The sequence below is a fragment of the Lithobates pipiens genome, unplaced genomic scaffold, assembly GCF_037356315.1.
Source record: "Lithobates pipiens isolate NorthernLeopardFrog02 unplaced genomic scaffold, aLitPip1_a1.2 Scaffold_16, whole genome shotgun sequence".
Taxonomy (NCBI): domain Eukaryota; kingdom Metazoa; phylum Chordata; class Amphibia; order Anura; family Ranidae; genus Lithobates; species Lithobates pipiens.
The window spans coordinates 72988888-73133066 of NW_027507748.1; positions in this window are offsets into that span (position 1 = coordinate 72988888).

Sequence of the window (144179 nt, forward strand, 5' to 3'; positions counted from 1 at the left end):
ACAGGTTGTCACCAAGACAGGCCTGAAAGTACTGGATTAGATATCTGTGGTGTGACAGGCTGTCACAGGCACAGACCTAGAAGTACTGGATTGGGGCCTACGTGGGACCATAGGCTATCACCAGCACAAGCCTAGAAGTATTGGATCAGTGGTCCATGTCATACCACAGGTAGTCACTGGCACATGCCTGAAATTACAGGATCAGTGGCCCATGTCATAGCACAGGTTGTCACCGTCACATGCCTGGAATTACAGGATCTGTGGCCCATGGCATACCACAGGTAGTCACTGGCACATGCTTGGAATTACAGGATCAGTGGCCCATGTCATAACACAGGTTGTCACTGGCACATGCCTTGAATTACTGGATCAGGGGCCTACGTGCTATTACAGTGCCGCCCTGCTCCAGGCTTTGCTGTTTATATGTAAGCTTATGGCAAAAAAAAAAAAAAACATTATCTTGAATCGTCTAAATTGTAGATACTTACTGAGACTTTGCTAAGCAGATGCAGATGATGACCAACATGAAAAAAATCCCGCTGAGTATCACCGCTATGAGAGCCAGGAGCCAAACAGGAATTTCTACACAAAAAGGAAAGAAGACGTTATTTTCACTGACAAGAGCACATGAAAGAACTTCTAAATGTATCTGGATGATAACATAGCTGGGTAAAATTAATGATGTGGAACTCCAGATGGGGACATTGAGAAGAAAGTTTATGTTTCCTCACTTGGGGAGATTTCCTCTCTTTGTGTCCTGCAGAGCACACAGGAAGTAAGAAGAAATCTTCCCAACTCCTCCCCACACCATATCAACTGATAAAAAGGAAAGTTTTGGCTGGAGCTCTGCTTTAAATCATCATTAATATTACACTAGCTGCATTAAGCCTATTCTTATTTCAGAACATTTCACTTACCTTGCACCGGGATGTGATACCAAGCCCGGACATCTTCTGAGGAATTTTGATCTCCGGGTTCATCCAGCATCCTCTGACCAGCCGGCAAAACTTCAAAGTATTGATGGTCTTTTCCCAGGGCTGGAATATACTGATAGTCTCCATCCAGCAAAGCAGAATACTCATAATCTAGTCCTAGAATCACAGAAAATAAAGAAAGATATACATTTTTCAGGTACATCCTTGGGTTACATTATCTATGAGGATAAAAAAAAAAATCATGAATGCTATTTATACATTAAAATATGATTAGAATTTAAAAGTCCTTTGGGTTTTCTAGATAATTGTCAGCATAAGAACGGCTATTATTTCCCCACAGCGGGCAATCAGATTCCAGCCCGTTGTGGCCGTGATAAAATAAGTGTGAGAAAGCCCTGTTGGCTTGAAGCAGATATTCCCTGGCTCATGTGCTGCATGCTAGTTCTGGGGCAGTGGGCCAGAACCTATTCCCCGAGGCACTGACTTGACAACAGTGTGTGGTTCCTGAGTCAGGGGATGGTTCCTTCCATTAGAGCCTTCTCACACAGGTGTTTTGCTTCATGACAAAGAATGTGTATTTGCTTAGAACCGATAATGGCCCTTCTTTTTTTTTTATAGAAAAAAATGAAAATTCCACAATTGATTTGACTATTGGACATTCATAAAATATACATGCAGGGACGGCACCAGAGGGGTGTATTGAAGTCCCCTAGAACTACCAAAAGATGAAAGACTGGGCAAGGATCTATGGTCGGTGCACAGCCAAGCATAAGAACGGAGGGCACTCTGTGTTCCACCTCCCGCTTGCGTGTTGGCCTGGCCACCGAGGATTTGGGAGACGGGACAGGATTTTGCATGGAAATCGATTCCCCAGAAGTCACCCAAGGTTTCAAACCCCTCAAATAGTTTTCCTGCCCACTATGCAAGTCCTCCCTAATAGCAGCATGGATGGAGGAATCTCTATTATATTCAGGCAACCATGGCTGCTGGTGGTGCCAAACAATGATTACATCTGATAGGATGCAGACGCTGTTTGCCCCGATAATTTACCCCCTGACTCAGTCAAATGTTAAACAGACTTTTGAAGGGATGGGTGATGCTTGCAGACCCACCTGTGTCTTAAATTGTGGCCATTTTAGACAAAATTAAAATCATTGGTCTATAGCACTGACTTCAAATGATCACGTTATATTCTCTTACCTGTATCCTGGGTGTCTGGGGGCTGAGATGTCACATCTGGCTTTGTATCTTCACCTGTGAGCTCGGGCTCCACAGGGACACCTGTATCATCTGATTTGGTATCTCCAGGTGGCAGACTGGACTCTGCAGCTAAATCCTCCTCATCTACCATCCATCGCCATGCTTTGTGCGCCTCAGGTGCAAGCGCAGACTCTTCAGGTGTATTAAGCAAGTCTGCTTTGTGCTCCTCAAGTGCGTGGTCAGACGGTTCGGGTGTATTAAGCACGTCCGCTTTGTGCTCCTCAGGTGCAAGCTCAGGCTCTTCAGATGTATTAAGAATGTCCATCTTGTGCTCCTCAGGTGCAAGCGCAGACTCTTCAGGTGCATTTAGCGTGTCTGCTTTGTGCTCCTCAGGTGCGAGGTCGGGCTCTTTGAGTGTATTAAGCACGTCCGCTTTGTGCTCCTCAGGTGCAAGCGCAGGCTCTTCAGGTGTACTTAGTACGTCTGCTTCGTGCTCCTCGGGTGCAAGGTCGTGCTCCTCAGGTACAAGCGCAGACTCTTCAGGTGCATTTAGCATGTCTGCTTCGTGCTCCTCAGGTGTGAGGTCGGACTCCTCAGGTGCATATAGCACGTCCGCCTTGTGCTCCTCAGGTGCAAGCTCAGGCTCTTCAGGTGCATTTAGCACATCAGCCTTGTGCTCCTCAGGTTCAAGCTCAGGCTCTTCAGATGTATTAAGCCCGTCTGCTTTGTGCTCCTCAGGTGCAAGTGCAGACTCTTCCGGTGTATTAAGAACGTCTGCTATGTGCTCCTCAGGTGCATACAGGACGTTCGCCTTGTGCTCCTCAGGTGCATATCGCACGTCCGCTTTGTGCTCCTCTGGTGCAAACTCAGGCTCTTCTGGCGTATTTAGCAGATCCGCCTTGTGCTCCTCGGGTACAAGCTCAGGCTCTTCAGGTGTATTAAGCACGTCTTCCTTTTGCTTCTCAGGTGCAAGTGCAGACTCGTCAGGTGCATATAGCACATCTGCTTTGTGCTCCTCAGGTGCAAGTGCAGACTCGTCAAGTGCATATAGCACATCAAATTCGTGCTCCTCAGGTGCAAGGTCAGACTCCTCAGGTGCAAACAGCACGTCCGCCTTGTGTTCCTCGGGTGAAAGCGCAGACTCTTCAGGTGCATTTAGCACGTCTGCTTCGTGCTCCTCAGGTGCAAGGTCAGACTCCTCAGGTGCATACAGCACGTCCGCCTTGTGTTCCTCGGGTGAAAGCGCAGACTCTTCAGGTGCATTTAGCACGTCTGCTTTGTGCTCCTCAGGTGCGAGGTCGGACTCCTCAGGTGCATATAGCACGTCCGCCTTGTGTTCCTCGGGTGAAAGCGCAGACTCTTCAGGTGCATTTGGCATGTCTGCTTCGTGCTCCTCAGGTGCGAGGTCGGGCTCCTCAGGTGCATATAGCACGTCCGCCTTGTGTTCCTCGGGTGAAAGCGCAGACTCTTCAGGTGCATTTAGCACGTCTGCTTCGTGCTCCTCAGGTGCAAGGTCGGACTCCTCAGTTGCATACAGCACGTCCGCCTTGTGTTCCTCGGGTGAAAGCGCAGACTCTTCAGGTGCATTTAGCACGTCTGCTTCGTGCTCCTCAGGTGCGAGGTCGGACTCCACGTCCGTCTTGTGCTCCTCGGATGCAAGGTCGGACGCTTCATGTGTATTAAGCACATTCACCTTGTGCTCCTCAGGTGCGAGTGCAGACACGTCAGGTGCATTAAGCACGTCTGCTTTGTGCTCCTCAGGTGCGAGGTCAGACTCCTCAGGTGCATTTAGCATGCCCGCCTTGTGCTTCTCAGGTGCGACGTCGGACGCTTCAGGTGTATTGCGCACGTCCACCTTGTGCTCCTCAGGTGCAAGTGTAGACTCGTTGGGTGTATTAAGCACGTCTGCTTTGTGCTCCTCAGGTGCGAGGTCGGACGCTTCAGGTGTATTAAGAATGTCCGCCTTGTGCTCCTCAGGTATGAGGTTGGACTCTACAGGTGTATTAAGCACATCCACCTTGTGCTCCTCAGGTGTGAGGTCGGGCTGTTCGATTGTATTAAACACGTCTGCTTCGTGCTCCTCAGGTGAAGGGTCAGACTCCTCAGGTGCATACAGCACGTCCGCCTTGTGTTCCTCGGGTGAAAGCGCAGACTCTTCATGTGTATTAAGCACGTCTGCTTTGTGCTCCTCAGGTGCGAGGTTGGACTCCACGTCCGTCTTGTGCTCCTCGGATGCGAGGTCGGACGCTTCATGTGTATTAAGCACATTCACCTTGTGCTCCTCAGGTGCGAGTGCAGACACGTCAGGTGCATTAAGCACGTCTGCTTCGTGCTCCTCAGGTGCAAGGTCAGACTCCTCAGGTGCATACAGCACGTCCGCCTTGTGTTCCTCGGGTGAAAGCGCAGACTCTTCATGTGTATTAAGCACGTCTGCTTTGTGCTCCTCAGGTGCGAGGTTGGACTCCACGTCCGTCTTGTGCTCCTCGGATGCGAGGTCGGACGCTTCATGTGTATTAAGCACATTCACCTTGTGCTCCTCAGGTGCGAGTGCAGACACGTCAGGTGCATTAAGCACGTCTGCTTCGTGCTCCTCAGGTGCAAGGTCAGACTCCTCAGGTGCATACAGCACGTCCGCCTTGTGTTCCTCGGGTGAAAGCGCAGACTCTTCATGTGTATTAAGCACGTCTGCTTTGTGCTCCTCAGGTGCGAGGTTGGACTCCACGTCCGTCTTGTGCTCCTCGGATGCGAGGTCGGACGCTTCATGTGTATTAAGCACATTCACCTTGTGCTCCTCAGGTGCGAGTGCAGACACGTCAGGTGCATTAAGCACGTCTGCTTCGTGCTCCTCAGGTGCAAGGTCAGACTCCTCAGGTGCATACAGCACGTCCGCCTTGTGTTCCTCGGGTGAAAGCGCAGACTCTTCATGTGTATTAAGCACGTCTGCTTTGTGCTCCTCAGGTGCGAGGTTGGACTCCACGTCCGTCTTGTGCTCCTCGGATGCGAGGTCGGACGCTTCATGTGTATTAAGCACATTCACCTTGTGCTCCTCAGGTGCGAGTGCAGACACGTCAGGTGCATTAAGCACGTCTGCTTTGTGCTCCTCAGGTGCGAGGTCAGACTCCTCAGGTGCATTTAGCATGCCCGCCTTGTGCTTCTCAGGTGCGACGTCAGACGCTTCAGGTGTATTGCGCACGTCCGCCTTGTGCTCCTCAGGTGCAAGTGTAGACTCGTTGGGTGTATTAAGCACGTCTGCTTTGTGCTCCTCAGGTGCGAGGTCGGACGCTTCAGGTGTATTAAGAACGTCCGCCTTGTGCTCCTCAGGTATGAGGTTGGACTCTACAGGTGTATTAAGCACATCCACCTTGTGCTCCTCAGGTGTGAGGTCGGGCTCTTCGATTGTATTAAACACGTCCGCCTCATGCTCCTCAGGTGCAAGCACAGGCTCTTCAGGTGCATTTAGCGCGTCTGCTTTGTGCTCCTGAGCCACGTACTTGGACTCTGCAGGTAAATCCTTCTCCTCAGCTTTGATATCTTCACCTGTTGGCTCAAGCACCACAGGTGGAAATAATTCCCGCTTGTATTCATCGCCTGTCGGCTCGTACACAGCAGGTCTATAACGTCCATTCAGATCTATAATCACAGAAAAGAAAAGAAAAATATTAATTTCTCAGTTTTATATTATCTAAGAAAGAGAAGTACAATCCTATTATATTAAATTCAGTTATTGTCATTGGGGTGTGAGTAAAATACCTTGAATGCTATTTCTAGGGTGATCTATTATTTTTTTATTGCATTTTAGTGTAAATATGAGATCTGAGGACTTTTTGACCCCAGATCTCATATTTAAGAGGACCTGTCATGCATTTTTCTATTACGAGGGATGTTTACATTCCTTGTAATAGTAATAAAAGTGATTTTTAAGAACAGTGTAAAAATAAAAGGTAAAATAAATAATAAAAAAAATTATTATTTTTTTAAATGTGCCCCGGCCCACCGAGCTCGCGTGCAGAAATGAGCGCATACGTGAATAGCGCCCACATATGAAAACGGTGTTCAAACTACACATGTGAGGTATCGCCACAATCATTAGAGCGAGAGCAATAATTCTGCCCTAGACCTCCTCTGTAACTCAAACCAAGCAACCTGTAGAATTTTTTTCAACGTCGCCTATGGAGATTTTTAAAGGTAAAAGTTTGCCGCCATTCCGCGAGCGGGCGCAATTTTGAAGCGTGACAATGGCACATAGCAGAGCCATCACTTAATAAAGGGCCTCTTTCTAACATTTGTTGTTTACAAATCAAAAACATTTTTTTTTTTTTGCTAGAAAATTACTTAGACCCCTCAAACATACTTTTTTATTTCTTGGGTATCAATTTACTCGGGGTAACATTATCTTTCACAATGTAAAAAAATAAAAGTTTGGACTAACTTTACTGTTGTCTTATTTTTAATTTAAAAAAGTGCGTTTGAAAGACCGCTGCGCAAATATGGTGTGACAGAAAGTATTGCAACGACCGCCATTTTATTCTCTAGGGTGTTAGAAAAAGAAAAAAGTATAATGTTTGAGAGGTCTAAGTAATTTTTTATACAAAAAAAAATGTTTTTGATTCTTAAACAACAAAGGTCAGAAAGAGGCTGGGCCCTTATTAAAGTGGTTGTATAGCCTTTTTTGGGACTTTTACCTACAGGAAAGCCTATAATAAGGCTTACCTGTAGGTAAAAAAAATCTCCTAAACCTGTACGGTTTAGAAGATATCCCCCTTGCAATGCGCCGCTGACTGCAGCGGCGCATGCGCACAGGGGATTCCCGGCTGAAAGCTCGGCCGACTACAGACGCTGCCGGGAAGAAATCTCCCGCCCACATGCGCGGGAGTGACGAGTGAGGTGTTTTTTTTATTATTTAATTTTTGGTTTTTTTTTCCCTGTTTGCTGCTTGGTTTAGGGCTTCTTTATACCACAATCTCTTTTTTTAACTGTGCATTTCTGCATCTGCATTTACATGCATTTACATGTGTTTGCACTGCGTTTAAATGCATTTGCAATGCATTTTTTTTAAATTAATAATTTCTTAATATTTTTTTTCTCTGATGTGTTTGCATGCATTATCTTGCATTCCTTTTTTTTGTTTATACCACAATCTCTGTGTTCACTGTGCATTTCTGCATCTGCATTTACATGCATTTTAGTATGTTTGCAATGCATAAAAAAAAAAGTAATTTCTTAAAATGTTTTTCTATGATGTGTTTACATGCATTAGCTTGCATTCCTTTTTTTTTTTTCTTGTGCAGTCATTTGATCATGTGATGTCATAGTGAGAGGTGTTTTTTTTTTCTTGGTTTAGGGCTTGTTTATACCACAATCTCTGTATTCACTGTGCATTTCTGCATCTGCATTTACATGCATTTTAGTATGTTTGCAATGCATTAAAAAAAAAAGTAACTTCTTAAAATGTTTTTCTATGATGTGTTTACATGCATTAGCTTGCATTCCTGTGCATTTTCGATATATTGGCGTGCATTCACATCCACTTGTGGTGCTTTTACATGCGTTTATGTGCGGTTTTGATGCGTTTATGTGTGTTTCAATGCAGAAAAATGCAGCATGATGTAATTTTATGTTTTGATGAACATGAAAACACTGCAGTGGTGTAAACTAGGCTCATTGGAATTCATTCATTTTTCTCAAATCTGCATTTTTACTGCGTTTATGCTGTGTTTATAAATGCACCCCACTGAATCTGATGTAAATAAACCCTAAGGGCCAGTTCACACCACACAAACGCAGTCCAGATGCATTCCAGATGCTTTTCTGCATGCACGTTTTCTTAACCTTAACCACTTTCAGACCGGACCAATTTGCTGGTCAAAGACCAGACCACTTTTTGCGATTCGGCACTGCGTCGCTTTAACTGACAATTGCGCGGTCGTGCGACGTGGCTCCCAAACAAAATTGACGTCCTTTTTTTCCCACAAATAGAGCTTTCTTTTGGTGGTATTTGATCACCCCTGCGGTTTTTATTTTTTGCGCTATAAACAAAAATAGAGCGACAATTTTGAAAAAAACGCATTATTTTTTACTTTTTGTTATAATAAATATCCCCAAAAAATATGTAAAAAAACATTTTTTTCCCTCAATTTAGGCCGATACGTATTCTTCTACATATTTTTGGTAAAAAAATAGCAATAAGCGATTATTGATTGGTTTGCGCAAAAGTTATAGCGTTTACAAAATAGGGATAGTTTTATAGCATTTTTATTAATCATTTTTTATTATTTTTTTTTTTACTAGTAATGGCGGCGATCTGCGATTTTTATTGTGACTGCGACATTGTCGGGGACCCATCGGACATTTTTGACACATTTTTGGGACCATTGTCATTTATACAGTAATCACTGCTATATAAATGCAGTGATTCCTGTGTAAATGACACTGGCAGTGAAAGGGTTAACCAGTGGGTGGCAGTGTAGGGGTTAAGTGTTCCTAGGGGTGTGTTACTAACTGTGGGGGGGTTGGGCTTTCATTTAGTGTACACTGATCTCTGCTCCAATCACATGGAGCAGAGATCAGCGTCACTAGTTGCTAGGCACAATGGGAAAATGTTGTTTATACAGCATTTCCTCCATTCGGCCGCTCCGTGAGACGATCGCGGGGATGCCCGCGGCGATCGAGTCCGCGGGTCCCGCGACCGGACTCACGGGGGTCCCGACCAGCGCGGGAGCGCGCCGCCGGCGGCGCGCTCCCGATGGCACGGCGGCAACGAATATTGGACGTACATGTACGCCAATATGCCTGCCCGTGCCATGCTGTCGACGTACATCGTCGTGCGCTGGTCGGGAAGTGGTTAAAGGCCAGTTCACGCCACATGCAGTCCAGTGCGGGTTTTTTTCTGCATTAAAAATGCATGGAAAGTAGGTTATATGGTTTTCAATGGCATAGTTCACACCAGTGCTTTCTGTTCCAGAAAAAAGTAGAACATGCTGCATTTTTCCTGTACTGGAACACTGTAAAACACATAAAAAATGCACTGGAACACACATGTCCTTATTTAGGGCCAGTTCACACCACAGAAACGCAGTCCGGATGTATCCAGATGCTTTTCTGCATGCACAAAACTCACTGGAACACACGTCCTTATTTAGGGTTGAGAAAATAGTGGGGGGAGGGGGGGGGGTGCACTGGACTACATCACAAATGCGCATGCAGAAAAGCATCTGGAACGCATTTTTATTGTATGTGAACTGGCCCTGAATAAGGACATGTGTGTTCCAGTGCATCTTTTTATGCGTTTTACAGCGTTCCAGTACAGTCCGGTGCAGGAAAAATGCAGCATGTTCTACGTTCTTTTTTCTGGAACGCATTGGAACTGCAAGCACTGGTGTGAACTATGTCATGGACTGCATGTGGTGTGAACTGGCCCTATAAGCAGACATTTATTATCATGCAAACAGTTGACATGCATGTAAATATGTGTTACTCATTGCCTCCTGTTCATCAGCCACTTGTGACTTGTTTTTTTGAATTAGAAGAGAAAACTTGGGACAGGACTGGGAGGAGCCACAGTCTTCTGTGCAGTGATAGTCTCTGCCACTTATGCACATAAAGGAGCATAATGAGAGTACCCTGCATATCTCTGCGATTTCTTCCTTGCACTACTTCGGTCCGACTTTGATGAGACTTGAGCTCCATAGACTGCAAGATTACACAGGCGTTGCTTCAAGTCACGTGACTTTCAGGTCACACAAGTGTGAAAGGGGTATAAGATGGAGCTGTGTAAAGTCTATGGCCTCTGGGCTGCTCCATACATCCCAATTGTAGAAAAAAAAAAATCCATCCATCCATCCCTTGTTTACTGCTCAACTTTTTGATCTGATGTACGTGTTCTCCACAGAGTTACCGAGGACACCGACCAGCTGGGCCAGCAATATGTGGCTTTTCCTGTTTACACTGTGATTGGACACGGCTGATCACATGGTAAAGGGCTTCCATCAGAGGCTCTTTACCTAGATGGGAGATGCGGTGTGTCAGAGTGATACACCACACCACCAATCGCACGACTTATCCTGCTGGCCATCACATGACGCCCAGGCAGGATAACAGAACCACTTTCTGCCCATCATTTTGCTACATGGTGGGCGGGAAGTGGTTAATCAGTACAATTGTTGTTCGAAAACGTAATACAAATACACCACAACACAATACATCACTTCCCAATTTTTATTCTGTCGTACGAGAATTTTCAGGACTTTAGTAAACTCTTCAGTTTTGATATGAGGCTTGCATGCAAAAAAAAAGGACGATCATTTGTCCGATAATCTCATGGTGTGTGGCAGGTATTACTCATTGCCTCCAGTGCTATCAGTAGGGTTGCCACCTGTACGGGAATGACCCGGACAGCCCGGGTTTTGACAGCTGTGCCTGGGTTTGTGTTCTCCCGATACCCGGACACAGCAGCAATGCATAGGCTCCTCTCTAGACCAGTCTCAGGCTCCAGATCGCCACCCCCCCCCCCCCCCCGTGTGTCAGTGTCGGAATAGATTCTCTCTCCCACCAGCAGACACCCCACCCCCTCTCCAGAAGAAGAACCCCCAAAATGTTACAATCAGGCAGCTGCAGAAGCAGAACTCCTCTCTCTCCCGGCACTACTGACAGCAGCGCGGCAGTGATAGTCTCCGCCCCTTATGCAAATAAAGGAGCCTAATGACATACTAAGGTGGTGTGGAAAGTCTATGACCTCTGGGCTGCTCCATAGATCCCAATTGTTCCTCTTTAGGACCAAATCCATCTGTCCCTTTTTTACTGTCCTTATCTGTCCTTTTTTTTATTTTTTTTGTGGTATTTTTTTTAAAGCAAAAAATTGCATTCAGGATTTGAAATGCTAAATGCTTGTAACAGCGTGGAAATGCGTCGAACATGGTAACTCGTGTTTATAAGCGTTTAGTTTATAGGTGTTTTCAATGGGGATACATTTTTGACCATTTACAATGTAAAGACGCTTCTAAACACAAACGCTCATAAGCGCCGCTAAATGTGCATAAATGCGGCATGTAATCGCGGCAAAACAGATGTGTTTTAACAGTCGGTTACTAGCTCTCAAGTTCCAGCGTTCAGTAGAGGTTTTCAAACGTCTCATGTACATTAGTCTCTGTGCTGGCCTGTCATGGTTATGCAATAGAGTTGGTCTGCTTACCTGTCTGCATGTGTTCATTGCTAGAGACCAGCCGAGCCTCACCTGACTGCTTTTATAATCCATCCTCTGGCATGGCTCCACCCTAGCTCCTATCAGACAACTCTATATTAACCTGTGCACTGCTAACCTATCCTGCTGATCAACCTTTGTGTGTTAGCTTCCTGTTTCCTGCCATGTGCTCTGCTACTGGTTTCCGTTACAGACTTTGGCGTGTCTTGACTATCCCTGTTTGCCTGTGATCCTGACCTTTTGGGGTGTACCCGACTATTCTTGTCTGCTTGTGGCCCGACCTTGGCTTTGTCCCTCACCATCCCTATCCTCCTGTTGCCTACTGTGGGTGTGAGCTGGGGGTCCCTGAGGGGTCGCGAGCTGGAGCCAGTTGTACCCAAGTCCATCCTCACCACTAGAGGCGCTGGTGAACACCTGCTGGCTCTTAGACTCCGCGCCCCAGGGAATCTTACGTTCTAACCCCAGTGGGATCTGTCCCCCGTCTGCAGCAGTCAGCCGTAGGGTCCACAACCTTGCGGTGCACTCCTAAGCCTACGGTCTGCATCTGTCACCTGGGCTCTAGGTGACCTGACATGGCCAAGCTCTTCCTCCTCACTTTTTAACCTCCCTACTTTTCTGGGGCTGATCACATAACATCCAAGATAGGGTTGTCTAACAGCACTGAAAATGGCAGTTTGTCGTTTCCCCGGTGCCATGATACTTGCTAATAAGGATGAGCCGAACCCCCCTCAGGGAACTCTATGGGACATGAAAAATCCCAAGTGTTCATTTTAAAGGCTTATATGAATGTTATTGCCATAAAAAGTGTTTGGGGACCTGGGGACATGCATCAATGCAAAAAAAAAAAAAAGTTTTAAAAAAGGCATTTTTTTTCCGGAAGCAGTCATTTTAATAATGCTTAAAATGATACAATAATGACATATTCATTTAAATATCGTGCCTAGGGGTCTCCTTAGTCTGCCTGTAAAGTAGCGCATCTTTCTGATGTTTATTATAGTACCACAACAAAATTACTTCTAAAAGGAAAAAATGTAATTTAAAATGTCAAAAAAAAAAAGGCATGGGGGTGGGGGGGTCCCCCCAAAATACATACCAGGCCCTTCCAGTCTGCTATGGATTTTAAGGGGAACCAGGCACCAAAATAAAAAAAATGGCGTGAAGCCCCCCAAAATCTATACCAAACCCTTATCCAAGCAAGCAGCCATGGCAGGCCAGGAAATGGAGGGAAGAGCGAGTGCTCCCCACCTGAACCATAAAAGGCCGCTTGCCCTCAACATTGGAAGTGTGCTTTGGGGTCCCCCTCCCAAAGCACCTTATCCCCATGTTGATGGGGACAAGGGCCTTATCCGCCCAACCCTTGCATTGTTCCCCTACCCATTCATCAACAAAAAAAAAATTGTCAAAAACTAAGAAACCACAAAAGACAGTTTTTGACAATAACTTTATTAAAAAAAAGTGTTCCACGATGTCCTTCCATCTTCAGTCACGGCACAGACGACCCCGCCCCCTCTGACATCATGGGGGCAACGCCAAAGCACCCTCCCATGTTGAGAGCAAGTGGCCTGGTATGGTTCAGGAAGGGGAGGGGGGGCAGAGCCACTTGCTTGGATAAGGATCTGGTGTGGATTCTGAGGGAGACCCCCCTACGCCATTTTTTTTTAAAATCCACGCCAGACTTGAAGGGCCTTGTATGAATTTTGGAGGGTAGACCCCTCCCCCCCCCTTTAAAAAAAATAATTTTTTGCGAAGTTCCCCATAACCACTTCAATACACTGTGTTATATATACTACACTGCCTGCACTGACTGAATATAGAGTCAGAGTCTACACCGAATATCCAGTCTATGCTAAAATATATACACACACACACACACACTATAACTATATAATCTATATATATTGTAAAGGATTAGCATCAAATGTAGATCTTGAAGGACACCACCACTCGCTGGTTCTTCTTTTTAAGGGCTTTGTTTGCCCATTTTTATTCAAGTCCAACAAACAAAGATAGGTTTCCCTCGCAGGGGTTTCAGCATTCCTTTTCATCAACAAAACTACATTCAGCCTAGTTGGCTCTCACTTGCAGCACTGCTGCTCTGGCCTTACACTCCAGGCCCTTGTCTGTCTCCTGCAGACTGTTTCACCGACCACCTTGGTGCACACAGCTAACAGCCTCTTGCTGCACCGGCTCCCCCGTGGGGCCCTCCTGACTCCTGGTACTCAGACTTCCTATCTGCTGGGGTGGAGCCCAGAACCATGGTCAGGTCACTACTAAAAGCCCAGCACACACCTGACCAATCAGTATGCTGGCTGTTCTCAAAATCAGGACCCAGGACTAGAGATTCCATCCCACCCGGATCTCCCAGAAATCCCTGAGCTCCAGGTCCCAAAGTGGACTTTAGAAAACACTGAGGAAACTGAAAGGCCAGTTTTCTCTTCATGTTACATTCTCCCTGGAGCCCCTCAAGCCGTCTAGTTAAGAATTCTGAGTCACATCCTCCTTCCAGACCCTGGCAGGGCAACGCTCTGCCACAATATATACACAACACTCACACATACACTCTAGTGTGTGTGTGTGTAATATAAATATATATATAATATATATATTATTTTTTAAATACACTACCAATAACTAACCTGCCTGCCTAATCTAGCTCAATCTCCGGGCATTGTCACACACTATATACACGGCCACTATGTAAGCGGCCTGGACTTGGTCTCCCTGCCTTTGGCCAAATATGGCTCTTGCAATTGATCTGTCCTCTGCCCTCAAAGCATCTGACCACACCAAGATCGGTGTGATAACATGCTTTGCTAATTTCCCAATGGCTCTGTTTATATCCAGTGAAACCTAAATCATGAAATGCTCGTAGCTTCTGGTTTCTTAAGCCATAGAGATGACTGGAGCCGTTCTGGTCTCTGATCAGCTCTATGGTCAGCTGGCAGAACCGCCGGCTGCATTCTTGGATTCCCCGTTGGGACAGGAGAGCCAGAGAAAAGACGCGCGGGGGGCGGTGACGCTCTCTCCCACTGCTTGTAAAAGCAGTCTAGAGGCTAATTAGCCACTAGGATTGCTTTTACATGCCGACCTCTGGCTAAAAAGAATGATACCAAGATGATACCTAAACCTGCAGGCATCATTCTGGTATAACCAGTCAAAGTCCAGCAACATACCAATACGTTGCTGGTTCTTGTTGGGCATATATTGTAATGTTCGTTTTTTCATGCAGCCTCTGGGCTGGAGATTGATCGGTGGTTATGCCCACCATTAGAATACCTCCCTTCATCCACCCACTTCTAATGATGAGCATATATACTCCTCTTTTTTTTTTTTAAACGGTGATGGTGAAATCACCTTCTACAGTGCTGGAGTCTCATAGTTTCATAGTTAGTAAGGTTGAATAAAGACACCAGTCCATCCAGTTCAACCTGAGTGTGTGTCTACAATTGTCCCTATCCCTGTACATTGCACACTCTCATCGGTCCCTGACCCTCAAGGAGCCACAATCCAACGTCCCCATTCATATAGTAGGGCCAATTTTGGACAGAAGCCAATTAACCTACCTGCATGTCTTTGGATTGTGGGAGGAAACCGGAGTGCCCGGAGGAAACCCACGCAGGCACAGGGAGAACATGCAAACTCCAGGCAGGTAGCGTCCTGGTTGGGATTTGAACCAGCGACCCTTCATTACTGCTAGGTGAGAGTGCTAACCACTACACCACTGTGCCGCCCATAAAGTCGCTGATTTACGAATCGTGGAAGCAAACTCTGTTGCCATCAAGATAAGTAAATCAGTTTTGCGGTTGACTGGCGTACCTGCTAATCAAATGATTGTTAACAATAAAACAAAGTAACATTACAGTTTAACAGTAAGATTTACCATACCTGCAAAGCAAATACAATAAAACAGGGGTGCCCAATTGCTCTCCCGCAGGCCACACACCTGTATATATGTCAGCCCCCCCTCACACACTCCTCCTATATAAGTCAGCCCCCCCCCACACACCTGTATATATGTCAGCCCCCCCCACACACCTATATACATGTCAGCCCCCCCCCACACACCTATATACATGTCAGCCCCCTCCCCCCACACACCTATATACATGTCAGCCCCCCCCCCCCCCCCCCACACACATATACATCTCAGGTCCTCCCACACTCCTGTATATATGTCAGCCCCACACACTTGTATATATGTCAGCCCCCCCCCCCCCACACTCCTGTGTATATGTCAGCCCTCCCCCCCCCCACACTCCTGTGTATATGTCAGCCCTCCCCCCCCCCCACACCTATATAGATGTCAGCCCCCCCCCCACCACACTCACCTATATACATTTTCTTTTTTTTTTTGGGGGTGTGCAAACAACACCCCCCCTAGGTGTGTCGCTGTTGCAACACACCTGGATAGGCTCCAGATGCAATGCTCTGCATCCCGAGTCCACCCTATTTTGAAGCCTATTATTTTTATTCTAAACAGGGGGAATACTCCCTTCTGTTTCCATTTCCAGTATCACGTCCTGGAGAAATTGTTTCATTTCCTCATCTGTTGGTTGGGTATAAAACTTCCTTTCCTTGTACAGTCGATTGTTTTTTATAACGACAACGCTTGCCAGTGATTCTATTTCATTCAATCTTGCTTTTTGTTTCCATCTGCAAAAAAGAAAAAGTTTATAGTGGACAATACAAAAAACGGGCAACAACAAATACAGTTGGAGGTAAACAGCAGGATAAGCCTGGAAACACTGTATCAAGGGCCCACGTGGTATCACAGGTTGTCACCAAGACAGGCCTGAAAGTACTGGATTAGATATCTGTGGTGTGACAGGCTGTCACAGGCACAGACCTAGAAGTACTGGATTGGGGCCTACGTGGGACCATAGGCTATCACCAGCACAAGCCTAGAAGTATTGGATCAGTGGTCCATGTCATACCACAGGTAGTCACTGGCACATGCCTGAAATTACAGGATCAGTGGCCCATGTCATAGCACAGGTTGTCACCGTCACATGCCTGGAATTACAGGATCTGTGGCCCATGGCATACCACAGGTAGTCACTGGCACATGCTTGGAATTACAGGATCAGTGGCCCATGTCATAACACAGGTTGTCACTGGCACATGCCTTGAATTACTGGATCAGGGGCCTACGTGCTATTACAGTGCCGCCCTGCTCCAGGCTTTGCTGTTTATATGTAAGCTTATGGCAAAAAAAAAAAAAACATTATCTTGAATCGTCTAAATTGTAGATACTTACTGAGACTTTGCTAAGCAGATGCAGATGATGACCAACATGAAAAAAATCCCGCTGAGTATCACCGCTATGAGAGCCAGGAGCCAAACAGGAATTTCTACACAAAAAGGAAAGAAGACGTTATTTTCACTGACAAGAGCACATGAAAGAACTTCTAAATGTATCTGGATGATAACATAGCTGGGTAAAATTAATGATGTGAAACTCCAGATGGGGACATTGAGAAGAAAGTTTATGTTTCCTCACTTGGGGAGATTTCCTCTCTTTGTGTCCTGCAGAGCACACAGGAAGTAAGAAGAAATCTTCCCAACTCCTCCCCACACCATATCAACTCATAAAAAGGAAAGTTTTGGCTGGAGCTCTGCTTTAAATCATCATTAATATTACACTAGCTGCATTAAGCCTATTCTTATTTCAGAACATTTCACTTACCTTGCACCGGGATGTGATACCAAGCCCGGACATCTTCTGAGGAATTTTGATCTCCGGGTTCATCCAGCATCCTCTGACCAGCCGGCAAAACTTCAAAGTATTGATGGTCTTTTCCCAGGGCTGGAATATACTGATAGTCTCCATCCAGCAAAGCAGAATACTCATAATCTAGTCCTAGAATCACAGAAAATAAAGAAAGATATACATTTTTCAGGTACATCCTTGGGTTACATTATCTATGAGGATAAAAAAAAAAAATCATGAATGCTATTTATACATTAAAATATGATTAGAATTTAAAAGTCCTTTGGGTTTTCTAGATAATTGTCAGCATAAGAACGGCTATTATTTCCCCACAGCGGGCAATCAGATTCCAGCCCGTTGTGGCCGTGATAAAATAAGTGTGAGAAAGCCCTGTTGGCTTGAAGCAGATATTCCCTGGCTCATGTGCTGCATGCTAGTTCTGGGGCAGTGGGCCAGAACCTATTCCCCGAGGCACTGACTTGACAACAGTGTGTGGTTCCTGAGTCAGGGGATGGTTCCTTCCATTAGAGCCTTCTCACACAGGTGTTTTGCTTCATGACAAAGAATGTGTATTTGCTTAGAACCGATAATGGCCCTTCTTTTTTTTTTATAGAAAAAAATGAAAATTCCACAATTGATTTGACTATTGGACATTCATAAAATATACATGCAGGGACGGCACCAGAGGGGTGTATTGAAGTCCCCTAGAACTACCAAAAGATGAAAGACTGGGCAAGGATCTATGGTCGGTGCACAGCCAAGCATAAGAACGGAGGGCACTCTGTGTTCCACCTCCCGCTTGCGTGTTGGCCTGGCCACCGAGGATTTGGGAGACGGGACAGGATTGTGCATGGAAATCAATTCCCCAGAAGTCACCCAAGGTTTCAAACCCCTCAAATAGTTTTCCTGCCCACTATGCAAGTCTTCCCTAATAGCAGCATGGATGGAGGAATCTCTATTATATTCAGGCAACCATGGCTGCTGGTGGTGCCAAACAATGATTACATCTGATAGGATGCAGACGCTGTTTGCCCCGATAATTTACCCCCTGACTCAGTCAAATGTTAAACAGACTTTTGAAGGGATGGGTGATGCTTGCAGACCCACCTGTGTCTTAAATTGTGGCCATTTTAGACAAAATTAAAATCATTGGTCTATAGCACTGACTTCAAATGATCACGTTATATTCTCTTACCTGTATCCTGGGTGTCTGGGGGCTGAGATGTCACATCTGGCTTCGTATCTTCACCTGTGAGCTCGGGCTCCACAGGGACACCTGTATCATCTGATTTGGTATCTCCAGGTGGCAGACTGGACTCTGCAGCTAAATCCTCCTCATCTACCATCCATCGCCATGCTTTGTGCTCCTCAGGTGCAAGCGCAGACTCTTCAGGTGTATTAAGCAAGTCTGCTTTGTGCTCCTCAAGTGCGTGGTCAGACGGTTCGGGTGTATTAAGCACGTCCGCTTTGTGCTCCTCAGGTGCAAGCTCAGGCTCTTCAGATGTATTAAGAACGTCCATCTTGTGCTCCTCAGGTGCAAGCGCAGACTCTTCAGGTGCATTTAGCGTGTCTGCTTTGTGCTCCTCAGGTGCGAGGTCGGGCTCTTTGAGTGTATTAAGCACGTCCGCTTTGTGCTCCTCAGGTGCAAGCGCAGGCTCTTCAGGTGTACTTAGTACGTCTGCTTCGTGCTCCTCGGGTGCAAGGTCGTGCTCCTCAGGTACAAGCGCAGACTCTTCAGGTGCATTTAGCATGTCTGCTTCGTGCTCCTCAGGTGTGAGGTCGGACTCCTCAGGTGCATATAGCACGTCCGCCTTGTGCTCCTCAGGTGCAAGCTCAGGTTCTTCAGGTGCATTTAGCACATCAGCCTTGTGCTCCTCAGGTTCAAGCTCAGGCTCTTCAGATGTATTAAGCCCGTCTGCTTTGTGCTCCTCAGGTGCAAGTGCAGAATCTTCCGGTGTATTAAGAACGTCTGCTATGTGCTCCTCAGGTGCATACAGGACGTTCGCCTTGTGCTCCTCAGGTGCATATCGCACGTCCGCTTTGTGCTCCTCCGGTGCAAACTCAGGCTCTTCTGGCGTATTTAGCAGATCCGCCTTGTGCTCCTCGGGTACAAGCTCAGGCTCTTCAGGTGTATTAAGCACGTCTTCCTTTTGCTTCTCAGGTGCAAGTGCAGACTTGTCAGGTGCATATAGCACATCTGCTTTGTGCTCCTCAGGTGCAAGTGCAGACTCGTCAAGTGCATATAGCACATCTAATTCGTGCTCCTCAGGTGCAAGGTCAGACTCCTCAGGTGCATACAGCACGTCCGCCTTGTGTTCCTCGGGTGAAAGCGCAGACTCTTCAGGTGCATTTAGCACGTCTGCTTCGTGCTCCTCAGGTGCAAGGTCAGACTCCTCAGGTGCATACAGCACGTCCGCCTTGTGTTCCTCGGGTGAAAGCGCAGACTCTTCAGGTGCATTTAGCACGTCTGCTTTGTGCTCCTCAGGTGCGAGGTCGGACTCCTCAGGTGCATATAGCACGTCCGCCTTGTGTTCCTCGGGTGAAAGCGCAGACTCTTCAGGTGCATTTGGCATGTCTGCTTCGTGCTCCTCAGGTGCGAGGTCGGGCTCCTCAGGTGCATATAGCACGTCCGCCTTGTGTTCCTCGGGTGAAAGCGCAGACTCTTCAGGTGCATTTAGCACGTCTGCTTCGTGCTCCTCAGGTGCAAGGTCAGACTCCTCAGGTGCATACAGCACGTCCGCCTTGTGTTCCTCGGGTGAAAGCGCAGACTCTTCAGGTGCATTTAGCACGTCTGCTTCGTGCTCCTCAGGTGCGAGGTTGGACTCCACGTCCGTCTTGTGCTCCTCGGATGCAAGGTCGGACGCTTCATGTGTATTAAGCACATTCACCTTGTGCTCCTCAGGTGCGAGTGCAGACACGTCAGGTGCATTAAGCATGTCTGCTTTGTGCTCCTCAGGTGCGAGGTCAGACTCCTCAGGTGCATTTAGCATGCCCGCCTTGTGCTTCTCAGGTGCGACGTCGGACGCTTCAGGTGTATTGCGCACGTCCGCCTTGTGCTCCTCAGGTGCAAGTGTAGACTCGTTGGGTGTATTAAGCACGTCTGCTTTGTGCTCCTCAGGTGCGAGGTCGGACGCTTCAGGTGTATTAAGAACGTCCGCCTTGTGCTCCTCAGGTATGAGGTTGGACTCTACAGGTGTATTAAGCACATCCACCTTGTGCTCTTCAGGTGTGAGGTCGGGCTCTTCGATTGTATTAAACACGTCTGCTTCGTGCTCCTCAGGTGCAAGGTCAGACTCCTCAGGTGCATACAGCACGTCCGCCTTGTGTTCCTCGGGTGAAAGCGCAGACTCTTCAGGTGTATTAAGCACGTCTGCTTTGTGCTCCTCAGGTGCGAGGTTGGACTCCACGTCCGTCTTGTGCTCCTCGGATGCGAGGTCGGACGCTTCATGTGTATTGAGCACATTCACCTTGTGCTCCTCAGGTGCGAGTGCAGACACGTCAGGTGCATTAAGCCCCTCTGCTTTGTGCTCCTCAGGTGCGAGGTCAGACTCCTCAGGTGCATTTAGCATGCCCGCCTTGTGCTTCTCAGGTGCGACGTCAGACGCTTCAGGTGTATTGCGCACGTCCGCCTTGTGCTCCTCAGGTGCAAACGTAGACTCGTTGGGTGTATTAAGCACGTCTGCTTTGTGCTCCTCAGGTTCGAGGTCGGACGCTTCAGGTGTATTAAGAACGTCCGCCTTGTGCTCCTCAGGTGCAAGTGTAGACTCGTTGGGTGTATTAAGCACGTCTGCTTTGTGCTCCTCAGGTGCGAGGTCGGACGCTTCAGGTGTATTAAGAACGTCCGCCTTGTGCTCCTCAGGTATGAGGTTGGACTCTACAGGTGTATTAAGCACATCCACCTTGTGCTCTTCAGGTGTGAGGTCGGGCTCTTCGATTGTATTAAACACGTCTGCTTCGCGCTCCTCAGGTGCAAGGTCGGACGCTTCAGGTGCATTTAGCATGCCCGCCTTGTGCTCCTCGGGTGAAAGCGCAGACTCTTCAGGTGTATTAAGCACGTCTGCTTTGTGCTCCTCAGGTGCGAGGTTGGACTCCACGTCCGTCTTGTGCTCCTCGGATGCGAGGTCGGACGCTTCATGTGTATTAAGCACATTCACCTTGTGCTCCTCAGGTGCGAGTGCAGACACGTCAGGTGCATTAAGCACGTCTGCTTTGTGCTCCTCAGGTGCGAGGTCAGACTCCTCAGGTGCATTTAGCATGCCCGCCTTGTGCTTCTCAGGTGCGACGTCAGACGCTTCAGTTGTATTGCGCACGTCCGCCTTGTGCTCCTCAGGTGCAAACGTAGACTCGTTGGGTGTATTAAGCATGTCTGCTTTGTGCTCCTCAGGTGCGAGGTCGGACGCTTCAGGTGTATTAAGAACGTCCGCCTTGTGCTCCTCAGGTATGAGGTTGGACTCTACAGGTGTATTAAGCACATCCACCTTGTGCTCCTCAGGTGTGAGGTCGGGCTCTTCGATTGTATTAAACACGTCTGCTTCGTGCTCCTCAGGTGCGAGGTCGGACTCCTCAGGTGCATAGAACACGTCCGCCTTGTGTTCCTCGGGTGAAAGCGCAGACTCTTCAGGTGCATTTAGCACGTCTGCTTCGTGCTCCTCAGGTGCAAGGTCAGACTCCTCAGGTGCATACAGCACGTCCGCCTTGTGTTCCTCGGGTGAAAGCGCAGACTCTTCAGGTGCATTTAGCACGTCTGCTTTGTGCTCCTCAGGTGCGAGTTCGGACTCCTCAGGTGCATATAGCACGTCCGCCTTGTGTTCCTCGGGTGAAAGCGCAGACTCTTCAGGTGCATTTGGCATGTCTGCTTCGTGCTCCTCAGGTGCGAGGTCGGGCTCCTCAGGTGCATATAGCACGTCCGCCTTGTGTTCCTCGGGTGAAAGCGCAGACTCTTCAGGTGCATTTAGCACGTCTGCTTCGTGCTCCTCAGGTGCAAGGTCGGACTCCTCAGTTGCATACAGCACGTCCGCCTTGTGTTCCTCGGGCGAAAGCGCAGACTCTTCAGGTGCATTTAGCACGTCTGCTTCGTGCTCCTCAGGTGCGAGGTTGGACTCCACGTCCGTCTTGTGCTCCTCGGATGCAAGGTCGGACGCTTCATGTGTATTAAGCACATTCACCTTGTGCTCCTCAGGTGCGAGTGCAGACACGTCAGGTGCATTAAGCACGTCTGCTTTGTGCTCCTCAGGTGCGAGGTCAGACTCCTCAGGTGCATTTAGCATGCCCGCCTTGTGCTTCTCAGGTGCGACGTCGGACGCTTCAGGTGTATTGCGCACGTCCGCCTTGTGCTCCTCAGGTGCAAGTGTAGACTCGTTGGGTGTATTAAGCACGTCTGCTTTGTGCTCCTCAGGTGCGAGGTCGGACGCTTCAGGTGTATTAAGAACGTCCGCCTTGTGCTCCTCAGGTATGAGGTTGGACTCTACAGGTGTATTAAGCACATCCACCTTGTGCTCCTCAGGTGTGAGGTCGGGCTGTTCGATTGTATTAAACACGTCTGCTTCGTGCTCCTCAGGTGCAAGGTCAGACTCCTCAGGTGCATATAGCACGTCCGCCTTGTGTTCCTCGGGTGAAAGCACAGACTCTTCAGGTGTATTAAGCACGTCTGCTTTGTGCTCCTCAGGTGCGAGGTTGGACTCCACGTCCGTCTTGTGCTCCTCGGATGCGAGGTCGGACGCTTCATGTGTATTAAGCACATTCACCTTGTGCTCCTCAGGTGCGAGTGCAGACACGTCAGGTGCATTAAGCACGTCTGCTTTGTGCTCCTCAGGTGCGAGGTCAGACTCCTCAGGTGCATTTAGCATGCCCGCCTTGTGCTTCTCAGGTGCGACGTCGGACGCTTCAGGTGTATTGCGCACGTCCGCCTTGTGCTCCTCAGGTGCAAGTGTAGACTCGTTGGGTGTATTAAGCACGTCTGCTTTGTGCTCCTCAGGTGCGAGGTCGGACGCTTCAGGTGTATTAAGAACGTCCGCCTTGTGCTCCTCAGGTATGAGGTTGGACTCTACAGGTGTATTAAGCACATCCACCTTGTGCTCCTCAGGTGTGAGGTCGGGCTGTTCGATTGTATTAAACACGTCTGCTTCGTGCTCCTCAGGTGCAAGGTCAGACTCCTCAGGTGCATATAGCACGTCCGCCTTGTGTTCCTCGGGTGAAAGCACAGACTCTTCAGGTGTATTAAGCACGTCTGCTTTGTGCTCCTCAGGTGCGAGGTTGGACTCCACGTCCGTCTTGTGCTCCTCGGATGCGAGGTCGGACGCTTCATGTGTATTAAGTACATTCACCTTGTGCTCCTCAGGTGCGAGTGCAGACACGTCAGGTGCATTAAGCACGTCTGCTTTGTGCTCCTCAGGTGCGAGGTCAGACTCCTCAGGTGCATTTAGCATGCCCGCCTTGTGCTTCTCAGGTGCGACGTCAGACGCTTCAGTTGTATTGCGCACGTCCGCCTTGTGCTCCTCAGGTGCAAGTGTAGACTCGTTGGGTGTATTAAGCACGTCTGCTTTGTGCTCCTCAGGTGCGAGGTCGGACGCTTCAGGTGTATTAAGAACGTCCGCCTTGTGCTCCTCAGGTATGAGGTTGGACTCTACAGGTGTATTAAGCACATCCACCTTGTGCTCCTCAGGTGTGAGGTCGGGCTGTTCGATTGTATTAAACACGTCTGCTTCGTGCTCCTCAGGTGCAAGGTCAGACTCCTCAGGTGCATATAGCACGTCCGCCTTGTGTTCCTCGGGTGAAAGCACAGACTCTTCAGGTGTATTAAGCACGTCTGCTTTGTGCTCCTCAGGTGCGAGGTTGGACTCCACGTCCGTCTTGTGCTCCTCGGATGCGAGGTCGGACGCTTCATGTGTATTAAGTACATTCACCTTGTGCTCCTCAGGTGCGAGTGCAGACACGTCAGGTGCATTAAGCACGTCTGCTTTGTGCTCCTCAGGTGCGAGGTCAGACTCCTCAGGTGCATTTAGCATGCCCGCCTTGTGCTTCTCAGGTGCGACGTCAGACGCTTCAGTTGTATTGCGCACGTCCGCCTTGTGCTCCTCAGGTGCAAGTGTAGACTCGTTGGGTGTATTAAGCACGTCTGCTTTGTGCTCCTCAGGTGCGAGGTTGGACTCCACGTCCGTCTTGTGCTCCTCGGATGCGACGTCAGACGCTTCAGGTGTATTGCGCACGTCCGCCTTGTGCTCCTCAGGTGCAAGTGTAGACTCGTTGGGTGTATTAAGCACGTCTGCTTTGTGCTCCTCAGGTGCGAGGTCGGACGCTTCAGGTGTATTAAGAACGTCCGCCTTGTGCTCCTCAGGTGTGAGGTCGGGCTCTTCGATTGTATTAAACACGTCTGCTTCGCGCTCCTCAGGTGCGAGGTCGGACTCCTCAGGTGCATAGAACACGTCCGCCTCATGCTTCTCAGGTGCAAGCACAGGCTCTTCAGGTGCATTTAGCGCGTCTGCTTTGTGCTCCTCAGGTGCGAGGTTGGACTCCACGTCCGTCTTGTGCTCCTCGGATGCGAGGTCGGACGCTTCATGTGTATTAAGTACATTCACCTTGTGCTCCTCAGGTGCGAGTGCAGACACGTCAGGTGCATTAAGCACGTCTGCTTTGTGCTCCTCAGGTGCGAGGTCAGACTCCTCAGGTGCATTTAGCATGCCCGCCTTGTGCTTCTCAGGTGCGACGTCAGACGCTTCAGTTGTATTGCGCACGTCCGCCTTGTGCTCCTCAGGTGTAAGTGTAGACTCGTTGGGTGTATTAAGCACGTCTGCTTTGTGCTCCTCAGGTGCGAGGTTGGACTCCACGTCCGTCTTGTGCTCCTCGGATGCGACGTCAGACGCTTCAGGTGTATTGCGCACGTCCGCCTTGTGCTCCTCAGGTGCAAGTGTAGACTCGTTGGGTGTATTAAGCACGTCTGCTTTGTGCTCCTCAGGTGCGAGGTCGGACGCTTCAGGTGTATTAAGAACGTCCGCCTTGTGCTCCTCAGGTGTGAGGTCGGGCTCTTCGATTGTATTAAACACGTCTGCTTCGCGCTCCTCAGGTGCGAGGTCGGACTCCTCAGGTGCATAGAACACGTCCGCCTCATGCTTCTCAGGTGCAAGCACAGGCTCTTCAGGTGCATTTAGCGCGTCTGCTTTGTGCTCCTCAGGTGCGAGGTTGGACTCCACGTCCGTCTTGTGCTCCTCGGATGCGAGGTCGGACGCTTCATGTGTATTAAGTACATTCACCTTGTGCTCCTCAGGTGCGAGTGCAGACACGTCAGGTGCATTAAGCACGTCTGCTTTGTGCTCCTCAGGTGCGAGGTCAGACTCCTCAGGTGCATTTAGCATGCCCGCCTTGTGCTTCTCAGGTGCGACGTCAGACGCTTCAGTTGTATTGCGCACGTCCGCCTTGTGCTCCTCAGGTGTAAGTGTAGACTCGTTGGGTGTATTAAGCACGTCTGCTTTGTGCTCCTCAGGTGCGAGGTTGGACTCCACGTCCGTCTTGTGGTCCTCGGATGCGACGTCAGACGCTTCAGGTGTATTGCGCACGTCCGCCTTGTGCTCCTCAGGTGCAAGTGTAGACTCGTTGGGTGTATTAAGCACGTCTGCTTTGTGCTCCTCAGGTGCGAGGTCGGACGCTTCAGGTGTATTAAGAACGTCCGCCTTGTGCTCCTCAGGTATGAGGTTGGACTCTACAGGTGTATTAAGCACATCCACCTTGTGCTCCTCAGGTGTGAGGTCGGGCTCTTCGATTGTATTAAACACGTCTGCTTCGCGCTCCTCAGGTGCGAGGTCGGACTCCTCAGGTGCATAGAACACGTCCGCCTCATGCTTCTCAGGTGCAAGCACAGGCTCTTCAGGTGCATTTAGCGCGTCTGCTTTGTGCTCCTGAGCCACGTACTTGGACTCTGCAGGTAAATCCTTCTCCTCAGCTTTGATATCTTCACCTGTTGGCTCAAGCACCACAGGTGGAAATAATTCCCACTTGTATTCATCGCCTGTCGGCTCGTACACAGCAGGTCTATAACGTCCATTCAGATCTATAATCACAGAAGAGAAAAGAAAAATATTAATTTCTCAGTTTTATATTATCTAAGAAAGAGAAGTACAATCCTATTATATTAAATTCAGTTATTGTCATTGGGGTGTGAGTAAAATACCTTGAATGCTATTTCTAGGGTGATCTATTATTTTTTTATTGCATTTTAGTGTAAATATGAGATCTGAGGACTTTTTGACCCCAGATCTCATATTTAAGAGGACCTGTCATGAATTTTTCTATTATGAGGGATGTTTACATTCATTGTAATAGGAATAAAAGTGATTTTTTTTTTAACCATTTAAGGACCAGGCCTCTTTTTCAGATTTGGTGTTGACATGTTTAAAACAGTTTTTTTTGCTAGAAAATTACTTAGAACCCCCAAAATTTTATATTGTTTTTTTCCAACACCCTAGAGAATAAAATGGTGGTCATTGAAATACTTTTTTTCACACCGTATTTGCGCAGCGGTCTTACAAGCGCACTTTTTTTGGAAAAAATTCACTTTTTTCAATAAAAAAATATGACAACAGTAAAATTAGCCCAATTTTTTTTATATTGTGAAAGATAATGGTACGCCGAGTAAATTGATACCCAACATGTAACGCTTCAAAATTGCGCCCGCTCGTGGAATGGCGTCAAACTTTTAGCTTCAAAAATCTCCAAAAGCGACATTTTAAAAATTCTACAGGTTACATTTTTTGCGTTAGAGAAGGTCTAGGGCTAGAATTATTGCTCTCGCTCTACCGATCGCGGCGATACCTCACATGTGTGGTTTGACCACCGTTTTCATATGCGGGCGCTACTCACGAATGCGCTCGCTTCTGTGCGCAAGCTCGTCATGGTGGGGTGTTTTTAAAAAAAATAAAAAATTCTTTATTTATTTTAATTGATTTTATTTATTTTTACACTGTTTAAAAAAAAAAAAAAAATGGATCACTTTTATTCCTATTACAAGGGACAGGTCCTCTTAAATATGAGATCTGGGGTCAAAAAGTCCTCAGATCTCATATTTGGGCTAAAATGCAACAAAAACAAAAAGAAAAAATGACATTAAAAAAATATATACCTTTAAGAGGTATGGGCGGAAGTGACGTTTTGACGTAGCTTCCGCCCTCCTATGATATAGAGACGAGTGAGGGCCATCTTAGCCTCACTTGTCTCCATACCCAGCTAGCAAAAGGACCCGATCGCCTCCGCCGCCACCGACAGCTCCGGTAAGCGGCGGGAGGCACCTCTCCCGCCGCCGATAGCGGTGATCTTGCGGCGTTATCGTACAGCCGACCGGCGCCTGAAGAGATGGATCTCTCGGTTGTGGCAGCAGCTGCTGCCGTTACCGAGATATCCCTCTTCAAATATAGGACGTACATCGTCGTGTGCTGGTTGGCAAATGATTAAAGCGGGAGTCCGCCGGGACTCCAAGTTTTTTTTTTTTTTTTTTTTTTTTTAAGTCAGCAGCTACAAATACTGCAGCTGCTGACTTTTAAAATGGTGACACTTACCTGTCCAGCGCGCCCGCGATGTCGGCACCCGAAGCCGATCTCTAGATCGACACTCGGGTGCTGCCGCCGCCATCTTGGGTATGGGAATCAGGAAATGGAGCCTTTCGGCTTTATTTCCCGGTTCCCTACTGCGCATGCGCGAGCCGCGCGGCGCAATCCGGACGGTCCCCGCTGCCTCTGGGAACTGTTTCCCAGCAGGCAGCGGGGCACTTGCGCAAAGGGGCGGGCAGTTGCGGAAAGGGGCGTAATCTACGCCCCTTTCCGCAGACAGCTATCCTGGAAGTGGGTGCAGTTACCTGGATTATCCAGGTAACTGCACCCCCCTCCCCCCTGAAAGGTGCCAATTGTGGCGCCGGAGGGGGGGGGGGATTCCGATGAGCGGAGGTCCATTTTAGGGTGGACCTCCGCTTTAAGAACAGTGTAAAAATAAAAAAATAAATTTTTTTAAACGTGCCCCGTCCCGCCGAGCTCGCGTGCAGAAATGAACACATACGTGAATAGCGCCCACATATGAAAACGGTGTTCAAACCACAAATGTGAGGTATTGCCGCGATCATTAGAGCGAGAGCAATAATTCTACCCTAGACCTCCTCTGTAACTCAAACCAAGCAACCTGTAGAATTTTTTTAAACGTCGCCTATGGAGATTTTTAAAGGTAAAAGTTTGCCGCCATTCCGCGAGCGGGCGCAATTTTGAAGCGTGACAATGGCACATAGGAGAGCCATCACTTAATAAAGGGCTGAGCCTCTTTCTAACGTTTGTTTACAAATCAAAAACATTTTTTTTTTTTTGCTAGAAAATTACTTGGACCCCTCAAACATTATACTTTTTTCTTTCTTGGGTATCAATTTACTCGGGGTAACATTATCTTTCACAATGTAAAAAAATAAAAATTTGGACTAACTTTACTGTTGTATTATTTTTAATTAAAAAAAGTGCGTTTGTAAGACCGCTGCCAAATACAGTGTGACAGAAAGTATTGCAACAACCGCCATTTTATTCTCTAGGGTGTTAGAAAAAGAAAAAAGTATAATGTTTGAGGGGTCTAAGTAATTTTTTATACAAAAAAAATGTTTTTGATTTGTAAACAACAAAGGTCAGAAAGAGGCTGGGCCCTTATTAAAGAGGAAGTAAACCCTGATGGGTTTACTTCCTCTTTTTTTCCCTGCAAAGGTAAAGCATAATGGACTACTATGCATCGCATAGTAGCTCATTATGTGTCACTTACCTGACACAGGAGCCAGCGAAGTCGCCGCTGATCCCTGTAGTCCGCCGCGTCCATCTTGCTGGTGGCGTCTCGCAGCTCCGACCAATGACAGCTGCGAAGCCGCGATGACGTCACTCCCGCGCATGCGCACAGGAGTCGCGTCTCGCAGCTCCGCCGCTGCCACTCGGCGAAGCCGCGATGACGTCACTCCCGCGCATGCGCACGGGAGTCGACAAATTTGGCAAATCCATTCTTGGATTTGCCGCATTTAGTGCGCATGCGCGCCGCTGTCTACGGCGCATGCGCCGTAGACAGCGGTGCCCATTTTTGGGCAAATATCTCCTAAACCATATAGGTTTAGGAGATATTGCTTGGACCTACAGGTAAGCCTTAATCTAGGCTTACCTATAGGTCCAAGTTGTTTGGAAGGGTTTACTTCCTCTTTAAGTGATGGCTCTGCTATGTGATTCTCCTGCCCTCCCACAGACATCTTCTCTTTCTCTGTCCCCTCCTATAGTCTTCCCTGCTTTTAGCTTTGACCACTTTTACATGCAGCCTGTTGCTGTGAGGCTCCCCTGTGTTCTCCTCCTTGTCATCCCACACAGAGCCCCATAGCAGGCAGCATTTACTACAGTGTGGAGAAGAGATGGGAGGGGGAGGGGAGGGGGAAGTAGCAGCAGCCTGACACAGACACTCCGAGCTCAGCCAATCAACAATCGGCTTATAGCAGAGCTGCACATGCAGGAAGATTGGGAAACTGACCTTACCGGAGCTTGTTCCCGCCCACTGACAATTATGGGCGGGAGCAAGGTGTCGTTTTTTTTTTTACAGTCTCTCCCTATTGGGCAGTCAGTAACTGCTCCAGGGAGGGTTCAGACACCCCAACCCCCCTCCCCCATTACATCACTGGAGTGGAGGACACGTGCTTCCTGAGCTCCACTCTGCAGCCAGACCCCCTTGCTAATTATACATTGGTTCCCTGTTCTCAATAGGGGGCGGTGCTAGAAGGTGTGTCGGGGTGGAGATGAGGGGCGGTTTTAGGGGCGGGTAGGGGGCGGATACAGTCGTGACTTTGGGGAGGGGGAGAGTAAAAAAAAATCCCTTTTTTGAATCCAGCAATCTGACTGAAGCAAAGATCCGGATATATCAAAGTGCTGGGAATTGAGTGTAATGTGTATAATGTGACTCCTTATTCCTAAGAAAACTACAAATATATAATGGAATGTGATTATTAATTACCTTTTGATGGAATCGGAAATCCGCCGGTCATTGCAATTGGCATGGCCAACGCAATCAGAAATAATAGAAATTTATAGGTCATTTTCGCTCGTCTTCTCAGAGACAAAGATAAACACATCCACACTCCTCAAACTCCTCGTGTCATCTGAGGCTGTGCACTGAGTCATGCAAATAAATACTGTCACAGTGTGGTGGGCGGAGCTTAGCTCAGGACCGTTTTTTTTCCTTGTGCAGTCATGTGATCATGTGATGTCATAGTGAGGTTTTTTTCTGTTTGCTGTCAGTGTGGTGGGAGGAGCTTAGCTCAGGACCGTTTTTTTCCTTGTGCAGTCATGTGATCATGTGATGTCATAGTGAGGTGTGTTTTTTTTTTTTTTTTTTTTTTCTGTTTGCTTCTTGGTTTAGGGCTTGTTTATACCACAATCTCTGTGTTCACTGTGCATTTCTGCATCTGCATTTACATGCATTTTAGTGTGTTTGCAATGCATTAACAAAAAAAATATTAAAATGTTTTTCTATGATCTGTGTACGTGCATTAGCTTGCATTCCTGTGTATTTTTGATATGTTGGCGTGCATTTACATCCATTTGTGGTGCATTTACATGCGTTCATGTTCGGTTTTGATGCGTTTATGTGTGTTTCAATGCAGCATGATGTAATTTTATGTTTTAATGAACATAAAAACACTGCAGTGGTGTAATTTAGGCTCATTGGAATACATTCATTTTTCCTCAAATCTGCATTTTTACTGCGTTTATGCTGTGTTTATAAATGCACCCCACTGAATCTGATGTAAATAAACCCTAAGGGCCAGTTCACACCATACAAACGCAGTCCAGATGCATTCCAGATGCTTTTCTGCATGCACGTTTTCGTAAACTTAAAGGCCAGTTCACACCACATGCAGTCCAGTGCGGGTTTTTTTCTGCATTAAAAATGCATGGAAAGTAGGTCACTGCTCAACTTTTTGATCTGATGTACGTGTTCTCCACAGAGTTACAGAGGACACCGACCAGCTGGGCCAGCCGCTTTCAGTGCGAGTAGAGGAACAGCGATATGTGGCTTTTCCTGTTTACACTGTGATTGGACAGGGCTGATCACATGGTAAAGGGCTTCCATCAGAGGCTCTTTACCTAGATGGGAGATGCGGTGTGTCAGAGTGATACACCACACCACCAATCGCACGACTTATCCTGCTGGCCATCACATGACGCCCAGGCAGGATAACAGAACCACTTTCTGCCCATCATTTTGCTACATGGCGGGCGGGAAGTGGTTAATCAGTACAATTGTTGTTCGAAAATGTAATACAAATACACCACAACACAATACATCACTTCCCAATTTTTATTCTGTCGTATGAGAATTTTCAGGACTTTAGTAAACTCTTCAGTTTTGATATGAGGCTTGCATGCAAAAAAAAAGACAGATGATCATTCGTCTGATAATCTCATGGTGTGTTGCAGGCATTACTCATTGCCTCCAGTGCTATCAGTAGGGTTGCCACCTGTACAGGAATGACCCGGACAGCCCGGGTTTTGACAGCTGTGCCTGGGTTTGTGTTCTCCCGACACCCGGACACAGCAGCAATGCATAGGCTCCTCTCTAGACCAGTCTCAGGCTCCAGATCGCCACCCACCCCCCTCCTCCCCCTGTGTGTCAGTGTCGGAATAGATTCTCTCTCCCACCAGCAGACACCCCACCCCCTCTCCAGAAGAAGAACCCCCAAAATGTTACAATCAGGCAGCTGCAGAAGCAGAACTCCTCTCTCTCCCGGCACTACCGACAGCAGCGCGGCAGTGATAGTCTCCGCCCCTTATGCAAATAAAAGAGCCTAATGACATACTAAGGTGGTGTGGAAAGTCTATGACCTCTGGGCTGCTCCATAGATCCCAATTGTTCCTCTTTAGGCCGGGTTCACACCGCTGCGATGCGGGAACGCCGCAAATCCGCGGCGTTTTCCCGCATCGCACACCTCCCGCCGGCAGTTCACACTGCCCTATGCAGACGGCTGGGAGTGTCAATGTTATGTTAATGACACCCCCAGATCCGTCCGCATATCGCAGTGCGATCTGCCGACTCGCACAGGAATCGGATCGCATGGTGTGAACCCCCATGCGATCCGATTCTGTTGCGGACCAAAAAAAGGGTCCCATGCGAGTTTGCTGCGGGAGCGCTGCGAATTCAGCCATACTATCTGTATGGCTGAACTCGCATCGCTACGGAGATCGGATGTGATTTGCGGTGCGAATCACATCCGGATCTCCCCCCGCAGCAGTGTGAACCCAGCCTTAGGACCAAATCCATCTGTCCCTTTTTTACTGTCCTTATCTGTCCTTTTTTTTTTAGTGTTTTTTTTTTTTTTAAAGCAAAAAATTGTATTCAGGATTTGAAATGCTAAATGCTTGTAACAGCGTGCAAATGCGTCGAAACATGGTAACTCGTGTTTATAAGCGTTTAGTTTATAGGTGTTTTCAATGGGGATACATTTTTGACCATTTACAATGTAAAGACGCTTCTAAACGCAAACGCTCATAAGCGCCGCTAAATGTGCATAAATGCGGCATGTAATCGCGGCAAAACAGATGTGTTTTAACAGTCGGTTACTAGCTCTCAATTCCAGTGTTCAGTAGAGGTTTTCAAACGTCTCATGTACATTAGTCTCTGTGCTGGCCTGTCATGGTTATGCAATAGAGTTGGTCTGCTTACCTGTCTGCATGTGTTCATTGCTAGAGACCAGCCGAGCCTCACCTGACTGCTTTTATAATCCATCCTCTGGCATGGCTCCCCCCTAGCTCCTATCAGACAACGCTATATTAACCTGTGCACTGCTAGCCTATCCTGCTGATCAACCTTTGTGTGTTAGCTTCCTGTTTCCTGCCATGTGCTCTGCTACTGGTTTCCGTTACAGACTTTGGCGTGTCTTGACTATCCCTGTTTGCCTGTGATCCTGACCTTTTGGGGTGTACCCGACTATTCTTGTCTGCTTGTGGCCCGACCTTGGCTTTGTCCCTCACCATCCCTATCCTCCTGTTGCCTACTGTGGGTGTGAGCTGGGGGTCCCTGAGGGGTCGCGAGCTGGAGCCAGTTGTAGCCAAGTCCATCCTCACCACTAGAGGCGCTGGTGAACACCTGCTGGCTCTTAGACTCCGCGCCCCAGGGAATCTTACGCTCTAACCCCAGTGTGATCTGTCCCCCGTCTGCAGCAGTCAGCCGTAGGGTCCACAACCTTGCGGTGCACTCCTAAGCCTACGGTCTGCATCTGTCACCTGGGCTCTAGGTGACCTGACATGGCCAAGCTCTTCCTCCTCACTTTTTAACCTCCCTACTTTTCTGGGGCTGATCACATAACATCCAAGATAGAGTTGTCTAACAGCACTGAAAATGGCAGTTTGTTGTTTCCCCAGTGCCATGATACTTGCTAATAAGGATGAGCCGAACCCCCCCCTCAGGGAACTCTATGGGACATGAAAAATCCCAAGTGTTCATTTTAAAGGCTTATATGAATGTTATTGCCATAAAAAGTGTTTGGGGACCTGGGGACATGCATCAATGCAAAAAATAAAGTTTTAAAAAAGGCATTTTCTTTTCCGGAAGCAGTGATTTTAATAATGCTTAAAATGATACAATAAAAATGACATATTCATTTAAATATCGTGCCTAGGGGTCTCCTTAGTCTGCCTGTAAAGTAACGCATCTTTCTGATGTTTATTATAGTACCACAACAAAATGACTTCTAAAAGGAAAAAATGTAATTTAAAATGTCAAAAAAAAAAGGCATGGGGGTGGGGGGGTCCCCCCAAAATACATACCACACCCTTCCAGTCTGCTATGGATTTTAAGGGGAACCAGGCACCAAAATAAAAAAAATGGCGTGAAGCCCCCAAAATCTATACCAGACCCTTATCCAAGCAAGCAGCCATGGCAGGCCAGGAAATGGAGGGAAGAGCGAGTGCTCCCCACCTGAACCATAAAAGGCCGCTTGCCCTCAACATTGGAAGTGTGCTTTGGGGTCCCCCTCCCAAAGCACCTTATCCCCATGTTGATGGGGACAAGGGCCTTATCCGCCCAACCCTTGCATTGTTCCCCTACCCATTCATCAACAAAAAAAAATTGTCAAAAACCAAGAAACCACAACAGACAGTTTTTGACAATAACTTTATTAAAAAAAAGTGTTCCACGATGTCCTTCCATCTTCAGTCACGGCACAGACGACCCCGCCCCCTCTGACATCATGGGGGCAACGCCAAAGCACCCTCCCATGTTGAGAGCAAGTGGCCTGGTATGGTTCAGGAGGGGGGGGGGGGCAGAGCCACTTGCTTGGATAAGGATCTGGTGTGGATTCTGAGGGAGACCCCCCTACGCCATTTTTTTTTTGGTGCGGGGTTCCCCTTAAAATCCACGCCAGACTTGAAGGGCCTTGTATGAATTTTGGAGGGTACCCCCCCCCTTTAAAAAAAATAATTTTTTGCGAAGTTCCCCATAACCACTTCAATACACTGTGTTATATATACCCTGCACTGACTGAATATAGAGTCAGAGTCTACACCGAATATCCAGTCTATGCTAAACTATACACACACACTATAACTATATAATCTATATATATTGTAAAGGATTAGCATCAAATGTAGATCTTGAAGGACACCACCACTCGCTGGTTCTTCTTTTTAAGGGCTTTGTTTGCCCATTTTTATTCAAGTCCAACAAACAAAGATAGGTTTCCCTCGCAGGGGTTTCAGCATTCCTTTTCATCAACAAAACTACATTCAGCCTAGTTGGCTCTCACTTGCAGCACTGCTGCTCTGGCCTTACACTCCAGGCCCTTGTCTGTCTCCTGCAGACTGTTTCACCGACCACCTTGGTGCACACAGCTAACAGCCTCTTGCTGCACCGGCTCCCCCATGGGGCCCTCCTGACTCCTGGTACTCAGACTTCCTATCTGCTGGGGTGGAGCCCAGAACCATGGTCAGGTCACTACTAAAAGCCCAGCACACACCTGACCAATCAGTATGCTGGCTGTTCTCAAAATCAGGACTAGGGATTCCATCCCACTCGGATCTCTCAGAAATCCCTGAGCTCCAGGTCCCAAAGTGGACTTTAGAAAACACTGAGGAAACTGAAAGGCCAGTTTTCTCTTCATGTTACATTCTCCCTGGAGCCCCTCAAGCCGTCTGGTTAAGAGTTCTGGGTCACATCCTCCTTCCAGACCCTGGCAGGGCAACGCTCTGCCACAATATATGCACAACACTCACACATACACTCTAGTGTATGTGTGTGTAATATAAATATATATATATAATATATATATTATTTTTTAAATACACTACCAATAACTAACCTGCCTGCCTAATCTAGCTCAATCTCCGGGCATTGTCACACACTATATACACGGCCACTATGTAAGCGGCCTGGACTTGGTCTCCCTGCCTTTGGCCAAATATGGCTCTTGCAATTGATCTGTCCTCTGCCCTCAAAGCATCTGACCACACCAAGATCGGTGTGATAACATGCTTTGCTAATTTCCCAATGGCTCTGTTTATATCCAGTGAAACCTAAATCATGAAATGCTCGTAGCTTCTGGTTTCTTAAGCCATAGAGATGACTGGAGCCGTTCTGGTCTCTGATCAGCTCTATGGTCAGCTGGCAGAACCGCCGGCTGCATTCTTGGATTCCCCGTTGGGACAGGAGAGCCAGAGAAAAGACGCGCGCGGGGGGGGGCAGTGACGCTCTCTCCCACTGCTTGTAAAAGCAGTCTAGAGGCTAATTAGCCACTAGGATTGCTTTTACATGCCGACCTCTGGCTAAAAAGAATGATACCAAGATGATACCTAAACCTGCAGGCATCATTCTGGTATAACCAGTCAAAGTCCAGCAACATACCAATACGTTGCTGGTTCTTGTTGGGCATATATTGTAATGTTCGTTTTTTCATGCAGCCTCTGGGCTGGAGATTGATCGGTGGTTATGCCCACCATTAGAATACCTCCCTTCATCCACCCACTTCTAATGATGAGCATATATGCTCCTCTTTTTTTTTTTTAAACGGTGATGGTGAAATCACCTTCTACAGTGCTGGAGTCTCATAGTTTCATAGTTAGTAAGGTTGAATAAAGACACCAGTCCATCCAGTTCAACCTGAGTGTGTGTCTACAATTGTCCCTATCCCTGTACATTGCACACTCTCATCGGTCCCTGACCCTCAAGGAGCCACAATCCAACGTCCCCATTCATATAGTAGGGCCAATTTTGGACAGAAGCCAATTAACCTACCTGCATGTCTTTGGATTGTGGGAGGAAACCGGAGTGCCCGGAGGAAACCCACGCAGGCACAGGGAGAACATGCAAACTCCAGGCAGGTAGCGTCCTGGTTGGGATTTGAACCAGCGACCCTTCATTACTGCTAGGTGAGAGTGCTAACCACTACACCACTGTGCCGCCCATAAAGTCGCTGATTTACGAATCGTGGAAGCAAACTCTGTTGCCATCAAGATAAGTAAATCAGTTTTGCGGTTGACTGGCGTACCTGCTAATCAAATGATTGTTAACAATAAAACAAAGTAACATTACAGTTTAACAGTAAGATTTACCATACCTGCAAAGCAAATACAATAAAACAGGGGTGCCCAATTGCTCTCCCGCAGGCCACACACCTGTATATATGTCAGCCCCCCCCCACACACCTGTATATATGTCAGCCCCCCCCCACACACCTGTATATATGTCAGCCCCACACACCTGTATATATGTCAGCCCCCCCTCACACACTCCTCCTATATAAGTCAGCCCCCCCCCACACACCTGTATATATGTCAGCCCCCCCCCCCACACACCTATATACATGTCAGCCCCCCCCCACACACACCTATATACATGTCAGCCCCTCCCCCCACACACACCTATATACATGTCAGCCCCCCCCCCCCCCACACACACATATACATCTCAGGTCCTCCCACACTCCTGTATATATGTCAGCCCCACACACTTGTATATATGTCAGCCCCCCCCCACACTCCTGTGTATATGTCAGCCCTCCCCCCCCCACACCTATATAGATGTCAGCCCCCCCACCACACTCACCTATATACATTTTCTTTTTTTTTTTGGGGGTGTGCAAACAACACCCCCCCTAGGTGTGTCGCTGTTGCAACACACCTGGATAGGCTCCAGATGCAATGCTCTGCATCCCGAGTCCACCCTATTTTGAAGCCTATTATTTTTATTCTAAACAGGGGGAATACTCCCTTCTGTTTCCATTTCCAGTATCACGTCCTGGAGAAATTGTTTCATTTCCTCATCTGTTGGTTGGGTATAAAACTTCCTTTCCTTGTACAGTCGATTGTTTTTTATAACGACAACGCTTGCCAGTGATTCTATTTCATTCAATCTTGCTTTTTGTTTCCATCTGCAAAAAAGAAAAAGTTTATAGTGGACAATACAAAAAACGGGCAACAACAAATACAGTTGGAGGTAAACAGCAGGATAAGCCTGGAAACACTGTATCAAGGGCCCACGTGGTATCACAGGTTGTCACCAAGACAGGCCTGAAAGTACTGGATTAGATATCTGTGGTGTGACAGGCTGTCACAGGCACAGACCTAGAAGTACTGGATTGGGGCCTACGTGGGACCATAGGCTATCACCAGCACAAGCCTAGAAGTATTGGATCAGTGGTCCATGTCATACCACAGGTAGTCACTGGCACATGCCTGAAATTACAGGATCAGTGGCCCATGTCATAGCACAGGTTGTCACCGTCACATGCCTGGAATTACAGGATCTGTGGCCCATGGCATACCACAGGTAGTCACTGGCACATGCTTGGAATTACAGGATCAGTGGCCCATGTCATAACACAGGTTGTCACTGGCACATGCCTTGAATTACTGGATCAGGGGCCTACGTGCTATTACAGTGCCGCCCTGCTCCAGGCTTTGCTGTTTATATGTAAGCTTATGGCAAAAAAAAAAAAACATTATCTTGAATCGTCTAAATTGTAGATACTTACTGAGACTTTGCTAAGCAGATGCAGATGATGACCAACATGAAAAAAATCCCGCTGAGTATCACCGCTATGAGAGCCAGGAGCCAAACAGGAATTTCTACACAAAAAGGAAAGAAGACGTTATTTTCACTGACAAGAGCACATGAAAGAACTTCTAAATGTATCTGGATGATAACATAGCTGGGTAAAATTAATGATGTGGAACTCCAGATGGGGACATTGAGAAGAAAGTTTATGTTTCCTCACTTGGGGAGATTTCCTCTCTTTGTGTCCTGTAGAGCACACAGGAAGTAAGAAGAAATCTTCCCAACTCCTCCCCACACCATATCAACTCATAAAAAGGAAAGTTTTGGCTGGAGCTCTGCTTTAAATCATCATTAATATTACACTAGCTGCATTAAGCCTATTCTTATTTCAGAACATTTCACTTACCTTGCACCGGGATGTGATACCAAGCCCGGACATCTTCTGAGGAATTTTGATCTCCGGGTTCATCCAGCATCCTCTGACCAGCCGGCAAAACTTCAAAGTATTGATGGTCTTTTCCCAGGGCTGGAATATACTGATAGTCTCCATCCAGCAAAGCAGAATACTCATAATCTAGTCCTAGAATCACAGAAAATAAAGAAAGATATACATTTTTCAGGTACATCCTTGGGTTACATTATCTATGAGGATAAAAAAAAAAATCATGAATGCTATTTATACATTAAAATATGATTAGAATTTAAAAGTCCTTTGGGTTTTCTAGATAATTGTCAGCATAAGAACGGCTATTATTTCCCCACAGCGGGCAATCAGATTCCAGCCCGTTGTGGCCGTGATAAAATAAGTGTGAGAAAGCCCTGTTGGCTTGAAGCAGATATTCCCTGGCTCATGTGCTGCATGCTAGTTCTGGGGCAGTGGGCCAGAACCTATTCCCCGAGGCACTGACTTGACAACAGTGTGTGGTTCCTGAGTCAGGGGATGGTTCCTTCCATTAGAGCCTTCTCACACAGGTGTTTTGCTTCATGACAAAGAATGTGTATTTGCTTAGAACCGATAATGGCCCTTCTTTTTTTTTTATAGAAAAAAATGAAAATTCCACAATTGATTTGACTATTGGACATTCATAAAATATACATGCAGGGACGGCACCAGAGGGGTGTATTGAAGTCCCCTAGAACTACCAAAAGATGAAAGACTGGGCAAGGATCTATGGTCGGTGCACAGCCAAGCATAAGAACGGAGGGCACTCTGTGTTCCACCTCCCGCTTGCGTGTTGGCCTGGCCACCGAGGATTTGGGAGACGGGACAGGATTGTGCATGGAAATCAATTCCCCAGAAGTCACCCAAGGTTTCAAACCCCTCAAATAGTTTTCCTGCCCACTATGCAAGTCCTCCCTAATAGCAGCATGGATGGAGGAATCTCTATTATATTCAGGCAACCATGGCTGCTGGTGGTGCCAAACAATGATTACATCTGATAGGATGCAGACGCTGTTTGCCCCGATAATTTACCCCCTGACTCAGTCAAATGTTAAACAGACTTTTGAAGGGATGGGTGATGCTTGCAGACCCACCTGTGTCTTAAATTGTGGCCATTTTAGACAAAATTAAAATCATTGGTCTATAGCACTGACTTCAAATGATCACGTTATATTCTCTTACCTGTATCCTGGGTGTCTGGGGGCTGAGATGTCACATCTGGCTTTGTATCTTCACCTGTGAGCTCGGGCTCCACAGGGACACCTGTATCATCTGATTTGGTATCTCCAGGTGGCAGACTGGACTCTGCAGCTAAATCCTCCTCATCTACCATCCATCGCCATGCTTTGTGCGCCTCAGGTGCAAGCGCAGACTCTTCAGGTGTATTAAGCAAGTCTGCTTTGTGCTCCTCAAGTGCGTGGTCAGACGGTTCGGGTGTATTAAGCACGTCCGCTTTGTGCTCCTCAGGTGCAAGCTCAGGCTCTTCAGATGTATTAAGAATGTCCATCTTGTGCTCCTCAGGTGCAAGCGCAGACTCTTCAGGTGCATTTAGCGTGTCTGCTTTGTGCTCCTCAGGTGCGAGGTCGGGCTCTTTGAGTGTATTAAGCACGTCCGCTTTGTGCTCCTCAGGTGCAAGCGCAGGCTCTTCAGGTGTACTTAGTACGTCTGCTTCGTGCTCCTCGGGTGCAAGGTCGTGCTCCTCAGGTACAAGCGCAGACTCTTCAGGTGCATTTAGCATGTCTGCTTCGTGCTCCTCAGGTGTGAGGTCGGACTCCTCAGGTGCATATAGCACTTCCGCCTTGTGCTCCTCAGGTGCAAGCTCAGGCTCTTCAGGTGCATTTAGCACATCAGCCTTGTGCTCCTCAGGTTCAAGCTCAGGCTCTTCAGATGTATTAAGCCCGTCTGCTTTGTGCTCCTCAGGTGCAAGTGCAGACTCTTCCGGTGTATTAAGAACGTCTGCTATGTGCTCCTCAGGTGCATACAGGACGTTCGCCTTGTGCTCCTCAGGTGCATATCGCACGTCCGCTTTGTGCTCCTCTGGTGCAAACTCAGGCTCTTCTGGCGTATTTAGCAGATCCGCCTTGTGCTCCTCGGGTACAAGCTCAGGCTCTTCAGGTGTATTAAGCACGTCTTCCTTTTGCTTCTCAGGTGCAAGTGCAGACTCGTCAGGTGCATATAGCACATCTGCTTTGTGCTCCTCAGGTGCAAGTGCAGACTCGTCAAGTGCATATAGCACATCTAATTCGTGCTCCTCAGGTGCAAGGTCAGACTCCTCAGGTGCAAACAGCACGTCCGCCTTGTGTTCCTCGGGTGAAAGCGCAGACTCTTCAGGTGCATTTAGCACGTCTGCTTCGTGCTCCTCAGGTGCAAGGTCAGACTCCTCAGGTGCATACAGCACGTCCGCCTTGTGTTCCTCGGGTGAAAGCGCAGACTCTTCAGGTGCATTTAGCACGTCTGCTTTGTGCTCCTCAGGTGCGAGGTCGGACTCCTCAGGTGCATATAGCACGTCCGCCTTGTGTTCCTCGGGTGAAAGCGCAGACTCTTCAGGTGCATTTGGCATGTCTGCTTCGTGCTCCTCAGGTGCGAGGTCGGGCTCCTCAGGTGCATATAGCACGTCCGCCTTGTGTTCCTCGGGTGAAAGCGCAGACTCTTCAGGTGCATTTAGCACGTCTGCTTCGTGCTCCTCAGGTGCAAGGTCGGACTCCTCAGTTGCATACAGCACGTCCGCCTTGTGTTCCTCGGGTGAAAGCGCAGACTCTTCAGGTGCATTTAGCACGTCTGCTTCGTGCTCCTCAGGTGCGAGGTTGGACTCCACGTCCGTCTTGTGCTCCTCGGATGCAAGGTCGGACGCTTCATGTGTATTAAGCACATTCACCTTGTGCTCCTCAGGTGCGAGTGCAGACACGTCAGGTGCATTAAGCACGTCTGCTTTGTGCTCCTCAGGTGCGAGGTCAGACTCCTCAGGTGCATTTAGCATGCCCGCCTTGTGCTTCTCAGGTGCGACGTCGGACGCTTCAGGTGTATTGCGCACGTCCACCTTGTGCTCCTCAGGTGCAAGTGTAGACTCGTTGGGTGTATTAAGCACGTCTGCTTTGTGCTCCTCAGGTGCGAGGTCGGACGCTTCAGGTGTATTAAGAATGTCCGCCTTGTGCTCCTCAGGTATGAGGTTGGACTCTACAGGTGTATTAAGCACATCCACCTTGTGCTCCTCAGGTGTGAGGTCGGGCTGTTCGATTGTATTAAACACGTCTGCTTCGTGCTCCTCAGGTGAAGGGTCAGACTCCTCAGGTGCATACAGCACGTCCGCCTTGTGTTCCTCGGGTGAAAGCGCAGACTCTTCATGTGTATTAAGCACGTCTGCTTTGTGCTCCTCAGGTGCGAGGTTGGACTCCACGTCCGTCTTGTGCTCCTCGGATGCGAGGTCGGACGCTTCATGTGTATTAAGCACATTCACCTTGTGCTCCTCAGGTGCGAGTGCAGACACGTCAGGTGCATTAAGCACGTCTGCTTCGTGCTCCTCAGGTGCAAGGTCAGACTCCTCAGGTGCATACAGCACGTCCGCCTTGTGTTCCTCGGGTGAAAGCGCAGACTCTTCATGTGTATTAAGCACGTCTGCTTTGTGCTCCTCAGGTGCGAGGTTGGACTCCACGTCCGTCTTGTGCTCCTCGGATGCGAGGTCGGACGCTTCATGTGTATTAAGCACATTCACCTTGTGCTCCTCAGGTGCGAGTGCAGACACGTCAGGTGCATTAAGCACGTCTGCTTCGTGCTCCTCAGGTGCAAGGTCAGACTCCTCAGGTGCATACAGCACGTCCGCCTTGTGTTCCTCGGGTGAAAGCGCAGACTCTTCATGTGTATTAAGCACGTCTGCTTTGTGCTCCTCAGGTGCGAGGTTGGACTCCACGTCCGTCTTGTGCTCCTCGGATGCGAGGTCGGACGCTTCATGTGTATTAAGCACATTCACCTTGTGCTCCTCAGGTGCGAGTGCAGACACGTCAGGTGCATTAAGCACGTCTGCTTCGTGCTCCTCAGGTGCAAGGTCAGACTCCTCAGGTGCATACAGCACGTCCGCCTTGTGTTCCTCGGGTGAAAGCGCAGACTCTTCATGTGTATTAAGCACGTCTGCTTTGTGCTCCTCAGGTGCGAGGTTGGACTCCACGTCCGTCTTGTGCTCCTCGGATGCGAGGTCGGACGCTTCATGTGTATTAAGCACATTCACCTTGTGCTCCTCAGGTGCGAGTGCAGACACGTCAGGTGCATTAAGCACGTCTGCTTCGTGCTCCTCAGGTGCAAGGTCAGACTCCTCAGGTGCATACAGCACGTCCGCCTTGTGTTCCTCGGGTGAAAGAGCAGACTCTTCATGTGTATTAAGCACGTCTGCTTTGTGCTCCTCAGGTGCGAGGTTGGACTCCACGTCCGTCTTGTGCTCCTCGGATGCGAGGTCGGACGCTTCATGTGTATTAAGCACATTCACCTTGTGCTCCTCAGGTGCGAGTGCAGACACGTCAGGTGCATTAAGCACGTCTGCTTTGTGCTCCTCAGGTGCGAGGTCAGACTCCTCAGGTGCATTTAGCATGCCCGCCTTGTGCTTCTCAGGTGCGACGTCAGACGCTTCAGGTGTATTGCGCACGTCCGCCTTGTGCTCCTCAGGTGCAAGTGTAGACTCGTTGGGTGTATTAAGCACGTCTGCTTTGTGCTCCTCAGGTGCGAGGTCGGACGCTTCAGGTGTATTAAGAACGTCCGCCTTGTGCTCCTCAGGTATGAGGTTGGACTCTACAGGTGTATTAAGCACATCCACCTTGTGCTCCTCAGGTGTGAGGTCGGGCTCTTCGATTGTATTAAACACGTCTGCTTCGCGCTCCTCAGGTGCGAGGTCGGACTCCTCAGGTGCATAGAACACGTCCGCCTCATGCTCCTCAGGTGCAAGCACAGGCTCTTCAGGTGCATTTAGCGCGTCTGCTTTGTGCTCCTGAGCCACGTACTTGGACTCTGCAGGTAAATCCTTCTCCTCAGCTTTGATATCTTCACCTGTTGGCTCAAGCACCACAGGTGGAAATAATTCCCGCTTGTATTCATCGCCTGTCGGCTCGTACACAGCAGGTCTATAACGTCCATTCAGATCTATAATCACAGAAAAGAAAAGAAAAATATTAATTTCTCAGTTTTATATTATCTAAGAAAGAGAAGTACAATCCTATTATATTAAATTCAGTTATTGTCATTGGGGTGTGAGTAAAATACCTTGAATGCTATTTCTAGGGTGATCTATTATTTTTTTATTGCATTTTAGTGTAAATATGAGATCTGAGGACTTTTTGACCCCAGATCTCATATTTAAGAGGACCTGTCATGCATTTTTCTATTACGAGGGATGTTTACATTCCTTGTAATAGTAATAAAAGTGATTTTTAAGAACAGTGTAAAAATAAAAGGTAAAATAAATAATAAAAAAAATTATTATTTTTTTAAATGTGCCCCGGCCCACCGAGCTCGCGTGCAGAAATGAGCGCATACGTGAATAGCGCCCACATATGAAAACGGTGTTCAAACTACACATGTGAGGTATCGCCACAATCATTAGAGCGAGAGCAATAATTCTGCCCTAGACCTCCTCTGTAACTCAAACCAAGCAACCTGTAGAATTTTTTTCAACGTCGCCTATGGAGATTTTTAAAGGTAAAAGTTTGCCGCCATTCCGCGAGCGGGCGCAATTTTGAAGCGTGACAATGGCACATAGCAGAGCCATCACTTAATAAAGGGCCTCTTTCTAACATTTGTTGTTTACAAATCAAAAACATTTTTTTTTTTTTGCTAGAAAATTACTTAGACCCCTCAAACATACTTTTTTATTTCTTGGGTATCAATTTACTCGGGGTAACATTATCTTTCACAATGTAAAAAAATAAAAATTTGGACTAACTTTACTGTTGTCTTATTTTTAATTTAAAAAAGTGCGTTTGAAAGACCGCTGCGCAAATATGGTGTGACAGAAAGTATTGCAACGACCGCCATTTTATTCTCTAGGGTGTTAGAAAAAGAAAAAAGTATAATGTTTGAGAGGTCTAAGTAATTTTTTATACAAAAAAAAATGTTTTTGATTCTTAAACAACAAAGGTCAGAAAGAGGCTGGGCCCTTATTAAAGTGGTTGTATAGCCTTTTTTGGGACTTTTACCTACAGGAAAGCCTATAATAAGGCTTACCTGTAGGTAAAAAAAATCTCCTAAACCTGTACGGTTTAGAAGATATCCCCCTTGCAATGCGCCGCTGACTGCAGCGGCGCATGCGCACAGGGGATTCCCGGCTGAAAGCTCGGCCGACTACAGACGCTGCCGGGAAGAAATCTCCCGCCCACATGCGCGGGAGTGACGAGTGAGGTGTTTTTTTTATTATTTAATTTTTGGTTTTTTTTTCCCTGTTTGCTGCTTGGTTTAGGGCTTCTTTATACCACAATCTCTTTTTTTAACTGTGCATTTCTGCATCTGCATTTACATGCATTTACATGTGTTTGCACTGCGTTTAAATGCATTTGCAATGCATTTTTTTTAAATTAATAATTTCTTAATATTTTTTTTCTCTGATGTGTTTGCATGCATTATCTTGCATTCCTTTTTTTTGTTTATACCACAATCTCTGTGTTCACTGTGCATTTCTGCATCTGCATTTACATGCATTTTAGTATGTTTGCAATGCATAAAAAAAAAAGTAATTTCTTAAAATGTTTTTCTATGATGTGTTTACATGCATTAGCTTGCATTCCTTTTTTTTTTTTCTTGTGCAGTCATTTGATCATGTGATGTCATAGTGAGAGGTGTTTTTTTTTTCTTGGTTTAGGGCTTGTTTATACCACAATCTCTGTATTCACTGTGCATTTCTGCATCTGCATTTACATGCATTTTAGTATGTTTGCAATGCATTAAAAAAAAAAGTAACTTCTTAAAATGTTTTTCTATGATGTGTTTACATGCATTAGCTTGCATTCCTGTGCATTTTCGATATATTGGCGTGCATTCACATCCACTTGTGGTGCTTTTACATGCGTTTATGTGCGGTTTTGATGCGTTTATGTGTGTTTCAATGCAGAAAAATGCAGCATGATGTAATTTTATGTTTTGATGAACATGAAAACACTGCAGTGGTGTAAACTAGGCTCATTGGAATTCATTCATTTTTCTCAAATCTGCATTTTTACTGCGTTTATGCTGTGTTTATAAATGCACCCCACTGAATCTGATGTAAATAAACCCTAAGGGCCAGTTCACACCACACAAACGCAGTCCAGATGCATTCCAGATGCTTTTCTGCATGCACGTTTTCTTAACCTTAACCACTTTCAGACCGGACCAATTTGCTGGTCAAAGACCAGACCACTTTTTGCGATTCGGCACTGCGTCGCTTTAACTGACAATTGCGCGGTCGTGCGACGTGGCTCCCAAACAAAATTGACGTCCTTTTTTTCCCACAAATAGAGCTTTCTTTTGGTGGTATTTGATCACCCCTGCGGTTTTTATTTTTTGCGCTATAAACAAAAATAGAGCGACAATTTTGAAAAAAACGCATTATTTTTTACTTTTTGTTATAATAAATATCCCCCAAAAATATGTAAAAAAACATTTTTTTCCCTCAATTTAGGCCGATACGTATTCTTCTACATATTTTTGGTAAAAAAATAGCAATAAGCGATTATTGATTGGTTTGCGCAAAAGTTATAGCGTTTACAAAATAGGGATAGTTTTATAGCATTTTTATTAATCATTTTTTATTATTTTTTTTTTTACTAGTAATGGCGGCGATCTGCGATTTTTATTGTGACTGCGACATTGTCGGGGACCCATCGGACATTTTTGACACATTTTTGGGACCATTGTCATTTATACAGTAATCACTGCTATATAAATGCAGTGATTCCTGTGTAAATGACACTGGCAGTGAAAGGGTTAACCAGTGGGTGGCAGTGTAGGGGTTAAGTGTTCCTAGGGGTGTGTTACTAACTGTGGGGGGGTTGGGCTTTCATTTAGTGTACACTGATCTCTGCTCCAATCACATGGAGCAGAGATCAGCGTCACTAGTTGCTAGGCACAATGGGAAAATGTTGTTTATACAGCATTTCCTCCATTCGGCCGCTCCGTGAGACGATCGCGGGGATGCCCGCGGCGATCGAGTCCGCGGGTCCCGCGACCGGACTCACGGGGGTCCCGACCAGCGCGGGAGCGCGCCGCCGGCGGCGCGCTCCCGATGGCACGGCGGCAACGAATATTGGACGTACATGTACGCCAATATGCCTGCCCGTGCCATGCTGTCGACGTACATCGTCGTGCGCTGGTCGGGAAGTGGTTAAAGGCCAGTTCACGCCACATGCAGTCCAGTGCGGGTTTTTTTCTGCATTAAAAATGCATGGAAAGTAGGTTATATGGTTTTCAATGGCATAGTTCACACCAGTGCTTTCTGTTCCAGAAAAAAGTAGAACATGCTGCATTTTTCCTGTACTGGAACACTGTAAAACACATAAAAAATGCACTGGAACACACATGTCCTTATTTAGGGCCAGTTCACACCACAGAAACGCAGTCCGGATGTATCCAGATGCTTTTCTGCATGCACAAAACTCACTGGAACACACGTCCTTATTTAGGGTTGAGAAAATAGTGGGGGGAGGGGGGGGGGGTGCACTGGACTACATCACAAATGCGCATGCAGAAAAGCATCTGGAACGCATTTTTATTGTATGTGAACTGGCCCTGAATAAGGACATGTGTGTTCCAGTGCATCTTTTTATGCATTTTACAGCGTTCCAGTACAGTCCGGTGCAGGAAAAATGCAGCATGTTCTACGTTCTTTTTTCTGGAACGCATTGGAACTGCAAGCACTGGTGTGAACTATGTCATGGACTGCATGTGGTGTGAACTGGCCCTATAAGCAGACATTTATTATCATGCAAACAGTTGACATGCATGTAAATATGTGTTACTCATTGCCTCCTGTTCATCAGCCACTTGTGACTTGTTTTTTTGAATTAGAAGAGAAAACTTGGGACAGGACTGGGAGGAGCCACAGTCTTCTGTGCAGTGATAGTCTCTGCCACTTATGCACATAAAGGAGCATAATGAGAGTACCCTGCATATCTCTGCGATTTCTTCCTTGCACTACTTCGGTCCGACTTTGATGAGACTTGAGCTCCATAGACTGCAAGATTACACAGGCGTTGCTTCAAGTCACGTGACTTTCAGGTCACACAAGTGTGAAAGGGGTATAAGATGGAGCTGTGTAAAGTCTATGGCCTCTGGGCTGCTCCATACATCCCAATTGTAGAAAAAAAAAAATCCATCCATCCATCCCTTGTTTACTGCTCAACTTTTTGATCTGATGTACGTGTTCTCCACAGAGTTACCGAGGACACCGACCAGCTGGGCCAGCAATATGTGGCTTTTCCTGTTTACACTGTGATTGGACACGGCTGATCACATGGTAAAGGGCTTCCATCAGAGGCTCTTTACCTAGATGGGAGATGCGGTGTGTCAGAGTGATACACCACACCACCAATCGCACGACTTATCCTGCTGGCCATCACATGACGCCCAGGCAGGATAACAGAACCACTTTCTGCCCATCATTTTGCTACATGGCGGGCGGGAAGTGGTTAATCAGTACAATTGTTGTTCGAAAACGTAATACAAATACACCACAACACAATACATCACTTCCCAATTTTTATTCTGTCGTACGAGAATTTTCAGGACTTTAGTAAACTCTTCAGTTTTGATATGAGGCTTGCATGCAAAAAAAAAGGACGATCATTTGTCCGATAATCTCATGGTGTGTGGCAGGTATTACTCATTGCCTCCAGTGCTATCAGTAGGGTTGCCACCTGTACGGGAATGACCCGGACAGCCCGGGTTTTGACAGCTGTGCCTGGGTTTGTGTTCTCCCGATACCCGGACACAGCAGCAATGCATAGGCTCCTCTCTAGACCAGTCTCAGGCTCCAGATCGCCACCCCCCCCCCCCCCGTGTGTCAGTGTCGGAATAGATTCTCTCTCCCACCAGCAGACACCCCACCCCCTCTCCAGAAGAAGAACCCCCAAAATGTTACAATCAGGCAGCTGCAGAAGCAGAACTCCTCTCTCTCCCGGCACTACTGACAGCAGCGCGGCAGTGATAGTCTCCGCCCCTTATGCAAATAAAGGAGCCTAATGACATACTAAGGTGGTGTGGAAAGTCTATGACCTCTGGGCTGCTCCATAGATCCCAATTGTTCCTCTTTAGGACCAAATCCATCTGTCCCTTTTTTACTGTCCTTATCTGTCCTTTTTTTTATTTTTTTTGTGGTATTTTTTTTAAAGCAAAAAATTGCATTCAGGATTTGAAATGCTAAATGCTTGTAACAGCGTGGAAATGCGTCGAACATGGTAACTCGTGTTTATAAGCGTTTAGTTTATAGGTGTTTTCAATGGGGATACATTTTTGACCATTTACAATGTAAAGACGCTTCTAAACACAAACGCTCATAAGCGCCGCTAAATGTGCATAAATGCGGCATGTAATCGCGGCAAAACAGATGTGTTTTAACAGTCGGTTACTAGCTCTCAAGTTCCAGCGTTCAGTAGAGGTTTTCAAACGTCTCATGTACATTAGTCTCTGTGCTGGCCTGTCATGGTTATGCAATAGAGTTGGTCTGCTTACCTGTCTGCATGTGTTCATTGCTAGAGACCAGCCGAGCCTCACCTGACTGCTTTTATAATCCATCCTCTGGCATGGCTCCACCCTAGCTCCTATCAGACAACTCTATATTAACCTGTGCACTGCTAACCTATCCTGCTGATCAACCTTTGTGTGTTAGCTTCCTGTTTCCTGCCATGTGCTCTGCTACTGGTTTCCGTTACAGACTTTGGCGTGTCTTGACTATCCCTGTTTGCCTGTGATCCTGACCTTTTGGGGTGTACCCGACTATTCTTGTCTGCTTGTGGCCCGACCTTGGCTTTGTCCCTCACCATCCCTATCCTCCTGTTGCCTACTGTGGGTGTGAGCTGGGGGTCCCTGAGGGGTCGCGAGCTGGAGCCAGTTGTACCCAAGTCCATCCTCACCACTAGAGGCGCTGGTGAACACCTGCTGGCTCTTAGACTCCGCGCCCCAGGGAATCTTACGTTCTAACCCCAGTGGGATCTGTCCCCCGTCTGCAGCAGTCAGCCGTAGGGTCCACAACCTTGCGGTGCACTCCTAAGCCTACGGTCTGCATCTGTCACCTGGGCTCTAGGTGACCTGACATGGCCAAGCTCTTCCTCCTCACTTTTTAACCTCCCTACTTTTCTGGGGCTGATCACATAACATCCAAGATAGGGTTGTCTAACAGCACTGAAAATGGCAGTTTGTCGTTTCCCCGGTGCCATGATACTTGCTAATAAGGATGAGCCGAACCCCCCTCAGGGAACTCTATGGGACATGAAAAATCCCAAGTGTTCATTTTAAAGGCTTATATGAATGTTATTGCCATAAAAAGTGTTTGGGGACCTGGGGACATGCATCAATGCAAAAAAAAAAAAAAGTTTTAAAAAAGGCATTTTTTTTCCGGAAGCAGTCATTTTAATAATGCTTAAAATGATACAATAATGACATATTCATTTAAATATCGTGCCTAGGGGTCTCCTTAGTCTGCCTGTAAAGTAGCGCATCTTTCTGATGTTTATTATAGTACCACAACAAAATTACTTCTAAAAGGAAAAAATGTAATTTAAAATGTCAAAAAAAAAAAAGGCATGGGGGTGGGGGGGTCCCCCCAAAATACATACCAGGCCCTTCCAGTCTGCTATGGATTTTAAGGGGAACCAGGCACCAAAATAAAAAAAATGGCGTGAAGCCCCCCAAAATCTATACCAAACCCTTATCCAAGCAAGCAGCCATGGCAGGCCAGGAAATGGAGGGAAGAGCGAGTGCTCCCCACCTGAACCATAAAAGGCCGCTTGCCCTCAACATTGGAAGTGTGCTTTGGGGTCCCCCTCCCAAAGCACCTTATCCCCATGTTGATGGGGACAAGGGCCTTATCCGCCCAACCCTTGCATTGTTCCCCTACCCATTCATCAACAAAAAAAAAATTGTCAAAAACTAAGAAACCACAAAAGACAGTTTTTGACAATAACTTTATTAAAAAAAAGTGTTCCACGATGTCCTTCCATCTTCAGTCACGGCACAGACGACCCCGCCCCCTCTGACATCATGGGGGCAACGCCAAAGCACCCTCCCATGTTGAGAGCAAGTGGCCTGGTATGGTTCAGGAAGGGGAGGGGGGGCAGAGCCACTTGCTTGGATAAGGATCTGGTGTGGATTCTGAGGGAGACCCCCCTACGCCATTTTTTTTTAAAATCCACGCCAGACTTGAAGGGCCTTGTATGAATTTTGGAGGGTAGACCCCTCCCCCCCCCTTTAAAAAAAATAATTTTTTGCGAAGTTCCCCATAACCACTTCAATACACTGTGTTATATATACTACACTGCCTGCACTGACTGAATATAGAGTCAGAGTCTACACCGAATATCCAGTCTATGCTAAAATATATACACACACACACACACACTATAACTATATAATCTATATATATTGTAAAGGATTAGCATCAAATGTAGATCTTGAAGGACACCACCACTCGCTGGTTCTTCTTTTTAAGGGCTTTGTTTGCCCATTTTTATTCAAGTCCAACAAACAAAGATAGGTTTCCCTCGCAGGGGTTTCAGCATTCCTTTTCATCAACAAAACTACATTCAGCCTAGTTGGCTCTCACTTGCAGCACTGCTGCTCTGGCCTTACACTCCAGGCCCTTGTCTGTCTCCTGCAGACTGTTTCACCGACCACCTTGGTGCACACAGCTAACAGCCTCTTGCTGCACCGGCTCCCCCGTGGGGCCCTCCTGACTCCTGGTACTCAGACTTCCTATCTGCTGGGGTGGAGCCCAGAACCATGGTCAGGTCACTACTAAAAGCCCAGCACACACCTGACCAATCAGTATGCTGGCTGTTCTCAAAATCAGGACCCAGGACTAGAGATTCCATCCCACCCGGATCTCCCAGAAATCCCTGAGCTCCAGGTCCCAAAGTGGACTTTAGAAAACACTGAGGAAACTGAAAGGCCAGTTTTCTCTTCATGTTACATTCTCCCTGGAGCCCCTCAAGCCGTCTAGTTAAGAATTCTGAGTCACATCCTCCTTCCAGACCCTGGCAGGGCAACGCTCTGCCACAATATATACACAACACTCACACATACACTCTAGTGTGTGTGTGTGTAATATAAATATATATATAATATATATATTATTTTTTAAATACACTACCAATAACTAACCTGCCTGCCTAATCTAGCTCAATCTCCGGGCATTGTCACACACTATATACACGGCCACTATGTAAGCGGCCTGGACTTGGTCTCCCTGCCTTTGGCCAAATATGGCTCTTGCAATTGATCTGTCCTCTGCCCTCAAAGCATCTGACCACACCAAGATCGGTGTGATAACATGCTTTGCTAATTTCCCAATGGCTCTGTTTATATCCAGTGAAACCTAAATCATGAAATGCTCGTAGCTTCTGGTTTCTTAAGCCATAGAGATGACTGGAGCCGTTCTGGTCTCTGATCAGCTCTATGGTCAGCTGGCAGAACCGCCGGCTGCATTCTTGGATTCCCCGTTGGGACAGGAGAGCCAGAGAAAAGACGCGCGGGGGGCGGTGACGCTCTCTCCCACTGCTTGTAAAAGCAGTCTAGAGGCTAATTAGCCACTAGGATTGCTTTTACATGCTGACCTCTGGCTAAAAAGAATGATACCAAGATGATACCTAAACCTGCAGGCATCATTCTGGTATAACCAGTCAAAGTCCAGCAACATACCAATACGTTGCTGGTTCTTGTTGGGCATATATTGTAATGTTCGTTTTTTCATGCAGCCTCTGGGCTGGAGATTGATCGGTGGTTATGCCCACCATTAGAATACCTCCCTTCATCCACCCACTTCTAATGATGAGCATATATACTCCTCTTTTTTTTTTTTAAACGGTGATGGTGAAATCACCTTCTACAGTGCTGGAGTCTCATAGTTTCATAGTTAGTAAGGTTGAATAAAGACACCAGTCCATCCAGTTCAACCTGAGTGTGTGTCTACAATTGTCCCTATCCCTGTACATTGCACACTCTCATCGGTCCCTGACCCTCAAGGAGCCACAATCCAACGTCCCCATTCATATAGTAGGGCCAATTTTGGACAGAAGCCAATTAACCTACCTGCATGTCTTTGGATTGTGGGAGGAAACCGGAGTGCCCGGAGGAAACCCACGCAGGCACAGGGAGAACATGCAAACTCCAGGCAGGTAGCGTCCTGGTTGGGATTTGAACCAGCGACCCTTCATTACTGCTAGGTGAGAGTGCTAACCACTACACCACTGTGCCGCCCATAAAGTCGCTGATTTACGAATCGTGGAAGCAAACTCTGTTGCCATCAAGATAAGTAAATCAGTTTTGCGGTTGACTGGCGTACCTGCTAATCAAATGATTGTTAACAATAAAACAAAGTAACATTACAGTTTAACAGTAAGATTTACCATACCTGCAAAGCAAATACAATAAAACAGGGGTGCCCAATTGCTCTCCCGCAGGCCACACACCTGTATATATGTCAGCCCCCCCCCACACACCTGTATATATGTCAGCCCCCCCTCACACACTCCTCCTATATAAGTCAGCCCCCCCCACACACCTGTATATATGTCAGCCCCCCCCACACACCTATATACATGTCAGCCCCCCCCCACACACCTATATACATGTCAGCCCCCTCCCCCCACACACCTATATACATGTCAGCCCCCCCCCCCCCCACACACATATACATCTCAGGTCCTCCCACACTCCTGTATATATGTCAGCCCCACACACTTGTATATATGTCAGCCCCCCCCCCCACACTCCTGTGTATATGTCAGCCCTCCCCCCCCCCACACTCCTGTGTATATGTCAGCCCTCCCCCCCCCCCACACCTATATAGATGTCAGCCCCCCCCACCACACTCACCTATATACATTTTCTTTTTTTTTTGGGGGGTGTGCAAACAACACCCCCCCTAGGTGTGTCGCTGTTGCAACACACCTGGATAGGCTCCAGATGCAATGCTCTGCATCCCGAGTCCACCCTATTTTGAAGCCTATTATTTTTATTCTAAACAGGGGGAATACTCCCTTCTGTTTCCATTTCCAGTATCACGTCCTGGAGAAATTGTTTCATTTCCTCATCTGTTGGTTGGGTATAAAACTTCCTTTCCTTGTACAGTCGATTGTTTTTTATAACGACAACGCTTGCCAGTGATTCTATTTCATTCAATCTTGCTTTTTGTTTCCATCTGCAAAAAAGAAAAAGTTTATAGTGGACAATACAAAAAACGGGCAACAACAAATACAGTTGGAGGTAAACAGCAGGATAAGCCTGGAAACACTGTATCAAGGGCCCACGTGGTATCACAGGTTGTCACCAAGACAGGCCTGAAAGTACTGGATTAGATATCTGTGGTGTGACAGGCTGTCACAGGCACAGACCTAGAAGTACTGGATTGGGGCCTACGTGGGACCATAGGCTATCACCAGCACAAGCCTAGAAGTATTGGATCAGTGGTCCATGTCATACCACAGGTAGTCACTGGCACATGCCTGAAATTACAGGATCAGTGGCCCATGTCATAGCACAGGTTGTCACCGTCACATGCCTGGAATTACAGGATCTGTGGCCCATGGCATACCACAGGTAGTCACTGGCACATGCTTGGAATTACAGGATCAGTGGCCCATGTCATAACACAGGTTGTCACTGGCACATGCCTTGAATTACTGGATCAGGGGCCTACGTGCTATTACAGTGCCGCCCTGCTCCAGGCTTTGCTGTTTATATGTAAGCTTATGGCAAAAAAAAAAAAACATTATCTTGAATCGTCTAAATTGTAGATACTTACTGAGACTTTGCTAAGCAGATGCAGATGATGACCAACATGAAAAAAATCCCGCTGAGTATCACCGCTATGAGAGCCAGGAGCCAAACAGGAATTTCTACACAAAAAGGAAAGAAGACGTTATTTTCACTGACAAGAGCACATGAAAGAACTTCTAAATGTATCTGGATGATAACATAGCTGGGTAAAATTAATGATGTGGAACTCCAGATGGGGACATTGAGAAGAAAGTTTATGTTTCCTCACTTGGGGAGATTTCCTCTCTTTGTGTCCTGTAGAGCACACAGGAAGTAAGAAGAAATCTTCCCAACTCCTCCCCACACCATATCAACTCATAAAAAGGAAAGTTTTGGCTGGAGCTCTGCTTTAAATCATCATTAATATTACACTAGCTGCATTAAGCCTATTCTTATTTCAGAACATTTCACTTACCTTGCACCGGGATGTGATACCAAGCCCGGACATCTTCTGAGGAATTTTGATCTCCGGGTTCATCCAGCATCCTCTGACCAGCCGGCAAAACTTCAAAGTATTGATGGTCTTTTCCCAGGGCTGGAATATACTGATAGTCTCCATCCAGCAAAGCAGAATACTCATAATCTAGTCCTAGAATCACAGAAAATAAAGAAAGATATACATTTTTCAGGTACATCCTTGGGTTACATTATCTATGAGGATAAAAAAAAAAATCATGAATGCTATTTATACATTAAAATATGATTAGAATTTAAAAGTCCTTTGGGTTTTCTAGATAATTGTCAGCATAAGAACGGCTATTATTTCCCCACAGCGGGCAATCAGATTCCAGCCCGTTGTGGCCGTGATAAAATAAGTGTGAGAAAGCCCTGTTGGCTTGAAGCAGATATTCCCTGGCTCATGTGCTGCATGCTAGTTCTGGGGCAGTGGGCCAGAACCTATTCCCCGAGGCACTGACTTGACAACAGTGTGTGGTTCCTGAGTCAGGGGATGGTTCCTTCCATTAGAGCCTTCTCACACAGGTGTTTTGCTTCATGACAAAGAATGTGTATTTGCTTAGAACCGATAATGGCCCTTCTTTTTTTTTTATAGAAAAAAATGAAAATTCCACAATTGATTTGACTATTGGACATTCATAAAATATACATGCAGGGACGGCACCAGAGGGGTGTATTGAAGTCCCCTAGAACTACCAAAAGATGAAAGACTGGGCAAGGATCTATGGTCGGTGCACAGCCAAGCATAAGAACGGAGGGCACTCTGTGTTCCACCTCCCGCTTGCGTGTTGGCCTGGCCACCGAGGATTTGGGAGACGGGACAGGATTGTGCATGGAAATCAATTCCCCAGAAGTCACCCAAGGTTTCAAACCCCTCAAATAGTTTTCCTGCCCACTATGCAAGTCTTCCCTAATAGCAGCATGGATGGAGGAATCTCTATTATATTCAGGCAACCATGGCTGCTGGTGGTGCCAAACAATGATTACATCTGATAGGATGCAGACGCTGTTTGCCCCGATAATTTACCCCCTGACTCAGTCAAATGTTAAACAGACTTTTGAAGGGATGGGTGATGCTTGCAGACCCACCTGTGTCTTAAATTGTGGCCATTTTAGACAAAATTAAAATCATTGGTCTATAGCACTGACTTCAAATGATCACGTTATATTCTCTTACCTGTATCCTGGGTGTCTGGGGGCTGAGATGTCACATCTGGCTTCGTATCTTCACCTGTGAGCTCGGGCTCCACAGGGACACCTGTATCATCTGATTTGGTATCTCCAGGTGGCAGACTGGACTCTGCAGCTAAATCCTCCTCATCTACCATCCATCGCCATGCTTTGTGCTCCTCAGGTGCAAGCGCAGACTCTTCAGGTGTATTAAGCAAGTCTGCTTTGTGCTCCTCAAGTGCGTGGTCAGACGGTTCGGGTGTATTAAGCACGTCCGCTTTGTGCTCCTCAGGTGCAAGCTCAGGCTCTTCAGATGTATTAAGAACGTCCATCTTGTGCTCCTCAGGTGCAAGCGCAGACTCTTCAGGTGCATTTAGCGTGTCTGCTTTGTGCTCCTCAGGTGCGAGGTCGGGCTCTTTGAGTGTATTAAGCACGTCCGCTTTGTGCTCCTCAGGTGCAAGCGCAGGCTCTTCAGGTGTACTTAGTACGTCTGCTTCGTGCTCCTCGGGTGCAAGGTCGTGCTCCTCAGGTACAAGCGCAGACTCTTCAGGTGCATTTAGCATGTCTGCTTCGTGCTCCTCAGGTGTGAGGTCGGACTCCTCAGGTGCATATAGCACGTCCGCCTTGTGCTCCTCAGGTGCAAGCTCAGGTTCTTCAGGTGCATTTAGCACATCAGCCTTGTGCTCCTCAGGTTCAAGCTCAGGCTCTTCAGATGTATTAAGCCCGTCTGCTTTGTGCTCCTCAGGTGCAAGTGCAGAATCTTCCGGTGTATTAAGAACGTCTGCTATGTGCTCCTCAGGCGCATACAGGACGTTCGCCTTGTGCTCCTCAGGTGCATATCGCACGTCCGCTTTGTGCTCCTCCGGTGCAAACTCAGGCTCTTCTGGCGTATTTAGCAGATCCGCCTTGTGCTCCTCGGGTACAAGCTCAGGCTCTTCAGGTGTATTAAGCACGTCTTCCTTTTGCTTCTCAGGTGCAAGTGCAGACTCGTCAGGTGCATATAGCACATCTGCTTTGTGCTCCTCAGGTGCAAGTGCAGACTCGTCAAGTGCATATAGCACATCTAATTCGTGCTCCTCAGGTGCAAGGTCAGACTCCTCAGGTGCATACAGCACGTCCGCCTTGTGTTCCTCGGGTGAAAGCGCAGACTCTTCAGGTGCATTTAGCACGTCTGCTTCGTGCTCCTCAGGTGCAAGGTCAGACTCCTCAGGTGCATACAGCACGTCCGCCTTGTGTTCCTCGGGTGAAAGCGCAGACTCTTCAGGTGCATTTAGCACGTCTGCTTTGTGCTCCTCAGGTGCGAGGTCGGACTCCTCAGGTGCATATAGCACGTCCGCCTTGTGTTCCTCGGGTGAAAGCGCAGACTCTTCAGGTGCATTTGGCATGTCTGCTTCGTGCTCCTCAGGTGCGAGGTCGGGCTCCTCAGGTGCATATAGCACGTCCGCCTTGTGTTCCTCGGGTGAAAGCGCAGACTCTTCAGGTGCATTTAGCACGTCTGCTTCGTGCTCCTCAGGTGCAAGGTCAGACTCCTCAGGTGCATACAGCACGTCCGCCTTGTGTTCCTCGGGTGAAAGCGCAGACTCTTCAGGTGCATTTAGCACGTCTGCTTCGTGCTCCTCAGGTGCGAGGTTGGACTCCACGTCCGTCTTGTGCTCCTCGGATGCAAGGTCGGACGCTTCATGTGTATTAAGCACATTCACCTTGTGCTCCTCAGGTGCGAGTGCAGACACGTCAGGTGCATTAAGCATGTCTGCTTTGTGCTCCTCAGGTGCGAGGTCAGACTCCTCAGGTGCATTTAGCATGCCCGCCTTGTGCTTCTCAGGTGCGACGTCGGACGCTTCAGGTGTATTGCGCACGTCCGCCTTGTGCTCCTCAGGTGCAAGTGTAGACTCGTTGGGTGTATTAAGCACGTCTGCTTTGTGCTCCTCAGGTGCGAGGTCGGACGCTTCAGGTGTATTAAGAACGTCCGCCTTGTGCTCCTCAGGTATGAGGTTGGACTCTACAGGTGTATTAAGCACATCCACCTTGTGCTCTTCAGGTGTGAGGTCGGGCTCTTCGATTGTATTAAACACGTCTGCTTCGTGCTCCTCAGGTGCAAGGTCAGACTCCTCAGGTGCATACAGCACGTCCGCCTTGTGTTCCTCGGGTGAAAGCGCAGACTCTTCAGGTGTATTAAGCACGTCTGCTTTGTGCTCCTCAGGTGCGAGGTTGGACTCCACGTCCGTCTTGTGCTCCTCGGATGCGAGGTCGGACGCTTCATGTGTATTGAGCACATTCACCTTGTGCTCCTCAGGTGCGAGTGCAGACACGTCAGGTGCATTAAGCCCCTCTGCTTTGTGCTCCTCAGGTGCGAGGTCAGACTCCTCAGGTGCATTTAGCATGCCCGCCTTGTGCTTCTCAGGTGCGACGTCAGACGCTTCAGGTGTATTGCGCACGTCCGCCTTGTGCTCCTCAGGTGCAAACGTAGACTCGTTGGGTGTATTAAGCACGTCTGCTTTGTGCTCCTCAGGTTCGAGGTCGGACGCTTCAGGTGTATTAAGAACGTCCGCCTTGTGCTCCTCAGGTGCAAGTGTAGACTCGTTGGGTGTATTAAGCACGTCTGCTTTGTGCTCCTCAGGTGCGAGGTCGGACGCTTCAGGTGTATTAAGAACGTCCGCCTTGTGCTCCTCAGGTATGAGGTTGGACTCTACAGGTGTATTAAGCACATCCACCTTGTGCTCTTCAGGTGTGAGGTCGGGCTCTTCGATTGTATTAAACACGTCTGCTTCGCGCTCCTCAGGTGCAAGGTCGGACGCTTCAGGTGCATTTAGCATGCCCGCCTTGTGCTCCTCGGGTGAAAGCGCAGACTCTTCAGGTGTATTAAGCACGTCTGCTTTGTGCTCCTCAGGTGCGAGGTTGGACTCCACGTCCGTCTTGTGCTCCTCGGATGCGAGGTCGGACGCTTCATGTGTATTAAGCACATTCACCTTGTGCTCCTCAGGTGCGAGTGCAGACACGTCAGGTGCATTAAGCACGTCTGCTTTGTGCTCCTCAGGTGCGAGGTCAGACTCCTCAGGTGCATTTAGCATGCCCGCCTTGTGCTTCTCAGGTGCGACGTCAGACGCTTCAGGTGTATTGCGCACGTCCGCCTTGTGCTCCTCAGGTGCAAACGTAGACTCGTTGGGTGTATTAAGCATGTCTGCTTTGTGCTCCTCAGGTGCGAGGTCGGACGCTTCAGGTGTATTAAGAACGTCCGCCTTGTGCTCCTCAGGTATGAGGTTGGACTCTACAGGTGTATTAAGCACATCCACCTTGTGCTCCTCAGGTGTGAGGTCGGGCTCTTCGATTGTATTAAACACGTCTGCTTCGTGCTCCTCAGGTGCGAGGTCGGACTCCTCAGGTGCATAGAACACGTCCGCCTTGTGTTCCTCGGGTGAAAGCGCAGACTCTTCAGGTGCATTTAGCACGTCTGCTTCGTGCTCCTCAGGTGCAAGGTCAGACTCCTCAGGTGCATACAGCACGTCCGCCTTGTGTTCCTCGGGTGAAAGCGCAGACTCTTCAGGTGCATTTAGCACGTCTGCTTTGTGCTCCTCAGGTGCGAGTTCGGACTCCTCAGGTGCATATAGCACGTCCGCCTTGTGTTCCTCGGGTGAAAGCGCAGACTCTTCAGGTGCATTTGGCATGTCTGCTTCGTGCTCCTCAGGTGCGAGGTCGGGCTCCTCAGGTGCATATAGCACGTCCGCCTTGTGTTCCTCGGGTGAAAGCGCAGACTCTTCAGGTGCATTTAGCACGTCTGCTTCGTGCTCCTCAGGTGCAAGGTCGGACTCCTCAGTTGCATACAGCACGTCCGCCTTGTGTTCCTCGGGCGAAAGCGCAGACTCTTCAGGTGCATTTAGCACGTCTGCTTCGTGCTCCTCAGGTGCGAGGTTGGACTCCACGTCCGTCTTGTGCTCCTCGGATGCAAGGTCGGACGCTTCATGTGTATTAAGCACATTCACCTTGTGCTCCTCAGGTGCGAGTGCAGACACGTCAGGTGCATTAAGCACGTCTGCTTTGTGCTCCTCAGGTGCGAGGTCAGACTCCTCAGGTGCATTTAGCATGCCCGCCTTGTGCTTCTCAGGTGCGACGTCGGACGCTTCAGGTGTATTGCGCACGTCCGCCTTGTGCTCCTCAGGTGCAAGTGTAGACTCGTTGGGTGTATTAAGCACGTCTGCTTTGTGCTCCTCAGGTGCGAGGTCGGACGCTTCAGGTGTATTAAGAACGTCCGCCTTGTGCTCCTCAGGTATGAGGTTGGACTCTACAGGTGTATTAAGCACATCCACCTTGTGCTCCTCAGGTGTGAGGTCGGGCTGTTCGATTGTATTAAACACGTCTGCTTCGTGCTCCTCAGGTGCAAGGTCAGACTCCTCAGGTGCATATAGCACGTCTGCCTTGTGTTCCTCGGGTGAAAGCACAGACTCTTCAGGTGTATTAAGCACGTCTGCTTTGTGCTCCTCAGGTGCGAGGTTGGACTCCACGTCCGTCTTGTGCTCCTCGGATGCGAGGTCGGACGCTTCATGTGTATTAAGCACATTCACCTTGTGCTCCTCAGGTGCGAGTGCAGACACGTCAGGTGCATTAAGCACGTCTGCTTTGTGCTCCTCAGGTGCGAGGTCAGACTCCTCAGGTGCATTTAGCATGCCCGCCTTGTGCTTCTCAGGTGCGACGTCGGACGCTTCAGGTGTATTGCGCACGTCCGCCTTGTGCTCCTCAGGTGCAAGTGTAGACTCGTTGGGTGTATTAAGCACGTCTGCTTTGTGCTCCTCAGGTGCGAGGTCGGACGCTTCAGGTGTATTAAGAACGTCCGCCTTGTGCTCCTCAGGTATGAGGTTGGACTCTACAGGTGTATTAAGCACATCCACCTTGTGCTCCTCAGGTGTGAGGTCGGGCTGTTCGATTGTATTAAACACGTCTGCTTCGTGCTCCTCAGGTGCAAGGTCAGACTCCTCAGGTGCATATAGCACGTCCGCCTTGTGTTCCTCGGGTGAAAGCACAGACTCTTCAGGTGTATTAAGCACGTCTGCTTTGTGCTCCTCAGGTGCGAGGTTGGACTCCACGTCCGTCTTGTGCTCCTCGGATGCGAGGTCGGACGCTTCATGTGTATTAAGTACATTCACCTTGTGCTCCTCAGGTGCGAGTGCAGACACGTCAGGTGCATTAAGCACGTCTGCTTTGTGCTCCTCAGGTGCGAGGTCAGACTCCTCAGGTGCATTTAGCATGCCCGCCTTGTGCTTCTCAGGTGCGACGTCAGACGCTTCAGTTGTATTGCGCACGTCCGCCTTGTGCTCCTCAGGTGCAAGTGTAGACTCGTTGGGTGTATTAAGCACGTCTGCTTTGTGCTCCTCAGGTGCGAGGTCGGACGCTTCAGGTGTATTAAGAACGTCCGCCTTGTGCTCCTCAGGTATGAGGTTGGACTCTACAGGTGTATTAAGCACATCCACCTTGTGCTCCTCAGGTGTGAGGTCGGGCTGTTCGATTGTATTAAACACGTCTGCTTCGTGCTCCTCAGGTGCAAGGTCAGACTCCTCAGGTGCATATAGCACGTCCGCCTTGTGTTCCTCGGGTGAAAGCACAGACTCTTCAGGTGTATTAAGCACGTCTGCTTTGTGCTCCTCAGGTGCGAGGTTGGACTCCACGTCCGTCTTGTGCTCCTCGGATGCGAGGTCGGACGCTTCATGTGTATTAAGTACATTCACCTTGTGCTCCTCAGGTGCGAGTGCAGACACGTCAGGTGCATTAAGCACGTCTGCTTTGTGCTCCTCAGGTGCGAGGTCAGACTCCTCAGGTGCATTTAGCATGCCCGCCTTGTGCTTCTCAGGTGCGACGTCAGACGCTTCAGTTGTATTGCGCACGTCCGCCTTGTGCTCCTCAGGTGCAAGTGTAGACTCGTTGGGTGTATTAAGCACGTCTGCTTTGTGCTCCTCAGGTGCGAGGTTGGACTCCACGTCCGTCTTGTGCTCCTCGGATGCGACGTCAGACGCTTCAGGTGTATTGCGCACGTCCGCCTTGTGCTCCTCAGGTGCAAGTGTAGACTCGTTGGGTGTATTAAGCACGTCTGCTTTGTGCTCCTCAGGTGCGAGGTCGGACGCTTCAGGTGTATTAAGAACGTCCGCCTTGTGCTCCTCAGGTGTGAGGTCGGGCTCTTCGATTGTATTAAACACGTCTGCTTCGCGCTCCTCAGGTGCGAGGTCGGACTCCTCAGGTGCATAGAACACGTCCGCCTCATGCTTCTCAGGTGCAAGCACAGGCTCTTCAGGTGCATTTAGCGCGTCTGCTTTGTGCTCCTCAGGTGCGAGGTTGGACTCCACGTCCGTCTTGTGCTCCTCGGATGCGAGGTCGGACGCTTCATGTGTATTAAGTACATTCACCTTGTGCTCCTCAGGTGCGAGTGCAGACACGTCAGGTGCATTAAGCACGTCTGCTTTGTGCTCCTCAGGTGCGAGGTCAGACTCCTCAGGTGCATTTAGCATGCCCGCCTTGTGCTTCTCAGGTGCGACGTCAGACGCTTCAGTTGTATTGCGCACGTCCGCCTTGTGCTCCTCAGGTGTAAGTGTAGACTCGTTGGGTGTATTAAGCACGTCTGCTTTGTGCTCCTCAGGTGCGAGGTTGGACTCCACGTCCGTCTTGTGCTCCTCGGATGCGACGTCAGACGCTTCAGGTGTATTGCGCACGTCCGCCTTGTGCTCCTCAGGTGCAAGTGTAGACTCGTTGGGTGTATTAAGCACGTCTGCTTTGTGCTCCTCAGGTGCGAGGTCGGACGCTTCAGGTGTATTAAGAACGTCCGCCTTGTGCTCCTCAGGTGTGAGGTCGGGCTCTTCGATTGTATTAAACACGTCTGCTTCGCGCTCCTCAGGTGCGAGGTCGGACTCCTCAGGTGCATAGAACACGTCCGCCTCATGCTTCTCAGGTGCAAGCACAGGCTCTTCAGGTGCATTTAGCGCGTCTGCTTTGTGCTCCTCAGGTGCGAGGTTGGACTCCACGTCCGTCTTGTGCTCCTCGGATGCGAGGTCGGACGCTTCATGTGTATTAAGTACATTCACCTTGTGCTCCTCAGGTGCGAGTGCAGACACGTCAGGTGCATTAAGCACGTCTGCTTTGTGCTCCTCAGGTGCGAGGTCAGACTCCTCAGGTGCATTTAGCATGCCCGCCTTGTGCTTCTCAGGTGCGACGTCAGACGCTTCAGTTGTATTGCGCACGTCCGCCTTGTGCTCCTCAGGTGTAAGTGTAGACTCGTTGGGTGTATTAAGCACGTCTGCTTTGTGCTCCTCAGGTGCGAGGTTGGACTCCACGTCCGTCTTGTGGTCCTCGGATGCGACGTCAGACGCTTCAGGTGTATTGCGCACGTCCGCCTTGTGCTCCTCAGGTGCAAGTGTAGACTCGTTGGGTGTATTAAGCACGTCTGCTTTGTGCTCCTCAGGTGCGAGGTCGGACGCTTCAGGTGTATTAAGAACGTCCGCCTTGTGCTCCTCAGGTATGAGGTTGGACTCTACAGGTGTATTAAGCACATCCACCTTGTGCTCCTCAGGTGTGAGGTCGGGCTCTTCGATTGTATTAAACACGTCTGCTTCGCGCTCCTCAGGTGCGAGGTCGGACTCCTCAGGTGCATAGAACACGTCCGCCTCATGCTTCTCAGGTGCAAGCACAGGCTCTTCAGGTGCATTTAGCGCGTCTGCTTTGTGCTCCTGAGCCACGTACTTGGACTCTGCAGGTAAATCCTTCTCCTCAGCTTTGATATCTTCACCTGTTGGCTCAAGCACCACAGGTGGAAATAATTCCCGCTTGTATTCATCGCCTGTCGGCTCGTACACAGCAGGTCTATAACGTCCATTCAGATCTATAATCACAGAAGAGAAAAGAAAAATATTAATTTCTCAGTTTTATATTATCTAAGAAAGAGAAGTACAATCCTATTATATTAAATTCAGTTATTGTCATTGGGGTGTGAGTAAAATACCTTGAATGCTATTTCTAGGGTGATCTATTATTTTTTTATTGCATTTTAGTGTAAATATGAGATCTGAGGACTTTTTGACCCCAGATCTCATATTTAAGAGGACCTGTCATGAATTTTTCTATTATGAGGGATGTTTACATTCATTGTAATAGGAATAAAAGTGATTTTTTTTTTTAACCATTTAAGGACCAGGCCTCTTTTTCAGATTTGGTGTTGACATGTTTAAAACAGTTTTTTTTGCTAGAAAATTACTTAGAACCCCCAAAATTTTATATTGTTTTTTTCCAACACCCTAGAGAATAAAATGGTGGTCATTGAAATACTTTTTTTCACACCGTATTTGCGCAGCGGTCTTACAAGCGCACTTTTTTTGGAAAAAATTCACTTTTTTCAATAAAAAAATATGACAACAGTAAAATTAGCCCAATTTTTTTTATATTGTGAAAGATAATGGTACGCCGAGTAAATTGATACCCAACATGTAACGCTTCAAAATTGCGCCCGCTCGTGGAATGGCGTCAAACTTTTAGCTTCAAAAATCTCCAAAAGCGACATTTTAAAAATTCTACAGGTTACATTTTTTGCGTTAGAGAAGGTCTAGGGCTAGAATTATTGCTCTCGCTCTACCGATCGCGGCGATACCTCACATGTGTGGTTTGACCACCGTTTTCATATGCGGGCGCTACTCACGAATGCGCTCGCTTCTGTGCGCAAGCTCGTCATGGTGGGGTGTTTTTAAAAAAAATAAAAAATTCTTTATTTATTTTAATTGATTTTATTTATTTTTACACTGTTTAAAAAAAAAAAAAAAATGGATCACTTTTATTCCTATTACAAGGGACAGGTCCTCTTAAATATGAGATCTGGGGTCAAAAAGTCCTCAGATCTCATATTTGGGCTAAAATGCAACAAAAACAAAAAGAAAAAATGACATTAAAAAAATATATACCTTTAAGAGGTATGGGCGGAAGTGACGTTTTGACGTAGCTTCCGCCCTCCTATGATATAGAGACGAGTGAGGGCCATCTTAGCCTCACTTGTCTCCATACCCAGCTAGCAAAAGGACCCGATCGCCTCCGCCGCCACCGACAGCTCCGGTAAGCGGCGGGAGGCACCTCTCCCGCCGCCGATAGCGGTGATCTTGCGGCGTTATCGTACAGCCGACCGGCGCCTGAAGAGATGGATCTCTCGGTTGTGGCAGCAGCTGCTGCCGTTACCGAGATATCCCTCTTCAAATATAGGACGTACATCGTCGTGTGCTGGTTGGCAAATGATTAAAGCGGGAGTCCGCCGGGACTCCAAGTTTTTTTTTTTTTTTTTTTTTTTTAAGTCAGCAGCTACAAATACTGCAGCTGCTGACTTTTAAAATGGTGACACTTACCTGTCCAGCGCGCCCGCGATGTCGGCACCCGAAGCCGATCTCTAGATCGACACTCGGGTGCTGCCGCCGCCATCTTGGGTATGGGAATCAGGAAATGGAGCCTTTCGGCTTTATTTCCCGGTTCCCTACTGCGCATGCGCGAGCCGCGCGGCGCAATCCGGACGGTCCCCGCTGCCTCTGGGAACTGTTTCCCAGCAGGCAGCGGGGCACTTGCGCAAAGGGGCGGGCAGTTGCGGAAAGGGGCGTAATCTACGCCCCTTTCCGCAGACAGCTATCCTGGAAGTGGGTGCAGTTACCTGGATTATCCAGGTAACTGCACCCCCCTCCCCCCTGAAAGGTGCCAATTGTGGCGCCGGAGGGGGGGGGGGGATTCCGATGAGCGGAGGTCCATTTTAGGGTGGACCTCCGCTTTAAGAACAGTGTAAAAATAAAAAAATTTATTTTTTTAAACGTGCCCCGTCCCGCCGAGCTCGCGTGCAGAAATGAACACATACGTGAATAGCGCCCACATATGAAAACGGTGTTCAAACCACAAATGTGAGGTATTGTCGCGATCATTAGAGCGAGAGCAATAATTCTACCCTAGACCTCCTCTGTAACTCAAACCAAGCAACCTGTAGAATTTTTTTAAACGTCGCCTATGGAGATTTTTAAAGGTAAAAGTTTGCCGCCATTCCGCGAGCGGGCGCAATTTTGAAGCGTGACAATGGCACATAGGAGAGCCATCACTTAATAAAGGGCTGAGCCTCTTTCTAACGTTTGTTTACAAATCAAAAACATTTTTTTTTTTTTGCTAGAAAATTACTTGGACCCCTCAAACATTATACTTTTTTCTTTCTTGGGTATCAATTTACTCGGGGTAACATTATCTTTCACAATGTAAAAAAATAAAAATTTGGACTAACTTTACTGTTGTATTATTTTTAATTAAAAAAAGTGCGTTTGTAAGACCGCTGCCAAATACAGTGTGACAGAAAGTATTGCAACAACCGCCATTTTATTCTCTAGGGTGTTAGAAAAAGAAAAAAGTATAATGTTTGAGGGGTCTAAGTAATTTTTTATACAAAAAAAATGTTTTTGATTTGTAAACAACAAAGGTCAGAAAGAGGCTGGGCCCTTATTAAAGAGGAAGTAAACCCTGATGGGTTTACTTCCTCTTTTTTTCCCTGCAAAGGTAAAGCATAATGGACTACTATGCATCGCATAGTAGCTCATTATGTGTCACTTACCTGACACAGGAGCCAGCGAAGTCGCCGCTGATCCCTGTAGTCCGCCGCGTCCATCTTGCTGGTGGCGTCTCGCAGCTCCGACCAATGACAGCTGCGAAGCCGCGATGACGTCACTCCCGCGCATGCGCACAGGAGTCGCGTCTCGCAGCTCCGCCGCTGCCACTCGGCGAAGCCGCGATGACGTCACTCCCGCGCATGCGCACGGGAGTCGACAAATTTGGCAAATCCATTCTTGGATTTGCCGCATTTAGTGCGCATGCGCGCCGCTGTCTACGGCGCATGCGCCGTAGACAGCGGTGCCCATTTTTGGGCAAATATCTCCTAAACCATATAGGTTTAGGAGATATTGCTTGGACCTACAGGTAAGCCTTAATCTAGGCTTACCTATAGGTCCAAGTTGTTTGGAAGGGTTTACTTCCTCTTTAAGTGATGGCTCTGCTATGTGATTCTCCTGCCCTCCCACAGACATCTTCTCTTTCTCTGTCCCCTCCTATAGTCTTCCCTGCTTTTAGCTTTGACCACTTTTACATGCAGCCTGTTGCTGTGAGGCTCCCCTGTGTTCTCCTCCTTGTCATCCCACACAGAGCCCCATAGCAGGCAGCATTTACTACAGTGTGGAGAAGAGATGGGAGGGGGAGGGGAGGGGGAAGTAGCAGCAGCCTGACACAGACACTCCGAGCTCAGCCAATCAACAATCGGCTTATAGCAGAGCTGCACATGCAGGAAGATTGGGAAACTGACCTTACCGGAGCTTGTTCCCGCCCACTGACAATTATGGGCGGGAGCAAGGTGTCGTTTTTTTTTTTACAGTCTCTCCCTATTGGGCAGTCAGTAACTGCTCCAGGGAGGGTTCAGACACCCCAACCCCCCTCCCCCATTACATCACTGGAGTGGAGGACACGTGCTTCCTGAGCTCCACTCTGCAGCCAGACCCCCTTGCTAATTATACATTGGTTCCCTGTTCTCAATAGGGGGCGGTGCTAGAAGGTGTGTCGGGGTGGAGATGAGGGGCGGTTTTAGGGGCGGGTAGGGGGCGGATACAGTCGTGACTTTGGGGAGGGATTCAAAAAATCCCTTTTTTGAATCCAGCAATCTGACTGAAGCAAAGATCCGGATATATCAAAGTGCTGGGAATTGAGTGTAATGTGTATAATGTGACTCCTTATTCCTAAGAAAACTACAAATATATAATGGAATGTGATTATTAATTACCTTTTGATGGAATCGGAAATCCGCCGGTCATTGCAATTGGCATGGCCAACGCAATCAGAAATAATAGAAATTTATAGGTCATTTTCGCTCGTCTTCTCAGAGACAAAAGATAAACACATCCACACTCCTCAAACTCCTCGTGTCATCTGAGGCTGTGCACTGAGTCATGCAAATAAATACTGTCACAGTGTGGTGGGCGGAGCTTAGCTCAGGACCGTTTTTTTTCCTTGTGCAGTCATGTGATCATGTGATGTCATAGTGAGGTTTTTTTTTCTGTTTGCTGTCAGTGTGGTGGGCGGAGCTTAGCTCAGGACCGTTTTTTTCCTTGTGCAGTCATGTGATCATGTGATGTCATAGTGAGGTTTTTTTTTTCTGTTTGCTGTCAGTATGGTGGGAGGAGCTTAGCTCAGGACCGTTTTTTTCCTAGTGCAGTCATGTGATCATGTGATATAGTGAGGTGTGTTTTTTTTTTTTTTTTTTTTTCTGTTTGCTTCTTGGTTTAGGGCTTGTTTATACCACAATCTCTGTGTTCACTGTGCATTTCTGCATCTGCATTTACATGCATTTTAGTGTGTTTGCAATGCATTAACAAAAAAAAATATTAAAATGTTTTTCTATGATCTGTGTACGTGCATTAGCTTGCATTCCTGTGTATTTTTGATATGTTGGCGTGCATTTACATCCATTTGTGGTGCATTTACATGCATTCATGTTCGGTTTTGATGCGTTTATGTGTGTTTCAATGCAGCATGATGTAATTTTATGTTTTAATGAACATAAAAACACTGCAGTGGTGTAATTTAGGCTCATTGGAATACATTCATTTTTCCTCAAATCTGCATTTTTACTGCGTTTTATGCTGTGTTTATAAATGCACCCCACTGAATCTGATGTAAATAAACCCTAAGGGCCAGTTCACACCATACAAACGCAGTCCAGATGCATTCCAGATGCTTTTCTGCATGCACGTTTTCGTAAACTTAAAGGTCAGTTCACACCACATGCAGTCCAGTGCAGGGTTTTTTTCTGCATTAAAAATGCATGGAAAGTAGCTTATATGGTTTTCAATGGCATAGTTCACACCAGTGCTTTCTGTTCCAGAAAAAAGTAGAACATTCTGCATTTTTCCTGTACTGGAACACTGTAAAACACATAAAAAAATGCACTGGAACACACATGTCCTTATTTAGGGCAAGTTCACACCATAGAAACGCAGTCCGGATGTATCCAGATGCTTTTCTGCATGCACAAAACTCACTGGAACACACGTCCTTATTTAGGGTTGAGAAAATAGTGGGGGGAGGGGGGGTGCACTGGACTACATCACAAATCCTCATGCAGAAAAGCATCTGGAATGCATTTTTATGGTGTGTGAATTGGCCCTGAATAAGGACATGTGTGTTCCAGTGCATCTTTTTATGCGTTTTACAGCGTTCCAGTACAGTCCAGTGCAGGAAAAATGCAGCATGTTCTTTTTTCTGGAACGCATTGGAACTGCAAGCACTGGTGTGAACTATGTCATGGACTGCATGTGGTGTGAACTGGCCCTATAAGCAGACATTTATTATCATGCAAACAGTTGACATGCATGTAAATATGTGTTACTCATTGCCTCCTGTTCATCAGCCACTTGTGACTTGTTTTTTTGAATTAGAAGAGAAAATTTGGGACAGGACTGGGAGGAGCCACAGTCTTCTGTGCAGTGATAGTCTCCGCCCCTTGTGCACATAAAGGAGCATAATGAGAGTACCCTGCATATCTGTGCGATTTCTTCCTTGCACTACTTCGGTCCGACTTTGATGGGACTTGAGCTCCATAGACTGCAAGATTACACAGGCGTTGCTTCAAGTCACGTGACTTTCAGGTCGCACAAGTGTGAAAGGGGTATAAGATGGAGCTGTGTAAAGTCTATGGCCTCTGGGCTGCTCCATACATCCCAATTGTAGAAAAAAAAAATCCATCCATCCATCCATCCATCCCTCATTTACTGCTCAACTTTTTGATCTGATGTACATGTTCTCCACAGAGTTACCGAGGACGCCGACCAGCTGGGCCAGCGATATGTGGCTTTTCCTGTTTACACTTTGATTGGACACGGCTGATCACATGGTAAAGGGCTTCCATCAGAGGCTCTTTACCTAGATGGGAGATGCGGTGTGTCAGAGTGATACACCACACCACCAATCGCACGACTTATCCTGCTGGCCATCACATGACGCCCAGGCAGGATAACAGAACCACTTTCTGCCCATCATTTTGCTACATGGTGGGCGGGAAGTGGTTAATCAGTACAATTGTTGTTTGAAAATGTAATACAAATACACCACAACACAATACATCACTTCCCAATTTTTATTCTGTCGTATGAGAATTTTCAAGACTTTAGTAAACTCTTCAGTTTTGATATGAGGCTTGCATGCAAAAAAAAAGGACGATCATTTGTCCGATAATCTCATGGTGTGTGGCAGGCATTACTCATTGCCTCCAGTGCTATCATCAATAGGGTTGCCACCTGTACGGGAATGACCCGGACAGCCCGGGTTTTGACAGCTGTGCCCGGGTTATTGTTCTCCTGACACCCGAACACAGCAGCAATGCATAGGCTCCTCTCTAGACCAGTCTCAGGCTCCAGATCGCCACCCCCCTCCCCCCGTGTGTCAGTGTCGGAATAGATTCTCTCTCCCACCAACAGACACCCCACCCCCCCCTCTCCAGAAGAAGAACCCCCAAAATGTTACAATCAGGCAGCTGCAGAAGCAGAACTCCTCTCTCTCCCGGCACTACTGTCAGCAGCACGGCACCCCCTGCCCCCCCTTTCCTGCTCCAGCGTTCTTGGGAGCCAATGTCCTGCAGCAGCCGCTGGGTCACATTGTACGGTCTGTGGCTGCTCTCTCTCTACCACCCAGGTCCCAGCTGCCGGTGTCCTATCATATAAGGTCCTCCATCCGATAGTGTCCGCTGTGTACTGCACATGAGCAGTACACAGCAACACAGATTCCGAAAATTGCTGAGGATGAACGGCGCCTGCGCCGTGAGTCCAGGTTCTATCCCCACTATCCAAGTGGACATAGAGTAGGAATATAAAATAACCGAGCACAGCGAGGCCGAGCCCGAAGCATGGCGAGCGAAGCCGTCTAATATTCACAACCCTATGTCCGCTTGGATGGTGGGGCTACCACCTCCACTCACGGTGCAGGCGCCGTTCAGCTTCAGAGATTTTCCGAAGCTTTGTCTGCTCCGTACTGCGCATGCGCAGTACGGGGCGGACGCTATATGATTGCCGGACACTATATGGCAGAACACCGGTGCCGATTCCAGCCAGAGACAGTGAATGGAACTGTCTGGTCTCCTGGCAACCAGGGACGTGATGAGAGTGAGAGAGCATGATGTTAGACTCCGCCCCCCACATCTTTGCAGTGGCTCCTGGAAGGTAAGGGGGTTTTGTCTTGCTCTATGGAGGTCTCTATTGGGGGGAGGGGGGCAGGCACTGTCTGATACTTAAGGGATTTAGAGCTAGCAGGGACTCCCCTGGGTGAGGGCCTATTATGCTCAGTGGTGGATGGTGCTCTAAATTTTTGTGTGGGGGAGGGGGGCACGCAAAAATCAGACGCTGCCACTGTGCCCATCAAACGCTGCCGCTGTGCCCATCAAATGCTGCATTGAATTCTGCATTGTTATACAAGGGGACTATTTTGAACCTATGTTCCCATTGGTGTGGTGCAGGGAACTGCATGTGATTCAGAGAGGAATCGCACCACATTCCTGTTCAAAACGCATGCAAATCTTTGCAGTGCAATTTGAGACCATTAATTTTTTATGTCTCAAATCGTATCGCACCCACAGGTGCATGCAACTTTTTTTGCCGCATGGAATCAGATCGCGTGGGTGTTCACACCTATGCAATCTTCTTCTGACAATTGCACTGCATTTTGTGAACTGTTTTTGGGGTGTTAATATTGACAACCACAGCAGTTCACATGGACAGACTATGATTGTGACGCGGTGCAGAAAACGCACAGCAATAACTGCAAATCCCACCTCACCCTGCATCAGTGTGAACCAGGGCTCCAGGTTACATCAGCTGCTTGCAGGTAATAATAATTTTTTATACACAGGTAGTCTTCCAATGCAAAAATAGTGTTTATGAAGTTTATTTCATCACAAAATATATGTATAGTTTATACTACAAAAAAAAGCTGTGCGCTGCTAAAGTGTTGGGGTTTGGCTTGAAGAAAAGGTGACAACCCTAATCATCAGCCACTTGGGACAGGACTGGGAGGAGCCACAATCTTTGGTGCAGTGATAGTCTCCGCCCCTTATGCAAATAAAGGAGCCTAATGACATATTAAGGTGGAGGTGTGTAAAGTCTATAGCCTCATACACACGATCGGACTTTGTACAAACTTTCCCGTGGACTTTTGTACAAAGGGCGTGGTCCACAAGTTTGTATTGCATACACATGGTCGGACTTTTTGACAACAAACACGAACGTAGTGACGTCACAACGTACTGACGCCACTTCAAAAGAGGGACGTTCAATGACTCCAGCGCCACCTTTGGTCAACTTCTGTATTGTAGTCCGATCGTTTGCATTGGTTCTGAGCATGCGTGTTTGTACCTTGTACAAAAGTCCGATGCTTTTGCATACACACGGTCGGACTTTGCTCCATCGGACTTTTGTTGCCAGAAAGTTTGTCCGTTCGCACAGCCAACAAAAGTCCGATGAAAACAGAAAAAGTTTGTCCGATGGAGCGTACACACAGTCGGATGTTGCTCCAAAACAGCTAATTTGCATGTTTGTTGTCAAAAAGTCTGACCGTGTGTACGGGCCTTTAGACCTCCGAGCTGCTCCATAGATCCCAATTGTTCCTCTTTAGGACCAAATCCATCTGTCTCTTTTTTACTACTCAGTTGTTGCTTTTTGGTCTGATGTATGTGAGCCATAGAGTTACACTCCATATATAGAAGAACCTGTGACATGGCAAATCCATAGGATAAGTGTATACTAATACATAGCTCCCAACTGTCCCTGTTTTGAAGCAATGTCCCTCTGTCCCTCTTTCCTCCTCATTTGTCCCTCATTTTGGTCTGATCTATAAAGTTGTATATAAAATTCACTTTTTATCTTTCAAAAAGTGTTTCCCAGTGCTAAACCTTTCATCCAAATTCTAAATTGCTGCATTTGTACATTTTAACCACTTTCAGACTTGACCATTTTGCTGGCTTAAGACCAGAGCACTTTTTGCGATTCGGCACTGCATCACTTTAACTGACAATTGCGCGGTCGTGCGACGTGGCTCCCAAACAAAATTGATGTCCTTTTTTTCCCACAAATAGAGCTTTCTTTTGGTGGTATTTGATCACCCCTGCGGTTTTTATTTTTTGCGCTATAAACAAAAATAGTGCGACAATTTTGAAAAAAACACATTATTTTTTACTTTTTGTTATAATAAACATCCCCCAAAAATATATAAAAAAAACATTTTTTCCCTCAGTTTAGGCCGATACGTATTTTTCTACATATTTTTGGTAAAAAAAATCTCAATAAACGATTATTGATTGGTTTGCGCAAAAGTTATAGCATTTACAAAATAGGGGATAGTTTTATGGCATTGTTATTAATATTTTTTTTTTTTACTAGTAATGGCGACGATCAGCAATTTTTATCATGACTGCGACATTATGGCGGACACATCAGACATTTTTGACACATTTTTGGGACCATTGTCATTTATACAGCAATCACTGCTATACAAATGCAGTGATTCCCATGTAAATGATACTGGCAGTTAAGGGGTTAACCAGGGGGTGGCAGGGTAGGGGTTAAGTGTTCCTAGGGGTGTGTTACTAACTGTGGGGGGCTGGGCTTTGTTTTAGTGAACACTGATCTCTGCTCCAATCACATGGAGCAGAGATCAACGTCACTTGTTGCTAGGCAGAACGGGGAGATACTGTTTACAACGGCATCTCCCCATTCAGCCACCCCGTGAGATGATCGCAGGTATCCCTGTGGCGATTGAGTCCGCGGGAACCGCGACCGGACTCACGGGGGTCCCGACCGGAACCCAAGCGCTGCCGGCAGTGCGCATGCGATGGCAGGGCAGCATTTAAAAAAATGGACGTACATGTACGCCAATATGCCTGCCCGTGCCATTCTGCCGACGTACATCGGCATGCGCTGGTCGGGAAGTGGTTAATAGCCAATATAAAGGAATAGTAGTGGTAAAAAAAAAGCCCTTGTGAATTTGATTAACCTTTTTTTTAAGGGGGTGTGGCAGGGGAAGTGTCCCATGCCTACATACCTTTGGTTGTAGGTGTCCCTCATTCCCATCTCAAAATGTTGGGAGGTATGCTAATAGTAGGAATTATACCCAGTATACAAACCCTAGAGAGGTGGCACTGTGCAGAGCCCATACATTGTAGAATAAGTTCAGACACTGAGAATCACACCCAGCATATAGAACTAGAGAAGTGATCCTGTTCAGCGTTAATTTATACAGGATAAGACAAGTGGCTGTATTTTCAATAGTTCAGTGCCATACAGCATGTTGGGTGGGGGTATTTGGTGTGACACAGGCAACATTTTGTCATTTTATTTAATTTTATTTTCTTTTTTAATCCAACCTCTCTCCCTTCGTAGTTGATAATAACCCCCTGCATTTATGTCAGTGGTAACAATAATAACCCCCAAGCATTTAGGTCTCATGCTCACTGGATGTTTTCGGACATTTTTACAGCTCTTTTTGGCTTCAGACATTTTCTTCTACAGGCAATAAACTCCCCATCATGTTATCCTATGTGTCCATGCACACTAAGGCCCTTCCACACGGACGTGTCTGTGTACGGAGCCCACTCTGCTCAGTGGGGGATCATTCTGTCAATCCCCGCTGAGCAGTCAGATGACAGGCCTGTCTCTGCACACTGTGCAGGGACGGACCTGTCAGAGCACCGCTCTCCCCTAGGGGGGATCAGATGAAGACGGACCGTAGAATCCGTTTTCATCCGATCTGCAGACGGATGGAAAAATAGAGTTTTCCTCCGACACCTTTTTTTGGATCGGAGCGGGTCGGATGTCAGCGGACATGTCACCGCTGAAATCCTTCGCTCCATAGAGGTCTATGGAGTGTCCATTCAGGTCCGCCTAAAAAAACTGACAGGTGGACCTGAACAGTCCCATCAGTGTGAAAGAGGCCATAGGCTGTTATTAACAGTTTATGGCTGGGGCATTTTTTGGCTTTAAAAAACCCAAAACTAGTGGGTTCTGAGAGGAGTTTTTCCAGCTGTAAAAATGCTCTAACATCAAAAAACGCTGATAAACGCTCCAAAACATAGCTCACCAGCGTTAACGTTTTTGATCCATTGGGAAAAAATACGCAAAATAAACGCTATTGCAAAAATGTTTAAAAACACACTGCAAAGCTACTGGTGTTTTTATAACGTTATTTTAACGTCCAGTGTGCATGGGGCTGCAACGAATCATTCCACACTCCGCTTGAGTGCTTCTAGGGGTGTAACAGATCAAAAAACTCATGGATCGAATCGTTCCTCGGATCAGAGTCACGGATCGGATCATATTTCGGATGAGCAAATATTTGAATTTGCAAAAACCTGTGAAAATTCCACCGCCATATAGTCCCCACTGTAATATCCACAATCTCCTCCACTGTAATATTGGCTGAGCATGGCTGGGTATGGCAGAGCATGGCTGGGTATTGGCTGGGTATTGGCTGGGTATTGGCAGGGTATTGCAGATAGGCTGTCAAAGAGCAGCGTTGTGGGCACTACAGATGCAGCCCACAGCGCTGCATCCATCCGATCTCTCCCCCTCCACTGTACAGATCAGTACGGAGCGGGGAAAGAGGAACCGGCGTCATGACATGACGCCGGTTTGTTTACAAGTGATCATTTCGTCATTTGACGGAGCAATCACATTGTAAAACGGCCTGGGTGTAAAAAGATGCCTGCCGCTTCGGAGCTAGGCCGAAGCCGCTGCTGGAGTGCGGCGTGGGCCGATCCGAGCGGGGTGACCCGGTCGGATCAAGAATCGGTGACGATCCGTTGCACCCCTAAGTGCTTCCGTCAGTATATCGATTCGGAAGACCTGGAACACGAGACCAATGGATCTTGCTATAGTAACTCCCAAGAACCAGACAACTCCAGTCTTGGAGTACATCATAAATAACCTGCTTTATTTGACATCTCACACAAATATATACACCAGGGTGACAATACTAACTGTAACCAGAAACCTAATTAACATGAACTAGTTATCTAATCATTTAGCCAGACTTGGTGACTGAGTATAAACACATCCCCCAAAGGTGTGTTAACCTCTTCACCCCCCGGAAGATTTTACCCCCTTCCCGACCAGAGCACTTTTTTCAATTCAGCACTGCATCGATTTAACTGACAATTGTGCGTGCTATGTGGCACCCAAACAAAATGTACGTCCTTTTTTTTCCCACAAATTTGATCACCTCTGCGATTTTTATTTTTTGCACTATAAACAAAAAAAGCATCAATGTTGAAAAAAAGCACAATATTTTTTACTTTTTAAGAATAATAAAAAATATCTAAAAAAAATAACTTTTTTTTTTCCTCAGTTAGGCCGATATGTATTCTTTTACATATTTTTGGTAAATAACCGTATATTGATTGGTTTGCGCAAAATTTATAGCATCTACAAAATAGGGGATAGTTTTAAGGCATTTTTATTATTCCTTTTTTTTATTAGTAATGGTGATCTGTGATTTTTATCAGGACTGCGACATTATGGCGGACACATCGGACATTTTTTACACTATTTTGGGACCATTGTCATTTATACAGCGATCAGTGCTATAAAAATTCACTGATTACTGTGTAAATGACACCAGCAGGGAAGGGGTTAAACAATAGGGGGCGATCAAGGGGTTAAGTGTGTCCGAGGGAGTGATTCTAACTGTAGGGGAGATGGGCTACTACTCACATGACAGTGATCACTGTCATGCCACAAGGCAGAACGGGGAAATGCCTTGTTTACATAGGCACTTCCCTGTTCTGAGGCTCCGTGACACGATCGCTGGGAGACCGGTGGACAACGAGTCTGTGGGTCCCGCGGGCACGGTCACGCTGTATGCGACGCTCGCCCTCTAACCCTGCCAATTAAAGGGGACATACAGGTACTCCCATTTTCCCACTGCTGCCATTGTGCCAACGTATATCAGCGTGCAGCGGTCAGCAAGTGGTTAATGAGCACAGTCAGTGCCGGGACATGGTCACCTAGTGCCCAGGGTGAACATACCAAATTGTGCCCCCCCCCCCCCCGGGTTGGGCATGACCAATCATCTTCTGTCTGGTAACCACACCTGATCATTATAGAATGCAAAGTCAGGACTGGATAAATTACAAAGTGCAAGGGTCAAGAACAGAAATAATGTACAGAGTATAGGAATCAGCAACAGGGGTATTTTATAAAAGCAGTGGGTTTGTGTGCAGGATCATAAGTTGGGCCCAGCTTCTAGAGGATAAAGTGCGGTGAGCTGCAAAAATTGGGTGTGGCTTTCACTTGCTGACAATTGAGTATGGCGTAAAAAGATTTACAGAGCAAGGGTTCAGTAGCAAGCGATGCAGAGATCAGGAATGGAAAAATAAGACTTATTAAGGATTGTGGAAATGGGGTTTAGAAGATCTAAAGTTTCTTTGGGGTAGGGAGGGTCCACTCCTTATAGTGCTTGTTCAGAATATCTACCATATTTTAGTGTGCAGGAACTGAAGACTGGTATTAAAACCCAAGATGTTGTATATTGCAGCTTAACAATCATTAGATGTGGTGGCTGCATTTGTTTTATTTTAGGCTTTTCCCCTCTGTTTTCACTTGGTAATCTGGCCAGTGGCACACTAGAGACGCATTAGAGTGCCCCCAATCTGGATAAAGGAGCACAGAAGACACAGCCGAAAGCAGCATGGTCAGTCTGGGAAGGAGAGTAGTGTTAGATGTACAAGCAGATTTAGAAACACTAACAAGTTGAAGCCAAACTCGCTAGCCTATGGAAAAACAGGATCACACATTCTCCACACTTCAGCACTGAAAAGCGGGGGGGGGGCGGCTCTGACACCGCGGGGGGGGGGGGGGGGGGCGGCTCTGACACCGTGGGGGGGGGGGGCGGCTCTGACACCGCGGGGGGGCGGCTCTGACATGCAGGGGAGTTTTGACGCAGGAGGTCCTGATTCCCAACAACATCTATGGCATTTGAAGCTTCATTGCACCCAGCTTATATCAGGCAAATAATATAGTAAGCATAGCTTCCAACTGTCCCTGTTTTGGAGCAATGTCCCTCTATCCTTCATTCCTCCTCGTGTGTCCCTCATTTTGGTCTGATTTATATAGATGTATATAAAATGCACTTTTTATCTATGAAAAAGATTTTTCCAGCGTTAAACCTTTCATCTGATTTCTAAATTGCTGCATTTGTAAATTCCAAAAGCCAAAATAAAGGAATAAGTGGTAAAAAAAAGCACATGTGGGTTTAACGAATCTTGTTTTTTGTACAATTCTCCTTTAAGGGGGCGAGGCAAGGGGTGTGTCCTATGCCTGCATACTTTTTCTGATAGGTGTCCCTCATTCCCATCTCAAAAAGACATATCCTGTGTTCAGGATGGGAGACGGCTGGGGGGGAGTTAGTTAAGCACTGGATCCCCTCCCCATACACAAGTACTAGATGGATCAGTAGAGAACATTACCCACTTAAGCCTCAGACCATTTTACTGGCCAAAGACCAGATCACTTTTTGCCATTCAGCACCTCGTCGAGTTAAAGTGGTTGTAAACCCTTACAAACCACTTTGACCTACAGGTAAGCCTAGATTAAGGCTTACCTGTAGGTCCAAGCAATATCTCCTAAACCTATATGGTTTAGGAGATATTTGCCCGAAAATGGGCACCGCTGTCTACGGCGCATGCGCCGTAGACAGCGGCGCGCAGGCGCACTAAACGCGGCAGTTCCAAGAATGGAGCTGCCGCATTTGTCGACTCCCGTGCGCATGCGCAGGAGTGACGTCATCGCGGCTTCGCCAAATGACAGCGGCGGAGCTGCGAGACGCGACTCCCGTGCGCATGCGCAGGAGTGACGTCATCGCGGCTTCGCCGCTGTCATTCGGCGGAGCTGCGAGACACCACCAGCAAGATGGATGCGGCGGACTACAGGGGACAGCGGCGACTTCGCTGGCTCCTGTGTCAGGTAAGTGACACATAATGGGCTACTATGCGATGCATAGTAGTCCATTATGCTTTACCTTTGCAGGGAAAAAAAGAGGAAGTAAACTCATCAGGGTTTACTTCCTCTTTAACTGACAATTGCGCGGTTGTGCAATGTTGTTCCCAAACAAAATTGACGTGCTTTTTTTTCCACAAACATAGCTTTCTTTTGATGGTATTTGATCACCTTTGCCGTTTTCATTTTTTGCACTATAAACAAAAATAGAGCGAAAATTTTGAAAAAAAATCATTCTTTTTTGACTTTTTGCTATAATAAATATCCCCATAAAATATATAAAAAAAATTTTTTTTTCCCTCAGTTTAGGCCGATACATATTCTTCTACATATTTTTGGTAAAAAAAAAAAATCACAATAAGTGTTTGGTTTACGCAAAAGCTATTGTGTTTACAAAATAGGGGTTCGTTTTATGGCATTTTTATCTTTTTTTTTTTTTTTTACTAGTAATGGCGGCGATCTGCGATTTTTATTGTGACTGCGACATTATGGCGGACACATTGGACAATTTTGACACATTTTTGGGACAATTGGCATTTTTACAGCGATCAGTGCTATAAAATTGCACTGATTACTGTAAAAATGACACTGGCAGTGAAGGGGTTAACCACTAGGGGCTAAGGAGGAGTTAAGTGTGTCCTGGGGAGGGATTCTAACTGTTAGGGGGCTTGGCTACGAATGACACTTCACTGATCATAGCTCCCAATCACAGGGAGCTATGATCAGTAACAGTGTCACTAGGCAGAATGGGAGATGCTTGTTTACATGAGCATCTCCCCGTACTTCAGCTCGATGAGATGATTGCGAGTATCCCCACGGACATCGAGTCCGTGGGACCCGCGATCCTACTCACGGAGCTCCTGGCAGGATTGCGCAAGCGCTGCTGGTGGCGCGCACGTGACTACACGGTGGAAAATTCAGAGGGACGTACCTGTACGCCCATTTGCCCAGCCATGCCATTCTGCCGACATATATGTAAATGCAGTGGTCGGCAAGTGGTTAATAACTGAAAAGTCCCAGTATTTTCCCAACATATATAAGAATTGTTCTTCTCTTTTAGTAATCCTGCTCTGCAAGGTACAGGATGGGTTTATAGCACAGCCAGGTACAGTTTGGAAGGCAGAGTAGTGGGACTCACATGGAAGAAAACTGACATCCATCCTGTGAGATCTTCATGTTGGGAGAGCTGTGTGATGTATGCGGGGGGCGGGAAGCCATGATCGGGACTGCACGGTTGTGTTATATTGCTCTGCCCACCTGTAGCGGAGCTCTCAGTGTCACAGTGCAATCCAGCCAACCAGACTGATGAGAAATCAAGCCCGGGACTGTGAATTCTTCTCCCTCTGTGCCTGGATGTGGTTGCCGCTGTAGAGAGGAGGCAATATGTATGGGTGCATCCTCAGCCCATGTTTTGGTACAGGCTGTAGCATTGAGTGGAGCCATAACTTAAATATTCTCTGCCGGCAACCCAGCATCCCCTCCCACACTCCTCCCACACCCTGCCCAGGGCAGCTGCCCCTCCCTTGTACTGGCCCTGAGCACAATAAACTATTGGGTGAAAGAGCCGGGCTTTGCAGATCTCATTAATCAGCATTCCTTTCACATACATCTGTCCACTGAGTCCCAAGCTGGCAGAGACCATCATGGCCTCCTTAATAATGTCCTTTTGCATTATATAACACAACATCTTCCTAAATGTAGCTCCCTCAATTGCCAGGGCTAGGGATGAGCCGAACACCCCCCGGTTCGGTTCGCACCAGAACTTTCGAACGGACCCCACGTTCGTTACGAACGTTAGAACCCCATTGAAGTCTATGGGACTCGAACGTTCGAAATGGAAAGTGCTAATTTTAACGGCTAATACGCAAGATACTGTCCTAAAAAGGGTTTGGGGACCTGACTCCTGCCTCAGGGGACATGGGTCAATGCAAAAAAAAGTTTTAAAAATGGCCGTTTTGGCGGGAGCACTGATTTTAATGACGATTAAAGTGAAAAAAAAAAAGTGAAATATTCCTTTAAATATGGTGCCTGTGGGGTGTCTGTAGTATGCCTGTGAAGTGCCACGTGTTTCCCGTGTTTAGAACAGTCCCTGCACAAAATGACATTAAACGGAAATAACACCATTTAAAACTGCTTGCGGTTTTAATGTTATATCTGGTTCCTGCAATATGGTTGAAAATCATTCAGAAAAATGGCATGGGTAGCCCTCCCTGCCCATTACCAGCCTATTTGGGTCTTGTACGCATATTAAGGGGAACCCTGTACCCATATTAAAAAAAGGAAATGGCCCAGGCCCTATATACTCAGAACAGCAGTATACAGGCGGTGCAAACAAGACAGGGACTGTGTAGGTTTGTTGTGTTAAGTTGAATCTGTTTGTAATTTTCAACTGGTACATTTTTAAAGTGTAGCTCCAGTCAAAAAAACTATTTTTAAGCTTTTTGGAAAACATAGGGAAGGGTTATCACCCCTGTATAATTTGTTTTGTCGTCCATCTTTTTTCATCTCACTTGCTGCTGTCTCCTTGCGTTTGCAAGTAGGAGATGTTTGTAAGTTGGATGTTTGAAAGTAGGGGCCTGCCCTATATTATAGCGGTATGTACTGGGTACAGAGCACGCAGACAGCACGCACTATCTCCTAACACTACTGACTGCAAGCTCTATTATTAAAGATGGACCACTAGCTATATAGGTGAGGTGAATATCGCGGTGTATACTGCGGTCAGGGCACGCAGACAATAACCAGAAAACAGCAGAGATAAAGGGGTATATACAGATGTATACTGTGCTGTGCTGGAGGCACACACAACTTCCAATAACTCCTGCAGATGGCAATTGGGCTCAAATAGAGGACAGCTATGTAGGTGGATTATAGCGGTATGTACTGGGTACAGAGCACGCAGACAGCACGCACTATCTCCTAACACTACTGACTGCAAGCTCTATTATTAAAGATAGATCACTAGCTATACAGGTGAGGTGAATATAGCGGTGTATACTGCGGTCAGGGCACGCAGACAATAACCAGAGAACACCAGAGATAAAGGGGTATATACAGATGTATACTGTGCTGTGCTGGAGGCACACACAACTTCCAATAACTCCTGCAGATGGCAATTGGGCTCAAATAGAGAACAGCTATGTAGGTGGATTATAGCGGTATGTACTGGGTACAGAGCACGCAGACAGCACGCACTAGCTCCTAACACTACTGGGTACAGAGCACGCAGACAGCACGCACTATCTCCTAACACTACTGGCTGCAAGCTCTATTATTAAAGATAGATCACTAGCTATATAGGTGAGGTGAATATAGTGTAGTGGTGTATACTGCGGTCAGGGCACAGACAATAACCACTACACAACAGCAAGATAGGAAATCAGCCAAAAACGATCGGTGTGTACTGTGTTGAAGGTACACAGAACACCCACTGCTTCAGATGCCAACACACTACACGAGGCCGCCTCAAAGGCGGCCTTATATAGTGTGGGGCGTGCACTACACAGCCTGAGCTATGATTAGCCACAGGCAGGATGCCTGTGGCCAATCATGGCTCTCCTCGCTGCTGGCGCTGCGATTGGCCAAGCATGCGGGGTCACAGTGCATGCTTGGCCAATCATGAGCCAGCAATGCACTGTGCATTGTGGGCCGTGCGCGCCACACGAATTTTGACGCGAACGGACCAAGAGTTCGGATTTCGCCGAACGGACGAACAGCCAATAGGCTAGTCCCCTCCAAAAGCCTGTGTCCTGGGTGAGTCTATCACAGAGGTCGTGTCAAGGAATGCAATAATAACAACCACAAGCCCTGGTGTCAGGGACTGCAGTAATAAATCTCATCATTGGTGCCAGGGAAAGAAATAATCGTGCACACTGGACGTTTTTACAGCAGGTGCTTTTGGCTTCAGACATTTTTTTTTTCTACAGTCAATAAACTCCCCATCATGTTATCCTATGTGTCCATGCACACATAGGCTGTTATCGGCAGTTTTTGGATTGAAAATGCCCACAACTAGTGGGTTTTGAGAGGAGTTTTTCAGCTGTAAAAATGCTCTAAGGCCCCTTTCACACATATGGACCATTCAGGTCCATTCAGGTCAGTTTTTCAGGTGGACCTGAACGGAAGCTCCATTCACCTCTATGGAGCAACAGATGTCAGCAGTGACATGTCCGCAAAAATCCGATCCACACTGATAAGCTAAATACAGACAGATGGAAACCCTATTTTCCATCCGTCTAGCGGATCGGATGAATACGGACAAGCGGTCTGTTGTCATCTGATCCCTCCATAGAGGAGAGCGGAGCTCTGACAGGTCAGTCTCTGCACAGTGAGTGAAGGCGGACCTGATCAACAGAGCGAACCCCGCAGAGCAAGCGGAGTCTGTGAAAATGGACAGCCCCGTGTGAAAGGGGCCTAACGTCAAAAAACCCTCAAAAACGTGGCTCGCCAGCGGTTGTTAATGTTTTTGATCCATTGAAAAAAAATAAACGCTAAGGTGGAAAAAACGCGAATGCTAAAAAACACTATTTCAAAAACGTAAACATTGAAAAACTCACTGCAAAGCTACTGGCGTTTTTATAATGTTGTTTTAAGGTGCAGTGTGCATGAGATCTTACCCTCAGCATTGGTGTCAGGGAAAGAAATAACCTACAGGACTGGTGTCAGAAACTGCAGTAATGCAAAATCATACTGGGGGGGGGGGGTACACCCTAAAATGCGTTTATATTCAAGATGGTGCTGCTATAGGAGACCAACAAACGGTACACTATGTGACCAAATCCTCATTTTTTTTTTTTTTTTATATGTTTAGGTTTTTACATAGCCTTTCAGGATTTCAATGTAATTTTTGTATGTGTGAGCTGTAATCTATTAGGAACTGCAGTGATAACTCCCAGCATTAGTGTCAGGGAATGCAATTGTAGGGGCTGCTGAGTGTTGTGGTCCATCTGTTACCCTGCCCAGCCAGGCACTCAATTTCACGCATCCAGAGACATGAACTAGTCCTTGCACTTATATACAATATAGGGACCAAACTATATACTGTATACTTATGGTGTATAACATTTCCTTTCTTCTTCCTGCACTTCACTTGTTTGCAGACTATGACTCCTCCACACCTCCAGCACATCCCTTGCTTGCACTCACTGGACCATCTAGCACTGATTTACAGGCCTGACACTGGCTCAGCCAGGTCTAAAGCAGATGTCCTTTGCAGGCAGAGACCATGGGCCCCTATGGTGTAGCAAACATATAGAAAGTCCCAGTGCTAGCTGTCCATGTGGCTACTGCTCCCAGTACTACCTCTTCAGACACTGCCATCTCTCCTGGCTGCAGCTGCCCCTTTCCACTGCCTGTGCCACCACAATCCTCCAGACTGGTTCTTCACCTATCCCAGACTGCTCTTCCCCATCCTCTCAGGCATATTTAAGGTGGTCTGCCGCCTGCCAATCCAGATTGGGGATTGGTCAGGGCTCTTCAGAACATACCAGGCAGCTCCACCTCCCCTCTCCACCTCTCTTTCCAGAAAACACCAGAACATTCTGGAAAGAAGTGGAAGGTCCTGGTGATGCTACCTGTAAGTCACCCAGCACTACCCTGAGTCACTCCCAACCCAGGTCATAACACACCCAGGCTTGGCTGCTAGCCAAACCTGGAAGTTTACCTGCTCTCACAAAATGTGTACTATCCTAACACACTAGAGGGTGCTACACAATAATCCCCAGTATTGGTGTCAGGAAATGTAATAGTAACCCCCAGCATTGGTGTCAGGGAATGCAATAATAACCCCCCAGCACTGGTGTCAGGGAATGTAATAATAACCCCCAGCATTGGTGTCAGTATAATAACCTATTAACCTCACCTTCATAAGTGGTGATCAGTAGCAGTGCTATTACCACATGTGTGGTTTGAACGCCTTTTACATGTGCTAAAACAGGTCCTTATGCTGTTAAATTAGTAAATTATGAGAACTATTGAAGTTGCTATATATAATCAGAGAATGGTTCAGGTTCTATTCTTTTATTATAGTAAAAGAAGAAGGTGGACTAACAGTCCCAGCAGGCAAAGAATCCACGTGAGAAATTTCAATGCAAGGGCGACTTTCCCTCCACCTCCAGCACACTCGCTTCGCTCACCTCTAGATGTGGACCACTGAACAAACCCATGGTCAACGCGGCATGTTGCTTAGGGGTAAAAACTTCCAGGCAAGGTCCAGATCCTCCAAGCAGTATCCCCAGGAATATGATAGTAAGAAAGAGACAGATCTACGTGTACACTATTGATATCCTTTAAAAGCTTTATTAGTATATAAATGACTACTCACAATGGTTTCTTTGAAACAGCACATGTGAGAGCAAAAACACAGGCAGACGTGGAGAGTCAGGATGACAGTAGGTGACGTCAGGACGTAGCTCCTCCCCATATGTGTTACGTTCACATGAACTTCCTCAGCAGGGTGGAGCCAAACAACGTCACCCATCCACTTATATGCATGGAAATCGTCAAGGATACATAAAGTAAACACAGGCAGCGGCATGTAGCCTCTCCCTCTGTAAAGGGAAAACAAATGCCCCCATACACACGGTCTGATTTTCAGACGGAAAATGTGCGATCGGATCATGTTGTTGGAAGATCCGACTGTGTGTGGGCTCCATCTGACTTTTTCCGTCGGATTCTTCCGACGCACAAAGTTTGAGAGCAGGATCTAAAATTTAGATTCCGATTGTGTGTAGACAATTCCGAGGGACAAAGTGCCATGCATGCTCAGAATAAACTAAGAGATGAAAGCTATTGGCTACTGGCCTGTTTATAGTCCCGTCATATACGTCTTTGACGTCACCTCGTTCAGAATGATCAGATTTTCCGACAACTTTGTGTGACCGTGTGTATGCAACACAAGTTTTGGCCAAAATCTGTCTGAAAAAATCCAACGGATTTTGTGGTCGGCATGTCCAACCGTGTGTACAGGGCATAACATTTGAGATGTTTTATTGAGCATTGACATGCGCTGCACTTTTCTGTATACTATTTGACTTGTGATTATGTGAAAAATCTTTTCAGTGTTCAGCTGCAGTTTTACCCCCCCTTTATTATACATTTCTTTTTGCGCTGATTGTATCTATTTTAATTGTATCTATTCTTTTATTATATATGGCACGTTCATTAGTTCTCATAGTTTACTAATTTATTCAACATAAGGACTTGCTTTAATAAAGCACGCCTGGAAAAGGAAGTGGGTGGAGTGGCCCTTTAGATAGAAGGTTGGACAGGCTAGAACTCCTATTTTTATAGCCGGTACAGAGGTGCCAAGGTGAAGTGCTTGGGTAAGCATACCCGCAAAAAGAATTGGGCCTAAGCAGCTAACAGCTGGCACAGAGGTGTCCCAACCACAGTGACGGCTTTGTGTTCCTCCCTCTAGTTTGAAACGGGGGGGGGGGGGGGAGAGAGATATGTGACAGGACGAGGCTCTGTCCCTGGGAGAATATAGGAAAATGTGACACAGGATTTGCATTTATGGTAAATGTAATGTTCCAGACTAGTGTTTCTGGGCAGAGAAAGCTGTGTATTTGGCTTTCTCTGGATTCTGTAGTATTTGATCGGAGCAGTCAATCCTGCATCTGGGTTTTGCTGGATGCCTGCAACCTGACTGCCTGCACAGGTGTGCAGGGCCATTATATACTCAGGACTGAGGATAGCTCAGGGCTTCCAGTTTGGAAACCACTTCCAGTGTGGGAGATGGAAGGCATCACCTGAGGTCGGGGGACCCAAGCCAGGAGACGGGTCTCATTGAAGGGTCAGAGGGTCCAGCTAGAAGCCAGGAGACAGAGGTCTCGGTTTCAAAAGTTAGGTTGGCTCCCATCGAGGGTGTCAGGAGAACCCACAATCTACAGGCCTGAGGTGGGACATGCAGCAGGGTGCTGTAACTAAAGGCTAGAGAGCCAAACGTTCCAGGAAATCTGGACAGCACAGTCATAGGGACTGCTAAGAGGAGCAGCAGTGCTGCTAACAAGTGAGCTAGGTGGCTCGGTATTTTCTTTTGTGCATGTTGTATGGAAGAATCCCAAGCGTGGGCATTTAAAGTACATATGAACTTTCCATTTATTGATTAAAAGTTGGCTGCCATGCCCTAAAATACAGTTTTGGCCTGGCACAAGTCCTTGTAAACGCATCTACAACTTGAGTTTAATCCCCCCAAATCTTACAAATGGTGGAGGATGTGGGCAAGTGTCAGAAACCATGAAATCAGACCGAGACAGAAATACAGTTAAATCACACCTGTTTAATAATAAAAGTAAAAAGAACAAATGTAGTCAAAACATAGCCAAAGTTCAGTAACTGGAATGGATAGTCAGCCAAGCCAGAAGTCGGGGATCAATGTAGTGAGACAGCAAGGAGGATCTGGAGCCAGAAGGGATGTCAGCAAAGCAAGTCTTTAAACAGGAACGCAGGCGATCGTCTCTGTGATGTTGACCAAGGTGAAGGCAGAGATCATCTGGACTGGATGGCTTAAATAGACAGGACTGACAAGCAGGATATCATCAACAGCTGAGTAACTGTGGAGAGAGATGGGAGCTGGCAATTAGCCAACAGCTGCGTGCCCAGCTCAGAGAAGGAAGGGCTGAGCCCAGCCCTAACAGCAAGTCGGTGGAGTTCCAGATCCTCGCATGCAAGAACAATGAGTTGTACAGTGGGTACAGCATTGTGTGTGAGTCTCAGTTCTTAAAACAGTACTCCAGGTTGAACTGTGCAAGTGTTTTGTAAAGTTGCAGTGGAGTCACTGTGATGATGGGGTGGTCAAAATGTAAAAAAGAAGCAATGTTTGCTGAAATGAGAAACGGAACTCTGTGGTTGGATGGGGTTGTTACCGACAGAACAAGCCCCAGACTGGTGCAAGAGGCATCTGGCTGCGTTGGAGCAAATTAAAACGCATCTTCAAATCTTACAAGGAGCAATGAGAGATTGATGTTAAAACTGCAAATTTATTGATAAATTTCTCCTTCAGCTGCTCGGAATGAAACATGCCTCCCATAGGCATGTGCACAGGGTGGGCCTGCGTACACCCTAATCATCCTGTGGGTGTTAGCGTAGTCATTAGTGCAGCCGAATAGCGGCTTTGAAATACTGCATCCAAGGGAGTGTGTAACTGGCGCTACAGTTTCACATTCAGCAGATTATAGGGAGGCGTTCAGTCTGTGACACTGTCATGTAATGTAACTGCTTGCAGTGAGAAAGTCCAGCTGTCAAAACTCAGCGGTGATGTGGGGGGGGGGGGGGCGGGACCCAATGGCTATCAAACACCAGCCACTCAGATGGGGTGTGGGCGGGCTGCTATGTTTATGTGGCTTCCCCTTCTTTCTTAAGCAGCCCAATCATTGGCTGGTGTTTGATAAATACTTGGTCCCGCCCACCCCTGACATTACAGCTGAGGTTTGACAGTGGGACTTTCTCTCTGCAAGCAGTTACATTACATGACTGCTGGAGGTCAAATGTAACCACTTGCCACCCGCCATATAGCAGAATGACGGCGGCAAAGTGGTTTCAATATCCTGACTGGACGTCATATGACGCTATCAGGTTATTAAGCCACTGCGAGCCCCCAGGTTAGCGCATCACGGCGATCGTTGTTGCGGTGTGTCAGTCTGACACACCGCAACTATGATCTCAGTAAAGAGTCTCTGACGGAGACTCTTTACCACGTGATCAGCCATGTCCAATCACGGCTGATCACAGTGTAAATAGGAAGAGCCGTTGATCGGCTTTTCCTCACTCGCATCTGTCAGACGTGAGTAGAGGTGAGCCGATCGGCTGCTTCTCTGACAGGGGGGGGGGGGTCTGTGCTGATCAATTATCAGCACAGCCCCCCCTCCGAGGATTTCCACACTGGACCACCTGGGATGCCACCAGACCACCAGGGATGCCCAGCACCAGGTATGCCACCCTAGACCACCAGGGATGTCAGTGCCCACAATGGATGCCAATCTGCCCACAATGGGCACCACTGATTGGCATGCATTATTGTTTGGCACTGATTGGCATCAATCCGTACAATACTTTAAAGAGGAAGTAAACTTCCTCTTTCATTCCCTGCAAAGGCAAAGCATAATGGACTACTATGCATCGCATAGTAGTCCATTATGTGTCACTTACCTGACACAGGAGCCAGCGAAGTCACTGCTGTCCCCTGTAGTCCGGCGCATCCATCTTCTCTGTGGGGTCTCACAACTCCGCCGCTGTCATTCGGCGAAGCCGCGATGACGTCACTCCCACGCATGTGCACGGGAGCCGACACGCACGGCATCTTCGCCATTGACGATGCCGCACTCAGTATAGGTATAGGTTTAGGAGATATTTCTTAGACCTACAGGTAAGCCTTAACCTAGGCTTACCTGTAGGTCAAAGTGGTTTGTAATGGTTTACAACCACTTTAAACTACAATGCCACCTATCAGTGCCCATCCATGCCGCCAATCCGTGCCACATATCACTGTCTATTTGTGCCACATATCACTGCCTATCTGCGGTAGTACAACAGATACAACTCCACCTGGATACATACAAACTCTTGGACCTGCTGCAATCAGGCTTCTGCCCGGGCCATGGAACAGAAACGGCTCTCCTCAAGATATGGGACGACGCCCTCATAGCAGCAGATGACGGAGATTCATGTCTCCTGGTACTGTTGGACCTCAGTGCAGCGTTTGATACAGTAGACCACAATACTCTACTCAGCCGCCTCACAGAAGTTGCAGGAGTCACAGGCTCTTTTCTTCAATGGTTCGCGTCCTTCCTAGGAAATCGTTCAGACAGTGAAACTAGGAGAATTCACCTCTAGAACACGAGAAGTCGCCTGCGGAGTCCCTCAAGGATCGCCCTTGTCGCCAGTCCTCTTCAACATATACATCCGCCCACTCCTCCAAATCATCAGATTTTCAGACCTCTGTTTCCACTCGTACGCTGACGACACTTTGATAGAAGACTGGATGACCACTAACTCCCTCAAACTCAACGAATCAAAAACAGAGCTTCTTATCCTACAAGCAAACCATAATCCCCGAACCAAGACCTCCTGGACACCACCCACCATCTTTGGGCAGACCATCTCCCCAAAGACCAAGGCCAAGAGTCTCTGCGTCATTTTTGACTCACAAATGTCTATGGATGCTCAAATAGGAGCAGTAGTCAGTGGTTCACACCATCTGCTCCGCCTGCTATGCAGACTTATCCCTTTCATCCCAAAGAATGACAAAGCAGTGGTAGTTGGAACAGTCATTTATTCACGACTTGACTACTCAAACTCCCTTTACTTAGAATTACCCCAATATCAACTTGCGCGATTACAACTAATCCAAAACATGGCGGCAAGGCTGATAACAGGAAAAAAAACCTGGGAATCAATCTCCCCTTCCCTGAGGAGCCTACATTGGTTAACCGTAAAGAATCGAATCACGTTTAAGACCCTCTGCCTCACCCACAAATGCATGCATGGAGACACTCCTCAATACCTACGTGAGAAAATAAAATGCTACACACCCAACCGCAGTCTTCGATCACCTAACAAAAACCTCCTCCTCGTTCCCAAATCCCGGTACAAATCAAAGGGGGAACGGAGATTCGCTGTCCAAGGACCTCGGCTATGGAACGCTCTACCCATCAACATGTGCTTGGAAGAAAACCACCTGGCCTTCAGAAAAAAACTCAAGACCTTCCTCTTCTAGAAGCTGCACAACAACAACAGCTCTTCTCAGCGCATTGAGGCGATTCAGTTTGCGTTGTGCGCTATACAAATATTTCATTCATTCATTCATTCAAAATGAAACCTTTTTTTTCTCTAAATTTTCGGTCTTTTTTTTTTATTTGTTTAGCAGAAAATAAAAATCCCAGAGGCGATCAAATACCACCAAAAGAAAACTCTCTTTGTGGGAACAAAATGATAAAAATTTAGTTTGAGTACAGTGTAGCATGACCGCGCAATTGTCATTCAAAGTGTGACAGCGCTGAAAGCTGAAAATTCGTCTGGGCAGGAAGGTGTATAAGTGCCCAGTATTGAAGTGTTTAAAAAGTGCCAGTAAAAGGCTTGCTGCTAAGCACTGTTATGTATTAGCACACCACAAAACAAAGAAAAAAAGCACAGCAATAACCTACTAATCAGTAACTGAACTATAATGGTGGAGCCCTCTAATGCATGAAAATCTCAATCAACTTCAATAATACCACAATACCAGTCTCTGAGATATGTAACTTCACATATAATACACATTAAACTGAAAACAAGACATAAAATGAAGGGATGGTGGAAACCCCTTCTATAGACATTTGCCATACAAATTAATGTGCATTAATTCCAGTGATATGTGATTTCACATGTAACACACATGAAAATTAAAATGAGACATCCATTTAAAAAAAAAAAAAAAAAACTTAGTAGGGATGGTGGAAACAGATCTTTGCAATACAAATTAACTTCAAGTGCAACAACTTTTTAGTTGGGAGGTTCACACCGTTACAGCACTTTGGAATTTTTATTTATTAAATTGTTGCACCTAATTTTAGATGTTTTAGTTACTATTATAATGTGATTTATTGCACTTGAAGGTTATTAGTCAGTTATAAGTCAATGTGAACCTTGCTTTGTGCACTGTTGTGCTCATGTTGGAAGGAACCATCCCCAAACTGTTCCCACAAAGTTTGGAGGATGAAATTGTCCAAAATGTCTTAGTATGCAGACGCCTTAAAAGTTCCCTTCACTGCAACTAAATCGCCAAGCCCAACCCCTGAAAAACAACCCTACACTATAATCTCCCTTCCACCAAATGATTTGGACCAGTGCACAAAGCAAGGTCCATAAAAACATGGCTGAGCGAGTTTGGGGTGGAGGAACTGGACTGGCCTGCAGAGTCCTGACTTCAACCCGGCAGAACACCTTTGAGCCAGGCCTTCTCGTCCTCATCAGTGCCTGATCTCACAAATGTGCTTCTGGAAAAATGGTCCAACATTCCCATAGACACACTCCTAAACCTTGTGGACAGCCTTCCCAGAAGAATTGAAGCTGTTATAGCTGCATAGGGTGGGCCAACTCAATATTGAACCATACGGACTGGGATGCCATTAAAAGTCATGTAAAGGTAGGCGTCCAAATACTTTTGACAATACAGTGCGTGTGTGCATATATATATATATATATATATATATATATATATATATATATAATGCAATAGGCTGTGCATGCCTATGATGCCTCCCTATCTTCATTGGCTGTCTGCTTGGAGTAAAGCTGTTTCGTATTCTGTGACAGATCTGTCTCAGTTGACTGCCCAGTAATACAGATGCAGGGGTCCCAAAATATTTTTTACAGTTGCTTGTAAGCACTGTCAATTTATGCAGTGCTTTACATATTGGACATTGACATCAGTCCCTGCCCTCAAGGAACTTACAATCAAAGCTCCCTATCTTGCATACGCAGACCAATTAAGACAGGTGCCAATCAACTTACCAGCATGCCTTGAAAGTGTCGGAGGAAAGTGGAGTAATCGGTGAAAACCCATATAAACTCCATGCAGATTTTAAGGCTCGGTTCACACAGGGGCGACTTGTCCAGGCGACTTCGCCGCTTGACAAGTCGCCCCCGTTCTGTACTACGAAACCGTTCTAATAGGAGCGACTCGAGTCGCTACGACTTAGAAAAAAGGTTCCTGTACTACTTTTGCGGCGACCTCGGGCGACTTGCATTGACTTCTATACAGAAGTTGTTTTGCAAGTAGCCGCTGAGGTCGCGGCAGGTCGCGGCGCGGCAAGTCGTGCCGCGTACGGTGTGAACCGAGCCTAAGGAATCTAATGTACATAATGATAATCAGAAAATGTCTATTTGCTTATGTGTATACATGTTCCTATGCTCCTTACTTATTATGTAGTATACAGATTGAATCTCCGTTCATAGTTAAGATGGTGTCTATACCCTACATCCCACGCGTTAGAAGAATTCATATGAGATAAGAGAACCAGCTTCAACCAAACTTCAAGCATCAAGTTTCTTCATTTCTCTTGTATTGTAACCAATAAGATGTACCAATTAGACTGACATAGCAATGACGTATCTTTCTGTATAAAATATTACCACCGCCCACGAATAAATCAGAAATTAGAAGTAGCTTGAGCTGAACGTATCTCAGAGTGTTTACTTCTAATGTGCATGCACATTTATACTTTTTAATTAGAAATAGCAGCAGATAACCAAGAACTAATTTGTAGTTCTTATCTATTTCACAGATAGTGTCCTTTCCATGATTTAAACCGAGGATCCCAATGCAGCAATTCACAAATGTTAATCACCAAGCCACTGTGCTGCCCTATAGACTAAAGAAATTGTCATATAGAATGAGTTCTCTTTTCTTCCCTCCCTGCTGGGTGTAAGCGAGTTGGATAGGTTGACGTTTTCCGGACCTGTGTCCCATGTTATTTAGCTGGAGAGCACCTTCCAGGCCCAGAGCCGTGACACTAAAACCTCCTGTCTTTGATGCTTCAAAGCAGTTGTAAAAAATGTGTAGTTGTGCATGACAAAACACCACTTGGTATAAGAATTGTGAAAAGCTAAGTTCACCTTGAGGAGCATGTTACATGCTGTACCCATATTTAGGGTGCAACATGCTCCTGTTCACCCGCCACCAGAGCCCCCCTCCCGGTGATGATGGGCAGGAGATCCTCTCCCCGCACCCATTGTCACATTTTGAAAACTGCGCAGCTTGTAGTTCCCAATGGACTGAAAGGGCACTGATGAGCGACCTTAACCACTACAATACAGGGCACCCTCACCCCCTTCCTTCCCAGCCCAATTTTCAGCTTTCATCACTCTCACACTTTCAATGACAATTGCGCGGTCGTGCTACACTGTACCCAAATGATTTTTTTATCATTTTGTTCACACAAATAGAACTTTTTATTTGGTGGTATTTATTCACGACTCAGTTTTTTATTTTTTGTGATATAAGCGCAAAAAAAGCCGAAATTTGGAAAAAAAACAATATTTTCTGCTTTCTATTTTAAAAGAAATCCAATGAAATCAAATTTTGTTGTACATTTAAGCCAAAATGTATTCTGTAACATGCTTTTGGTAAAAAAAATTCAGTTAAGTGTATAATAATTGGTTTGTGTGATCGCGGACATATGTACGCAAATGATCATGTACATATGTGTGCAGGTGATCACGGACATATGTGTGCAGATAATCATTGGGACATGTGATTTTAGTGGGACATATGTGGGGGACATGTGTGTTTATTATTTGGGCACATGTCTTTTTATTATTTGGGGACATGTGTGTTTACACTAGATTAGTGATCAGTGAGTAAAAAGCTGTAAAAACAGCTCATACTCACTGATCACCAGCCGGCTGCAGCGATCTGCTCTCCTCTCCTCAGCGATGACTTCCGTGTGAGGAGAGGAGAGCCGATTGCCAAGCAACCGGCTGTTTACATCACATGATGGCTGTGATTAGACATGACCGTCATGTGATCAGGAGGGCCAATCACAGAGCCCTCCTGCCGATCCGAGATGCGCCGTGTCCGGGTGGCACGAGTGCATGAACGTCCAGTCAGAAGGAGGCGGCTCCCACCCGGCTGTATATGTACATTGGCCGGGTGGTAAGTGGTTAACCACCTCAATACAGTGCACTTACACCCCCTTCCTGACCAGACCAATTTTCAGCTTTCATTGTGCTCACAGTTTGACTGACAATTACTCAGTCATGCAACACTGTACCCGTATGAAACTTGCGTCCAGTTTTCCACACAAATAGAGCTTTCTTTTAGTGGTATTTAATCACTAGTGTGTTTTTTATTTTTTATGCTATAAATAAAAAAACAAAATGTAAATTTTGTGAAAAAAATGCCCTTTTCTTTGTTAATTTGTTATAAAATTTTGCTAATTAGTAATTTTTCTTCATACATTTTGGCCAAAATGGATACTGCTACATATCTTTGGTAAAAATAACCCACATTCGTGTATATTATTTGGTCGTTGTGAAAGTTATAGAGTCTACAATCTATGGTGCCAATCACTGAAAATTGATTACACCTGATCAGGCCTTCAGTACATCAGGTGTATCTCATTTCTTGAGACGCTAACAAGTCAGGAAAGTACAAATACCCCGCAAATGACCCCTTTTTAGAAAGTAGACATTCCAAGGTATTAAGCAAGTAGCATGGTGAGTTTTTTTTAAGTTGTCATTTTTTTTTCCACAATTCTTTGCAAAATTAATATTTTTTTTTATTTTATTTTTACAAAATTTGTCATATTATCAGGTTATTTTTCACACCCAGCATATGCATACAACAAATTACACCCCAAAATACATTCTGCTACTCTTCCTAAGTATGGCGATACCACAGGTGTGAGACTTTTACACAGCCTGGCCACATACAGAGGCCCAACATTGAAGTAGCACCTTCAGGCGTTCTACGAGCATAAATGACACATCTCATTTCACAACCACTTATTACACTTTTGAAGGCCCTGGAGCACCAGGACAATGGAATTGCCCACAAAATTACCCCATTTTTAAAAGCAAACACCCCAATGTATAATCTATGATTCAGAATGAGTCTTTTGAACGGTTCATTTTTTTCCCAGAAATTTTTGGAAAATGTGGGAAAAAAATGAAAACGCATTTTTTTTTTTACACAAAGTTGTCCATTTATAAAATATTTCTAACACATAGCATGTATATAGCAAAAATTACACCCCAAAATACATTTTGCTACTCTTCCTGAGTATGGCGATACCACATGTGATACTTTTACACAGCCTGGCCATATACAGAGGCCGAACATTGAAGTAGTACCTTCAGGTGTTCTACGAGCATAAATTACACATCTCATTTCATTCCTACCTATCACACTTTTGAAGGTCCTTGAGCACCAGGACAGTGGAATTACCCACAAAATGACCCCATTTTGGAAAGCAAACACCCCAACATATATTCTATGAGGCATGGGCTGCAAATAGGTACTTGGGTACTCTGATAGGCTGCAGATAGGTACTTGGGTACTCTGATGGGCTGGTGACAGGTACTCGGGTACTCTGATGGCCTGGTGACAGGTACTCGGGTACTTTGATGGCCTGGTGACTGGTATTTGGGTACTCTGAAAGGCGGTGATAGGTACTCAGATGGACTGGGACAGGTACTATGGTACACTGATGGGCTTTGACAGGTACTCATATGGAGTGTGACAGGTACTCTGATGGACTGTGACAGGTACTCGGGTACTCTGTTTACCACCGTCGGTGACGAGCAGTGTTCCCAGGAACACGCCGCCACTGACGTGCACGCGCAGCGCGATCGCGTGCATGCACAGTGGGGTGGAACTATCTGTGATCGGCTGTGACTTCATCACGGCCGATCACGTGATAAACAGCCATACCCAATGGCTGTTCACCCCCCTCGGTGGCGAGTAGGGGTGCAACGGATCGTCACCATGGCAACTCAACTGCCCTTTTTTTTTTTTAACCAGCCACCAACTGTTGCAACCATCCTTATATGGACCCTGTCAATGACATCACAGTGCAGACTAAACAGACTTTTTTTTTTAAACCAGCTTTATTTGAGCTGAGGGTTACATTTGAAAATAACAAATGGCTGAATAATAATGACAATAGCAAACAATATTGATATTAGTAATATTACAGTACTTATAATAATTATTAATAATAATATGAAATAATAATGATATTAAAAAAGAATATTAATAATCAGTATAATTAATTAGTATATTTGTTTATGGTTATTGTGATTATTAATGATGAATATTGTTCTTGACAATATTAATAAAACATAATGATGATGTTCATAATCACAATGTTAATAAAATACTAATAAAACGTATTATAATTATTTATTATTTTTACTATTTAATAATTATAGTACATAATAATGATGATAATAACAAATATTTATAATATGTATTATTTTTTTATTATTGTGATTATTATTAGTGTTAATAATAATACATTATAATATTTAAAATAGTAAAAAACAATATTAATAATAGCACTATTACTTATTATTGAGTTTACGAAGATCAGAACCCTCCCCCCCTCCGGTGCCACAATCGGCACCTTTCAGGGGGGAGGGGGGTGCAGTTACCTGGATAATCCAGGTAACTGCACCCACTTCCGGGACAGCTCTCTGCGGAAAGGGGCGTAACTTATGCCCCTTTCCGCAAGTGCCCGCCCCTTCTCGCAAGTGCCCCGCTGCCTGCTGGGAAACACGCAGCTCCCAGAGGCAGTGGGGAGCGTCCTTATTGCACAGCGCAATTCGCGCATGCGCAGTAGGGAACCGGGAAATGAAGCCGAAAGGCTCCATTTCCTGATTCCCATACCCAAGATGGCGGCGGCAGGACCCGACAGACGACCTAGCGATCGGCTTCGGGTGCCGACATCGCGGGCGCGCTGGACAGGTAAGTGTCACTATTTTAAAAGTCAGCAGCTGCAGTATTTGTAGCTGCTGGCTTTTAAAAAAAAAAAAAAAAACGCGGAGTCCCGGTGGACTCCCGCTTTAAATAAAAAAAAAAAAAAAGGAAGTTCCCCTGATCCTCCTCCTCTCCTCTTATGCCTCTATTGGATTTTTCTTTTTTCGGGAGCCGATACCTAGTTATAAAAGGTACTGACTGGATAGAAAGATGGCAGTGAGCTCTTTCGAGGGGCTTGGGCTGCTACCTCTGGATCCGGTCTCAAGGTCGTTTCCACAAGAACTTGAGACATGCTGCCACATCAAATTTCTATTTTTTGGTGTCACAGTTGGGTTACATCCTCCCTCACCATTAACATACAGCAGCAGCCCTAAAGAAGGGGGAGTTTTTGTTCCCCCAAAATGTGTTGGCTTTATCATGTTTTGCAACAACAACATATTGACCTTCATTTTGCTTCTAATTGAATATCGGACGCTCAGAGCACATTTTGCAATTTGGCACTGCGCTGCTTTAACTGGTAATTGCGTGACCATGCAACGGTCTACTCCAGGGATATGCAATTAGCGGACCTCCAGCTGTTGCAAAACTACAAGTCCCATCATGCCTCTGCCTCTGGGTGTCATGCTTGTGGCTGTCAGAGTCTTGCTATGCCTCATGGGACTTGTAGTTCTGCAACAGCTGGAGGTCCGCTAATTGCATATCCCTGGTATACTCAAACAGAATGTGCAACTTTTTTTCCCCCCACCAATAGAGCTTTCTTTTGGTGGTATTTGATCACCTCTGGGATTTTTATCTTTTACGATTTAAATGAAAAAAAAAATGATATTTTCTACTTTTGTTCTACAAAAAAAAAAAAAAACTCCAATAAACTAAATTTTAGTCATACATTTAGGCAAACATTTATTCAGTCACATGTCTTGGTTAACAAAATTTTAAATAAGCCTATATTTATTGGTTTGTGCAAAAGTTATAAGGTCTACAACTATGGTATATTTACTGGAATTTACACAGCTTTTAGTTTATGGCTGCCTATCTCGTTTCTTGAGGTGCTAAAATGGCAGGGTAGTACAATCCCCCAAATTACCCCTTTTTGAAAAGTAGACACCCCAATTTGGAAAGTAGGCACCCCAAAGTATTTGCTAAGAGGCCTGTTGAGTATTTTGCAGATCTTGCTTTTTGTCACAAAGTTTTGAAAATTGAGAAAAAAAAAATACATTTTCTTTCTCTTTCTTCATTTTCCAAAACAAATGAGAGCTGCAAAATACTGTCTATGCCTCTTAGCAAATACCTTGTGGTGTCTATTTTCTAAATAGGGGTCATTTTGGGGGGTTTTGCGCTAGCTTGCCATTTCAGTGCCTCCTAGGTAGGTGCCAGAAAAGAGTGTAGTTTTGGGCCTTTCTGCCTAACAGGAGGATATTTTGGCACATTTACAATGCTCTCTGCCAAACAAGGAGCAGGATCTGTTGGTGAGGTCTGAGTCCCCTTCCTTCCCTTATATCACAGACCCTTGCATCTTTCATCCAGTGCTGCACTGACGTTTATGGATTCTGAGCCATGGGAAAAACAAAATAATTGTCAAAGGATCTGCGGGAAAAGGTAGTTGAATAAAACAGGAAAGGGATATAAAAAGTTATTGAATGAATTGAGAATGCCAATCGGCAGTATTCAAACTCTAATCAAGAAGTAGAAAATGAGGTGTTCTGTTGAAACCAAACCACGGTCAGGTAGACCAACTGCCAGGAAAATTGTTCAGGATGCAAAAAAAAATCCACAACCCACAAATAACGTCAGGTGAAATTCAGGACTCTCTGAAAACGTGTTATGGCTGTTTCAATATGCATACTAAGTAGGTACTTGAAGAAAGATGGGCTGCATGGTTGAGTCACCAGAAGAAAGCCATTACTACACAAATGCCACAAAGTATCCCACCTGCAATATGCCAAACAGCACAGAGACGCGCCTCAAAACTTCTGGCACAAAGTCATTTGGAGTGATGAGTCCAAAATTTTGATTTTTGGCAGCAACCATAAACATTTGAAGAGGAGTAAACAAGGCCTATGATGAAAGGTACACCATTCCTATTGTTAAAAACAAAGGTGGATCGCTGATGTTTTAGGGATGTGTTAGCTACAAAGGCACAGAAAATTTGGTCAAAATTGATGGCAAGATGAATGCAGTATAGAATCAAAAAATACTGGAGGAACATTTGCATTCATCAGCCAAGAAGCTGCGCATGGGACGTAATTGGACATTCCAACATGACAATGATCCAAAACACAAGGCCAAGTTGACCTGTCATTGGCTACAGCAGAATAAAGTGAAGGTTCTGGAGTGGCCATCTCAGTCTCCTGACCTCAATATCATTGGGCCACTCTGGAGAGATCTCAAACGTGCAGTTAATGCAAGACAGCCCAAGAATTTACAGAAACTGGAGGCTTTTTGCCAAGAGGAATGGGCAGCTTTACCATCTGAGAAGATAAAGAGCCTCATCCACAAATACCACAAAAAACTTTAACCGGTTCCCAACCAGCGCACGCCGATGTACGTCGGCAGAATGGCACGGGCAGGCATATTGGCCTACAGGTACGTCCAATCTTCAATGCCGCCCTGCCATCGCGAGCGCTCGAGTGCCGGTCGGGACCCCCGTGAGTCCGGTCGTGGCTCCCGCGGACTCTATTGCTGCGGGCATGCCCGCGATCATCTCACGGGGCGGCTGAATGCAACTAGTGACGCTGATCTCTGCTCCATGTGATTGGAGCAGAGATCAGTGTTCACTAAATAAAAGCCCAACCACTCACAGTTAGTAACACACCCCTACACTGCCACCCACTGGTTAACCCCTTCACTGCCAGTGTCATTTACATAGGAATCACTGCATTGATATAGCAGTGATTGCTGTATAACTGACAATGGTCCCAAAAATGTGTCAAAAATGTCCGATGTGTCTGCCATAATGTCGCAGTCACAATAAAAATCGCTAATCGCCGCCATTAATAGTAAAAAAAAAAAAAAAAATTATTAATAAAAATGCCATAAAACTATACCTATTTTGTAAACGCTATAACTTTTGCGCAAACCAATCAATAATCGCTTATTGTGATTTTTTTACCAAAAATATGTAGAAGAATGCGTATCGGCCTAAACTGAGGGAAAACATTTTTTTTTATATATTTTTGGGGGGTATTTATTGTAACAAAAAGTAAAAAATAATGAGTTTTTTTCAAAATTGTCGCTCTATTTTTGTTTATAGCGCAAAAAATAAAAACCACAGGGGTGATCAAATACCACCAAAAGAAAGCTCTATTTGTGGGAAAAAAAGGACGTCAATTTTGTTTGGGAGCCACGTCGCATGACCACGCAATTGTCAGTTAAATCGACGCAGTGCTGAATTGCAAAAAGTGGTCTGGTCTTTGACCAGCAAAATGGTCCGGTCTGTAAGTGGTTAAGCTGTCATTGATGTTAAAGGGGTCAATACATGGTATTAATATGGGGTATGTAAACCTTTGATCAGGGTAATTTGGGGAGTTTCTGAGGCCATTATGATTTAAAAAGCGTAAACACAGTTGATAATAAATGGCTTCAGCCAAACACTAACCACAAGTGAAAGAACAGTTTTTGAACTATCATTCATATTCCCTGAAAAATGGCCAAGAAATCATAAATTCTGCAGGGGTATGTAAACTTATGAGCACAAATGTATACATATGTACAATGGATTACCACTTGGACATAACCTGAAAGGATAAGCAAATGTTAAGTATCAATAGATCAAGATAAACAAGGATGGTATGAGGGCCCTTTAAGCAGCAATGACAGAATGTCCCCGTGGCAGATATGATGATCTTCACTGGCAGTCATTAACTGTATCCAATAAGATGTAGTAACATAATGGTAGTATCTTGTGCAGACTGCAGCTAAAGATGCCTATGTACAGTGTTCGAATATGAGTGCAGTGAAGTGTTTCCAAAGTAAAGCTGTCTGTACACAGTGTCCCAGTAAAACAACCAAGGAAAGACTTGCAAAGGTGGGCAATTGCCCTCTAATCAACGACCAGGCCGATCAAATGCCTTCCAGATAGCCATTCCGGAATAGATGTCCTGGCTGCAGACTCACTTGTGATGATCACCCGAATGCAGAACATGAAGCGTGTGTTGCTGTATGGTCAAGTTGGTGCTGGTCCGATGTCTGATGAACAGCAGGCAGTGCTGGACCCCTTCTTGGTCGGGCTGGAATGTTGTACACCATGTGGTAGGCCGCAACCTCACTCTCCCTGCACGGAGAGTTCCATCACACACAAAGCCTGGAAAGAAGAGCGCCTGGGGCGGGTCTATGGTTTCTTTTATAGCCCTTCCCAGCAATCTCCCTGATAGTAGCAAAGATCTCTGGTATATGACTGGGCGTATAGCCATGCAGGGGAATAGCCATCTGGTGGAACTACCAATCCCACAATCCCTTTGGTTGGGCTCACAAATATGATGTCAGTTTAGTAACACTGGGCACTAAAGGGATAATATAATATACAGATAGGGCAGGGAATAACTGTTTGTTGAAATTGTAGTCCATATTGTTACAACTATAACAATAGAAGCAGTGCATATGCATGGGGATGGCCTGTAATGTTGCTTCAAGCACTGAATCTTGCTTGCGCACTCGCCTTGGCAATGAGTGTAACGCATGTAGTTAGCCACAAGGTACTGTACAGGTTCAGGGTCTTGGTCCATTCCTCTGGTTCCCAGATCCTAAAGACCAGTAAAGGGCGAAGCCTGGACATTAATATGGGCCAGCTACATGAAAAGGTAAGACAAGTTCTTTCAGTAGCACTCTAAGTTGGGTTCCTGACTTGTATCTGTTTGTTGGACCCATGTACAGAGTTCTGTTTGCTGTGCTGCTGCCTACCCATCTAATTCATTGCTTGCGGACATCCCAGGGTCTTTGAATCCCCAACTTGAACGATTAAGTTGAAAGTAATTTTGACTTGCCTGTAAATTCTATATATTTATATACATATTTCAGGACACAGGACACCCTCCTCTCCTCTGTTCTTGTGTTTCCAAGCTTGGTAAAAAAAACAGGACTCCCAGAGTTGGGTAGGGTTATAGGGCTATGACCAAAGAGGGAATGTCCAAAAGCTCAGCCAGTGTCCAGTCACCTGAAGGTAGAAGATTATAATCCAGGGTCTATGAATATTCAACTTGTGTCCTGTACTGAGCTCCAAGATTTGGAATTTACAGGTAAGTCAAAAAATTTTTTTTCAGTCTAGGTCCACTTTAAGCCCCATACAGGTCCATATCCATCATGAGGCACAACCAGACCATTGTTTTAACAGCAGTTTCTGAAGGGTAGAATCAGATGAGCTCCTTATTGTTTGTAAATGTGTTCTTTCTAGAGTGGAAATAAAGACGCACCACATCAAAGGAGAATGGGGGGGACTTTAATTACTGCTCTAGGCAATACCCACCATAGCAGCAGACCCTCATCTTCTGTGTATGATTGCCTTACTCAGCAAAGATACATCGATTGGTGCATAGTTAGCAGCTGGGAAGAGAAAATAGAAACTGATGAGAAAGAAGAAAGGTATAAATAAGATGACAAGTCTCACTTCACTTTCCCATTGTGGCAAATTAAAATTGAATAAATAAAAAGTTGTCATTATTTAGCTTATTTCCTACTGAATATTTTTGCAGACAGTGACCGGTATAACCAGGAGAGGACAATGGTCACCTCCAGGGCTATTTCTGGGCAGTGCTGCCAAGCAGTTTTAAGTCACATGGCTGTGCTGACTCTGCTCTCCATTTTTAGTCTTACATTAAAAATAAGCAATCGTATTCTTAGACCATGTCCTCCTTCTGGAAATACTAACCGTTGCTGTATTAGTTATACATACCGTATTTACATCTTTAATTGTACAAGGAGTCATTAGACGAAATAATGACATTAGAGTTCATGCTTTATATACATACACACAGGTATACACACTGCACACACAAACATACGCACAAGTCCAACAGGTATTAACCACTTCAGCCTCGGACCAATAAATACCTTAAGGACCAGAGGTGTTTTTGCAATTTCGCACTGCGCTGCTTTAACTGGTAATTGCGCGGTCATGCAATATTGCACCCAAACGAAATTTGCGTCCTTTTCTTCCCACAAATAGAGCTTTCTTTTGATGGTATTTGATTGCCTCTGCGATTTTTATTTTTTGCGATATAAATGGAAAAAGAGCGAAAATTTTGAAAAAAAATGATATTTTCTTCTTTTTGTTATAAGAAAAATCGAATAAACTAAATTTTAGTCATACATTGAGGGCAAAATTTATTCAGCCACATGTCTTTAGTAAAAAAAATGTCAATAAGCGTATATTTTTTGGTTTGCGCAAAAGTTATAGCGTCTACAAACTAGAGTACATTTTCTGGAATTTACACAGCTTTTAATTTATGACTGCCTATCTCATTTCTTGAGGTGCTAAAATGGCAGGGCAGTACAAACCCCCCCCAAATGACCCCATTTTGGAAAGTAGACACCCCAAGGAAACTGCTGATGGGTATGTTGAGCCCATTGAATATTTATTTTTTTTGTCCTAAGGGATTGAATAATGACTAAAAAAAAAAAAAAAAAGTACAAAAAGTTGTCACTAAATGATATATTGCTCACACATGCCATGGTTATATGTGGAATTGCACCCCAAAATATATTCCGCTACTTCTCCCGAGTACGGGGATACCACATGTGTGGGACTTTTTGGGAGTATAGTCGCGCACGGCATCCCGAAAACCAATCACCACCTTCAGGATTTCTAAGGGTGCAAATTTTTGATTTTACCCCTCACTACCTATCACAGTTTCGAAGGCCATAAAAAGCCAAAATAGCACAAAACCCCCCAAAATGACCCCATTTTGGAAAGTAGACACCCCAAGCTATTTACTGAGAGGCATGTTGAGTCCATGGAATATTTTATATTTTGCCACAAGTTGCGGGAATATTACAAACTTTTTTTTTTTTGCACAAAGTTGTCACTAAATGATATATTGCTCACACATGCTATGGGCATATGTGAAATGACACCCCAAAATACATTCTGCTGCTTCTCCTGAGTACAGGGATACCACATGTGTGGGACTTTTTGGGAGCCTAGCCGCGTACGGGACCCCGAAATCCAAGCACCGCCTTCAGGATTTCTAAGGGCATAATTTTTTTATTTTACTCCTCACTACCTATCACTACCTATCACAGTTTTGACGGCCATAAAATGCCAAGATGGCACAAAACCCCCCCAAATGACCCCATTTTGGAAAGTAGACACCCCAAGGAAACTGCTGATGGGTATGTTGAGCCCATTGAATATTTATTTTTTTTGTCCTAAGGGATTGAATAATGACAAAAAAAAAAAAAAAAAATAAAAGTACAAAAAGTTGTCACTAAATGATATATTGCTCACACATGCCATGGTTATATGTGGAATTGCACCCCAAAATATATTCCGCTACTTCTCCCGAGTACGGGGATACCACATGTGTGGGACTTTTTGGGAGTATAGTCGCGCACGGCATCCCGAAAACCAATCACCACCTTCAGGATTTCTAAGGGTGCAAATTTTTGATTTTACCCCTCACTACCTATCACAGTTTCGAAGGCCATAAAAAGCCAAAATAGCACAAAACCCCCCAAAATGACCCCATTTTGGAAAGTAGACACCCCAAGCTATTTACTGAGAGGCATGTTGAGTCCATGGAATATTTTATATTTTGCCACAAGTTGCGGGAATATTACAAACTTTTTTTTTTTTGCACAAAGTTGTCACTAAATGATATATTGCTCACACATGCTATGGGCATATGTGAAATGACACCCCAAAATACATTCTGCTGCTTCTCCTGAGTACAGGGATACCACATGTGTGGGACTTTTTGGGAGCCTAGCCGCGTACGGGACCCCGAAATCCAAGCACCGCCTTCAGGATTTCTAAGGGCATAATTTTTTTATTTTACTCCTCACTACCTATCACTACCTATCACAGTTTTGACGGCCATAAAATGCCAAGATGGCACAAAACCCCCCCAAATGACCCCATTTTGGAAAGTAGACACCCCAAGGAAACTGCTGATGGGTATGTTGAGCCCATTGAATATTTATTTTTTTTGTCCTAAGGGATTGAATAATGACTAAAAAAAAAAAAAAAAAAAAAATGTACAAAAAGTTGTCACTAAATGATATATTGCTCACACATGCCATGGTTATATGTGGAATTGCACCCCAAAATATATTCCGCTACTTCTCCCGAGTACGGGGATACCACATGTGTGGGACTTTTTGGGAGTATAGTCGCGCACGGCATCCCGAAAACCAATCACCACCTTCAGGATTTCTAAGGGTGCAAATTTTTGATTTTACCCCTCACTACCTATCACAGTTTCGAAGGCCATAAAAAGCCAAAATAGCACAAAACCCCCCAAAATGACCCCATTTTGGAAAGTAGACACCCCAAGCTATTTACTGAGAGGCATGTTGAGTCCATGGAATATTTTATATTTTGCCACAAGTTGCGGGAATATTACAAACTTTTTTTTTTTTGCACAAAGTTGTCACTAAATGATATATTGCTCACACATGCTATGGGCATATGTGAAATGACACCCCAAAATACATTCTGCTGCTTCTCCTGAGTACAGGGATACCACATGTGTGGGACTTTTTGGGAGCCTAGCCGCGTACGGGACCCCGAAATCCAAGCACCGCCTTCAGGATTTCTAAGGGCATAATTTTTTTATTTTACTCCTCACTACCTATCACTACCTATCACAGTTTTGACGGCCATAAAATGCCAAGATGGCACAAAACCCCCCCAAATGACCCCATTTTGGAAAGTAGACACCCCAAGGAAACTGCTGATGGGTATGTTGAGCCCATTGAATATTTATTTTTTTTGTCCTAAGGGATTGAATAATGACTAAAAAAAAAAAAAAAAAAAAAATGTACAAAAAGTTGTCACTAAATGATATATTGCTCACACATGCCATGGTTATATGTGGAATTGCACCCCAAAATATATTCGGCTACTTCTCCCGAGTATGGGGATACCACATGTGTGGGACTTTTTGGGAGTCTAGTCGCGTACGGCACCCCGAAAACCAATCACCACCTTCAGGATTTCTAAGGGTGCAAAGGCCATAAAATGCCAAAATAGCACAAAATCCCCCCAAATTACCCCATTTTGGAAAGTAGACACCCCAAGCTATTTACTGAGAGTCATGTTGTCTGAACGAAAAAAAAGAGATTGATCGGTGGGTATGCCCACCATTAGATACCTCCCTTCATCCACCCACTTCTAATGATGGACATACATGCACCATTTATATATGCCGAAGCATGGGGGCATCCTCCCGCAAAAAAGTTATGCCGCGTACATACGTTCAAACTTTTCCATGGGCAAGCCCCCTGTCGGAATTTTGACCGTATGTACGCGGCATTAGGAGCAAAATCACTCCTCCACCCCTTATGCCCCCATGCTTCGGCATATATGCTCTTTTTTAACTGTGGTGGTGAAATCACCGCCTACAGCACTGGAGTCACGGCTTTATGTATCGTGGGAGCAAACGCTGTTGCTGTCAAGATAAATAAATCCGCGCTGCAGCTGAATGGCGTACCTGCTAAGCAAATTATGGTTAACGTTAAAACAAAGTAACATCCCAGTAAAACCTTACCATACCATACCTGCAAAGCAATTGCCAAAAAAAACAGTAAAAAATAAAACATTTTTTAACACAACCTGTGCCTAAAATATATATATGCCGAAGCATGGGGGCATCCTCCCGCAAAAAAGTTATGCCGCGTACATACGTTCAAACTTTTCCATGGGCAAGCCCCCTGTCGGAATTTTGACCGTATGTACGCGGCATTAGGAGCAAAATCACTCCTCCACCCCTTATGCCCCCATGCTTCGGCATATATGCTCTTTTTTAACTGTGGTGGTGAAATCACCGCCTACAGCACTGGAGTCACGGCTTTATGTATCGTGGGAGCAAACGCTGTTGCTGTCAAGATAAATAAATCCGCGCTGCAGCTGAATGGCGTACCTGCTAAGCAAATTATGGTTAACGTTAAAACAAAGTAACATCCCAGTAAAACCTTACCATACCATACCTGCAAAGCAATTGCCAAAAAAAACAGTAAAAAATAAAACATTTTTTAACACAACCTGTGCCTAAAATATATATATGCCGAAGCATGGGGGCATCCTCCCGCAAAAAAGTTATGCTGCGTACATACGTTCAAACTTTTCCACGGGCAAGCCCTCCGTCGGAATTTTGACCGTATGTACGCGGCATTAGGAGCAAAATCGCTCCTCCACCCCTTATGCCCCCATGCTTCGGCATATATGCTCTTTTTTAACTGTGGTGGTGAAATCACCTCCTACAGCACTGGAGTCGCGGCTTTATGTATCGTGGGAGCAAACGCTGTTGCTGTCAAGATAAATAAATCCACGCTGCAGCTGAATGGCGTACCTGAAAACATGAAAAATGGTTAACAATAACACAGTAAACAGTAAAGTATAAAAAATTTGAGAGAAGAGAGAGAGAGAGAGAGAGAGAGAGAGAGAGAGAGAGAGAACAATAAAACGACAACTATTTTTGGTTTTTATATTTTATATTTTTTTTGGTTTTTTTATTTTACTTTTTTTTTTTTTTGGTTTTTTTTATACACTTTTTTTTGAACTGTAAACTGTAACTGTAACGGTTCGGGTCTCTCAAAATGCGATGGCATCTTGGGAGACCCTGTGTTAGTGTGCCTAGCCTGTGAAATGCTGTACCCTACGCTAATACTTCACTCGTTCATGGTAGCGTTCAAAACACTCACCCTGACAAAGACCAGGCTGGCCAGGACAGCGTGGACAATAAGAACGGGTGTCACGCCTATATCCGCGCTTGCTACAGACACGACATCTTTTTTGGGGGGCTCGTTGGGTAGGGGTACTCGGGAGGACATAAGAATAATGCCTCTCATACAGCCGGCTTACTGCATTTGGTTGGGAATGGTGAGGTACAGAACCGTCTGGAAACAGAAGCTCTGTGACAACCTCTCTTTGGAAGAAAAGAAAGGTTAATGTTCCGCCTGAAGCTTTGTATAGCACAAAAGCATTCAGCAAAGCCAATTGAAATAAGTAAGCAGACACTTTTTTGTACCAGCGTCTGGTCTTACGGGAAGTTAGATACGGCGCTAACATCTGGTCATTGAGGTCCACCCCTCCCATATTTTTGTTATATTCGTGGACACAGAGGGGTTTCTCCACAATACCAGTCGCCGTAGAAATTTGGACCGTCGTGTCTGCATGAAGGGAGGTAAGAACGAAAACATTCTTATTATGCCTCCACTTCATAGCGAGCAAATTATTACACCGATAGCAGGCTCTCTCCCCCAGCCTAAGACGGGAATCTACAAGCCGCTGGGGAAAGCCCCGGCGATTAGGTCGCACGGTGCCACATGCTCCAATCTGATTATCAAATAAATGACTAAACAGTGGCACGCTGGTGTAATAGTTGTCCACGTACAAGTGGTACCCCTTTCCGAATAAGGGTGACACCAATTTCCACACTATCTTGCCAGCGCTTCCTATGTAATCAGGGCAGTTCTCCGGCTCTACGTAACTATCTTTACCCTCATAAACCATAAAGCTCCATGCATAGCCTGTGGCCCTGTCACAGCACTTATAGAGCTTGACCCCGTACCTGGTACGCTTGTTGGGAATGTACTGTTTGAATGACAAGCGACCAGTAAACTTAACCAGGGACTCATCAACGCAGACAACTTTTTGGGGAATAAACAAGTCTGCAAAACGTTGGTTGAAGTGGTTTATGAGGGGCCGAATTTTGTAGAGCCGATCGTATTCAGGGTCTCCACGTGGACGACAAAGTTCATTGTCACTGAAGTGCAAGAACCGCAAGATCTGCTCGTATCGTGCCCTGGGCATGGAGTTAGAGAACAGGGGCATGTGGTCAGCCGGATGCGTGGACCAATAAGCCCGCATCCGCATAAATTTGTGTGTGCCCATGTTGAGGGAAAGGCCCAAAAACGTCTTAAATTCGGAAACCGTAACTGGTTTCCAATCTCTGGCAAGAGACGGCAACTGGGGATTAGCGGCGATGCGTTGACCAGCATATAAATTGGTTTGGTCCACAATAGATCTATAGAGATCTTCCGTGAGATACAGAGAATAAAAATCGAGTGGCGTAAAATCATCTGTATCCACCTGAATACCGGGTTGGGCAGTGAATGGGGGAAGTACGGGTTCTGCAGAAGTGGTGGGCACCCAATTGGGATTGGCGAATTCTGCAGGAAGGGCACTATGGGTACGACGGGCCTGTCTTTGTCTTCTTCTTCTTGGTGGCAGCGGGACACTACTTGTGCTTGCCACCTCGCCAGCTTGAACTGCACTTATGGGACTCGCCACGTCACCACGTGATACTGCAGTGCTGGATGTACGCCCAGGGTGTACTAGGCCGCTGGTGCTTGCCAGTTCACCAAAAGGATGAGCGGCGCTAGTACTGGCTCTATACTCCATACGAGGGACTTCCGGTTCCTGCACCTCAACAACATCAGAAAATCGGGGTCGGGTACGCCTGACAATAGCAGGGACCTCTTCTTCGTCGTCAGAGCTATCTGACATGGAGGCGCTGTCCTCTACAGGTTCGTATTCTGAGCCTGATTCTGACAGATCAGTGTCTTCCTCTTCACTATCTGTCATGCTCAGAAACGTGTAGGCCTCTTCACTAGTGTACCTTCGCTTTGCCATTTTGGGCTCTAAATTTAGGGGTACAGTAGTGAGACTCACAGGTAAAAAAGCACCTAGCCTGTCAGCGACTGTATAAAACGCTACCAAAAAAAACTGTTAGCGATCGCAGGGATCAGGCCTGACTCTGCGAACGCTGCAGTTATGTGTGTTGTGTTTTGTAAGTGACAGTGATCGATCGATACTGCACTTGGGTGGGCTGGGCTGGGCTGGGCTGGGCAGAGGGGCAAAACGCAGGTGCTAGCAGGTATCTGGGCTGATCCTGCTAACAATGCGTTTTTTTAGAACCCTAAATTGCTGGGCACGCTAGTATAGATCTGATCAGATCAGATATTGATCTGTTCGGATACTATACCACTAAGGGAGGTGTATGCTTTGCGCGTGGGTGTTAGCGGTGCTGGCACTAACCTAGCACTGCCTGGGGCGACGCAGACCCTTTCTGACCCTAAAACCAAATTTATATCACCCGCCGGGTGATCAGGGGGTTAAACCTTTATTAGGTAATAAATGGCGGGTGCCCTGATGCTATAAAAAGCGAACTACCAAACCAGCGTCACCCGTAACACTTATACGGTGATCACTGGTGAAAGGGTTAACTAAGGGCAATCAGGGGTTAAAACCTTTATTGGGTATTTATATGGGGGTACCTGAAGCTTTATAAAAAGCTGACGGGGAACCTAAATAACTAAATAACTAACTGGCTAACCAGCGTCACCAGTGACACTTATGCAGCGATCGCTGGTGAAAGGGTTAACTCTAGGGGCAATCAAAGGGTTAAAACCTTTATTAGGTTATATATCGGGGTACCTAACGGTATAAAAACCTGGCGTTGAACCTAAAAAAAACTAGCTTCCTAGCGGGACCAGTGACACTATTGCAGCGATCAGAAAAACGATCGCTTAGTGACACTGGTAAAAGAGGGTGAAAGGGTTAACTGGGAGGGCAATCAAAGGGTTAAACCTTTATTAGGGGGGGGGTAGGGGGCTACCCTGGACCTAAAGGGGCCTAACACTAGCTGCCCTGACACTTTTTACAGTCACAACTGACACTAAATGTAGTGATCAATAAATAAATGAACACTGCATTAGTGACACTGTGACTGGGGGGGGGCGGGGGGCCGATCGGGGGGGTGATCGGGGGGTGACTGGGGTGAAATGTGTGCCTGTGTGTACCTATGTGTCAGTGGACTGTTGGTGCACTTACTTGCGTCTTCACTCCTCGCTGTCCGGTTCAAAAAGACCGCCACGAGGAGTGTGACATCACTTCCTCCTCCTGTGTTTACATTTTCACAGGGGAGGAAGTTCGTCACTGGCCAGGAGCGATCGAGAGGGGATGGGCGGAAACCAACGGCCATCCCCTCATCGCCGATCGCTCCGGCACCGAAAGGGACCGCCGTATCTAGCGGGAGGGGGTCCGATCGGACCCCCCACCCGCTAGAAGGCAATCACGTACATTTACGTGATTATGCCTGCCTGTGCCATTGTGTTGACGTACATTGGCAATACGGCGGTCCCGAAGTGGTTAAAGTTGGTGGACTATGCCAACTGCACTCATCTGATTAGTACTGGTTTTAGTAATAACGCATAGAACCCTCTAGTGTAGAGTACTAAGTTGTATATAGGTTGTAGCAAGGTCCCAAGCCTCCTTTGATCTAATGAGAAACCCCAATGCCAGGGACAGCTGAAACTTTTCAGTATGTTGTGAGGCATGGTGGGTGCCAAACTTATTGGGTGCCAGACACTTCTTGAATGCAAAAGAAAGTTTATTTCTCTTAACAAACTTTTTTGGGGGAGAGCGGGTTAGGGCCAGGACAACCTTAGGTAGTTGCAAGAATAATTGTCACACTTCGAGACTTCAATAGGAGGACAGCCATGCAGGGAAAGGCTGCACTCCGCGAGCACTACTGCAGGGTAGTCTTTCCGGTCACGATTGCAGACAGCTTTACCCCGGATGCCTGCATACTTAGATGTGTCTGTTTTAATCATTAACCATGTGAGTTGCTAAATGTTATACCTTCATTAAATGTAACCATATTGCTAAACTTAGAGGTGCCTCTCTTCTCTTTTATACTCTGTAGTTCTTGCTGGATTTTACTTCGAATCCCCTTGTGGAGGCTTCCGTTTGTGGATGGACATTTTATGGTTATACAACCAATCACATTGCTATGATCTTTTTATATGGACTATAAACTGAAATACCTATGAATAAAAGGTTGTGGAACGAATCACCTGAGTTTCCATTATTTCTTATGGGGAAATTTGCTTTGATATACAAGCGCTTTGGATTACAAGCATGCTTCCGGCAAATTATGCTCGCAATGCAAGGTTTTACTGTATATAGTGTGTCCTTGAAGAATTCTCTGTTGAAAAGTGGGCATCCCATAATACCTCTATCCCTATCCAAGTTGAATGCTCCTAATAAACAAAAAAAATAAAAAATTGCTGGACTGTTGCTGTGGAAATTGGGTGTGCCTGGCTGTACACTGTGAATCTCTATTCACCAGTGGCTCATATGGGGGTAGCACTACAAACCTAATAATTAACGTGTGAAGGGCAGGTGCAAAGCGGCATGGAACCCACTCACACTCCTGTAGCAGATGATGAAAGTCTGAAAAGGACGATCGCACACCGCTGGTATTATCCACAAGAAACTTTATTGGAGACTGCTTAGACAGAGCATGGTTCTGCCATGATGTCTTGTCTGACTGCTCAGATGGTGGGGCAGAGGCAAGCCTTTCCATAGCTGCATGGAGAAGCACAGGGTCTGGCAGAGGAGTTCTGTCCTCCTCTCTGCTGCCTACTGCTGAGACAAGGTAGGGTGGAGACAAAGGGGTGCTGCAGCTTCAGGAGAGGTTTAAGGGCCACATGAAATGGCCTGGTGGGCCAGATTTGGCCTGTGGGCCTTGTGTTTGATAAATGTGAGAAAGAATGTTGTTTGTTGGATTGATTTCCTAGGCCTTTGTAAAAACATCTTTACCCTTTTTTTTTTTGTTTGTTTCCAATAATTTTTTTCTAGGTATTTCAAAGAAGTACAGAAGCCAACTTGAAAACGTGGCAGAAAAGGGATGCATATCATGGCTGGGACTGTTGTGTGCAATGTGCAAATGGGGAAAATACTGCGGTAAACCTTGAATAAATTAAGTGAAAAAAGCAGCTGACACTCAAAGTCAAAATAACGTGAAAAAAATATGTGTAGTGCTCAAACATGTAACCCCATGAATGGGAACATGACAACAAAGGTGAAAATAAGTGAACATAGGGAATTACACAAACAATATAATGTTCAATTAGTCCACACAAAATGTTGAAACAACGAGGTGAAAACACTGTGAGTGCTAATAGGACTCAATAAGGTGTAATAGTTCATAAATAAAGGTGTGAAAAAGTTCTTTGAAGCCTCCTTTCCAGAAGGACTTGACTGGAGTGTAATTCGGAGTATATAATGGATATGTCAATCAAAATCTGACAACGGTGTACACACGATAAGGTACTCTTACCGGCTGAGATGGACACACGTACCATATGGCAGTGGGTCAGAAAAGCTTGTAATTCTCCTGTTGGTGTCACTCAGGGTGCATTGATGGGCAGCTCCCAATCCCAGGACCATGGAAGTCCTCATAGAACCGTTAAGCAGCAGTCAAGGATGTCCCGGATGAATCCACGTAGGAATAGACAGGCGAGGATCAAAAATGGCAGGATGAAAGGGAAAAAGAGGAAAAAGCTCCATATGGTGCAGGTCAACCAATAACCATTTATTGGGCTTAAAAAATCTCACAGCAGTTTGCAAGATACATGATAAAATTAATCCAAAATACAATGGAATAAAATAAAAGCAATGTGGGAGTCACAAATGTGCAAGCTCGATGCGTTTCGACACAAGGGGTCTTTAACTGGGGCATCGAACATTTTCACATATTGTATTATCCAACCTCCTTCTCTAATGCCGTGTACACACGGTCGGACTTTCCGATGGGAAATGTTTGATCTGAGCTTGTTGTCGGAAAGCACGACCATGTGTATGCTCCATCAAACATTTGCTGTCGGAATTTTCAGCCACAAATGTTTGAGAGCAGGTTCTCAAATTTTCCACCAACTGCACTTGTTGTCAGTAAGTCCGATTGTGTGTAAACAAATCCGTCGCAACAAAAGCTCATGCATGCTCGGAATCGAGCAGAAGGAGCTGCACTGGCTATTGAACTTGCTTTTTCTTGGTTCGTGGTACGTCTTGTACATCACCGCGTTCTCACGTTTGGAATTTTTGTCAACATTTGTGTGACCGTGTGTATGCAAGACAAGATTGAGCCAATATCCTTTGGGGAAAAAAATCCACAGTTTTGTTGTCGGAAATTCCGATCGTGTGTACGCAGCATAACAATTTGAATCATGAGAACTTTAAGGGCCAGTAGCTCACATTCTACACCAAATGGAAAAATCTATATGCAAGCAGCCACTGGGATTAGGCAAGGAAAAATAGTCACATGCACAAAACGAATACTAGAGATGATCCATTCGGGAGGCCTTGTTCCTGGGGTAAAAGTGTAACCTTGTTCTGCAGGATTCCATTGTATCTTCAGTCTGAAAAGTTTTGTGCTTAGAAAAAGTTCAAATAAACAAGAAGCTGATGATCAATTGTTTCATATTAGAATAATAAGTGTACCTGTCATTCCCCTGAGACTCCATGGTAACTGGAAGGTGGCATGCTGGCTCGCTGTCATTTCAGAAGACAGCCTAGCACAGCGGGGTGGTTCACAAATCAATAAGCAGATCAAGCAGCAGCGCTAGAAAATGCAGTAAAATACAATGGAGAGATTTAAAGCAGAGGCGATAATCACTGAGCTTTTCTCGAGGAGTTTGGAAAAGTAAATAAATGAGTATGATCTTTGTTGTCAAGATTAGAAATGTTCTGAAGCTTACTAAGCCTTAAAGCCCAACTCCGGCAAACTTGAAAATTCCTATTTGTAGTGGGGTTGCACCTGTGCTGCAAGGGTTAATTCCTCGTTTAGGTCTAGGGGACATGGAAAAGTAGGTTTACTTACCCGATCCTTCACTCTGCTAAATGGTTCTGGCAATGTCTTCTCCCCCATGCTCCACCGATCTAAGTTCCTGGCATCCTCAAGACCAGTGCAGGATCCCTAGCTCTGCATTGGACGTGATGATCCTGAGAGTCAGTCCACAACAGGAATGTGGAAGAGCGGCGTCTGCTGGGGGAGTGGAGGATCAGGTAAGTAAATGTGCTTTTATTTTCCCCTGATCCTAAATGAACAGTTAACCTTTGCTGTGCAGGCACAGCTACACTACAGGGAGGAATTTTCGGATTTTCCGGATTGGGGCTTTAAAGCGGCAGTAAACCATTGTGTGTGTGTTTTTTTTTTTTTTGGAACCTGCAAGGTAAAGCCAGTAATGTGTTAGTGTGCATCGCATGTGAAACTTACCTTAGAGCGAAGCCCTTCTAGCAGCGAGCTGTCACCTCTGACAGGGCTTTCCTCCTTCACCTGGTCTTCCTTCCGGGTATGTGAGTGCCTGGAGCAGTGATGACATCACTTCCGCGCATGTGCGTGGGTGCCTGAGTGGCCGTTCCTTCAGAACTCATGCACCAGTGATGTAGCCGGCAGCATGTACAGTAAAAATCTCATAAACAGCGTACGTTTAGGAGATATTTACAGTACCTATAGGTAAGCCTTATTATAGGCTTTGAGGATTTGACACACACTGGGTCTGTCTTGTATGGCTAGCTATCAGGGGACATCGTCCCACTCTGGCCGTGCTTGCCCCGGGACATGGCACATCCCCGATCTTGGTAAAGAGCCGAAGACGAGGCTCTTTACCCATGTGATTGGCTGTGTCCAATCACAGCTGATCACATGTAAACAAGGCTATTCCGGTTTCTTTCTTTCTTCTCCTCACACTGACAGCTTGTGAGGAGAGCCGATCAGCGGCATTTCCTCCCAGGGGTGAACTGTACAGATAATCAGGGCACTGATCATCAGTGCAGCCCCAACAGTGCCCAGCAGTGTTACCAGTTAGTTCTGCCAATTAGTGACCATCAGTGATGCTAATTAGTACCCATCAGTAATGTTAATCAGTGACCATCAGCAATGCTGATCGACGCCGCTTTTCAGTGTCACCTATCCATGCCGCTTATCTGTGTCCATAAGTGCCGCCTATCAGTGCCACATATCAGGGCCCAACAATGCTGCCTATGAGTGCCCATCAGTGCTGCATTTTAGTGCCTCCTCATCATTGCCACCTCATTAGTGCCATCTCATTAGTCCCCATCAGTGCAGCCTCATCAAAATGTTCGACCAGAGACTTAGAAAAACTTTTTTTTCCACAATTTTCAGTCTTTTTTTCATTTTGTTAGCACAAAAAATTTAAAACCCAGTGGTGATTCAATACAACCAAAAGAAGACTCCATCTGTCTCAAACAAAATGATAAAAATGTTATTTGAGTACTGTGTTGCATGACCGCGCAATTGTCATTCAAAGTGCGACAGTGCTGAAAGCTGAAAATTGGTCTGGGCAGGAAGGGGGTGAAAGTGCTCAGTATTGAAGCAGTTAAAGACCTGGTGTCCAACCGGGCCACGTGCAGCCTTAGGCCTCATGCACACGAGACGCAGGTGAAAACTCTGCTCAAAAAAGCTTAAACGCGCGTTTAGAAACGCGTGTTTTGCCGCGTTTGCATGCCGCGTTTAGTCGCGTTTAGCCGCGTTTGCGTTTATAAGCGTTTATAAAGATAACATCATGTAGACCCTCCCCAAGCTCTCAAAGCATGTTTTTTAAACTATTTCTGCTATTTTGATCAGAGTGAGCAGCAGCATAGAGAGCATTTGTACACTTGCATTTGCCTCTCTTTCTGTGGTATATATTTTTAAATGGATCCCATATTGAATATATGTCAGGAAATGCTCCTGATGTTGCTCTTGATGAGACAGCAATATCGTCGCAAATTTCGTGAGAGGTGCAGAGTCAGAGCTCGTCGATATTGGAGCCATCCGTTGATGGGACAGCGAATGTCCGTTGGATATTTCACAAACATGTATGTGCAGCTGCGTACCTACCCCGACAAGTTTTTTAATTTTAGCTGGATGTCCATTGTCACATTTGATCTGCTCTTACAAAAATTACGACCTGGTCTGACATTCATGGACACCAATATGAGAAACAGTGTTTCACCAGAGGAACGTCTGTTGGTAACGATCAGGAATGTGTATATATTTATAAAATATATTTATCTATAGATGTACAGATGATTTTTTTTCTCTGTCCTTCATTTTTTTTAAATAATGTCTATTTATAGCAAATTATCCAATTTTTTAAAATATCTAAAATTTTCTTGTGGCAATTTTTAACATGTTTTCACTATTTCTAATATAAAACAATATTAAAATAGTTAATTATTTATTTTTTAATCTTAATATATGTTTTTATTCATTTTTTCTAGTTTCAAATTGTTTTATTTAAAAGCAAATCTATGTTAATTAGATTTTTTATAATTGTTTTAAATTTATTTGGCCAATTTTTTTATATATTTTTATCGTGAAATATGTACTGATTAATATATTTTAATTCTTTGCTGCTGTATATGGTAGTATAATATTTTTTAATGCCTTATTAAAATATCCAGAATCCTAACCCTAACCATTCATCCTAACCCTGAAGCCGCGTACACACGGGCGGACTGTCTGTCCAACTTAGTCCGCCGAAACACATTTCAGCGGACAGTCCGCTCGTGTGTGGGCTTCAGCGGACTTTTTCAGCGTGCAGTCTGGCGGACTAAGTATTTCGGAATTTCCGTAATATTGTCCGTCCAACTTTGGTTTCAGCGGACAGTCCGCTCGTGAGTAGGCTAGTTGGACGGACTAATTATGGCGCATGCTCAGAAAGGATTTACACGGCGAAAGGTTGCATTGCTGTGTATTGGACGTCCTATTTCTAGTCCCGTCTTACGTGCTGTACACGTCATCGCGCAAGCTTTCAACGGACTGTTTGTTCATCGTGTGTGGTCAAGTCCGTTCATTCGAAAGTAGGACGAACTGTCCGTCGGATTGTCTGACGGACTAAGTTGGCCATACAGTCCGCCCGTGTGTATGCGGCTTAACACTAACCACTAACCCTAACACTAACCCTATCCCTTACACTAACCCTAAACAACCCTAACCCTAATCCAACCCTTAATCCTAAATAATAACCCTAACGGATAACCACTTACCATAACACCCAACCCTAATGACCAAATTGCATTGCCGCAGATGGTCACAGTTGACTTTGAGGCCATGTATCTCTGATGCAGAAAAGTGCATGACATTTTGTGACCCGAATTTGGGGCCCCCTATCTCGGGGTCACTTGGTGACAGGATCCTCAAATTTGGATATGTTGTAGTGCTAGTTCCACTGTGTCTGCCTGACAATAATTGGCCCCAATATATGGGCCCCCAAAGTCGGATCGCAAAATGTCATTCTCTGATGCAGAAAAGTGCATGACATTTTGTGACCCGACTTTGGGGCCCCCTATCTCGGGGTCACTTGGTGATAGGATCCTCAAATATGGGTCCCCAAAGTCGGGTCGCAAAATGTCATTCTCAGATCATATTTCTGAGTTTCCAGGTCCAAAAAATTGGGTTCCTTTAAAAACGCATATAAACGCAAACGCGGCTGAACACGGGTGCCGCGTTTAGCCACGTTTAGATGCGTTTAGCCGCGTTTTGCGTCTGAAATGTGGAAATTTTTGCGTCTGAACCCATTTTTTTGCTTCTGGAAAAACAAGGTTAAACGCAACTGCATAAAAACGGCAAAAAACGAGACTGTGTGCATGGACACATAGGATAACACTGAATGAGTTCAGGGGCAGTTGAAAAAAGTGTCCAACTGCATCTGAACACGCGTTTAACTGTGTCTCGTGTGCATGAGGCCTTATAGTAACCTTGTGCCCAGCAGTGGGAACATTGATTTGTAAAGGGGCTGTATACCATAAGAGGGACACCTATTAGCAAAAGTATGTAGACATTAGACACACCCCCTGCCATGCCCCCTTAAAGGAGAATTGTACAAAAGAAGATTGGTTAAACCCAGAAGTGATTTTTCTACCACTATTATCCTTTTATATTGAGTTTTGTCATTTACAAATGCAGCAATTCAGAAATTGGATGAAAGGTTTAGCTCTGGGAAATTGAAAGATAAATAGTGCAGAGGGACTTTGTTCTGAATGAGGGACAGTCACTTGAAATCGGGGACAGTTGGGGGCTTTGGGGCTGTAATGGCAGTGATCTCTAGCAGTTTCATGTAACCTATCACCAGTCTCTAATGCCACGTACATACACGTCCGGACATTTCGGCAGAAAAGGTCCGACTGTCTTCCTGACGGACTTCCAAACAAATGGACTAAAGTCAGTTCATTTTGAACGTGATGACGTACGACAGGACTAGGAAAGGAAGTTCAATAACCAGTAGCCAATAGCTGCCCATGCGTCATGTTTGGTCCGTCAAACCAGCATACGGATTTTCCCGATAGGAATTGAGTCTGTCGGACAGATTTGAAACATGTTCTATTTCTAGGTCCGTCTGAATTTTTTAAAGAAAAACGGTCGGGCTATCCCACACACGATCGGACTATCTGACGGAATGATTGCATCGGACCTATTCTGCCGGAAAGTCCAGTCGTGTGTACGCGGCATAACAGTCTCCTGCAACTCTGACAATTTTGGTTAGCATTACATTAATTTTAGTAGCATTAACGATTTATTATTTTTTATTTCAGGTTTTAGAGAAGAACTTCAGTCCAACAAAATTATTGCACCTCTGCACCTTCCTTCCCCAGCCACCATCTCCAAATATCCTGCATGAGCACTGATATGCCAAAGGTCACTTCCAGGTCTTCGGGACCCAGAAGAAGAGGCCTTGCACATACACAGGATTGTTGCGCATGCGCACACACCACTAGTATCGGAAACCCTAGCACAAGGGGCATTTGTGCATGTTTGGAAATCTCCTGTGCTGCAGGTCTCTGCTGAATCCCATAGTCCCTGCAGTGCACCTGTGCCCATCAGTAAAACTGCCTCCTGGAATGTGTGACCCTGTATCCCCTGTGATGTGGACATCACAGGGGACAGTGGGTTAGGCCCCTGCACCATTCCCACCTAGACAAGAAAGCAGGAAGTTCTGGGCTTCAGCACTAAAAAGGTCAAACGCTTTTTTTAACATACTGTACCCTATTAGGAGCTGCAAGTAACTGGGATCGCCCACCCTGCACAGACATCCACACCAAATTTTCACAGTCACTTCAGAGTCAGGAAACAGTCCAGTACTTTGCTTTTGTTATTTATAGAACTTGGATGGGGATTGGGAATTATGGGATGCCCACTTGACGCTAAACAAACTTCTCCTATATACAGTCTACAGCAGCGGTCCCCAACATTTTTGGCCCCGGCTGCATGGAAGAAAATTGTGCCAAGGCCAAGGGGTAATTGATTTTTTCGCTGGCAATTTATAGGGGCAATAGCTGGTGTTGGCGCTTCAATCATCACGGCACCATGGTTGGTATGGTGTCAGGATGATTGAAGCGCATTATTTCTTATATTACATTGTAATATAAAATTAAATAGTTCAACTCGCCATAATGCAGAATCAGTGAGAGCCCTGAGTGTGCCACTTGCCATGTCGCCTGCCACCAGATGAGGAATGCCACTTGCTATGCTGCCTGCCACCAGATGAGGAATGTCACTTGCCAGTGCTACCAGATTGGATTGTCACTGCATTTGTGGCACTGATTCATTTAGCATAGAGGGAGGCCTCTTGAGTGAGGGCAGGAGAGTGGTGATGCGGGGCGGGTAGTTAGAGATGATGTCATCTCTCTGCTTCCCGCCACACCTCCGGGCGGATAGAGATGATGTAATCTCTGCTCGCCAGCCTGCTTCTCTTGCCTGCCGCCTCTCTGATCCGCTGCCCCTTTCACTATTCCTCCTGGCTAGATACTCTACAGTCCTCCCAGACTTAACACTCACCAGCCCACCAGGCTGACTCCTTAGAACGTGCTGATCTGCTCCCGCTGTCCTCTCTCTTGCTCCTCCAGGAAGGGCTTCCTCCATGTGTTGTGGGGGATCCCTCCAGTACCCGAGACCCAGGTCAAAGTCACCCCCCCCAGACTACACTAAACAGCCCCCTCAGCACTCCATCTCCATCTTCCACCCAACTGCCCCTGCTGGCATGACTCATGCCTATTTATGAGGTGGCCTGCCCCCCGCCAGCCAATCTACTGGTGATTGGCTTGGCCCCTCATAAATATGCCAAGCAGCTCCTCCCTGCCTCCACCCACTACATCTGGAAGCTTCTCCAAAACAGGGGGAGGCACCAGGAGTCATCCAGCCTCCCTGAGTCACTCAACCCTGACTTAGATTCAACCCATGCCTGCCTCTCGGCCAGACAATTTACCTACCAGAGATGCTGCTTGCTGAGTCATCCAGCCTCCCTGAGTCACTCAACTCATGCCTGCCTCTCGGCCAAACCAATTTACCTATCTACTGTAGCTAACTACAGTATATACAACTAGCTCACTGGCTAGAGGGTGCTACACTAAGGCCCCATTCACACCTGAGCATAGTGTTTTCAGGCAGAAAATCGTGCGATTTTATTGTGATTTTGCAGCGTTTTTATGAGTTTTTTTTTGTTACTGCGATTTTGCATAGGGCAAAAGGTCACCAATGTAAAAAGAAGAAAACCCCCAAAATCTGCCCGATTCAAGCAACAAAAAAGGTTTTTAGAACTTATTTGAGCTTCAGGCGTTCGGCTTCAGACGACTTGGAGTGGAGATGCGAACCATCTCCATTGAGAATAATAGATTTTTTTTCCCCCTCCGGCGTTTTGTAGTTTCAGGCTTCAAGCTACAAAATGCTCAGGTGTGAATGGGGCCTAAGAATTAGGAACAATAATCCGATTGCGGAAAAGGTGAAATCCAGGAGCACAAAAGCTGCTTTAGAGTGTGAAGTTAAACTGAGATATTATGTACACATAGGAGCATATTTATTACATAATGTGGAGCTCAGGCCCATTACCATTGCAGCTGACCTTCTAATGGGCTTCTAGTGGTGTAGATGTGGGGTTGTTTAATAGTCCAATTTCTGTTTTAGTGCTTTCATAAGGTGACCATACTGCAGGATCCCGTTTTAGCGTACTATCGGCTTCCACTTCATAAAAACGTAACGATCGCCCGCTAAATTTAATCTTTGGCCCGTGTTCATACTCCGACAAGCTGCACGTTCCCGACACAAACCTACATTCTGTTTAATCGAAATTAAACTTTGCCTGGTAACTGATCAGTAAATCAGTGAAATGTAATAAAGTGATTGAATTCATTTACATAAATTGCTAACTTCCGAATGCAAGGTTTGTAAGCACTGGAGTTACCATGGGAACTTGGACAAGTTTTAGAATAAAATATATACCAAGCCCGGGCAATAAAATTAAATGCTTACTTTTCTAATCTCTTGCGCCACATTTGCTGGCTTATAAAGAACCCCCAAAAATGTAAGTAAAGAGATCACTGGGAACAGTAGAATTAAACTAATACTTGGCAGGGTAGTGGGAATTAATCTTGAAATAGTGCTGTAAATGAAAAGTACATTCATGTTAAAATTCTAAATTTATTCTGTGTACACCGCCTAAATGCTCGGGACCAGTGGTGGCCCATCCATAGTCCGCATGGATTCCAATGGGTTTTTTTTTTTTTTAGAAGCTCTAATAGTCTTCAAAAAAGGGTGGGGCTCAGTGACACCCAGTTGGGTTACAATTAATATTCGTGTCTTTCTGATTCTCCTCCTGGCCAATCAGGAAGCAGGTCTTGACACCTGTCACGGGCACCCGATTGGCCCAGAGGAGAAGGAATCCTATTGGCCACCGAGGAGGAGGGAAGAGATGCAGGGGAAGCCGCCGTGAAGCATCAGGAGGAGGAGATGCAGGATGAAGTCGCCGTCCTCTGCCGGAGGAAGCGCTGCCCACGACTTAGATGGGGTAAGTGCGGGGCTGGTGACTGGTGGGGTGGCAGCAGGTGGATTGTTTGCCACCCACCAAAAAATATACTACCAGCTGCCACTGCTCCGGACTATGGGCACGTTTACACTATGTGTTGTGGTAGAGCGTTACTGTATGGTAACACTGAACTTAAGGGTTATATATATTAATGACACACATGTAATGCAGCTCTAAAATGCAATTTCTTTTTTTATTTCAAGCAGTCTAAGTGCCTGAAGTTGACTTGGTAGAGACTTCTTCCAATTACTGTACTGCAGAACTGTTATTTTTATGTAAAAAAAAAAAAAACAGACATGCCTATATTCACCTGCTCTGCTCTGTGCAATCGTTTTGCACAGAGCAGCCCAATCCCCTCTTTTCCTCCTCTTCATCAGGTGCCCCTATGGAAAGCTGCTTTCCAGGGGGACACCTGTGCAGGCTTGCTCCCGAGTCCCTCGTGTCACTGGATTTAAAAGACAGCAGCGGGAGCCAGTGGCTCCTGCTGCCATCTATCTGTCCAATGAGGAGAGACACAGAAGCTCCTGCACATTGCTGGATCAGATCGGGCTCAGGGGGGTCTGGGGGGAGCTGCAGCACAGAAAGTTTTTCACCTCAATGCATAGAATGCATTAAGGTGAAAAACCTTGAGGATTTACAACTGCTTTAAGGTAAAAAAATGTTAAGGCATCAGTGTCCCGTCTCGGTCACCCTTTTACTTACCTGAGCCCTTCATTCGACCCAGCACTGTGCACATCTGCAGCTCTTCTCTCCGCTCACTTCCAGGTCTCACTGGCTTTGCTTGGGCACCGGGAGCCATTGGTTTAAAGCCAGCGAAGAGGGAGCCAGAGGCAGGGCCGAGTCCTGCTGTCTGTGTCAATGGACGCAGCAGCGGGGCTCGGGAGCACGCACAAGTGCCCCCCTGGGAAGCGGCTTCCTGTGGGGGCACTGGATATAGAGGAGGAGCCAGGATTGCTGGCGGGGATCCAAGAAGAGGAGGTTCGGGGCCACTCTATGCAGTTCCATTGCACAGACCAGGTAAGTATAACAATGTTTATTTTTGTTTATTATTATTTTCTTTAAATTACCTTTACAACCACTTCAAATACACTAACAAATGGAAGCTAAATTCCAACTAATACTTTATAAGCAGTTACAGCAAACAGTGTTTTGTTCCTTTTAGGATAAAGGTTTTACACATTGTAAGCACTCCTGTCGACAGTAAATGGTTTGCCTCAACCGTCTAACTGCTATCTGCAGGGAAGCTTGGTCTGTTGAAAAACAATAGATCTACTGACCACATCACCGGGTAAAAATAAAGTAAAAAAAAAAAAAAAGCCTAAAAAAAATCAATGCAGTCATCACATCTAAGAATTGGTAATTTGCGAAATAATAAATGTTTGCTTTTGGGTTTAATACCACTGTAATGTGTTGACAAGAAGCAACCTAATGGAAAGAGAGAGTGGAGTGAGAATTAAGCTCATCAGTCTGCTGCTTGTCCTTCCCTGTCCAATCACAGTCTGGGGGAGGGACAAGACCTTTAACTGTTACTTAAAGTGCTACTAAACCCAGTAATATGAAAATAGTTCATATGCCCCCACAGTGCTCACAGCTTATAAATCTTCTTTTTATATTAAAATACTGCCACTATATACCTTTTTGCAGGGATTTTTTCTCAAAGAATAGCTGCAGCAACTCAACCATGCCCACCGCAGTCACATACCAGCCAAATGCCATCAAATAGTAGCTCTTCCCTCTGCTTACAACCCCCTCCCTCCACTGCCCTCATCCCCCCCCCCCCTTAAAAGCTCCACCATCTGTCATATGTCTTACCTTTGTCACAATATTAAGCTGAAACACCTATCTGGCTGTAGTACGTCTGAGCATACTATACTATACTACAGTCACTTTCAAGGGAGATTATGGAGTAGGAGCATCAACAACTGGTCACCAGGGAGAAAATGGAGACCACAGAGGGTGCACCCTACCACGCACCCTCTCTCGCCCATAACTGCACTAATCCCTGGGCACCTGTTCTGTATCTCCCTTGTCCCTGACAGGCACGCAGTGGGATCTGCACAGGAGATCTGACCTGTGGGAGCTACTGGGAGATGAACTTTCACTTGTAAATGCAGAAGCTGGACTTCAGTGTTACCCAGTGATAGTGGTGAGCAGGGAGCAGAATACCTGAGTCAGAGGTGGTGGAACTGGGTTCTCCCTAGTACCTGCTGAAAAAAAGCCCTGCCTTTTTGGATAATCTGTATACCACGGTTACATGATAAAATGCACAGTTTCTCCAGTACTGAGAGTTCAGGTAGGAGGAGATTTCCACTACAGCCTGTATACACGCCCACATTTGTGATATCAATAGCATGTGACTTGACTAGCTCTGAGAACAAGTAAATGTTCTCTCCAGCATAAAAGACACAACTGAGCATGTGCAGGTTGGCTATAGCCTCTGTGTTAGCTGGCCTTCCCCAAATAGACATTGCAAGGAGGGGAGGATATATGCATGCAGGATAAAACTGCCTTTTTACACAATACAGAGGATTAACCCCTTAAGTTCCACAGTGAGTATAACAAGCATGCTATTCTGCATATACAGACTGATTATGCTGTTGTGGGTTTAGTAACACTTTAACTGCAGCAGGAAAAATGAGGTCTCCTCCCTTGACAGACAGGGTCGTGTTGTATGGTAGAACTGTATAAATATCAGGACTGGATGGTCAGAAATATGAATCCTTGGCAGGTATCAATAGCACCCATATACAGTATGTATTTAATTTTAAAGCCCCCTCCAGCAATGCATTTTCCATCATGTGTTTAGTTGTCCATGATTATGACACCTTATTTTAGCAACCCTAGGCATGACCGCTAGGCGAGTAGCATTTCAATAGTAGGTCAGAAATGACAGCAATGTTAATCTTCATACAAGTTTCCTTTAAAGCCTGACTTTAGCCAAAACGGGAGGAGATTGAGAGCTCAGTGAGGAGAGCGCTAACAGCTGATTGGAGGGAAGGGACACACTCCCCTCCACACAGAAACAAAGCTGAGGCTGTCAATCAGCTGGAGATCCCTCCCCTGTCACCTTTTATGCTTTGGTGTCAGAAGTGATTCATACAGATACTGTAGTAGAGGAATGAAGCAGCAGACAGAAATGACACTTAGGGGTCAATTCACTAAAGATTACGTGACTCATTCACATAAGTTATCACATGCGGCAAAAAATGTCCAATTCACAAAAGAAAAATTATTCTACAGTATTTAACACAAAATGAAAAATGTGCTAGTAAATATTGCAAAAAAAAAAAAAAAAACCTGCAGTAAGCTGTTAAGGTCCATTCACAAATGGAACAGAAAGTAAAAAAAGATGCAATATTTATCACAAGGTTTTGCTGGCGGTATCACATGCAATATTTTTCAGATGCAATGTGGACCCCCCTCCCCCCCCACCACCAATAGCTGACAACCAATGAGTCATCAGCTGTCAGCGGGCTTCCCCGCTTCCTGGCCTGCTCCTTAACAACCAGCTACCATGCGATAATTATCATATGAAAATATGCGATAATTATCGCATTTCCAAATCTTTACCGTATGAGTTATTTACCGCAAAATTCTTAGTGAATTGCACGTTTGAAAATGATTTACCACGAGTTATTTAACTCTTAGTGAATTGCCCTCTTTGTGCTCTTAATAGAGACAACACTAGAGAGGGATGTGTTTTGTTCATATTTCACATCTAAGGTTTATAACCACTATAACATGTCTAGTAATGCATCAGGTTTTAACTCATTTTCTTCACCTTCGGCAATCTATTTTTCTATTATTCTTATGGGTGAAACTACGTGCCAACTGCTCTCTTTTCCTATTTCATCTTACCAAAGAAAATCCAAAAGGTGTCACTCCTTGATAACCTATTGATGGTAGTAAGTATAAACCATTTATAATGTTATTAAATATTAAATTGTCGTTAGAAAAGTGGTGTCAAGTGAAAAAAAGCAGCCCTCGCTGCAATACTTGTCTCCTTTCCAGTGCTGTCTCCTCAGTAATACCCTTCCACCACTAGAGGTCTTCAGGTTTCTAGGTTGAATGATACTCAACATCATTCATCCCAGAAGTATGAGTACATAGTGTGAGTGCTGGGTGTCATGGACCCATCCCCTGAGGGGTTGTCACTAAGGAGTGCTGCTCTCACAGTGAAATGATACAGATGCAAGGCTCTTTTCATTACTGAGGACAGCCCAGTGCCAGAGACGCAAAAAGGACCAAGCGTGTCATGTGGCGACCTAAACACTCTAGGTAAAGGTCATTTATAAAAAGAAGGAATACTGCCATGGGGCATCCAGGTGGAGAGGGGTAGAATTGAGTGGTGGGAGGGGAGAAGGAAAGGCGCAGGAAAGGTGAGCCCAGAATTGAGGTTTAACTCTACCCCATTCTATCCCAAAAATATATTTTCTTGGTGTTCTTAGCTCAACTCTTGGGAAAATTCAAAACGACCCTTCCAGTGTGCCAGACCCCCCCCCCCCCCCAAAAAAAAAAAAAAAACCCTGCAAGGCTTAAATGTCCCTTTCTGTCACCATTAAATATAAGTTCCTGAAAAAAAAAAATACTTTAAAAATTAGAAAAAAATCAGAAAAAAAAATGTTTTTTTTTTTTAACTTACCAGAATTGCCTGTTGCTAGGCACATCATCCTAATCCATCATCTCTGCCTCTTCCTCCTCCGCGGAGATCTTCTGGTCTTCTCTCCTCCGTGCGGCGTCTTCTGGGTAATGGGTCGCGCTGTGTTCTGGGAACTGTGTGTCCCAGAACACAGCGCGCCCCATTCACAAAGCGCTGCGCGGCTCGCTCATGCGCAGTAGGAAACGGGCAGTGAAGCCGCAAGGCTCCACTGCCTGTTTCCCTTAGCCAAAATGGCGGCGCCGGGACCCGAGACCGAGGGACGGGTCAGCCTCGGGCGGCCGACATCACGGGTGCCCTGGACAGGTAAGTGTGCTTATTAAAAGTCAGCAGCTACAGTAATTTTTTTTTTTTTAAACCGGCCCTCCTCTTTAACTTTACTGTTGCAGGACCACCAACGTTTTTTCATGGACCTTCAGTGGTCCACAGGCCACTGGTTGGTGACCACTGTTCCAGAGGGCTACCCCAAGATTAAATGAGTCCTGGGCCAAGGGCCTTTCCATAACCTGGAGTGTTGGAGAGAAGAAGAGAGCACCATCTGCTAGGGTTTCAGGGGGTGAGGTAAGTGAATAAGCTATTTAATGTAACCCTAAACCAGCCTTTGTCAACCATTTTTAACATGAGAACCCTTGAAATCAGTTTCTAGAATTCTATGTCCACAGTTCATAGTAAATTAGTGTGATGGTCATTGGGAAGAGTTTCCCCCCTTACAACTAAAAAGATCAAGTGATTACTGATCCAAGCGGCAGAAGTTCCTCATTCCTCATCAACCCCTAGAAAACCTCTTGAGGAACCTTAGGAACCAGGTAACCCTGGTTGAGAAGGGCTGCCCTAGACAAAAATGAGCCTTTAACCCTTGCATTGCATAGGGGAGCCCCACTTCAAGAGTGGCTTGGAAATTTCTCTGGAGTTAGGCATCGTCTCTTACTCTGTATAAGTTGGAAGATAAAATGTGACCTCTTTCCTTTGCTTCTACAGTATGCACCATCTGTAAATGAAATTAATTCTTGGAGGAATATCCGACCACTCAGCATGTTCTCTATCCTCCACAACGGAGGTTACTACTCTGGCTCGCTTCAGGCACAACTCATTCAGCATATTAAGTGATTAATTAGAACTTTGTAGCTAATTTGCATTTGTTTCTCTTAGAGGACGGATTTGAAAAACCGTCAGGAAATATGCAAGCAGAACCGTTCCACTTTCCTGGGTTAATTTATATGTATTCAGAACGATGGAGGGCGCAGACACTGCCACTGCTGTCATTTATTCCTGTGCGTTGGCTGAGCCAAAAAGATTTCCCTTACATGTATTGTCGTGTGATCGCTCTCATTTGGTTTTCAAGAGACCATCACTGTCATTCAAGAAGATCATTATCTTTTCTCTGTTTTGCCTACAGAAAGCACAGAAAAGTAAAAAAAAAAAAAACACTTTTTTGCACATGTGCAGCCCTGTATATATTCCTTAGTACCAGGGCAAATAAAGGTAAACCTGGAGGATGGGGAAAACAGTTCAATCTCTGTATTTGCAAACAATGCTAAGCTAAGCATGGCAATAACTTCTCTGCAGGATGTGGAAACCTTGCAAAAAGATCTGAACAAATTAATGGGATGGGCAAGTACATGGCAAATGAGGTCTAATGTAGAAAAGTGTAAAATAATGCATTTGGGTGGCAAAAATATGAATGCAATCTATACACTGGGGGGAGAACCTCTGGGGGAATCTAGGATGGAAAGGACCTGGGGGTCCCAGTAGATGATAGTCTCAGCAATGGCGAGCAATGCCAAGCTGCTGCTAACAAAGCAAACAGAATATTGGCATGCATTAAAAAGGGGATTAACACTAGAGATAAAATGATAATTCTCCCACTCTACAAGACTCTGGTCCGGCCGCACCTGGAGTATGCTGTCTAGTACTGGGCACCAGTCCTCAGGAAGGATGTACTGGAAATGGAACGAGAACAAAGAAGGGCAACAAAGCTAATACAGGGTCTAAAGCAGTGGCGGCTGGCGCTCAAAATTATTGGGGGGGCGCAAACAGAAGGAAAAATTCTGAAAAATACTTTTAAAAAAAAACATCAATCGCAGCCTCACTTTTCCCATCAAATGCAGCCACTGTGCCCATTAAATACATCCACTGTGCCCAGCATATGAAGCCACTCTGCCCAGCATATGCAGCCCCTGTGCCTATCATATGCAGCCCCAGTGCCCACCAAATAACAGCCACTGTGCCCACCAAATACAGTCACTGTGCCCGTCATGTGGAGCCACTGTGCCCACCAAATACAGTCACTGTGCCCATCATATGCAGCCACTGTGCCCACCGACCCCCCCCCCCCACTTGCGGGGGTTGTGTCTCTGGCAGCACCCCCAACCCCCTGCACAAGGCTCTGACAGACCCCCTGGCACTTACCGCCAGGCAGCAGCTCCTCTCCAAGTGCACCAGAGAGGCGGCGACCTCCGCTCCAGCATGTGTCTCCTCCGCTCCTCTTCCTAAGCACCAGGCATCTAGTAGGGTGGCCTGGCGCTTTGGCCAATCAGGAAACAGGTCTGATGCCCTTGCCTCCTGAATGGCAGATAGGAAGGTTAGTGTGAAAATAGCCAAAATGAATTTTGCGACCGCCACACAATTGGGTGGGATCTGGGCGCACTCTCTGCACCTCGAGCCCATCCTATTTTGAAGCCTATTAGAGCCTCTGGCTCTAATCAGGTGCTTAGAAAAGTACCACCCCCTCCCGCCATAGGAATCCATGCGTCCGGCGTCCTGAAAGGGGCTGGGTGCATGGATGGGGGGTGGTGCCCATGCACCCATATGGGCCACCACTGGACTGGAGGATATTAATTATGAGGAAAGGTTGCGAGCACTAAACTTATTCTCTCTGGAGAAGAGACGTTTGAGAGGGGATAGGATTTCAGTGTATAAATATCGTACTGGTGACCCCACAATAGGGATAAAACTTTTTAGTGTAAGGAAGTTTAACAAAACACATGGCCACTCGTTAAAATTAGAAGAAAAGAGGTTTAACCTGAAACTACGCAGAGAGTTCTTTTACTGTAAGAGCGTCAGGGATGTGGAATTCGGTAGTATCAGTGGGGAGCATCAATAGTTTAAAAAAACTATTAGATAAGCATCTGAACGACCGCAATATACAGGGATATACAATGTAATACTGACATATAATCACACACGTAGGTTGGACTTGATGGACTTGTGTCTTTTTTCAACCTCACCTACTATGTAAAGGCAAAACTTTTTTTTCAGTTTTGGATAGAGTGGAGATCGATTAGAACCCCTGTCAGTTTTTATTGCTGTCTGTGTTCCCGTTCTATATTTGTCTTCCATTGTCTACCATTATCTTTGAAAGTTAAAGTAAAAGAAAATACCAAATTTTGGGTTGCCCCAGAATAGTAATAAAGGGAAAATCTTCCAATGGAGACACTAGTTGTAGTGACCTTGGGGTTCACAAGAAATTCCCTTAATTTGCAGGGATTTTCTCTCACTTCCTGTTTGACTATGGGACAGGAAGTGATGGGAAATCTCCCCAAAGGTAGCGAAAAAAATCTGACAGGGGTTATAACCCTCCCTATCCAAAATGAAAAAAAAAGTTTTGCTCATAGCTGAAAGCTGAACTCTGGAAATTAGAAAGAAAAAACCTCTTCTGTGTAACCCCCCCCCCAAACACAAGGGTTAATGTTCAATTAGTCTAGGACAGGGGTCTCCAAACCATATATAAAAAAAAAGGGCTAGTTTATTATCCTTAAGACCCCTTTCACATTGCAGGTGTTTTTCAGGTGCTTTTAGCGCTAAAAATAGTGCACGCATCATCTTTGGGGCAGTGAAGGAGCGCTGCTACACAGGAACTTTTAACCCCTTCTAGGGGGTTAAAAGCATGCCTCTCCCACCCGAATAGCAGTGATAAAAGCGCAGCTATAACAGTGGTAAATCTAGCGGCGCTTTACCACTACTGCCCCCACCCCACCCTTGTCCTTATACTCCTCTTGTGGCCAGGATGAGTAGAAAATGTCTTGGTGTTGTTAACACTGCCAAATCATTGGTGTCAGTGGGAGGTATAGTGCCCCACCATTGGTGTCCGTGAGAGGAATAGCGTCTCATCATTGGTGTCAGTGGGCGCAATAATGCTCCATCATTGGTGTCAGTGGTGGAATAGTGCCTCATCATTGGTGTCAGTGAGAGGAATATTGCCCCGCTGTTGGTCTCAGTGAGAGGAATATTGCTCCACTATTGGTGTCAGTGGCAGGAATTATGCCCCATTGCTAATGTCAGTGGGAGGAATAGTGCCCCAAGGGCCAGATAAACAAAGGGCTAGTTTATTATCCTTCAGACTTTAGAGGGGCCAGACCATAGCTGGTGATCTTTCTGCCCCTGGTGAGGAGGAAGGCTCGGAGGCCCTTATGGGAGTGAGCGGTGGGCAGATTTAAATTCCTGAATAAAGAGAGAGACAAGCTCTACAAACTCAGAGTGGAGATGAAACGTTTGTGAAGGCAGCGTGAGGGCTTGCACAGCCAGAATCATGGATTCAGAGATCCAATTGGCTAAAGTCCAGGTGGAACAACAGGAGACCATTGTGTCCATGATGGAAGGCAGAGATGGGCCCTTCAAGAAGAAGTTTGGCAATGCCTGCAAGGATGAAAAGGGTGGAGGGGGAGACCCCCAGTTCAGACCCCCTGCCCCCTCAGGGACAGATAAGCAGCCCAAAGCCTTCCCAGGACTCTGGAGGCATGTTAAGAGTGATTCAGGCAATCAAATCTCCTATGCGGGGAGATCAGCTGGCATTTAATAATGAGAACATTACAGATGATGTGCCTGACAAGGTAAAGCCTGTCAACCCCCTGGTGGTGGATAAAACAGTTTTTATGCCATTCAACACTGTGACTGATGCTGACAGTATGCCCAATGACAATCGGGCAGCTAAGTCTATGTGTAGCAATGCTGTGCCCGCTGATGCTGCAGTGCAGCAAAAGTTACATTTAAAAAATGTCATTCCTGCAAAGGAACCACAAGTGTCAGCCCAACCTATTAACCCTCCTTTAGCTGAGTCCAAAGTTGTTTGCCCCAGAGCTGCTGAACAAGACTCTACAGCGCAGCTTCAATAGACAGCTGGTATTGCAGCAGAAATTGTGACTACATCTGATGGGAAATTGAATATTTGTGTGACTGATAATCACCCCAGTACAAGTGTGATGAACAATCGTCTGGCTACAGATGTGATGAACAATCCTACCACTAAATGTGCGATGAACAATCCTGCCAACTTAGTTCAAGCAGTTGATAATAATAATAGTAATATAATGTTATATAATATATATAATATAATATAAGGCTAATGTTAAATCATTGTGGGGCCTTGGCCCTGATAAGCCTACATTCACTCAGGTGGTACGCTGTGCTCCTGGTCCAAGCGGTTTTCCCCCTACAAGCTACCACTTTACGCACCCCAGTATCTGGTCTTGGGTCTCTGGCTTCTGCTGGGGGTCAGAGACAAAATGTAGTTATTTTTAATTGGGAAGATGGTGCAATCCCTCCAGCATGGCGTGGATATGATTTTGGAGATGGGTTTTGGGGCAAACCACCTCTATGCCTTAATACATGTATCTGGGAGCCGGGAATATACTATTAGCTTCACCAGGCTAGAGGGTCTTGGCATGTTCTGGGAGCGATAGGAGGCTCGGTGCAGGTCAAGGCCCTAATGGGAAAGTCTGGCCCCAGTTGCAGTTTCACAGAGGTCAACAGTGAAAAAGATAACCATCATACTCACTACTGAGAGTGTTCCTGCTTGGGACCTAGAGGTCTGGTTAAGGAATTATGGCGAGGTTTTGACTAAGCCTGATAAAATCCTTAATGAACGTAACATCTGGACTGGGGGTTGGTCGGTAACAGTCAGGTTGGCCAGGGATGGGGATGTCCCCCACCTACCCTCCTCAGCTTTTATAGGGAGGGATAGGATGATTATTTTCTACCCTGGTCAGCCGAAGCTGTGTCACCACTGTGGAGAAAAGGGGCATGTGAGCTCCTCCTTTTCAGCCTTGATATGTTCAGTGTGTCAGGGTCATATGGCCAAGGACTGCACCCGGATGATCAGGTGCAACCTGCGCCTTGGCCACCCCTACAGCGGAAGTCCTGAAGCCTGGCACAATATGGAGAAGGAGGTAATAGATGACTTGTTAAGGCTGGACAGGTTGGAGGCTGAGGCCCCTGATGTGCCATCCTCCTCTCCGGTGACCAATTCCCCTGGTCCTGTTCAGGATCCCTCCTTAGTTCCTGTGGCCACCCCTCCTGTGTTTGTAGGTATTCCTTCTATGTCTGTCTCTTTTTCCTCCCAGCCTACTGTACCCTGCTCCTTTTGTGTCAGAACCTTCCAAGTCTGTGCCCCCCGAGTCAGTCATCCCCCCATGAGTCTTCCCCTCCTAAGTCTGACTTAAAGGAAGCCCCCCCCACCAGGAGTGGTAGCAAGTACTAAAAATGGTGCTTCTTCCTCTGTAAAGAAGTCTTCTGTGAAGACTTCAAAGAAAAAAGCAGGAGATGATAGCATCTCTGAAACTGACCTTCAGTATCTGGAGGAGAGAAGGAAGGTTTGGCGGTAGAACAAGAAGCAAGAAATCAATCAGTGCCATAGATATATCACAGAGACAGCAGCTGAACACTGAGGACCAACTTATCAAATCCTTATAGAGAAATAAATACAAAGCAGTGCAGCGCAAAACACTTAGACAAAAAAAGACATAATGTATAATAATTGCAAGAAAAGAAAGTCCATAAAAACACCAACAAGTGTCCATACAAGGTGATCTTATTAATGAACAAGCACGGTGTGAGACATTCTCTTCACCCAAGTGATCTCCTCCACCAATCGAGAGTACTACCTCATCAGATGGACCCCTCAGCATGAATAGGGTCAAACAAGCAGTCCCTTAATACAGGGAAAATATGGTATTCCACTTTCACCTCTATAGCGGTAGAACAAGCAGGTGAACAAGCACGGTTCTTTTTGTGCAAAACGCATCAACTGATCATCGTTGCAATTTTGTCTGGCTCATGGCAATAAAGAGCATCTTTTGGATTCAAGTGTGCAATCAATCTTCTCTTCTTGGCTGTCTGTCTCTTATCACCCTAGATTTTATCATTTATGATTAATTTTTGATAAATGGCTGCAAACATAGGTGATGGGTTGTGCCTCTTAGGCCCTCCTTGCTGCTTTATGTAAATCGTTTTCTAAAAATGTTTTGGTAGTGGACTATGTATATGTTGGATATATTCTGAACATGGATGTGTATTCTTTTGATTTCTGTTGAAGTTTTGTACTGTGGTTTTGTTTTTTACATTTGTATGAAATTGGTTGCTTGATTCTTTTCAATAAAAGATCGATAGTACCTTATCATTGATGTCAGTGGGAGGACTAGTGCCTCATCATTGGTGTCAGTAGGATGAATAGTGCCTCATCATTGGTGTCAGTGGGAGGAATAGTGCCCCACTGTTGGTGTCAGTGAGAGGACTAGTGCCCCAAGGGCCAGATAAAGGCAAGGGAAGTTCTGCAATTTGGAGACCACTGGTTTAAGGTGCATGGATAATGGGTAATATTTGCCTTTTTCCTGGCTCTGGCAGACTCCCTCTATCCATTCATCCCTTCTAAGGTGCCTCAGGCGACAGTTGAAAGCTTGGCTCCTCACATACAATGTAGGATTAATAGCACTGCACTGTACGTGATGATGCTTACAGACAGACCACAACCGAGAGCTTCAAGTAGCAGAGAACAGCTCTGGAGCCTGCCGGACCAAAGAATAGGGTAACTAATACACCTTATCCCTAAACTAAATGAGTATTTATCCCTTGCGGGGGGGGGCTCTATGCAATAACAATGGGGGGAAGGACGCAGTTCCCCATCCTTGTCCTGGGAAGTAGACAAACCTGTCCTGAGACTGATTAAAGCCCACCGACCACAGCAAATTTAGTTCTAGTCGGGGTAAAGGGAAGAAGCGTTTACCCAGCTCACCACTCATTTCTCCATGCTCCCCTTCCAGCAAACTCCGTGTAAAAACGGAAAATTGTAAAAATACTTACCATAATTTTTCTTTCCTGATGCCAATCCATGGCAGCATAAATGTGATATAGCTCCGCCCCTATATCCACTCACAAGACTTGTTTAAATCTATAAAAACAAAGCTAGAGCAACCTCCCCCATTCTCTGTGAAAATAACAAGATCAATAAAGAATGAGTTCGTATGCTGCTATGGATTGGCGTCAGGAATGGAGAATTATGGTAAGTATTTGATAATGTTTCAGTTTTCGTGAGGCCAACATGGCAGCATACATCTAATAAATAACCAGCTAAACAGGAAAGGCAAAAATGTGTACTTTATTACAATGGACATGGAAGCCACCATCATTCCGTCGAAATCCATTCACATATGAGCCCCTGGATCTTCCCTGTAGCGCCTGAGGCAGGTGCACTGCGGCAACCACCCTGCTGCTTTGCAGGTGTATCCATAGACCAGGGATATGCAATTAGCGGACCTCCAGCTGTTGCAAAACTACAAGTCCCATCATGCCTCTGCCTCTGGATATCATGCCTGTGGCTGTCAGAGTCTTGCTATGCCTCATGGGACTTGTAGTTCTGCAACAGCTGGAGGTCCGCTAATTGCATATCCCTCCAAACTCAATGGAGCATTGACCTCCTATGAGGAGGAAGATCAGACTAACCACCGGTTGCTCTTGGAAGAGTGCTTAGCCTTGGGATGTACATGTAACTTAATCAGGACCAGTAAAGAGTGTTTGACATTCCAAGGATGTGTACCGCTCTATGAAACTTAAACACTGTTATACGGCAATTAAGAGCGGACTCTAAGCACCATCCATCCGCACAGCAAACTAAGGACCACATTGAACAGTGGTGAGTCTCTTGGAATAGTCACAACAACCTGGTCAGAGGGAAAAAAAACTTGTCATCATACATGCACTTACAACCACCCTGCAAAAAACTTAGCTCTGAGGAAGGAGGTCTGTCCCCCGAAATGTATCACCTATCCAATTGGGTTTGGTCCTATGATGGGCACATCACGATCAGTAGAATCGTTTGTGATTTATGCTTATTGATTACCAGTCTTTAAGCATCCATTTGTCTTGCATGTCAAAATAAATTTGTGTATGGTAATGCACAAGGTGTTTGCACCCTCCTGTGTGTTTTTTGCATTTGTTGAAGATTCCCCAGTCTAAAGGAGGGCTGCACCCCCAAAGAGGCATTGCGCATTAAAGTAACTGTGAAAGTGAAAACCCCTGCATCTAGCGCTGGAGTGTTTTTTGGAAATTTACAATCATTTTGCCGAAGGACTGGCTTGTTGACCAAGGACTTGGCTTTATAGCCCTTTTTATTTTCCCTGACTGCAGCACTGTCTCAGGGGAACATTGATAACAACAAATGCTACTTCTTTGGCAAAATCCGCCAAGCACGTAAGCTCACCAGGAGCACTAATAACCTGCTCTTTCAGCAATTCATGGGTGATGGTGACCTCGAGATTCTGGGTCCCAACTGTATTGCGCTTGCCACAAAGTCCTGCGATCAATGGCTAACAAGCGCCCCCTGCCTCTTGACATGAATCTCCCAGATATCCGTCAATTGGTTGAACGAGGACACAACCAATGGAAACTGAATCTTCCCTAGGAAGAATAAACTACTGACAAAATGCATAGTGGATGCATCCACGCTTTTGTGTATGTTCTGACTTCAAAGACAGTCATCTGGGTCATCCCATTCCGGGCCTGCTTAACCGCCCTAATGAGTGACTGGACCCAACAGACACTCAAAATCTGCTTAGCCTCTTCAAGGAGGATGCTCGATCTTCTACCTTTTAGTGAAGCCAGGGGTAAATTGTTTGGATAAAGGTTCCCCCAGAGCTGGGAATAAAGATGGCTGTGATGGGCTCAGGGCCTCCTTGGTTAGGAAAGCTGTGATGCCCTGGACTCATTTGCAGAGCTGTGTCCTTGATGTTGTGCCCGGAGTCTGCTTGCATAAGTGGCTGGAGAACTCAGAGACTCACTAACTACTTGCCCATGAAGGGCCATGCCTGCTGGCTAACAGCGTCCTTTGCCCTTAGAGAGGTCTCAGTGGCAATATCCACAGACATGTTTGTCTGGTAATGGGTCCGCACGCAAGGCCCAGCACTTTTCACCATTTTGTCGCTGTTAGTGCTGCCAATACTCACTGGTAACTTTCTGTGCCTCCTGGGCAAGACCTGCGGAGCTGGATGAGCCACTGTCCACACTGGCTGGCATGACATGATGATGCCCTTAAGAATGGGCTAGGTTGCACCAGAAGAAGTAGGCCATGCTCATGAAAAGCACTCTTTTTTCCCTCTTCTTGCTTACCACACTTATGATCCCTAACTGAACACATGGAGGTCTTGGTTATGTGTCAGAAAGCTCATATTAGAGCAAGGATGTTAGCACTGCACAGAAAGTAAAATGAAAGACCCCCAGAGAAAGAAGCAAACAGAACATAGCCAAAATAGCCTTCCTTCTCCCCCCATTCACCTGCAGCATAAGCAAGGGAAAACAGAAGATGTTTCCAGTGAAAAACTGCCTCACTCATTTAACAGCCTGCACATGTCCGAGCAAAGATGGCTCTCTGCACAGTGCATGCGTGGATGCCATAGCTGACCCTGAAATTGGAAACAGCCACAGGGGAGAGGAAAAAACTGCAGACAAAAGAAAAAACCAAATTGCTTCCACAAAGGAAAAATTACAAAACCTAATGAAGGTAAAGGCAGGGGGGGGGGGGGGCAAAAAGGGATAGCACAAACCTGTGGGAGAAAAAAGGCAGCACTAACTCCAGCTCCAGCCCCAAAAGACCACCAGAAGGGGCTACCCACCTTGTTGTTGCATTTAGCAACCTAAGATGTAGGACTCCGCCTAGGAGAGGCTGAACCCAGATAGACTCCGACTCAGTCGGCAGGTAGGGACTTATCGCAACGGTCTTGCAGGTGTAGATCTTTAGGACAAAAAGGAGAATGGGGGAGGTTGCTCTAGCTTTCCTTTTATAGATGTAAACAGGTCCTGAGGGTGGACATAGGGGTGGAGCTATATCACCTGTATGCTGCCATGTTGGCATCAGGAAATCTATTTTGGATAATGTCAAAGCTTTCACAAAGACAACGATGTCTCTCTTCTTCATTTGGTGGTTTATGGGGCTGAAGGAGGTCTAATATTCCGCTCCATGCCCATATGCACAAGTTTTTGATGGTTCTGATGGAGGAACAGAGTGGCAAGGAAACGCAGGGAACCGGTAGATGTTACCTAATGCAGATTAAACAAATAACCAGATAAAAGGGATGAGCTGGCTGGTTTGAGGAAAAACTGATTTTACCAAAATTTCAGGGAGATAAAACGTTTACTTTTGCTCATCCATACTGGGCGATCCAGCTGCAGGAAGGAGACATTTTTGTTTTATGTCAGTTGGAAACACCAGCTACTGCAGGGAAATCTCTCCAATGGAATCTCTGAGTGATAGAAGAAGCCAGTGGGTGATTCATCAGTTTTTGGTGGAGATGACCTTGAGAAGGACTGTTACGATTTGGCCCACCAAATAATAGTAATGATTTATCGCTAAGTGTCAAGATATGTCAGCAAGGCTTTCCAGCTGGCAGGATGCCTTTTAAAAGCTGTAGATATAATTTTAATATTGCCCACAGTGATGTACTCAGCATTAAAAAATGACATTTCCCTTCATTCACCACCCAGAGAAGAACAGCGAGGTCACTAAGAAACTGTATGAGCTACATGGAAGGATCTCTGTATACCAGCAGTTTCTGACGCTACTGCGTCATGGGCGCACCAAATTATTCCAATATTGATCTGTACTCTCTCAGAGGGAGAGCTTTTATTCTGCTGAAATATTTTACTTCATATTTCAGTTACTAGGTCTTCATAAACCTGTTCAGGGCTACAATAGTGACATCATGTGGACAGAAAAGGAACAGCTATTAATTGTGTTATTAAAGTAGAACTTAGCACAAATTTTTTTTTCTTTTTGATAGCTTTAGGAAGCTTCATAACCCTGTGTGTGTGTGTGTGTGTGTGTGTGTGTGTTTTCCTTATTTACTATATGTTTTGTTTTTTCTTATTTACTATACGAAAGAAAAAACTTACTATGTTTTTTATCTTATTTACTATATGAAAGAAAAAAATATAGGCGTTTCCCCTTTTATTATAAAACATATCACATATGAATGTCAGGACAATAGAAATGCCTCCAAGATGACCCCTTTTTGTAAAGTAGGCACCTCAAGGTGATCTGATTTTTGTGCCACAATTTTTCTGGCAAATGAAGAAACATTCTGATATTTAGTAGGTTAAACCATGGAGCTTGGCAATCGTGCAATAATTAAATTACATACACAGGTTGTATACAGAGGGAGGAGAAGGTAAAGTGGTTACTGTGCAGGTTACATACAATGGGGGGGGGGGGGTACGTAGAAGACAGGAGTAATATAAAGATGTGCAGGATGAGGGAGGTGAAGGGGTTATAAGTAGGAGGAGGTGGAAGGGAATAAGTGAAAAAGGTTTCCAAAATCTTCACTACTTCCTGCTGCTGATTCACCTTCCTCCCCTTCTCTTCTGTTGTAATATTAAGGGGTGGGTTCTCCATTTGTGATTGTTGTGATTGTCAGTTACTACCATCACAAGGTTCAGAGCCACTCAGATTGGCTCTGTGCTTGTGAACTGAGCCCTTTGATGATAGCTTGGTTCACAGCAATCCACGGGAGCATTGTCATTCTGTAGTGCCATTTAAAAAACGGCACTACAGAAAAGGCATCCACAACTTCACCATGGTTAACCACCTCAATACAGTACACTTACACCCCCTTCCCGACCAGACCAATTTTCAGCTTTCAGCGCTCTCACAGTTTGAATGACAATTACTCAGTCATGCAACACTGTATCCATATGAAACTTGCGTCCTTTTTTCCACACAAATAGAGCTTTCTTTTAGTGGTATTTAATCACTAGTGGGTTTTTTATTTTTTGTGCTATAAATAAAATATGTAAATTTTGTGAAAAAATGCTTTTTTCTTTGTTTCGGTCATCAAATTTTGCTAATTAGTAATTTTTTTTATAAATTTTGGCCAAAATTTATACTGCTGCATATCTTTGGTAAAAATAACCCACATTAGTGTATATTATTTGGTCTTTGTGAAAGCTATATAGTCTACAATCTATGGTGCCAATCACTGAAAATTGATCACATCTGATCAGGCCTTCAGTACATCAGGTGTATCTCATTTCTTGAGACACTAACAAGTCAGGAAAGTACAAATACCCCCCAAATTTTTAGAAAGTAGACATTCCAAGGTATTAAGTAAGTAGCATGGTGAGTTTTTTTAAGTTGTAATTTTTTCCCACAATTCTTTGCAAAATGAAGATTTTTTTTATTATTATTTTTTTTACAAAATTGTCATATTATCAGGTTATTTCTCACACACAGCATATGCATACAACAAATTACACCCCTAAATACATTCTGCTACTCTTCCCGAGTACGGCGATACCACATGTGTGAGACTTTTACACAGCCTGGCCACATACAGAGCACCAACATTGAAGTGGCGCTTTCAGACGTTCTACGAGCAAAAATGACGCATCTCGTTTCACGGCCACCTATTACACTTTTGAAGACCCTGGAGTACCAGGACAATGGAATTGCCCATAAAATGACCCCATTTGGGAAAGCAAACACCCCAATGTATAATCTGTGAGGTATAATGATTCCATTCCTACCTATCACACTTTTGAAGGTCCTGGAGCACCAGGACAGTGAAATTGCTTTCCAAAATGGGGTCATTTTGTGGGTAAACACCCCAACGTATATTCTATGAGGCATGGGCTGCAAATAGGTACTCGGGTACTCTGGCTGCAGACTGGTACTCTGATGGGCTGGTGACAGGCACTTGAGTACACTGATGGCCTGGTGACAGGTACTTGGGTACTCTGATGGCCTGGTGACAGATACTCGGGTACTCTGATGGCCTGGTGACAGGTACTCAGGTACTCTGATGGCATGGTGACAGGTACTCGGGTGCTCTGATGGCCTGGTGACAGGTTCGCTGATGGCCTGGTATTTGGGTACTCTGAGGGGCTGTGATAGGTACTCATATGGCCTGTGACAGGTATTCAGGTACTCGGATGGGCTGTGACAGGTACTTGGGTACTCTGATGGGCTGTGACAGGTACTCGGGTACTCTGATGGGCTGTGACAGGCACTCGGGTACTCTGATGGGCTGTGACAGGCACTCGGGTACTCTGATGGGCTGTGAAGGGTACTCGGATGGACTGTGACAGGTACTCGGGTACTCTGATGGACTGTGACAGGTACTCGGGTGCTCTGATGGCCTGGTGACAGGTTCGCTGATGGCCTGGTATTTGGGTACTCTGAGGGGCTGTGATAGGTACTCATATGGCCTGTGACAGGTATTCAGGTACTCGGATGGGCTGTGACAGGTACTTGGGTACTCTGATGGGCTGTGACAGGTACTCGGGTACTCTGATGGGCTGTGACAGGCACTCGGGTACTCTGATGGGCTGTGACAGGCACTCGGGTACTCTGATGGGCTGTGAAGGGTACTCGGATGGACTGTGACAGGTACTCGGGTACTCTGATGGACTGTGACAGGTACTCGGGTACTCTGATGGACTGTGACAGGTACTCGGGTACTCTGATGAACTGTAACAGGTACTTGGTTACTCTGATGGACTGTGATTGACATGTCCTCTTTATTGGGGGGGAGGGGCAATCAGTGTGGTTGGTGTACACTGTAGGCGGTAACAAGATGTTACCACAATCTCCTCCTCACACACCGATCGGTGTGTGAGGAGGAGAACCCGGTAACATCTCGTTACCGCGGTTTGTTTACATTTAGTGATCGGCTGTGAAAGGATCACAGCCGATCATGTGGGTAAACAGCCAGCTAATGGCTGTTTACCAGCATCTGTGATGAGCAGTGTTCCCGGGAACACGGCGCCAGCGTTGAGCGCAGCACAGTGGGGGTGTGACCATCTGTGATCACGTGGTAAACAGCCATGGCTAATGGCTGTTCACCCCCCCTCGGTAGCGAGCGGTGTCTCCGTGACACACCACCACCAAAGGAACAGGGATGCACGTGCACCATCGTGCGCATTCCCTGTTTAAACAGGAGGACGTCATATGACACCCTCCCGCCACAATAGGTGCGCCGCCTGGCCGTCATTTGATGGTCGCGGTCAGCATCTAGTTAAAAGGGTTGTAAACCTACATGTTTTTTCACCTTAATGCATCCTATGCATTAAGGTGAAAAAACACCTGCGCAAACAAAAATCTGAATGTACATTTAACTTTGGAGTTACCAAAACTATGTGCAGCATCCTCTAGTTTGCTAGGTGTAAGAGATCATTTTTTTTTTTTTTTTTTAGTCAGTGTAGGCAAATTTATGCAGGCTTGGCTGGCTGCCAGGCCAGCTTGTTTTTGTTTTCTGGGTTGGCGGAAATCCAGGGAGAGCTGGATGACTCATAGGCAGCATCACTGAGACCTCCCACTTTTTTCCAGAACGTGCTGGAACTTTCTGGAAAAAAGGAGAGGTGGAGCTGTCTGGAGTATTCTGAGGGCCCTGACCAATCCCCAGTTTGGATTGACAGGGGGCAGGCCTCCTGAAATACTCAGGGTTGTTCGGGTGGAAGCTGGAGATTGAGAGTTAGGCTGTCAGTGGCCTTTGAGGGAGCTCACCGGTCTGGGGAGAGGGTGACCTTGGGGCCTGGGCTCGGGTGCGAATGGGGCCTTCCTACAACCAACGGAGGTGTCCTGGACAGGAGGCACTGGAGCAAAGAGGGGACAGCATTAGAACACTCCCAGGCAAGTTTCCAGAAGGAACAACAAGTTTCAGCTAAGAGGGCTGGTGAGTGACAAAGTCAAGAGGACTGGGAGGCATGCCAGGGAGATTGCAGTCTGGGATTAGGGATGGGCCGAACACCCCCCGGTTCGGTTCGCACCAGAACATACCAAACAGGCAAAAAATTTGGTAGAACACATGAACACCGTTAAAGTCTATGGGACACGAACATGAATAATCAAAAGTGCT